Below are 144,179 nucleotides of genomic sequence, written 5' to 3' on the forward strand. Positions count from 1 at the left end.
TAACAAAATGTCCAAGGAGCTTGTGCCTGTGCTGGAAAACTGCCTTATGATGGAAGACGCATGATCTGATGCTTATAATTCTAAAAGATCTACCAGAGGTGGCGACTTACCACACCGGCGGCATCACCTCTGTCCACCTCTGATGCCGGTGAGCCAACCTTAGTGCAGGTGGTTGCAAGCAGGTCAAGGGACGACGACTCAATATCCTACCCACCATGTGCAAGTTTAAGGGGGAGAAATTGAGTGGCCATTAGTGTAGGCCAAATACAGTGGTGCCTTGAGATACGAGCGACCCGACTTAGGAGTTTTTAAAGATGTGAGCCATCATTCGCCCGAATATTTGCTTTGACTTGTGAGTGGAAACTTGAGATACGAGCGCTTTACGGCGGCAGTAAGCTCAATTCAACTGAGTCCACCTTAAGCATCAGTTTGGCAAATAGGGAATATTTAATCAAAAAATAGGCTTCAAGCAGTGTATTGATATTTCCAGTTGAAGTTCAATGTCATACAAAAATAAAGCAAAGAGAATAACACGCTATGTATTTAGAACAAGCAAACGCAATATAGTTTGCTTGTTTGAGGGCGGCTGGCTAACTTAATGCTAACATGAATGGAAAATGCCATTGATAATCACAATTTTAGAAACCATTTAAGCAACAGATATTTTAACGCATATGTTAAACAACACATGTAAACAGATAACAAAAATAGTCGCAGGCATATACATCCATCCATTTTCTGAGCCGCTTCTCCTCCCTAGGGTCGCGGGCGTGCTGGAGCCTATCCCAGCTATCATCGGGCAGGAGGCGGGGTACACCCTGAACTGGTTTCCAGCCAATCGCAGGGCACATATAAACAAACAACCATTTGCACTCACATTCACACCTACGGGGATTTTAGAGTTGTCAATTAACCTACCATGCATGTTTTTGGGATGTGCGAGGAAACTGGAGTGCCCGGAGAAAACGCCGCGAAAAATTATTGGCCCCCCTTCTCAAATTCTTTTGCATAGTTTCCACACTTTGTTTAAAAGCAAACAGATGTAAATATCAGACAAATATAACCCAAGTGAACATAAACTGGTTTTAAATGGTAATTTCATTTATTAAGAAAGAAAATATTCAAAGTTACCTGGCCCTGTGTGAAAAAGTAATTACCCCTCTTGTTAAATTCTGAATTAAATGTAGCTCATCGCAACTGTTGGTTAATTTTCACTGATCAAACCTAATTACCTCCAAACCTGTTCAAACAAGAAATCACCTAAACAGAATCTGTGCCGACAAAATCAAGTCGGACAAAAGATTTAAAAAAGCTACAACAAAATGACAAGATCCAAAGAAATTTCTGAATAGTTGCGAAAGTAATTGACATCTAAAATGTACCAGCATTACCAGATAACTAGCAAACGTTTATTGCTCAGTGACTGTTTTTTCTTTTGTCAATGTCTTTATGTCTCAAAAGTGTTCTGTGTCATTGACTGTCTGTTGTCGTACTAGTGCGGCTCCAATCACCGGAGAAAAATTCCTTTTTTTTTTTTTTTGGACATACTTGGCAAATAAAGATGATTCTGATTCAGGACTTCAGCGAACAATAGGGAGAGCCATTATCCTCACATGGAGAAAACATGGAACACTGGTGAACCTTCCCAGGAGTGGCCAGCCTCTGAAGTTTGCCGCAAGAAAACAGCAATGAGTCATCCAAGAGGCCACAAAGGAACTCAGGTCAACTTCTAAAGAACTACAGGCCTTCCTTGCCTCAGTTAAGGTCAATGAGTGTTCATGACACAACAATAAGGAAGAGACTGGGCAAAAATAGCATCCATGGTAGAGTTCCAAGCCAAAAACCACTGCTGACCAAAAAGAACATAAAGGCTCGTCTTACTTTTCCTCGCCACCCCCCCCCCCCCCCCCCCCCAAAAAAAAAAGACATCTGAATGATTCCCAAGACTTTTGGGAGAATATTATATGGACTGACAAGATAAAAGTTGAGCTTTTTCAAAGGCGTCTCTCTCGTTACATCTGGCGTAAAAGTAGCACAGCATTTCAGAAAAAGATCATCATACCAACTGTCAAACATGGTGGTGGTAGTGTGATGGTCTTGGACTGCTTCGGTCCTTCAGGGTCTGGACAACTTGCTATGAGAGACGAAAGCATGAATTCTGCTCTTAACTGACTATCCTGGAGAATGTTCAGCCATCAGTTTGTAACCTCAAGCTGAAGCTCACTTGGGTTCTGCAGCAGGATAACGACCCAAAACACACCAGCAAGTCAACTTCCGAATGGCTTAAAACAACAAAATTAAGGTTTTGGAGTGGCCTACTCAAATTCCAGACTTAAATCTGATTGAAATGCAGTTGCATGACCTTATAAAGGCCGTTCATGCTCAAAAACCCTAAATTTTTGCTGAACTCAAAATAATTTTCAAGAAAGAGTGGGGCAAATATTCTCCACAGAGATGTGAAAGACTCATCGGCAGTTATAGAAAATGCTTGATTTCAGTTGTTGCTGCTGCAGATGGCCCAACCAGTTATTAGGTTTAGGGGCACATTACTTTTTCGCACAGGGTCCGGTAACTTAGAATAGTTTTTTTCCTTAATAAATTAAATCACCATTCAAAAACAGAATTTTAAATTAACTTGGGTTATACAGTATTTGTCTGATATTTATATTTGTTTGATGATCTGAAACTAAAAGTGGGAAAGTGCTGCAAAAATATAAGAATTTGAGAAGGAGTCCAATAGTATGTCACGGCACTGCATTCTTCATCCTCCACAAACAATGACTAATATTGAGGCAACTTACTGAGGGTAGTAATACAGTAGAAGTCTATTCTATTTTGTTTATCTGCACTGGATGCAGCATTACAGTTAAGTCTCAATAAATTAGAAGTGTCAAAAGTAAAAGTGCAACAATTAATCGACAAGTAATCGATTATCAAATGAATCGATAATGATTTTTTATAAAACGCTTAATCATTTGAAGACCTTGTTTAACATAAAATTGTCCAAACCCTCAGAATTTCAGCCTCTCAACAGTAAATAAATTTTAATATTTATATTTATTCAATTGATAAAGCAGTAAATACTGGTTGGCTGGGGACCAGTTCAGGGATAGGGATGCATAATTATCTGTCTGATAATTATTGGGCCGATTTGAGGACTTATGACATTATATTGATGAATCCAACAACATTTTAAATAGCTCCAATAAAAAAATTTAAAAAAATCCAAGAATGAAAAGGAAAGTCCAATGAATTGAGATTCATACTTTGTTGTCAGTATGTCTGGGTGAACAAATCAAGCACGCTTTCTATTGAATACAGCCAATTGTAATCGTGCATTGGGCTGAGATGTCTGGGTGAACAAATCAAACACTTCTTTCTACTGAATACAGCCAATCGCAAACGTGCATTGACTGAGAGGGAGTGCCCGGTAAACATGGCATTGAACGTGTGGGCTTTGTTAAGCGTTTCAAAGGAAGACATTTTGCTTGCTATTTGCAGCAAATGTTCTGCAAACATTCCACGAGGAGGGAACAAATTATCGAGCTTCAACACATCAAACCTTATCAGCCACTTAAAACGTCGTCATCGCTACGACAGTCAGTGTTTTCAAAGGTTACGAAGATGCCTGCGCTGCTACTGCCCCAAAGCCAGCCACGAATACAGAACCTTGCCAAAGATGACCCGATGGATAAAACGATGTGATTTCATCATGGAAATGATGCCGCCTAACGACCAAACCTTTACGATTGTTGAGGACACTGGCTTTTGTCGGCTAATAAACCACTCGGAGCCATGGTTTGTACTTCCGAGGGGTCGCTATTTTTCGGTTGTTATATTTACCAGCAAAATACGGCATGATTGCAGCACTCTTGCGTACATTGATAGATTCAAATAAGGACATAAGCTTCACTACTGTTTTATGGACGTGTGATGTTAGCCCTGTTAGCTTCCTAGGTCTGACCATGTAGTGCCATATCTAGAAGGTGATCAATGCTGTTGTGCATTTCATGCACCTGCATGTTCAGTCATAGGTCTATGTCTATTGTGTGCTCATTTGTATGCACATGCCATATGACATTCATGTTTTATTTGCACTTAACTACAGATAAAGTTTACATTCAAAACAAGGTATTTTCTTTAAAGAAAAAAACATGCCATTCTAGAAACAGATGTGTTTTTGAAATTTGTTTTAATAGTGATGTCATATTTGGTGAGGACAAATTTGAGTATTTCTTTCCTCCAAGTGTGCACAAACTGCAGTTAAAAATATGAATAAGTGATTGGTTATCATATCGGTCTTGAGAAGCAGGAAGCTATCGGTATCGCCTTGAAAAAAAAACCATCGTGAATCCTTATTTTTATTGTAGAAATTAGGCAGAAATTTGCCCTGTAAAAAGGATTTCCCTGTGTTTCATGAATCTCTATCATGTATGAATACAAAATAAACGAACTATTCTACCATATTCTAATTCATTGAGATGTACCTGTAGCTCATGATGCAAAAACTGTTTAATGTTTTACATTCTATGTTATTACTCTGTGTGTTTATATATATAAAGTGCACTGCTATTGATGATCATTTTTGCTTATTAAAAAAACAAAACAAAAAACAAATTTGGGGTGCTGGAACGAATTAATAACATTTTCATTCATTTAAATGGGGAAAGATGATTTGAGGTTAAGTGTTTTGTTTTAAGAGCGTGGTCAGGGAACGAATTAAACTAGTAACGCAAGGCACCGCTGTAAACAAAAGTGACGTGACACAAAAGATATATATTTTGAGTAGATAGGAAATGACTTGCTTCTGTTGAGCCCCTCAGACATCATTCACGTTTAAATTTACATCTGGTCGAGAATTTCAGGCGGTCTCTTCGCCCGGAGCCGAGAAAGAAGGCGGGATTTTTTTGGATTATTTTTTTTCCCACCGCTTGAGAGGAAGGCTTGCCTGTCTTGAGGGGTTCAAAACCCCTCCCAACTTTCAAATCGAGAGCCGCTGGCTACACGCATGTACTGCAAGAAACTCTTACCCGATTGCCCGTGCCGTCTTCGTGTTGCAAAAAGTTGCTCTGGCTGCTGTTCACGTCCAAAGAAGCGGCCATTTCATCTGCTTTTAGCGGCTGTTCTGGCGCTGTGAAGGACAACACACACAAGAGTTCGAACACACACAAACAGCTAACCGTAGCTAAACAAACCTCATCCCTCAAACCAAGGGCATAGCAGCTTACAGTATTTCGTTTGCGTGCGCTTAAAAATCCGTTGAGATGGTACGGCGGAATTTGTTTGACTCTCAAGTGTGTCGAAAACGCGACAAGCACGGCGGCTAATTGCTAACTTAGTCGCTGATTAGCCGTATCCAAGCTAGCAAGCTAATTTAGCCTGCTAGCAAGCTAATTTAGCCTGTTAGCATTACGTGGATGAGGAATAGGATGGAAAAATTACATACCAGTCATGGCGTGACTTGCCGTTAAACGGAAAATCTTGACAGTTACAACCAAGCCGACATGGCCGGCAGTTGGTATTGACGGCAGCCGCGTAGAAACAGGTGATAACTGTCAAGATTTGGTTCTATTTTGATTGACTGGCTGTGAGCAACACAAAGGGTGGGGCCTGCACTGTTGACTGGAGCGTTGGCGTCATACACAGGAAGTTCCGCCCTCCTTTACGCATATGTTGTATTTTAATGGGTGACACTTTTTAACATCGTAATCTGATTTGCTAGTGATCATATCAATCATTATTTGGCAGATGATTTTCTTGTTCTGTATTGTCACTTTTACGTTACGGTTATGGTTAACTTGAGAGTGAGTGCGTGTTATTTTGAAAAGAAACGAGATACAGAGGTAATATTCAAACACACGGAATAAATGGGAAAATGTAAGAGACGTAAGAAAAGCAAACTTTATTGAGCCAAGCCACATATTTTATTTTATACATCTCACTTAACACCACCAGACAAAACGTCACGAAAAGTGGACAGTACACTGGTTAACATGTAACTTCTTCTGTCATCTAATGGAAGAGCATTTAGTTGTTCTTCCTGTCACAATACGTTGCTGGCATAGATAGTTGAACGAAGATATGCTATTTGTAGTAAATAAATAATCTTCTGACCAATAAAATGACATTTTCCTCCAGTACAGCTGATGACCTCATACTGGTTCGGAATCATGGCTGCATAGCAGGGGTCACCCTGGTGCCCACAACATGAGTCGCCCATGAAAAACCCAAAAAGTTTGTAAGCAGTTATTTATTGCTTACAAACTTTTTTTTTACATTCATTGTTACATATAACAGTGTTTAACACACGTATAAGAGCACCTGCCCCTATTTGTTGCGGAGACGATCTAATACCGAGGTCACCAACATGGTGCCCACGGGAACCTGGGTGCCCCAACGACCACATGAGCAGCCCGTGGGCCTGTTCTTAAAATAGCTCACCAGTGATGGGATTGTATCGTAATTTCCTAGGAATGTTGTAGAAGTGATGATCTGAAATTGTACATTTCCAGAGATTTGTGGAAATAAAGTGTTGCATATTGATACTTATGTTTCCTACCTTATTAAATCACTGCTGATCATTATTTTGAGAAATCATTAACATGATCAGGGTATTAATGTATGAATGTCATTAGTTATTCATAATAGCAAATGATTAGATATAATCTGAGCAAATTTGTCATTTCAGAAGTGTGAATCTAACTGGTAGCCCTTCACATTAATCCATAACCAAAAAGTAGCTCTCATTTTCAAAAAGGTAGGTGACCTCTGCAGTATACAATTGGCTGGGACATGGAATTGAAAAGCAACTATGTACATATTCTGTAGTTTAAATGAAATATACTTTATTTGCAACAGCAACAATCCAATTAAAAATTCCATGAAAATATGATGATGAGTTAGACGCTTGAAACCTATTTATAAATGAGGATATATGTTTAAGGGAGCATAGTGGCAAATGTAATGAGCACTGCTGGCTGTGTAGGTCAGGACACTTTCCGGCAGGAGTGTCAAACTCGTTTTTGTCGCAGTCCACACTGTAGTTATGGTTTCCCTTAAGGGGCGTTATGACAATGAAACCTTATGAATCTATAATCGCCTCAACGTATTATTACATACAGTATCCATCCATCCATTGTCTGAACTGCTTATCCTCACTAGGGTCACTATTGTGCTGGCGCCAATCTCAGCTGACTTCGCGGGAGAGGCGGGGTACACCCTGAACTGGTCACCAGCCAATCGCAGGGCACATACAGACAAACAACCCTTCACACCCACATTCACACCAATATAGAGTCTTCAATTAACTTACCTTGTATGTTCTTTGGAATGTGGGAGGAAACCGGAGGGTAAAAAAACCCGCACGGGCAGACTGGATTTGATCCCCGGACCTCAGAACTGTGAGACAGATGTGCTAACCAGTCATCCACCGTGCCGCTTACATACAGTATATACCAAAAAATTGTTGGATAATTAGTTTTGAAATACAAAGCAAGTAACTTACTCAATTTATTTTAAAACGTGGTTTGGTAACAAAAAAATAATGCTTGCAATCACTCAACAAAAGTGAAGACCATTTTGAGTTTTGGAACAGATTTTAGCAAAAATATGAAGCAGATGCACATGATTTGCTTTCGCAGGCCACATAAAATGATGTGCCTTGAGTTTGACACCTGTGCTTTAAGGGATAAACTGCCATGATACAATTTATTAAACCATTTGGTCCATTTCCTTGTGAATAAGACATTTCCCATTTTAATGTTGGATGCATGCATAGACAAACATAGTCATGAAAAGATGAACTCCCCTCTTAGCCCTTGTGCACACAACATTGTGAGAATCCAATGGAATGAGCACGTGCATATTATTGTGCCCGCTCTGTGCCTGCCTGTGATGCTATCAGGACCCTTCTGCTGAGTTTTTCTTTGTGGTGTGTCAGTTCCTCAGTGCACTGCCGCAGTGAGGCTATTTCTCTCAACCTTCAATTCAAACTTGGCCAATTACAGCCAGAGTACAAAAGCACTTTCCGTGCACTCAGGAGCACACAGCAGTGAATGGTGGATATTTCCAATCACTCCACTGTCAATCCAAGTGTCAGGTAAACACAAACCATCGGCAACAGCTTTAGAAAAAAAACCTTTCAGCTATATCTGTCTTACTCCAGGAGACTTTGGAAAGCTATAAACAATTTGCAAGTACTTCAAAGTTAAAGAGACCAGTCCGATATCCTAAAAGCTGCCTGAACACAAAATCATGGTGCCAAACATTGGACTGACACATTTTGCTTTTCACTATTTTATTGATGGCATTTTTATTTTTTTTGCTATTCTTGCAGAGACATAAAAGGGAAAGTAGTGACTGAGCCCACAGTGTTTCATATCAACATATGAACAATTTCTGTCATCATAGCCAGTCACAGATAGTGAATGACCCCACAGAGAGAACATGTCCTGCTGGAGGCACCATGAGGGACACTGTAAATGGAACTTGAGCAAGACATGAAATTGGTGCAGCGTGGTGATGTGGATAGAATATCCAATGAGTGTGACTTGTGAAGAGCCATTCGAAACATAAAGCCCCAGAAACGGAAGGTTTTTGGACCAAAGATTTTAAGAAATGGAAAACAAAAGCGTGCAATAAAATGTTCGATTGTAATTTCTAATGAACAATGAACACAAATAGATCAGTGTCATACAATAACACATAGGGCTATATTTTCGTGACAAGCGCAAATCCAGCGTTGCGTTTGGCGTAACTGCGAGGAGGTGGACTAGACCAGGTTTTGGTAATTTCGTGGACCGGCGCACCCCCACTACATTTAGAATGGTGAGAGTCACCACAGCCAACTTCAACCTGTCCAATCGAAGCAGCTTCTTTCATTCCCTTTAAAAGTGACACAAATAGTCTTGCATGGAGACGTTTCTATTAGTGATGCACCAAAATGAAATTCTTGGCCAAAACCAGAAAATGAGGAAACCAAGGCCGAAAACCGTAATGCCAAAATTATTATGCCAATTATTAGTAAAATTGCATTTATGGCTATGACTGTGTACTAACCTCGTTAAAAGCAAGACATTGCAATTGAATAAATTAATGTTAATGCTTCAAAGAATAAATAAATTACAAAATGAAAATATTTATTTAGCATTGACATTCCAACAATGCACAGATAATAATAATATGGGAAAAAATCCTATCACAATATTTGTTTTCATATTCGTCGATATAGATATATAGATATACAGTATTTCACGATATGAAACAAATCATTTAAATGTTCCCTATTACTCTTACCCTTTTGATTTAAATATTTACTTTCTGTCAAAATTTGAACATGACATGGAACATTATACAACCGTGTAAGCAGAAGTGGGTAGTAACGTGCTACATTTACTCCGTTACATTTACTCAATTAACATTGTCCATAAACTGTACTTGTCAGAGTACTTTAAATGCACTGTACTTTTTACTTTTACTTGAGTATTTATGTGAAGAAGGATCGATACTTTTACTCCGTTACAATGATCGACATGCCATTCGCTATTTTTATTTTTTCATTCTTGCGTGTGCGCATCTATTTTTAGACTCCATCTATCTTTGACCTCCGCATAGGGCGCCTGTTACGCCAATCAAATGGGATCACTAATTTCATTTGACTCAAATTCACCAATCAGACGACACAAGGCAGTCACATGACCGTGCACATAGCTTTCGCGAGTCAATCAAAATGACTCATTTTAGGGGGAAAAAAACAGCCGAGCGCCTGTGTTCATTTTCCTGACTCCAAAAAACAACAGCTTTATCATCCATCCATTTTCTGAGCCACTTATCCTCACAAGGGTCACGGTAGTGCTGGAGCCCATCCCAGCTATCACTGGGCAGGAGGCGGGGTACACCCTGAACTGGTTGCCAGCCAATCGCAGGGCACAGCTTTATCATGCAACTCTTAAATTGTGACTGCCCAAACTTGGATATTCCAGCCCACTTCTAACGTGAGAAAACACCTTGCGGTAAGTTGCAGATGTTTCTGTTGTTGTTTTGGCAGTAGATATGTCAAAATTAGCACTATCCCTATGGTGTCGCACACGCACACACAATCAATAAGTCTGTTCAGCAAACAGCTTCTTCATGAAGTCATTTAAGCGAATAAAGCAAATAATGTTTCTGTAGCGCCCAATGTATTGTGTTGCTGGTTTTTGGGCAGTTAAGAATTGAAATGGTGGCTGGTGTGTGTTGACTCCCATATATTATTATTTTTTTAATTTTATTTGATGTTCATGCTCTGATTAAAATAATAATAATTTTAAAAAAATCTGAAGTTACTCTTGTAGTTTTTTTTCATTGAGTACTTTCTTACTCTTACTCAAGTAAATATTTGGATGACTACTTTTAATTTTACTTGAGTCATATTATTCTAAAGTAACAGTACTTGTTTTTGGCAATAAAGAAAAGAGGATTGCTGTTAGTAAATACCTGGAGTCACTCTCTTTAAAAACCAAAGACCAAGTCGGAAACCTTGGTGCTCTGATAGATTCCGAGCTGACTTTCAACAGTCATATCAAATCAATTGCTAAAACTGCATTCCACCATCTGAAGAACATATCCAGAGTGAAGGCTTGCATGTGTCAAGCAGACCAGGAGAAGCTAATCCATGCTTTTATCTCAAGTAGACTTGACTATTGTAATGGTCTTCTGACTGGACTCCCTAAAAAGAGCATTAAACAGCTGCAGCTCATTCAGAATGCGGCAGCTCGGGTTCTGACAAGAACAAAGAGATTTTGCGATTCACTTTTTTTTTTCAAATGATGGGGGTTGCACAGTAGTGTTTCTTTTGAAACGTTTCAAAACCAAAATAGCTCCACACTGCCAAACTTTTCGGGCCTTTCTTGTCAAAATGTCATCCGTTGAGCCTTGGGCTGTGTCTCCCATTGTTTCTTCCGAAGGAAAACTCATTTTCATTTAGTTTTTTTTTTCCAGCGCTTTCCCAGCTGCAGCAGCAGTTGGGATACAAAGCTTGTAGCCCAACTGCTGCTCTAGTACAAACATTAGTGCCTATTGCGTCTCACTGCAAATTGCTGTGTGCGTCAACCTAACGTGGTCTGGTTCTATTGATGCCACTTGATTGGTTCAGGGCAGAGCAACTTGCATTATTTTTGGCTATTCGTATTGTCTGTCAAAACATGGATGGCTACAATCTATCGAAGTCTATTGAAGTCTCAATTTTTTATCACGGAAAAGTTATTTTGAGTTATGTATATTTATCATTTTATAATCGCCCAGCCCCAGAGGTGAGTAGAGTAGCCAAATATTGTACTCAAGTAAGAGTACTGTAACTTTAGAATAATATGACTCAAGTAAAAGTAAAAAGTAGTTCTCCTCATATTTACTTGAGTAAGAGTAAGAAAGTACAGAATAAAAAAAACAACAACAAAATAAAACTACTCAAATAAAGAGGAACTGGTGAGTAACTTCTGAAAATAAATCAGAGCATGAACGTCAAATAAACTAAAAAATAATATATGGGAGTCCACACACCTGCCACCATTTCAATTTTTAAGTGCCCAGAAATCATGCACTGAGCCCTACAGAAATATTATTTGCTTTACTCACTTCAATGACTGAATGAAGAAACTGTTTGCTGAACAGACTAATTGACTGTGTGTGTGTGAGTGAGTGAGTGAGTGAGTGAGATTAATATTACAGCATGGTACCTATCCCCAAAAAGCATGTTTTACAATGACTTATAACCTTTAAGTAGGGCTAATGTCTCCAGATGCACTGTTAAAACAACAATAGAAACATCTGCAACTTACTGCAAGGTGTTTTCTCAAGTTAGAAGTGGGCTGAAATATCCACGTTTGGGCAGACGCAAGACGACACTGCATTGTAAAGTTGTTGTTTTTCGGAGTCTATAGAGTAAACGCTGGGCTGTTTTTTTTCTTCCCAAAGTGAGTCATTCTGATTGGCCCGCGAAGGCTTTGTGCCATCTGATCAGTTGAATTTGAGTCAAATGACACTACAGTGACCGTTTGATTGGTACAACGGCGCCCCGTGCTGAAGTCTAAGATGAAGTCTAAAAATAGATCGCGTACGCAATAATGGATAAATAAAAGTAGCGAGCAGCATGTCGATCATTGTAACGGAGTAAAAGTATCGATTCTTCTTAACATTAATACTCAAGTAAAAGTAAAAAGTGCATCTGACAAGTACAATTTATCCAAAATGTTACTTGAGTAAATGTAGCGTGTTACTACCTAACTCTGACCAGCTCTAATTAAGATGTATTTTGACGGACTGTCGTAGCCGCTAAACAGCGAGACTGAGACGCCCACAGAGCACGCCACCTCGTTGGTGGCCCCTTTGAGCTTTGTCAAGAGAAACACAGGCTGGCCACCATTTTTACATCCTATTTCGGCTGTTTTGTTTCGGCGACAAACGTCTTTCTGCCAAAAAACGAAAATGCACTTTGGAGTCATTTTCAATGACCGAATTTTCAGTGCATCCCTGGTTTCTGTATGCGGGGAAGGACTCAGCGATCCGTGCAGGACTGGAGTTAGCGGTATACCCTTATTAAATATAGAATGAGCTAGGGTAAAAGCGCTGGCAACTTAAATGATTTAAAAAATATAATAATGATGATAATAATACTAATGCATTCAATTAATTGATTTCTGCAATGATTCCGAGGGTTTCATGCACGTTGCTCACATATTTATGAATAAAAAAGTCCCATCCACGTCTGCGGAGCTTGCATATATTTATGCCTGCACCTCGATCAAAATCATCAAAATCGCGCTACACCAGCGGTTTACGGTGCGCCAAAAGTTAGACATGGCCTGAAAAGGTCTCACTTTAGACCGACTTTCAGTCACCAAATTGTCACATGCAACGGTTGGATGTCAAAGGACACACACCCTCGTTGCGTTGGCACGGCCATCTTGGCACAGTCAATTTGGCAGGTCTGCCAAATTAACAAACACGGCAGCAAGCCTTTGTTTCGTTTGTGTGTACAGCATTGTAAATGATATCTGATCAAAAAGAGGGAATCACCATTTAAAAAGCAAGTTACTGAAATTTTTCTAACAAAGAGCTCCAGCATCAGAGATGATCGAAATTTTGACCGGGAAAATTACACAAAGAAAGTAATCTCAGGACTAAAACGAGACAGACGCAAAGTAAATACAGTGAAGATAAATCATGACGTCTGTCTCTTTGTCCAAATGTCAGGTTGCAAATTTTAGTTATCCAGAGGACTTCTGCAGACAGTGATGTAAGATGTTATGGACTACCATTTACATCGTGGGCCTTGGGGAGAGGGCCCATTGTGGCCAAAAGAGAGAAAATGAAACTACTTTAGCTGCATATGTGCCACATCTCCACAGTTTCATGGAAATTAGTTGTAGTCTTATTTTTAATATTATAGGACAAACTTGTGTGTAGTCCTCAAGTCACAAGTTCATGCTGACTGAGATGCAGGTGAACAAGATTCAGCGCAAAGTAGGAAAGTATACAGGAACTTACTGCATGTATTTATGTAGAAAAACTCCACAATTTAACTTAGTCTTCTGTCTGCGTCTTGTACAGCACAATGCTCTTGTGTTTGTTAGAGAACAATGGTGATAATGACAGCATGGCATCCATTTTCACTGCCATCCACAATAAACGATAAATAATGTAAAAAAAATAAAGTGCACAACTATTGAAGTACACAAGCGTGAATATTTATTTGTTGTAATGGTTCTTTGTTCAAAGATAGTTGGTGCGTTATTTACCAAAGCACTCTGTGGCCTTTAATGTGTGTTCTAAAAGGAAGCTTCCCACTTTGTGGTCTTTTTGTTTTGATGGCATTGTGGTTTGTCGGGCCAGAGTGGCACCACTTGATTGATGGCGCTGACAGTTCATATCTACTAAGGGAGAATTTGCTTGTATGTTTGCCTTCCGGGGGGAGCTTGTATAATACATTTTCTTTAATGCAAATATACCATAATGTGCTGTGGAACTCAGATTTCTTCAAATTTGGAAACTAACTATAAAAAATAAATATCAATGTGCTTGCTAAAAAATGTTGTTGTTTTTTCCCCCTTAGGTCTGTGTAAATTCTCAATCATTCAGGTCATAGTAATCTGCAAAGGTTGAACCACGGCAACCTGACTCCTTTTGTTTGGTGAATTATTTGTATTTTCTTGTTTTCCGAACACATTAAAAAAAAAAAAAAAAAAAAGACTTGCAGGTGCCGCTTACAGATCTCATTTCTTAACATTTTTGATTATTGGACAAGTGTAAAAAAAAGTTTGCTAATGCAAAACATCAAAACAATCAAACCAAACTCAGCTATTACTTTCATAACAAGTGACAATGCTGGAAGCTTGCTGATTTGGAATGTGAGTCTGCTTGCTTCACATAACTTCCAAGGTGACTTCTTCTCTTCTCTTAACCCTTGTTTGAAGCGCTTCCTTTTGGGTTAACGGTAACAAAAAGGAAAATGGGTGCAGAGTTAATACATTCATGCTTTTTGAATTAATCTATCTTCAGGCCAATATATCTGAACATTTTGGTTATATTCCGAATTTTACGATTTCAGGGGTGTTTGATTTCACACGTCCTAATAGGGTTTGAAAGACAAAAGTTTTTTTGGGTAGTCGACTATAATGTAATTGGAAGTACGGTCGAAGTCGATTAATCGTTGACAGAATTGATATTTTTTTCAGCACATTGCAGCGGGTCCCAACATTTGTTGCACCACGGAGCGGTTTCATGTAAAGACTTACTTCGACGGACGGGCATAGAAACAAATAAAGACAAATGATTAAAAATACAACTTACCATCAAGCTGAATTTTGTTGTTGTAATTTGTGGGAATCCTGCACGTTTCTCTTCAACAAACCAGCCGGTCTTGTGTTCAATATTTCATATACTGTAGCATAATGTGTCGTAAAACGGGAAATCGTTGGTAAACTCAAATTAGTATTTCTCTGTTTCTATTTTACTTGTGCTTTTATTAAACTTGCTACGAGTCTCATTTTTGGCGAAATATTTCCACAGCGGTCATCAGAATAGCCGAAGCTAGCTAAAGTTAGTCAGGCTAATTGCTATGTTCTTCCACAAGCAGCTTATTTTGTAACTTCCTGACTGCATCAGCTTGTTGGCCGGACGTGTCACTGCTTCTCAAAGCGTTGTAGTCCGGCAACAGCAGCAGATGAGCGAGTCGAAAGCCCTCTGTAAATTGGCCGATTGGAAAAAGTTTAGTGGATTAGTCGTTTAGTCAACTTCAAGGATTAAACATCGATTTGGAGTAGTAAAATCGACTCATTGACTAGTCGACTCATTGTTTCAACCCCTATGTGCTATTAAATCTTCAATGATTTCACGTTATAAAATATAGCCAATGAAAAATGCATTATTCTTCTTTTATTGCTACAAATTTAAAATGTAAGCTTAGTATCTGAATGTCAAAACTTTTGCAGAAGATATTCATCCATAATAAGACAATAGTTTAGATCCTAATATCTCCATCACAATAAATAGCATCATTAAGCCTAATTAAAGGATTGTGTCATTTTATGAATAACAAAACAAACCAGACCACATATGAACAACTTGCACATCGTCAAGACAACGGCAGACGAATACGATTCTATGTGGTCGCCGTCATCATCAATCATCATCATCAGTTTTGTCTCAAGTCTCCATTGTGGTCTCTGGGGGGTTTGCATGGTTCTAATCAGAGAGGAGTCCTGTAAAAACAACATGTTGATGTATGCAACCCAGTGTATGTTAGTGGCGACAGTTTTCCTACAAAGACTTCCTGAGGTCTGCTGCGTGAAATGCTTGAACACCACGAGTGGTTGAAGCTGAAGCTGCCAAACAGACAGCATCTCACCACAATAAACAGCAACCTCTATTTTAGCACTGATATCAAACCTCAAAGACTATAATCCTGCTTATTTCCATAACAAACACGATGCTTGGTAGTGCTCAAAGACGAAGTGCAACATCCAATACATTCCTTCCAGAAATCTGGATATGCAATACTAGTTCTGAAAAATTACCATTTTATTCAATCTTTTTCAAAAGGGCATTTTGTTCTTCACAGCTTTAATGGTTACAAGAGATTTGAAAAGCACTGCTGATCTACTGCTCTTTGTGCGGACTCCCACCGAGAATGCAATCTTACTTTGGCTGCGGCCGTTCGATTCCATCAACATAAATGCTTCACAAACACTTACAAAGTATTGGGGAAGGGGGAAAAAAAAACACTACTTCAACATGAATAATTTTCTGGTTGGACTTCAGGCTGGTCTGAACATTTTCCGACAATATAAAAAATGGAATTTTTATGCAGGATACGAATGTGCAATTGGGCTTGAACACTTTTTTTTCCCACTCGGAATGCAAAATTATTCAGTTGACGTTGATTTTTTACATTTGAACGGCAAATGTTCTTTAAAGACGTGGCTGAAAGTATGCATGCATGATATTTTTCACCTGAAATTCCATATGTGCACTACTGTCTTAAAACCATTAGGTCATCATGAAATTTGTTAAGTAATGGCCATGTACAATTAATCTCCTTATTAGAATTCAGTGAAAGAACCCACAAAGCCAGAAACTCATAAAAAAAAGGGGGCAAGTTTGCAATATTTTTTTCCAAGTGAAGACAATTTACAATCTCTTTTTTTTAGCAAGAAACATGAAGTGGATGCACATAATTTGCTTTCACGGGCCACATAAAAAGATGTGGTGGGCCGGATCTGGCCCCCAGGCCTTGGGTTTGACTGGTGAGCCCAAGAAGTCAGAGTCTGCATGTGCAACATAAGAATACCACTGAACAGAGTTCAACCCAGCCAATCAGTGAAGAAAAACAATGACAGTCAAAAGGTTTGAATATAATATAATGAATTGTGAAAGTAAATTATGAACAAAAACTAAGCGACTCGGCTTGAATTTTAATAAACAACGCTCGAGGAGTTTACTCTCATTATCCCAACATGATTATCGAATATTTTAATCACTTTTTTTCTGTATTGCACTCCAACAACTGCTGATACATTCGAATGAAAATAGACCTTTTTTTTTAAAAGCAGTGCTTTTGTGTTTGTGTGGTATTATTGTTCAAGTGTGGGGATTAGGATGTTTTTGTAAAGGATGCTCTTCTCTCCATCAAGAGCACTCTTACTGTAATTCATCAATCATAGCTGAACAAACAAACAGAGAATTCTGAAAGGTCACCTCCATCACTTCAGGACTGACAGTTTAAAATGACCACTTTCTTGGCTGAAACACACCGCATCCTGTGTTTGCCCCCCCTTGCCCAAAATCAGCATCCCTGAACAAATTTAATTACAATAGTCCCCTCTGTGCTGCAGTCAATGTCATTTGTGTCTTTTTAATTCTCTAATCAGCGGTGGGCAGAGGCGATATCACCGTGGCCATGCCGCTTCCCACTCAATACAGACATCCCAAAACACACACAGGTTGGTTTTGTCAAATGTTTTATTGAGTGTAGACATCTGGCTTACTGTAAAACACGCATTATCTGCCCAAGTGGGGAGAGGAGCAGGTGGCATTGTCCCCGCTGTCAGCTGTGACAGTGCTAGCAGCCATGATGGAGATTAATGAAGTATCTGGAGAGTAATGTGCTCCTTACAATTTGGAGTAGGGGGCTGATCCTGATCTTGAATAGAAAAGCTGTCAAGAGTTGAGGTAACCTGCGCGCCTTGGCGCTGAGAGGGATTTGATCCTACAGGACGTGAGACAGAGAGCGAGCGTGCAGCGGCGGCATTTGTCAGACCTGCGCTGGCACAGTCAGTCATGCTAACTGTTTGAGTCACTTTTTCTTGGGTGTATTTGGTGCATTGAATTTGAAAAAGATGATTTCTCCATCTTCAACAGTGCAGTTCCGTGTTATATTTCCCCGGTGCCTGTGTGTTGACAAAAAGCACAATTGTTAGAAGTTGAATGTTGTACAACAATTGGAAAAAAAAATAAAAATGTTATAGACTGATATGTATGGCAATCCATTATTCGCCGCATTAAATACGCACATTGTAGCAATAATTGAAAGTAATAGTGCAAGACTAGCTTCTGGTCTCTTTTATTTCCACTAATAACTCTTGTCATTTTTTAATGTCTTTTTCTCATCTTCTCAAATGCACACACAGACATACACACACACACACACACACACACACACGCTTCCCTCCATGTTTTGTTGGAGGGGTGCCTAACTTCACGCTGAGAGAATAATCCTCTCTTTTGCTCATTCAACTCTCGTGCGCACAAGCACAAAATGTTAATAAACCTTTGATTGCAGCGCCATCAAACTTCTGAAGGAAACAGAACAAGTTCTAACATTTCTTTTGTGTACAGTAAGTATTTGTTCCCCTTCCCGGCCAACTCAAAATAATTGACTTGAAGTGCTAATATGGACAGGTTTATGCATTCGGCTCCTGAACAGCGTGCAATTAATTAGAAGAATCAATGTCCCTTTAAAGGCTCAGGGGACCATTTAATCCAAGCTCAATACTGCCAGAAACACTGGCTGGAGAGGGAGACAGGGGGGAAATAAAAAAATAAAAATCAATGGCTATTTGTGATTCCTGAGTATGTATTAAAGCAGACACGTCTAACTGGTTCATTTGCACTTGAAAGCAGCCATCTGGAGCAGCAAGCTTGGCTTAAGCAGATATGATTACTAATAATGTGATACCCCGTACACCGGCCCCATTCAGAGGGCCTATTCCCACAACTGGCATTAAATAGACCTTAATGCCACAGTAAGAAATGTTCTTATGAGGCCCAGAGAGGGATCAGTGAGAGAGCACGCCGTGAGGACCCAACACTCAGATCTCAACCTCGGACAACAATGGTGGAACTCCCCCAGGGACAGCCACGTTTCACTCTTTGTTTGCAGCTTATGAAGGGTGTGGGCAATACACGGCTGCTGCATTAAATATCAAATACCTCTTTTTTTTTTGAGTCTTGAATGGTAAGGAGATTGAAATGATTTCATGGTATTTCCTTCTGTGTGTGGGCATAATTAAATTAGTTGTGATTAGGAGGGAGAGTGGTACTATATTACAAAATGTCACACAGGGATTACAAAGACACTTGGAAAGATTTGTTTTGTTGTTTTGCTATTTACTTGCATTGCTGCACATAAAAATGTGTTAGTGGTTGAATGTTATACTTGATTAATTTCTGACTGTGAGCAAGCAAACACAAATTTGAGTATATAAAAAAAAGGTGAATTCATTTTGAAAGTCCCCATTCCTGCTCAAAATGGGAAAACGTCAAGAGCTCTCGGAAATTGGAAGAATCCGCATTGAAGCACTTCATCGTCCTTGACCAGGGCTCACCAAACTTTTTGAAACTGAGAGCTACTTCCCGTGTGCTGATTAATGGGAAGGCGTACCATTTTTATACACACTTAAGAAATAACAAATTTGCTCAAATTAACTTTCAGTACTTGCTATTGTTAATAGTTAATAATATTCATCTACGTGAGAACACGTTGACCATTACAATTATTTCTCATAAAAACAGATACAGATAAATATCAATATTTAAATGCTCACCTCTACAACATTCTTAGGAAATCACAATGTCCCATCACTGGTGAGCTATTTTTAGAAGAGCCCGTGACTGTGGGCAACATCTTGGTGACCTCTGACCTAGATGGAGGCGAAAGAAACTGAATTCAGTTAAATAAACTCTTAAAAATTCCATTAGAAAATGTACAATGCCCTCGCGGAAAAGAAAGACATGCAAGCCAAAATTATTTGCTACTTATCCATGAAACTGCGCTTATTTACGGCATTTCACACTTGATTTAACTTGCCGCTTTCTATCACTGTCGCATTACCGCCGCTGTGACTTTGGGATTTGGAGCGCTCTGAGCCAAACGGCACGGCGTTGTAGATCTGATAAAAAGCCTGCGTTGAGCTTCCGTCATCCAGTGAAGGCACATATAGTGATAAAGATATGCACAGTTGGAGCACAATGGCAATGTTTAGAGCCAGGAGCGCTCGGCTTGACAGGAGCCGTGCTGCAGTGTGGGCACTAATTTCTTCCCCCGAGTAAAGGTGAAGAGCAGTTTGCAGTCGGCGACTGTCAGCTCGACTGATCACACGAGACTTTCCCTCATCTGTGCCGGCATGCTGGCTGTTCACCTTGACAGCGCTCTTGCTGCCTTCCTCTTTAAAATCCTGGAATTTCATTAGTGCCGCCATAATGAAGCCCTTCTCCAAGTCTGTGCAGATCTTTCCGGTCGCCTGTGGAGCCTTAGTTCCTTTCTGTCAGGGAGCAAAGCAAAGGAAAAGGACAAATGCATTGTTTTAGGGAAGCTGGATTACAGCGTGTGAAGAAGGCAACGTTTGATGAGGTGAGCGTGAGGTGTCGTGAGCGTCTCACGCACATTTGTTTTCGGGCCTCGAGTCCCGATTCCTGGATAGCCTTCTCGTCGGCTGGGCATTGCCAGGGCACCGTGGACGGTGATAAGAAGTCAGCCTTGCTATCAGCACCTTCTGGTTCCCATTCCTTGTTGCTATTGATTTCTGCCCGAGTAATCTTGTGTCATTGCGAGTCTATGCTTGGCTCTCTGGTCATAAGGGCAAGAAGAGCCAGTGTTGCAGTGAGAGGCCAGGACAGTTTAGACCTGCAGGCCTTGATAGTGTTTGGTAATTCACATCAAATTCAATAACGTCTCACTGTGCTCGACGCAAAAACGCAGACAGTATTAAGTTCTGGAGTGTCTCAAGTAGAGCATAAATGTAGCTTTGAAGTGAGTTCTGGTCTACATTTACTGAGCACAACAATGGGTAGTTTTCAGTGAGGGAAAGTGGAAGAGCTCTTCACACAATCCAGTTGATGGGAGTGAGGGCAAAGAACCATATTTGGCCATTTGAACTTAGTCAAAACAGAAGCTACATGCCTCACTATGTGGTAGAAAAAAACATGTAACAAAGGTTATGATAATAATGGAAATATTGAATCAAATATAAGACAATTAAAATATTTATGCATGCATCTATTTTCAATACTCATTGTCGTCATTATGGTCTCAGGTGAGTTGGTGCCTATTCCAGCTTACTTCAGGTGAGAGGTGTACACTCTGGAATGGTTGCCAGCCAATCACTGGGCACATTTAGACAAATCAATTAAAATATAGTCCAGTGTCCAGCTTTGGGCCTATCGTGTGGCATTTTGGTGCCAAGGAACTATGTTAAAGTGAGGGGAGGAACTTCTATTCTATCGTGGTAATGTCCAAACATTGAAATGAGGCAACTGAACTCTCCTTGTTTGTTGAATTTTTGTTTAGTTTTTTTTTCTTGTTTTCCTAAACTGTTTAGAAATTATTTAGGCAATATTACGAACTGTAACTGGAGTTTGGGGCCTAAAATTATCATGGCAAGGGCTGCACGATATTTAGTTTGAGCATCAGCATCGCAATGTTATGTGCGTGCAATAGTCACATCGCAAGGTCTCCTGCGCTGTTAGTGTTCTGTAATATGCAGGGAATCATCTGTAATATTAAAAGTGACCAGCAGAGGGACCTGTTTGGACATGTTAATAGAAAGAATGCACACGCTGAATTTCCTATTTCGCTCTTCAGAATGAAACCAATGTTGACAGGCACTGCGCAGCTGCGTGAGTAAGCGAGGTGCGTTCAGGGACACTGCGTAAATGAGAGTCAATGTATTCTTTTGTAATACAGTACATAATTGTAAAAATGGATTACTAGGAAAATGACTCTTTGTATCAGAATGCTTCAGTTAAAATACTGTATGATCACGCTGTGAAAATATGGAAATTATTTTGTTCTGTAATATAAGAGTAGAAAAATTATTTAGTTTATATAGTTAGCCAGAGCTGCAAAGAATGCAAAGTTATCAATGTCCTTTCACCATCAATCCTGTCATACTGTGGGAGGTTTTTGTTTGCACATTATGGGGAAACAAAGTCCTCATTACTCATTTTAAAAAACACCATTCAAGTAACAAGTTTTTCCTCATGTTTTTGAGATTGCGTGGTGAAAGATGCAGCTGCTTGCTAGTGTGGACTGAATGGGTGGCAAAAATGGGGAAATGAAATGCCAGTATTCTGAGGGTAATGGCCCGTCAGCAACATATCGACAAAAAACAGAAAAGGACAATGAACTACCGCTAGTTAATTTTTGGACCGGTGAACGGAACTTTGAACTAGTTTGCGTAGAAAATAAACTTTCCCATCACCGATCCTGTATTATTTCACAGCTTAATATGGATCGCAGTTTAAATAAATAATAATAAAAAAAATAATAATAAAATAAAATTTAAAAAAAATCGGAATGTCATTTTTTTCCACTATCGTGCAGCCCTGATCATGGCCTATGCATTCTGGACAAAGCAGCTTTATAAATTGTGTCAAATTGTAGCCAGCTAAACTGTCATCTCAGTTGTAAAGTTTGACAATGAATCACGTGCACACTATTTGCTGTCTCTGTTGTTTAGTACTTTGTCAGATCTCAGAGGTTAAAATCAGCAAGAGCCAGAACTCTAAGGCCCACCTAAGTGGTTGTTGCCCCACGAATTATTCACATATGAAAACACTACTCGTAGTTTGAGAAATCATTTGCACCTGTGAGTCCTCTTTAAGACCTCACGGATGACTGATGTTCAATTTATATGCATGGAAATCAAGCTGGCCAGCGATGACAAACGAGCCAAACAAGTGATGTGGCTGCTGTGTATCACGGGGACTCGTCAAGCCCTCCTGCTCTCCCGCCTGTGTTTGCGTCTGTGCTCAGGAACTGTTGAACGCTTTTAATTAAGCATCTAATCAGGCTGGGGTCAACATATTTCATGCCACAAGAATGATGCGTATTTAATGGCGCCAATACATTACCATCTCTTTGCAATCTCACTGATGGAGTGCTTGTGATCTTAACTACCATTAATCAGCATCAAGGTTCGTCTATGTGGAGGGAAATGGATTAAGGGGGGGGGGGTTATTTTTATTTTTAATATGGTACATTACAACAGATGCGCATTGTCCTCCTTAAAAGCAATGCTGATAGATAATGGCCACCTCTAGCCTGCCTAATAAAGCATGTGAAAGGGAACATGTTACTGAGTGTAGTTTTTACAATGCAAGATATATTGGCTTAATAATGTTACTCACTGATGCTTACTTGACTAAATGCCCCGAGAAGCAACTGTGGCTGGTTGTCGTCTGTTATGTCGCCATAACATCCGTTGAAGTGTTTCATGGCTTTTTTTTTTTTTAAGAATAAATAACAGTGCCATCAGTCATGCGGTGGTAAGAGCTAACGTGCAGATGTCATCACAATGTAATGCAAGGTGTCTTGTGTAAAGGTGAGCTCACTTTTCCCCTCTGGCCCCAGCACAGTCTGAGGAAGTCTACAGACTTGGGTGGAATCTTGTCTGAACATCTGCACCATCACAAGTTAAAATATTGGCGAAGAAGTAGTTACAACAGGACCTTCGCTTACGAGTGCCCTAACGTTATGCATTTCCCGAGATACGAATCATCGCTTGGGTGATTATTTTGTGTTACGAGCAAAAATTTGGGTCATGGACGAGCCTCAGATATGCAACCACTCAAGTGAAGTGAAAGTAAAGTTGCCAATGCACTTTCAGCTGTCAAACACTCAAATCTAAAATGAAAACACTCTCAAGGAGCATGGCGTAGACGCTCATATTGAAGTAAATGCGTGGTAAACGGGCAGCTAGAGTCAGAAATCCTGACATCACTCAATAGGCCACACCCTTTAAAGGCACACATCAACATAAATACTGTAGTGTGTGTGTGTGCATACATGCGTGTGTGCAACTTTCGTCTTTATCACATTTTATATAAAACCAGTTTATACCGCTTCCGGCAACCTTCGGAAACACTCAGCATACGTGGACGTGTTTCTTCTTGTTCCTCATTTTTTGTTAGATTACGTGTCATCACGCGAGCGTTCTGTTTTGGAGGACTTGTTCCGAGATCGGCGGTGGAACACAATCTTAGTATGTGTGGGATTCTGTGTTGAGATCATCTGAGCACACCGCACACAACACAACCAAAATTGTTAAATGCCTGATTTTTTAACTTCATTGCTGGGGTCTGTTTCAGATTTTAAAAAAACAAATCTTTTAAATTTGGAAAAATCCTTGTGTGTACTATTGCTTAGGTATATGCGATGGGTGGTTTGTAATGACCACCAGAGCTGATATTCTCTGTATAATAAGCCCGTGGACAATCGACATGATTTTGAAGCCCTTAACTTTAAAGTACAACTATTATAGATTGCTGCTTTAAAGTCAAACGGAACATGTGTTAAACAGGTGTAATATACTGTTTACTAACAACCTGTCTTATATGGCTGCATATGCTACATGTTGACCAAAGGTTGGTCTTGTTTTTATTTTGTCATACATAATCCACATCAGTTTCACAGGAAAGTAATACTACCCAGTCCATGTAGTGTAGGTGTTACCATGCTGATATATACTGATCTTTAGAAAGATCAAATTAAGGGGATAGAGAAAAATAGTTGGCATATGGTGCACCTGGAATTGGATTTTGTGGTGAATTGTCAACAACTTGGAAAACATGACAAAAGCATCAGAAAATTGTATCTTCTAATATCTTTGTGTTCCATAAAACTTAATGAATTATGTAATTCCTATTTTGGTACAATAAGATGAGAACATAAAACTGAACTGAAAAATATTAATGCATTTACTCAAAAAAATCTTATTTGTCTAACAGATTGTTTACAATAAACGATGTTTTTTTCCTTTAGATTTTAAAAGCACTGGAATGCATTGTTCATTTTATTTATTTATTTTTTTTAACTCCAACACAACATCTGTATTGATGCGAACGCTGTGATCCTATAACACAAAGCTCTCAGCTGGCCGGTCTGTGTACACTGAGACACAGAGGGAGGAGGAGCCCCCGGCAAGGCCCCCAAACACTGGAATGAAAAGCGACATCAATTTTGGCACAGACATCCTCCGTCACACAGATTAGGCAGGCACAATGCGCGGGCTCCTTATCTCGAGCGGCAGGAGGAGGGCAGGCAGATCTGCACGGGATGGAAACATTCTCATGGACGTAATGGGCAAAATCAATTGTTGCCCTCCTCAATCAATGTATAGCCCCCACTTTCACTGTTCAGCAGCTCACCAGTAATTGAAGTTATCCTGGGCCTGTAATGACCGCCTAAAGCACAACCATGACAAAGTTGAGAGTGTGTGATATCAGTGAGGCTGCCAGCAGGGTGGAACGTGCTGCATTGGTTTGTACGCTCCCTTACAATCTGTGCTGGGGGGTCGGGGGGGGGGGGGGGGGGGGGGCACTTACCCATACAGTCCATCCACAGACCTCATCAGGTCCAGCAGTGAAGAAGTACTCGAGGTGCAGGGCAGCGTAGCCTGCCTTGATGATCTTGCCCGCGGTGCTGGAGGAGACGCATTTTAGTTACAATCAGCTGTTGTGTTGACTTCATTGCTTCTGATGGCAACACACTGCGGCAGCAAGACCCCATTCATTCTAATATAAACCTATTAAATGAATGTGATGGGTCACTTTGTTTCACACAAGACATTCAACTCTCCAGTGGTTTCTTTGATTAATTAGCAGCTCGTAGACTCATTTAGCATTTTTAAGAATTGAAGCAGATGACTCGTTCCATGCCGAGAGATGGCGAAAAAAAAAGACTGCTGACATAATTTTTCTCTCCATAGAGGTTTTCACACAAGAACAATAAACCCAAAATGCCCAAGTTATAATTATACCTACAGATGACAGATGACAGTTAAAAACTTAATTTAGAGGAAAACCCTTTGACTGAGTTGTTCAGCAAGAAGAGGGATCCTTTGCTTTATAATGGTAATTACTCTGCCATTTATTATTCTATCAGCACATGCAATTAAAGGCGTGCATGGAGGACACAGTTGATAGTAAAATGTGTTCACACTGAATACTAATGACCCTCTGTGTCTTGTGCTCTGCGCAGAATTTACGCACCTCCTCTTGACTCATCTTGCAGCACGCTCTCCAGGCCGCCGCTGAAGGGGATGACCAACAACCTCGGCTCGTGAACGTCCTCCCACTCCTTCATTTTCATCAGCCTGGTAAAAACAAACAACTGGTTAGACGCAGTGACTAGCCTGAGACTATTTGTCATTGGCTGCTGCAAGCATATTGATGACAGCGACGTCTGAAGACTGTGGGCCCCACGAGAGTTTGACTTTGTCTCCGACTAAAGGAGTGCACTGAAATAACAAACATTCTATGTTTAAAACAAGTGATCGATTTATAACCTTAATCAGCTAAAAGTAGACGAAGTGGATTATCAGGACAGAGCCTGTGTATATGAAATAGGTTCTTACAGAAGTGAATCAACTTACGAGTTTTTCGTTCGGCAGATTTTTTTGCTTTGACTTGTGAGCGCGAAACTTGAGAGATAAGCACTTTATGGTGGCAGCGAACTCAACTCACTTCATAACAAGCAGCAGTTTGGCAGACAATTCATAACATAAATTTGCCTTAGAATTGTCCGCTAGCTTACTGCTAACAACACAAAACACCATAGACGGGCTAACGGATCGATTGTTGCAATGTTATAATCCTTTAGGCAACAGATATTTGAACACAGATGGTGCATCAACAACATAACAATACTCACAAGCATTATTTATTCATCCTCTACCAAAAACGACTAATATTACTGTAGTTTATTGAACCAGTTACAGTAGTTCTGAGTCTTCATTTGTTTTTTCATGACGGTGTTATACTGTCCCCTGGCGGCCAAATCGTGCATATCAGGAGTAGCAATGAATTAACCATGATCCACAATCAATTTAATTTTGTTTACGCTCAATTGACTATGTTTTATAAAATAAATATTTTGGGAGTGCTATTTTCATTTTTAAAAACATCACAAAAACGTTTGTTGTTTTTTGGGGGGGAGACTGGAACAGTGGGAAAAACAGTGTTTTGAGTTACAAGTACGGCCAAAGAACAAATTAAACTTGTATCTCAAAGCACCACCGCAAGGCCTTCTGTGTTGGCCTCAACACATCAAAAGCACTGATCCACATTTCCAACCTAAATTCCAGCATTTGGTCCATGAAGTGATATTATACTTATTCTCTTTATTTCATAGCATTTCTCTTGGCTGCACTGCTCCCAGTAAATGTATAATTAAAAAATAATAATAAAATGTCTAGCAATCTGTACACATTAACACATGTATATTTATCAATCAGCATCTCTGGTGGTGACTAAGATCTATTTTGTGGGACAACACTGAAGAAGTTAGACTTTGCGCCAATGTAAATTAGTCAGTGTACAGTGTATTGTATATCGGTGTACATTTACTGTGCTCAAATTTACTCCGCAGCCATTAATATGTCAACCGCTGGCAACAAAAGTGTGTGCACCTCTCAGATAAAATGTCCCAATTAGCCATTTTCACTGTGTCATGTGACCCGTTCGTGTTACCCAGCCCCAGGTGTGAATGGGGAGCGGGTCTGTTAAATTTGGTGTTATCGCTCTCATATTGGTCACTGGAAGTTCAATATGGCACCCCAAATCGGAGTTTCGCTTAGGCGTTTACTCTCTTTTATTGCCAATGGTTTCGACATTATTGAGTCATTTGAGCACCAGTAGATCTACAAGCTGTACACAGACTTCTTTACATTGGAGCAAAGTGTCAGTTCTTCAGTGTTGTCCCAGAATGATGGCGATTCTTCTTCATTTGGTGCTTTTAGTAGCAGGGCAGCATGCTTTCTAACATGTTAGTCCCAAAGTATCTCATAGGTGCGGCATTAAGATCGTCAGCATATGGCTCACCTCGCCTTCAATTGTGTATGAGATCATCCGTATTGTCCCTGAACTCATTCATTCGTCACCTGTCCTAAACGCTTTTGTGCTTCTTTCTCCTCTTTGTCTTCCAGTACAGCAGGACACCTGACATAGCGGAGCAAAGACGGCGATAATGGTAACTCTCAGTCTGAACAATATAAGCGTAGTTGGGGGGTTAGGGCAATTATGAGATTAGCCCTACTAGCTCTGGAGGCCGGGATTGGACGAGTCTGAAAGAACAGCAGCTCACAAATCCATTTTCACACGGTAGCCTGACACAGGTCTAAGGCAGGATTGATTGGAAAAGTGTCCCTGTCATTATGTGTAATCCTAGTTTCCTGTTTAAAGAGCTGAAGAATCAAAGACAGGGAGGGAGACCGAGCACCTCAGTGGCACGGCCTGTCCAATAACAGTGTGACGGTGGCTCCGACAATGATTAGCAGTCTAAATTATATGATAAGAGAAGCTGGCTTTGACGGGACGCTTTTCCAAAAAGGCTGAGTGCGTCAATTAAAAATTGACGTGCCAGTTTGTCAGACGCACATCTATTAAAGCCAGAGATCCTCTTTCTGTTTACATGCAGAGTTTATGTTTGGCTGCCATCCAGGTGTCACCAATGCCTCGCTATTCAAAGGAAGAAAAAGTCAAACTGAAGATGGCCGCTGGGTCTCGAAGGTAGAAAATCCAATCGGCGATAATAGCAGATGTAATTTGTCACTTTTGGCTGCACGCAGTTGTATTTGGTTGGCACGTGATTTGCATTCCTTAGGTACGCCGTTCGCAACAGGCGGCTTGAATAATGATTCTCTCCACACTAGTCAAGGGCTGTGATCCTTTGAATAGACCATTGTACCTGAGACTGTAATTGGTGAAGACCTGACAGAGCCGAGCCAAGTTGGCCGTGTAACGAAGGGGCTCGTGGTAGCAGGCTGAGGGATGATTTTAATAATGTGCAGCCCAGACGGATAACGTGAGGTGCAAATGAGCGCGGGGGGTTCTTCTGGGTCCTTGCACTGAGTGACACAGGTGCAGGCAAACACCTTGCAGGAACACGAAACACCCCCTTCCCGCAAGAGCACAGACAAAGCACTGTCAATTAGACGCCGCCGTGCTCCGTCAACACCACTCCCCAAACCGATTCCGTCGACTCCACTGCCGGCTGACTTCCGCCACTCGGCCATTTGTATTTATGTCCTTTCCAATTATTACTGTGAAAACACCTGTGGAGTGCATACATTGGGCACGTGTTTATGTAAAACATGGCTGTTTTGCTGTAATTGCTTGAGTCACATCTTTTGAGGCATAAGTGATAGTGGAGTCAGCCAAAACATCTAATGAGATCGAACTGTATCGAAAATTCTGCTTTGACAAAACTCTGCTTTGATACAAATAATATTGTTGTAACCCTCTAACTCAATGCTGGCCATTTATGTCCACCTGGCTTCCCTTTTTTTTTTTTTGAACATGATAGCTGTTCTAGTTAATGGTTAGAATGAAACTTCCAAAGAGTATTGATGTTTTGTCTGATTTAGTCATTTCCAACTCCAGAGCTTTAAATATATCAATAATATACTGTTAACATCGAATTGTACATTTTGGCTCTATTGTGGCCACTTTTGGCCAACTCATGAAAACTACATTTTTAATGTCTTGTTATTTACTGGATTGAATCATCCAATTACAGTAAAATGGGTTTCATTTCGAGACAAGACTTGGAAATGTTCAGTTTTTATCTGTTTTATCGGATTAGCTCATTGGTCAATTTTTGGACATGGAGGAATTTCATGTAAAATTCTTAATTCTGAGCAAATGAATAACTGAATATTGATTTCATGAAGAGGAGATACCCTTTTATGACCATGAAGAAGTACTATATATTTTAATGTAAGAAGGGGAAGCTCCCTCCGCTGACCATAGAAAGACTGTAGTATAAGCACTCTAAGCAAAGAAAAGGAGAAAAAAAGTCATTTTTGAGGGTATTTTACAACCAAGGCAATGTGCAAACAAATTGGAAGTGTTAAAAAAATAATAAATTCATATTTTACTAATGACAAGAACTGAAGCATAAAACATTTTTAAAAAAATCTTTAAGTTATAAACTGTCTGTATGTGGCCCAAATGACCCTGAACAAGCTGAAATCATAGTAAAAGCAAACAAGGCCTAAAATATAAAGAGATAATTAACATTTTGTTTATTGTGGTTGTAGTTCACAGTGGGTGTAAGTATTTTCACGTGAGATAGGCAAACTATGAGAAACACTCCTCAGGATGACGCAGTGATATTACTGCAAGCTACAACTGCAATAATAAACATTGTTTTTTATCATAGAAGTAATTATTACTTCTCTCAAAAATGAGCATGATTATCTTTGTAAAGGCCGAATTCTTTAATTGGATCTTATTAGATAATGCAGGTGTACTTAATGGGATGCCCAATTAGTGTTTCATTTCAAGTAAGATATTTCTCACTGGTGTTGAGTTACAGGAAAAAAAAAAAAGATGTGTGTAAGTGTGTATGCAATGTCTTGTCACTCTGTGAGTCTTGCCATTATATCTCAGCATTGAGTATCATCTCTGGGTTAATAGAAGGATTCAGCACTTTCTGGCCTTGCTATCCCCCCTCTGAACAAATGAAGCCTGAAATTTTTATTCTTTTTATAATGGAATTCCAATGGCCTTTGCTGCAAATCAAGTGGAAATTCTTGCATATCAAGTGTGAGAAATTAAATGTTAACCACGTTTTAATGTGATTAAGGGTGACAGGGACATTATTTCTGCTAATCATTCACCAGCATGTGGGCTCAAACAATGCTTGGCGGACAAGCTGTTTGTGCTCCTTCCAACAAAGTTTCCTTAGGTTTTAATCCAGTACAAATTCAGGTTAGTTGATAAGCGTTTAGTACATGTAACGATATGAAAGTAGCACGCATGCCAAAGTGCTATCATGTAACTTAAATGACACCAAATTGGGAAATGACAATAAAAATGAATGTCGCACAAAGACTGGGTGTGACTAGAGATGTCCCACAGGGAGACAACCCCCGGGGCTGCTCTATTTGTCTTAATGTGCGAGAACCCGGAGGGGGTAGCATAATTCCTGTGTTTCCAGATGCCTCGGGCTTCCCCATGGCTTTGTCAAAGCTTTGATCGGCTTAAATGGTTTGGGAGGAGAAAACAATAGGAGGTTCTAGAATACAAGGGCAGCTCGCTGAGACAATGATCTGGGCCTGACGAGATGTTCATATGGGCTGGCTTAAATAGAGCTAAGACTAAGCCTGCTAAATATGGGCCATCACCTACGGCTTGAGAGTTTCTTTCAGATGCAACTGAATAATAACGGACTCAAAGCATAATCTACAGCATTGCCAGCGACAGAAAATAGAAGTACAATTGTAAGATAAGGGGTGTCAGAACTTGTTTTCTGTATTCGACGGAATACAGAGAATGTAAGGATGTAACGACCTTTACACACAAAAATAGATGTGGCGATATCACCTTCGATATACCGTAATTTCTCGTGTATAATGCGCACCCGTGGATAATACGCACCCCCAAAGTTGACCTCAAAATTCTGGAAAACCCTTCTACCCATGTATAATGCATTTTTACAATGCATGATTTTGCTTCTACCCATATGATCAAAACATGAAGTATTATCTGTATTTTGATAGGTTTTTTTCAAAGAATTATTCCCAAGTTAAGCACTTTATTTGAACACGTAATACTTTTTTTATTTACTTGCTCTTATTTTGAAATTCACAGCCCCAATTTTATTAGTAATGAGGAAACAGACAATTGTGCTCATATGTTTGATTACCCAGGCAGAATTTGTAAGATGGGTTGAATTCTTTAAAGAAAACATGAAGGACCAGGGGAAACACATTTAATTTTATTTTAATGGGATTCAAATTAAACTGTCAAGAATATCAGAAAAGCATTATCATTAAACAAAACATAACCATAAATAAATTAATCATGGTTGTTGTTCAGTCATCAGTCATATTAAAAAACAACAACACAATATTTCCCAAATTCTGCCAGGGTATCTAAATTTATGAGCACAACTGTACATATATGCAGTCATACGTACCCCTGTCATATTGGAATGAAAGTGTAGGCTACACCTTTTCTATAACCACTAGGTGGCAGTGGCATATTGGAAGAAAGTGTACAACTTTTTAATAACACTAGATGGCGGCATACATTTATAAAAAGTGAACGTTTGTTCCATTTGCCCCTACACCTATGTATAATGTGCACTATTGACTTTTGCCAATTTATTTGGGGGGGGGAAAATGCGCATTATACATGAGAAATTACGGTAATCGTGAACGTTGCTTTATCTATGTGCCATTTTACATTATTGAGTATTCATACTGTCTCGAAAAGAAAACAATCAGCGGACATGAATCAGTCATGCTACTCAGTGGCAAGCAAAACAAACTGAGGCTCTCAAACTAGTGGGCTGACTACGAGCAACCTTCTCATGAGTTTAGCAGATTAACAGGTCGGTGAATGGTCACTATTGACATCAATGGAACACGTATAGTTTTTTGTTGGCCAACAGGTAAATGAAACAGGTCACTCGTTGTAAGCGCTGGCTTCACAAACTGCGGCCAGTTTAAAAGTGAAACGGAAAGATTGGAGAATGGACGGTGCTGTTTTGATCGTAAATTCAATGGAGGATTTATTCATTTTGAATAACATTTACAAAGAAAACTGCCCTGTCAGTCATCCCGACTGCTAGTGAGGCTAATGGAGGAGCTAGCTAGCATAGCCCTAATATATCATATACAGGAAGTCCTCGATTTACGAATGAGTTCCGTTCCTACGCTGGCGACCTAACACGATTTTCCGCGGAAGACGGATTTCACCGTTAAAGTGGAAATTTACGGCGAAATACTTCTGTTACGGGTATTGTCCCACATGATAGTGACAGCAAGCTCAGCGTGTGTGGGCGTGTGCGTCAATGTGTGAGTGACACGGGACTGGGAAGGAGCGCGTGCCGGTGCGAGTGTGTACAGTAGCAAGTGTAGAGACGGCGACCGGGGAAGAGTAGCGATTAGCGGAGGACCCGTTGACGAATGTGCAGAGGAGCTAATAAACCCAATAAAGCAGCAAATCGGTGCTTCGTGCCTTTGTTGCCGCCACCCAGCTCAGCTGTGCAACGAGAGAAGGGAGTTAACCCCTGCGTCTCCCGACCACGGTCAGGTGACCGTAGCAGGAAAGGTTAACACTTCGTATCAAGAAACTAAAATACATTAAAATAAAAAAATAAGATGCTGTACTTACCTTTACTGCTGAGTGTGTGAAAAAAGGAGGGTGGAAAAGGCAAAGATACTCCCGCCGCACAAACACAGACAAGCACTATGCACTAGCTAAGCAGAAACACTATGGTGCTGGGGACAAAATGGCGGATGAGGCACGGGCGTCGTAAAGTCGAAATGTCGTAGGTCGAGTGCGTCGTAACTCGAGGACCTGTATTAATATAATATCGAATATCATATCTCACCATCCTCTCACCGATCACCCGCTGCATTACTTATTTAAACACAACTGCTAAACTTGTAGTGACAAACAAAAATCTATTTGGTTTGAAATATTTAATTAAGTTAGGTTTACATTTTAATATCATCTTAATTTGTTTTGTTTTGTACAAAAGCTTACCTAAAATACTATTGTGCAAACCTGATTTGGCATATTCTCCTGTACTGCACATAACTTGAAGTTATTAATTGTTAAATATTGCCATAGAATATTCTTGAGCAATGTTTTGCATTAGATGCATGTAGCACTTTACAAAATAAAGCTGTTGTTCTGAAACACTGTCTAAATATAAATGTCCTGGGAAGTAAGTAGATTTACATTTTACAGATCACATCCAGTATGGGACCCTCAAATGAAGCAAAACGTGGAGCAAACCATTTTTCTTTCTGTAACTGAATTATCTGTATTCACCAGGGAGTTTATGAAAATAAATTTACTACGATTGTAGTCAGTGGTGCCTCGCTATTTGCAGGGGATTGGGACCAAACCCTGCTGCGATTAGCAAAAATCTGCAATTGGCCCCTTAAAAAGGTTTGTAATTGCCACAAGATGGCACCAAAGTAATACTTTTATATTAGTCAGGACTTTGGCCTGAGCACAAAAAAAAAAATCAAGTTAGTTTTTTGGCGAATAACGGAGGACAGGTTAAAAAAAAAAAAAAAAAGGTGAATTTGCAAATAGTGTATCGTGCATATTTGGGAGAATGAGATACAAATGCCCCAACTTACTAAATGGAGTACATACGAAACTCTTCTTCGTTTATGTGTGCATGACTGTATTATATTGCCCCCCAGTGGCCAAGTCACACACACCAGAAGTAGCTGCAATGAATTGGTCATGATGCACAAACTGTTTAACCCTTTATACTCTGTTTCATCACATTATTAAAATACATTTGTATTCTTATAATGTAATTACTGCCTAAAACTGTGCTGGACTATATACACAGGCAAAGGCCTGGTATCTGAGCCTAAAACCTGCTGCAGATGATATTACAAGCCGAGCATCTTTACAGGGGGAGAATGTTGCTGCAACAAACCCCCACTCCCTTTCCTTCTTGCTTTCTCTGCTAAGGGAGACCCAAAAAAAAAAAAAAAGGTGTGAGCTCATGGCGGGCCAGGAAGTCACGGAAGAAGGGGGCCCTGTGGGAAACGTTTCATCCTCTCAGTGGTGAGCTCCAGAGCGACGAGCGTGCAGACATTCGTCGCTCCCCACGGCCAAGACTTAATGGAAATGCATCATACACTGGCATCTCTGAAGGAGATCCGACACACTCGCGCACATAAGCGCCAATATTGTCAACCCCTTTCAGGCTACAAAGCGAGCGGGATGTGGAGGAAACGCATCTCAATGCACGCACAATGGGAGCAGCTTTAATTAAGAGCGTCATATCACATCACCAATAAAGAAAAAACCTTCAGAGTGGGCTTGGAAACAAGCTTTTTTTTTTTTCTTGAAATAAATCTTAATAAATCTAATAAAAATATTTGATGTCCAAAGCCATGCAACTTCTGAGGGGATATTTTATCGTCACTTTTAATATTTGTACATGATGGAAGCCAAAAGGAGCAGTCATCAGTGAGAGGTCAAGAAGGCACTCTGTGACCAAAGGGCATGAAAATATTGCTATTTCTATACAATTAAGTACACACTGGTTCTCAAAACAGTTTTGGGAGACGATGCTCAAATGCTTTAGAATGCACCAAAAATCAATTCGGTGTTCAAGATTTTTATTTTTATTTTTTTCCTTTTAGGCATAAGTGTGAGTTTATGACTCGTCTCACCCAAGTGGTATGGTTGACTATGGACAGGGAAAGTCAATCATACCTGAAATATTTAACCCTGCAAAGGTTTCTGGCACCATGGTGCACTAATGAGGCAGAGTACGTCTGCCTCATAGTTGGGTTCTGGGTTGGAATCTCGGCTGCAGCCTTCCATTGTTGAGTGTATCATGTTTTGAGACTTCACATCCAATACACCAGTGGCATCGCTTGGCTTATCTTATGGGGGTTCAGCCCCCCTAAAAACCTTTCAAGCCACCCAAAAAATATTTGGCAGTATTTGTTTATGGCTAAGTTTAAGAGTCCTAAGCCCCCTAAAACCGATCTGCAACCTGCTCCCCCCCTCCCCAATATTGTTCTCCACAAATTGATCCTGTAATATACTGTACTGTATTATTTTTTATTGAACCATTAAAAAAATGGCACAATTGTCAAAGAATAAGCGGATTGCTACAAAGAGAGGAAACAGAAGAATAAAGAAGTGTGGTCATTTTGAGAGGGTCCTTCTCAAAGCTATTTGTGAGAGCCGAGTTAAAAGAAAATAAAAAGCATAAATGAATCTGAAATTCAAGCTGTATCCCAGAGGACTGTTCTTCCTCACCCAAAATCCTTCTCCTTATGGGGTTTCCAAGCTGTCATTCACCAGCAGTTGACTGGGCGAGAGAAAATAAAGGGCCTTGGGTAGAACGGAGGGAGTCGTCAGCATGTGACAAAATTGTGACAAGAACAAGCAAAGTGTGCAGCGCCGAGGAACACCACACACATTTCTCCATCTCGTCTCCCCACCCCCCCTCACTCCCAAGATGACAGCTTAATGTCTACCACATGCAATATTTATTCCCATCGTGTGTCAGACTGTCTAGCTGTCCCAGGGAGTACAAAGAATGCTACTTATTAGAATAAAAGCAGAGGGAAAGTAATCAAGGACATGCGTAACATCAGCCAATCATGCTCTCTTCCAAGCTTGCATCTTTTTTTTTCTTTTTTTTGCTCCCTCCGTTCAAAACAGTCAAACAATAACCCTAATAATGGGCGATGTGGCTCTTCGCATGGCAACCCTAAATTTATTTCTCAGGTGTAAGTGTGTGTGGCATGTGCTCTTACAATGGTGACAAAAGCAATACACTTAACCCACATTTATTGCAGGGGATACCTTAAAGCACCACACGCAATAGGCAATAGGTGAACATCAGCGAATGTTTTTCATCTTACCCCTCTTCCACTCTTTGAAGTCATTTAAACTTACTAAACAAAATTATTTCTCGACGCCTGTTCTCACACACTCGCTCCCACATTTCTCCAAATAAGAGGCAAAGCAAAGCGTGCTTGTGTCAAGCTGTTTATGTGTCACTCCCAGTTGAGGTTAACTGCAAAACAGGCACATGAAACAAAAGAATTACACATTATAGGCTATATTTAAACACTAAAATGTTCAACCAAACCATGTAATTTTGTGTAACGAAAGTCAGCTAACTAAATGCTTACATAAGTAATCCTTAAAGCCATTGATGGGCTAACATAAACTAGCATAGATGTTAGATTAATTACAGTATAAACATTCAAATAACTGGTACTTTAACACACAAGGAGCAGAAACACAAACAAAGCCTACAACAAGATGGCATATATTCTCTGTGCTCGACAGGGACGACAATTGCTGAAGTTTACTGGTGACCTTCTCTGCATCTTCTTTTTGCTCTTAACTTATTGCTGCATCTCTTCCAGCATGCTGCCGCACAACACGGTACTACACTAAAGACGTGCAAATCAAAATTCATCACACTGCGTACTGTAAAAACCAACGAAAATGATGGCTTAAAATTCTGCGATATAGAGGGGACGCGAACGATGAACCGCAATATAGCGGAGGTTCATTGCAACTCATAAAAGGCAAATACATAATAATGACTCAACAGCCGGACTGCAGGTTTTTAATGTTAGCATGCACGTCTTGGTGGACACTCAAGAGTCCAAAATTCGGCCTCATAAAGCAGTAAGACGTGAGCACCTTTAGTGTAGAGCAAACTGACTCCATGTAGGATCATCACAGGAAAAACTGATAGCCTGGCATCTCATTAGCAGCAGAGATGACACCAAGGCTTGACCAGCACAAGAGCAAAAGGAGGCAACATGAGACATGTCAACTGTGTCCTTTCATTAAGTCAACAAGTGGCCCGACTGGACTGGCCATCTGTTTCCGTTTTAGTGCTTAGCCTCTTGTGTTGTTTTGAAACAACTTGCTGAAGGGATCCATTAGGACTGACTCTGGGTTGTAGGGTGTACATCTTAGCTTGGGAAAGTGTTTTGTCAGCATATCACACTGCACAGAGAGAGTGGAAATGGCATGTCCTTCACGCTACATGGTCTTCTATGAGGCTTGGGGGAGACATAAAGCACAGAAACAGAAGTCCTCAATCTGAAATACAACCCCAATTCCAAATAAGTTGGGACATTGTGTTAAACATAAATAAAAACAGAGAATACAATGATTTGCAAATCATGTTCGACCTATATTTAATTGAATACACTACAAAGACAAGATATTTAATGTTCAAACTGATAAACTTTATTGTTTTTAGCAAATAATCATTAACTTGGAATTTTATGGTTGCAACACGTTCCACAAAAGCTGGGACAGGGTCATGTTTACCACTGTGTTACATCACCTTTTCTTTTAACAACATTCAATAAACGTTTGGGAACTGAGGACACTAATTGTTGAAGTTTTGTAGGTGGGATTCTTTCCCATTCTTGCTTGATGTACAGCTTCAGCTGTTCAACAGTCCGGGGTCTCCGTTGTCGTATTTTACGCTTCATAATGCGCCACACATTTTCAATGGGAGCAAGGTCTGGACTGCAGGCGGGCCAGTCTCGTCCCCGCACTCTTTTACAACGAAGCCACGCTGTTGTAACATGTGCAGAATGTGGTTTGGCATTGTCTTGGTGAAATAAGCAGGGGCGTCCATGAAAAAGACGTTGCTTGGATGGCAGCATGTTTCTCCAAAACCTGTATGTACCTTTCAGCATTAATGGTGCCTTCACAGATGTGTAAGTTACACACACCATTGGCACTAACACAGCCCCATACAATCACAGATGCTGGCTTTTGAACTTTGCCTCCATAACAGTCCGGACAGTTCTTTTCCTCTTTGGCCCGGAGGACACGACGTCCACAATTTCCAAAAACAATTTGAAATGTGGACTCGTCGGACCACAGAACACTTTTCCACTTTGCATCAGTCCATCTTAGATGAGCTCGGCCCCAGAGAAGCCAGCAGCGTTTCTGGGTGTTGTTAATAAATGCCTTTTGCTTTCCATAGTAGAGTTTCAAGTTGCACTTACGGATTTAGCGCCGAACTCTATTTACTGATATTGGTTTTCTGAAGTGTTCCTGAGCCCATGTGGTGATATCCTTTACACATTGATGTCGGTTTTTGATGCAGTGCCGCCTGAGGGATCGATCGTCACGGGCATTCAATGTTGGTTTTCGGCCTTGCCGCTTACATGCAGTGATTTCTCCAGATTCTCTGAACCTTTTGACGATATTATGGACCGTAGATGATAAAATCCCTAAATTCCTTGCAATTGTACGTTGAGGAACATTGTCCTTAAACTGTTCGACTATTTTCTCACGCACTTGTTCACAAAGAGGTGAACCTCACCCCATCTTGGCTTGTGAATGAGTGAGCAATTCAGGGAAGCTCCTTTTATACCCAATCATGGCACCCACCTGTTCCCAATTAGCCTGTTCACCTGTGGGATGTTCCAAACAGGTGTTTGATGAGCATTCCTCAACTTTCTTGCCACCTGTCCCAGCTTTTTTGGAACGTGTTGCAGCCATAAAATTCTAAGTTCATGATTATTTGCTAAAAACAATAAAGTTTATCAGTTTGAACATTAAACATCTTGTCTTTGTAGTGTATTCAGTTACATATCGGTTGAACATGATTTGCAAATCATTATATTCTGTTTTTATTTATGTTTAACACAATGTCCCAACTTCATTGGAATTGGGGTTGTACAATATCTATAAGAGGCTGCTCAATATGGAACAACCTCCCAATCAATAAGGGAAAGCTCCACTATCCCCTTTAAACATGAACAAAAAAAAATAAATGGGTCTTAACAAACAACACGTGAACACAAATTATTATTATTACTGTGTATTTTGTTTTTGTTACTTTTTGTACTTTACGTGCATTGTACTTGCTTTTAGCTAGTTTTGTATTTAATAGGCTTTTTGCCAACATGTGTTATGTTTTTGTTTTGGCGACGAGAGATGGAATTTAGCCCTGCGCTAAATCGGGTACTTTTACAGTTTAATTATGTACTTTGGTTAATGTGTTTTATTCAAGTGCATTGTCACGTCCAAATAAACAAACAAAGAAAGAAAGACTCAAGACACTGTATAAGGATAAATGGTAAACATTCTTCACTTTCACTTACGTAATTGTACTGTTCGTGGTTGTCGTGCCGTCATTCATGTTTCAATCTTCGAATGTTAGCTACATAAAAAAGAAATCAAGCTAAGATCTTAAATCTTAGATTAGCGCCGTCTGCTAGTGTAACAAGGTAACTTCTTTGTACATTTGTTTTATATGAGTCACTGTAACTTGGAACTGATATTGTGCTGATATTGTACTTAGTTGTCATGGTGTTAAATGAGTGCACACGGTGTCTGATGATGTCAATATGCCAGTAAATTAAAGAACCGGTCTGGACACGTCCCACCATTTGATTGAGCTGAGGAGAATCTGGAGAAATCTGAAAAACCTCAAAAGGGATGTTCTTTCCTAAAAATGTGGGGTCAGGTGAATTTGGAAAGTTGGCGTTTTGTTCATGATAAATAATTGTCTCTTACAAATGGCAGTTAGTGGTCACACTATAGCTGAGAGAATAAAGAATCTATTCACTACATATCCTGTGCGAGGAGGATACCTTGAGTCTGACATGTTGCAACTCCTGCTAGGCTCGGGCCTCCTTCACTTTGATTGTCAAACCTCCTCCTACAGGCCAAATTGGGTATAAGGCTCCTTTTCGCTTTATGCTTACTTACTGTCCATTTTCCATGCACACATACGATACTACCCAAAATATCCTATATAAAATTATGAACTACAGATCAAGAGCCAAATATGACAAAAACTTTGAAAATGTAATTAGTTTTTGTATTTTGGGTCACTTTAGGAAAAGTGGGCAAATTTCAGGGTGAAAGAATGACATTCAAGGTATTTAAAAAAAACTTTTATTTTTAAATGGCTGTCGAATGACAAAACGGGCTAAATCTTACCCAATATTTAAGAATGTGTAAGCGCAAAGACTCATCATGTTCAGCACAATAACATCAAGGGATTGCTTTGTCTGTTTTCAACATTGACAGTGAATGTGAAGTGCACAGTATTTTAACTGAGCAGAACCCATAGATGTGTGCACTGTGCTCTTTTACTCAATACTTGACTACTTGGTTATTGTTTTTTTTTTTGTTTTTTTAAATCTTGTATTCTGCTTTCATGTGAATTTCTCCATTCTGGGCCTAATAAAGAGTCTTTAAGTGTGATTAACAGTTTTTTCTGTTGTGTTTCCACATTTGGTTTGCCAGTGGCCACAGGATGTTGTGTTCATTGTGTGTGAACCACTGTGATCTTGTGGTCCATTTACTCCCATTTGCAGCTTTTTGTCTTACTGCTTTCAATTTTATGTGCTTTATACACCCACTAAGAATGTAGTTTTTACAAATACACAGGTTATTATTATTGTTATTTTTTAACTAAATTTATTTATGCTTTAGAAGAGGGATCCCTGACTGAACAGGGAAACAAAATATAAGTGAATACACCTACTGGAGACATGAATAGGTAGACTTGCAGAATCCAGTGAGATCAAACAAAAAAGCTGTAACGAAAGAGCTGCTATTACAATGATGTTAATGCACCATTTGGACTGTCACTATACGAGAGGTACTCGTTTAAAAAGCTAATTTTTTTATTGTGGTTGTCTAGTTTGTTGTGTAGAACTGAACTTTATCATACTGAGAAGTGTTTAAATACTGTATTTTGGGCCTGCCAGTCAAGTTTAACCGCATTCTGTAGTTCTAAACAAATGTAAAGTCCAGCCACAATAATAAACATGCTTAAATAAATACCTTCTATGAGCTGTCAATCAGCATGGTAGTAGTATCTTTATAAAGGCTCCCTTTTTAAATTAATTTAATGTTATTATATAGTGCAGATGTACCTAATATTGTTGCCCCTGAGTGTTTATTGGCAGCTGAGGTTCTTTGGGTATTCTGTTATTCCAAACCACTTTAGGAACAGATGGCGGGGGGGAAACGAAACAACTATGGGCCATGTAAGGCCATACATACATGCAAACAGTACATAAACACATACATTCAATCTTCCCCCCACTGCTCGCCCCCTCACATGTATTGAAACTGTACCCTGCAGGAGAAGCAAGACTGCAGACACATTGACAAACAAGTCAGGCTCTCAGGTTTTGTTAAAAGGTCAACACGTCTACTTACAAGACACCAATTTACTTTAATGCGCGTGGTTTGAATGAAGGGGGAAAAAAAAGTAGAAAGTACAAGAAGGATGACCATCATGGCACATCTTTCTCCTCTGTCCTCCTTTGCCACCACCAAAATATGACAGTACGAAGATATAGAATAGAATGGGGGGTGAGGGGGTGGGTGCGGTGGTGGTGGTGGGGGGATAAACTAGTGTTCATTCCCCTGCTATATGACAGATTTTTAAGCAATTTTTTAATTTTATTTATTTATTTTTAATGGGTAAACAGGCAAGTCTGAATTTAGAGTTGTGCTCCTTCAGAGTAGTACCACATTGTTACACAATATGCCGGGTAGCACTGAGTGCTACTGGATGAGATGCAGCGTGATTAAGAGCAAGAAGAAGAGGCAGAGAAGGAGAACATACTGTTTTAGAATATATACCTGTGAGTATTTTTGTACGTGTTGCTGCTCCGTGTGTGTAAAGTCCGCCGCACACCGAGCTTGCCACGCGACCTGAACACGACTGAGGTGGACAATTGTGAAAAAATTACAGTTGCCGACTCAAGCGATTGAGCACCGCACATCTATCGACGCGCCACAACGGAAAAACTGCACCCTTGTATTGGGTTTTTGCGGCTCCACGAACAATGTAATATACTGTTTTTTTTTTTTTTTTTTTTTTTTTTTATTGAATCACAAAAACATCGCAGGACTGTCAATGAAGAAACGAATTGCCAGAAACAGAGGAAACAGGTGATAAGAGAGAGTATGATATTTTGACAGCCAATTGGCAATGATCGATCGCACGGTTTGCTTTTACACAGTTACACATTAAATAATAAATATAGTTAAATATTATTGTAAAATGCAATACTTTATTGTATGGGGACAGCTTGAAGGTACCACACAGCAGCTGCCAGGTGACTAGGTCTCTTACACTTAAACCTGGCGTTTTTTTTGTGTGTTTTTTTTCTGAAAGCTCATGTGCATATTTCATTAGCTATTACATCGGCGACATTATGATGCAATTCACTGGCAATTCAAATCTTCGCAATTCGCAACAAAACCAGTGACCGATGGTCTCCAGCTCATGAGAACTAGTTGTCGAACACTGCATACTGCATGACAGTTCAGTCTGTTTCGGCCACACCGCTGGGTGTGCGGCTGGCCGCAAAGTAGCAGCTGTTTAAAAGTTTAGAATTACAGTTCCAGCTATGCTAATTTCTGTTAGCCCATCTAATAATATGTTAGCTTTAAGATAGCAGACTTTTGTTAGACCACAAATTGTATGGCTTGGTTGAACATTTCGATGTTTAAATATAAAATGTTTGATTCTCTTGTTTCCTGTGTCAGTTTGACAAACTGGGAGTGACAAATAAACAGCTTGAAGCAAGCATGCGTCACCTCTTTTTTGGAGAACCGTGGGAGCGAGAGAGTGAGAACAGGTGTTCAGGAATATTTCAAAAAGTGTGTTTTCATAAGCATAATTTAAGAAATCTAAATATGTTTAAAACATGTGTCAGGGATGAAACTATGGTCTTATTATTCTGCACATTCTGGAATGTCTCCCCCGCAATAAACAAGGGCTTACTATACTGATAAAGATGGTGCTGCCTTGTAAAATAAACAATAGCTTAACTGATGAGTGAAAACATCCCAAAACTGACAAGGCTGTAGCCACCACATCATCAATTACGCTTTAATGAGCCCCTCTCACAAACAAACTCCACTATAGGAAACGTCTCAAGACGAAAGAGAAGAAAGCCTCTCGAAAGACTCTTGTAGATGCCATTCCCTATCACGCAATGCCTTTCAGCCATAAACACATGACAAATGGTGCCTTAATCATTTTTTACGAGCAGGGATGTGCAGGGGCAGCGCAGGGCCGGAGGGGAGAGGGAGGTCGGCGAGCAGCAGGCGGACCCCTGTTGCACAGAGGAGAGGGCTGTGTGCTAAAGTCTCCTCTGGAACATCACTGGGCCGGCACGCCTTTGATCTCCACGCCGCAATTACGCCTGCACCCAAATGAGCATAGAGTCGCCTCTGAGACAGACTTCAAACATGCACATGGATGCGTTCTCATACACATGCGCTGTATAGGATTGGAGCCATGTGCCCCTCTCTACCCTAAATGATGTACTGTCTCCAGCAGAGAACCTGGGGATAAAAGCTGCCCTTGCTCCTCGTCTGATCCTTCCATTAATGATGCTTTTCTAAAGCTAATACTGCGCATTCTTTTCTAAACAAGGGCAGCATGCTATGCGGCTTCTGAACTCCAAGCAGGATGATGTCGTTTGAAAATGGGCCATTTTGGGAGCTTCTGGAGCTCTTATCTCTGATGTGTGTGAACTGATGGTGTGCACAAGAAATAACCACCCAAAAATGTTGACATTGGCAAAGGCACTTGTCCAAACAGCACAATATAGCTGCAGGAAGCTGCAAGCACTTTGGGGCTGGATGGTGGAAGGTTTGAAACCCTCTGGATGAAAGCTACACTGCAAGTCTGATGTTCAGAAATAATCTCGGTCAGTGTCCATCAAAATGTAGCCAGGTTGTTCAAAAGCTTCAAGTTGAAGATTATATGCTCAACAAATGGATGTCGGTGTGGGTAAAGCTTTATCACCTTCCAAAGAATCTGCTCAATCAAGCTTTTGTCGATGCTGAGATCCACTGCAGCCCTCCAGATAGACATTCCCTGCCTTCGCAAGAACGCCTGCTCTAGAAGTTCTTTGCTTTCATCAGAGGTGGTACAGTAGTTGCTTCTCAAACTGGTACTGAACTGCACTCCGGGACAGACAAACCTTTTGCCAGGCAACAATTCTGGAACGCTGCTTCAATGTCAACTGGCCATCCGCGGGCAACGGAACCATCAACGTACAAAAACTGCAAAGCCTAAGCTGTCAAACGCTGGTGGCCTTTCGTCTCTCCGAATGATACCTGAAACGAAATGGGAAAAAATAAAAGATAAATTACCCGCAGGGAATAAAGTCAAATGTTTGTCTGTCTATATTTGCTATGTTATGATTTTTATTTTGTATTTCTTTTTTTTATTACTGGTTGAATTGAACTGTAATCTTTGGACAATTGTATGCTTCCAAATTTGTGGGAACAGTTTGAGGAAGGACATTTCCTGTTCCAGCATGACAACACAAAGGAAGCACGTAAAAACATGAGTTGCATCTGAAAGAACCCTGATCTGAACCCCATCCAACACATTGGAGATGAACAAAACTGGGAGCCATCAGACACATTGTATGAAGTCTTCCCTGAAGAGTGGAACCTTTTATACAAGTTGTAAAGGGGGGACCAAATCCAGATTTTCTGATGTTTTCTCTTGACCTTGCTGTATATAATGTATTCACTCAAACAATAAATGATGCATTTAGTTCAAATGAATACATGAATGATCAAATGAATGAATTAAACAAAATACCTTAGAATTCGAACATTGCCTGAAAAGTGCAAATCGGTGAAAATGTCCTGAATGGCGGTCCTTCACGCCACAGATAAAATTGGCTTATTTGCCTCATTCTGTGAATCACCTTTTTTCCCCCTTCAAACATTAAAGCTGAGATTGCAATTTGTCTAGCTGTTTGCTTTGAATAGTCCATAACCGTATCATCATCTCAACTGCGCCGGTGGGAAAAAAAAAACACACAAACACACGGGAGCTCGGCGACAGGCAAATGGCAGTCTGGCGTCTCGGCTGCAGACCGGCTGCCATTAGGGCTGAGAGCAAGCGTTTATTGTACAATTAGGGCCAGCCAGATCTACCTGTAATCATCTCCATACAGGTGTGAGCGCCTCTCTGGACAAGGGAAGTGACTCATCACTTGTCAAACATCAACACTTTGATGTCAACATTGTTCATCGTGGCACCCTGGAGACCCTGCAGCAGTATACGCTGTGCTTGTTTTAAACACTGATTTATTGCATCTCTCACAGTTGGGGGGGGGGGGGGGGGGGGGGGGAAATACCACACACGCACGCACGCACACACACACACACACACACTCACTCGCACGCACACAAAACTCTTCCTACTGAGGATAGCTGTTGCACAAGCCATGAATCATTTGATTTAAGACTTTTCTTTCTCCTCCCTCCGTCTGACAGTCACATTTGTGCTGGGATTTCGTGGCAGGAACATTTTGACAATCAATCACAGGTGAATGACTGCCTATGGGATACAAGGAACTGATAATGCAATTGGAAAAGTGAAACTTGAGTCGGCTAGTATGAGATTACTCTACTGTTGCGATAGGGAGAAAAATAAAAATAAACAAAGAGATGACAACTGTTTTGTATTGCTGCAGCAAAGGTACAATTTGTTGGTAACACAGTGCAACCTCACGAGTCCAAGTATTTTTCCAGCGGTGTAAAAATAAGTCTCAGGACCACCAGGATAGAGTATAGGATTTTGATCGTTGTGTCACCTCTTCCATTACTTTAATATATTTAATGTGTTAAAAATAATCCTGACACATTTGGGGGGCTCCTTATTAGCCAGGGTGCAGCCACTTATTTCGCTTATGCCCCGGGCTGGCTCTGAACCTCACTAAGGTTGCCCTTGGTTCAAAATCTATGGTCAAAATGTTGAAGTGTCATCCATCCATCCATCCATCCATTTTCTGAGCCGCTTCTCCTCACTAGGGTCGCGGGCGTGCTGGAGCCTATCCCAGCTATCATCGGGCAGGAGGCGGGGTACACCCTGAACTGGTTGCCAGCCAATTGCAGGGCACATACAAACAAACACATACCTACGGGCAATTTAGAGTCTCCAATTAATGCATGTTTTTGGGATGTGGGAGGAAACCGGAGTGCCCGGAGAAAACCCACGCAGGCACGGGAAGAACATGCTAACAGTGTAAATAGAAGTGAACCGCTGTCAATGTAAAGATGTAAAATCCATGAAGCACTCAGCCTTAACTCAAATGATGGAATGCAACGGTGTCACATTCCCGATGCAACTCAGACATTTCACGTTTTAACATTCTGAAATGTTACACAACTGTTGAAAGAAGTTAATCACTGTTAATAACAAGCAGTAAAAAAAAACAATAAAAGACCCTTAAGTTTGATAACATTTGACACATAACGTGAAGTCGGAATCTAACTTAAGTTTGTATGTGCAGTGTATAGTTAATTCCCTACTAATCTTCCTCTCTTAACCCTGCTGTCACGGTGCGGGTCAAATTGAGTTTTTTGTTTTAGTTTTTTTTTGTTTTGTTTTTTTAGAAAGTAGTAAGGGTAGCTGCTTAATAAGAGTAATCAACTATATATGTTGCATCAAATGGTGAGTGGGGAATGGGGAAGTCTGGGCTTCCTTGCTATAGTTACTGCCCCCGCGACCTGACCTCGGATAAGCGGAAGAAAATAGATGGATGGATGGTGAGTAATGGAGTTAATAAAAAACAAAATTTCAATCAAACTTTCTTTTTTTTTTGACACATTTCAATAATGGGTCAAATAGACCGAAGAACATTATTGCTGTTCGGTTATTGACTTCCATAGTATTTCAAACTCCAAACCAGAAGGGGGTGGAAGAGAAGAATCAAAGCTAACTTTTCTTAGCATGAGCTGAAAGTAAAGCGCTCAGTCTCATGGCTTTCAAGGATTTACATTTAGTTTATGGATATGGTCGTGTTGCATTTGAATAAGCACACATTTCCTTTATTGGTCGTATTTGGACACGGTCTTTGAGATCTGTGGGGATTTCCAGGCTGTGTTGCTTGTAAAAAGCATGGCACTCATGTTACAATTGTGAGCAACACGTGACAACAAAGCCAAATATGTGCAGTGAAACCATCTTCATTATAATAGTCCTACAAGAGTTTTTTTTCCCCCCTTGTGATTTACTGAGCATCACCAGATGGTATTAATGACTTTTTTGCTTTGAACATACTTATATTTGCTGTTTTGATATTTAAGGCCTTCACTCTCTTTGATATCGTATGGAATTGAGAAAATGCTGTTGGAAAATGGGGACCATATGTTAGATGAAGTGCTTAATGAAGTTTTGCAGGCTATTCAGGGTTTGCAGGCAGGATGTTGTTTTGGGGCATACTTGGTCAAGTTAGTACATCGGCAAACACTCACCCAGGTGCTAATAAATTGATGTGTTATGATGTGCTTGTGTGTATTTAAAGTCTGTTTATGATCCAAACCAAGCGTAAATTGATTCATTTTTAAAGATGATCTGTATTCAAAATGATGCCCCATCCTCCCATATAGCGTGCGTCCTGTTCAGGGTCATGAGTGAGCTGGAGCCTATCCCATCTGACTTTTGAGTGCAAGGTGGGGTACATCCTGGACTCCTCCTGGACTGGTGGCACATGGACAGCAGAGAGCATTTCAGTAGGGTGTACGAGAGCCTTTTTGTAGAGTGTATGGCAGCGTTTTAATAGTAAGTATGAGAAAAAATATAAAATAAAGAAAATCAGTAGCGTGTGTCAAGACTATTTCTGTTGTGTCTATGAGAGCTGTATGCTAACTTTGGCACATTTACACAAGTATTGTACATGTTCAATAAAGTGCATTGTCTCTTTTAAATAAATTAATTAATTAAGTAGTGTGTTAAAGTCTTCCAGCAGTTTGATGATTGCGTTTCACTAGACACATACAGTATGTACTGTATGTGAGTGTTACAGTAGTGTGAGAGCGTTTCAGTTGTGGATGTCAGTACAAAAAAATCTCAGCTGTGTGTGTGTGTGAGTGTTTCAGTAATTGTATGAGAGCGTTTCAGTAGTGTGTTTGAGAGCCTTTCAGTTGTGTGGGAAAGGTAATCCTGAATTACAGTATGTCCCTGACAGCAAGCATAACCACTCACATTCACACCTGTGGGAAATTTAGGATGCCAAATTAACCTCACGTACTTGGTTTTGGAATGTGGCAAGCACGGGGGACAATTTGCTAACCCCGCACAGAAAACCCAAAGCCGAGAGATGAACCCTGATCCTTGCCGCCCAGAATTCTGATGTTCCAAATTTCAGTTGTTGAGCATTGATGCAAGTCTCTGCTCTGTTTTATTATGCATGTTTGGTGGTTGTGCTTAATTAAAAAAGTTGTGAACAGATGTCATAAACTGGATCCGAATCTCTTTGGTTTTGCCAAGAGCTTATATTCTGGCCCTCTGATCAAGACCCCAAAATTACATCATCCATGCTCCCCCGCCGTGGTGGCAGCGACACATTTGAGGAAATGTCATTTTTTTGATCAAAAAGAAAGTGATCAATGCATCATAAAAGTTCAGTAAAAGACAAAAAAAAAAAGATGAGTGAGAAGATGCTACTTTAATTATAGTTGTATGTTATGTTAATGTGTCTTATGACTGTACAGATGAGACCGGATCGCTGCCTCCAGCTCATCTGCTTCACATTTGTAAACGTTAAAAACTTGGGTGGCGTGCGAGTGGCAGAATGATAGCACGATGTGTCACTGCGCTTCCATGAAATTATGTCATTTTTGTCTTGTGCCGACAAGTCTAAAGCCAACTAACGACTCTGAACCGTAATGCAACTCTAAACCTGTAAAGCATGAACTATCAAATAATTGATGAAACATCCCAATTCTTTGAAATCCGACCTTTTATTTGTCCTTCTGAACAAAACGGTCAAAATATCAAAGGTTTTTTTTGTTTTTGTTTTTTTTTTACCTTATTTTACTTTTTTCCAGATAATTGCATCAACTTTTAGGCAAAGTTCTCGGAGAATGTTCTTCCCAGCATACATCGGGCTTTTCAAGAAAAAAAACAAAAAAAACATTGCAATGATGATGCAGATGCCTCAAAAGCGTAAGTCTCACATGCGTTAGGCTTTATCGGGGTTAACCAATGTTCACTGGTGCCTTGAGATGCAAGTGAAATTTGTTTCGTGACCACACTTGGTAAATCAAAAATCTCGTATCTCAAATCATCAATCCCATTGATCCGTTCCAGCCTCCCCGAAAACACCAATAGTGTTTTTTTAGTAAGAAAAATGACAACTCATAACATTTGACTTCATAAAAACATACAATAATGCTATAATTACAACTTTTTGCCACATTTTTGCTACAGTTGAATGCATATCATGCTGCTCCTTGTTTGCGCGCCATGGACACCTGAAGGAAGTGTAATACAGACATTTGGAGATGTCACAACTCCTTAGCAGTAATATTAGTCGTTCTTCACAGAGGATAAAGAATATTTGCCTGTGAGTATAATTATACAATCTGTCTACGTGTGTTTCCCCATGTTCAAATATCCGTTGCTTAAAGGATTATGGCATTTGGCATTGTTTGTTAGCATTTGCTAGATGATGTTAAATTTGTTAGAGATGACTTAACACCAGCCGTGGTGTAAAAAGCCAATTTAAGCTTTTCATTACATTAGCACATAAGATAATAAAAAGAAACAAAAACAAAAAAATGTTTGACTTATCACCAAGTTTAATGAATGAGACATGAAAAGCTCACCTCTTTTTCGTTCCACTCGTGATAATAGCAGACGGATTTCTTTTCATCCACTACTCTTGAGTTTGCACATTACAGTATGTCCTGTTCGGGGTTCAAAAGAGAATGACCGAGAAGCCATTAAAGGAGATGAAAAAGAACATAAACCCAGCAGGCCATGTGATAATTGTTTCCCCAACGCGAGGCATCCTGATGCCAAACAATGAACAATTACTGCGCTCACACTGACGCAGGAGTGGTGAGTCTTTTGACAGGGATAACATGCACGAGAGCCCCTTCCCTCTAACTTCTTTTCCTTTCGGCTTGTCCTGTTAGGGGTCGCCGCAGCATGTAATCCTATCTCCTGCATCCTCCTCTCGAACACCAACTGCCCTCATGTCTTCCCTCACGACATCCATCAACCTTCTCTTTGGTCTTCCTCTAGCTCTCTTGCCTGGCAGCTCCATCCTCATCATCCTTCTACCAATATACTCACTATTTCTCCTCTGGACGTTTCCTAACCATCGAAGTCTGCTCTCTCTAACTTTGTCTCCAAAACATCTAACCTTGGCTCTGATGAGCTCATTTCTAACTTTATCCAACCCAGTCACTCCTAGGCGGCATGGTGGACGACTGGTTAGAACATCCGCCTCACACTTCTGGGGCTGGTGTTCAAATCCCGGCCCCGCCTGTGGGGAGTATGCATGTTCTCCCCGTGCCTGCGTGGGTTTTCTCCAGGGACTCCACATCCCAAAAACATGCAGGGGAGGTTAATTGTAGACTCTAAATTGCCTGTAGGTGTGAATGTGAGTGCGAATGGTTGTTTGTTTCTATGGTTCTATGATTGGCTGGCAGTCCCACCTCCACCTTAAACTCCTCTGTCACACCTACAGCGCACCTCACCACTGTTCTGCTGCCCTCGTACATGTCCTGTATTATTCTAAAATACTTCTCTGCCACTCCAGACTTCCGCATGCAGTACCACAGTTCCTCTCTGGGTACTCTGTCATAGGCTTTCTCTAGATCTACAAAGACACAATGTAGCTCCTTCTGACCTTCTTCGTACTTTTCCATCAACATCCTCAAGGCAAATAATGCATCTGTGGTACTCTTTCTTGGCATGAAACCATACTGTTGCTTGCAAATACTCACTTCTGTCCTGAGTCTAGCCTGCACTACTCTTTTCCATAACTTATTGTGTGGCTCATCAACTTTATTCGTCTATAGTTCCCACAGCTCTGCACATCACCCTTGTTCTTAAAAATGCACTTTTTTACTTTTCCTCCATTCCTCTGGCATCTTCTCACGCGCTAAAATTCTATTGAACAAGCTGGTCAAAAACTCCACAGCCACCTCTCCTAGATGCTTCCATACCTCCACAGGAATGTCATCAGGACCAACTGCCTTTCCATTTTTCATCCTCTTTGATGCCTTTCTAACTTCCCCCTTACTAATCATTGCCACTTCCTGGTCCACCACACTTCTCTCAGTTTCTTCATTCATCAACTCCTTGAAGTATTCTTTCCATCTATCTAGCACACTACTGGCACCAGTCAACATATTTCCATCTCTATCCTTAACCACCCTAACGTGCTGCACATCCTTCCCATCTCTATCCCGCTGTCTGGCCAACCCATATAGATCCTTTTCTCCTTCTTTAGTGTCCAACCTGGCATACATGTCATCATATGCCTCTTGTTTGGCCTTTGCCACCTCTACCTTTGCCCTATGTCGCATCTCAATGTATTCCTTTCGCCTCTCCTCGGTCCTCTCAGTGTTCCACTTCTTCTTAGCTAACCTTTTTCCTTGTATGATTTCCTGTACTGTGAGGTTCCACCACCAAGTCTCCCTCTCTCCTTTCCTGCCAGAAGATACACCAAGTACTCTCCCCTGTCTGCCTCTCTGATCACCTTGGCTGCAGTGGTCCAGTCTTCTGGAAGCTCCTCCTGTCCACCGAGAGCCTGTCTCACCTCTTCCCGAAAAGCTGCACAACACTCGTCCTCTCAGCTTCCACCACATGGTTCTCTGCTCTGCCTTTGTCTTCCTCATCTTCCTCCCCGCCACCAGAGTCATCTTACACACCACCATCCTATGCTGTCTTGCCACACTCTCCCCTACCACTACCTTACAGTCAGTAACCTCCTTCAGATAACATCGTCTGCACAAGATATAATCCACCTGCGTGCTTCTATCTCTGGTCTTGTAGGTTAACCCTATGTTCCTGCCTCTCTGGGGGGAAAAAAAAGTGTTCACTACAGCCATTTGCATCCTTTTTGCAAAGTCTACCACCATCTGTCCCTCCAAGTTCCTTTCGTGGAAGCCGTACTTACCCATCACTTCTTCATCACCCCTATTACCTTCACCAACATGTCCATTACAATCTGCACCAATCACGACTCTCTCTGTCTGGGATGCTCAGAACTACTTTGTCTAGCTCCTTCCAGAATTTGTCTTTCACCTCTAGGTCACATCCCACCTGTGGGGCATAGCCACTAATCACATTATACATAACACCCTCAATTTCAAGTTTCACCCTCATCTGATACTCTTTTCACCTCCAAGACATTCTTAGCCAACTCGTCTTTTAAAATAACCCCGACTCAATTTCTCTTTCCATCTACACCATGGTAAAATAATTTAAACCCTGCCCCTAAACCTCTAGTCTTAATGCCTTTCCACCTGGTCTACTGGACACACAATATATCAACCTTTTTCCTAATCATCATGTCAACCAACTCCCGAGATTTTCCTGTCATAGTCTCAACATTCAAAGTCCCCAAATTCAATTGTAGCCTCTGTGGTTTCCTCTTCTGTTTCAGCCGAAGAACCCGCTTTCCACCTCTCCTTCGTCTTTGACCCACAGTAGCTGAATTTCCACCAGCACGCTGCAGGTTAACGCTGTCGGAGGCGGACGTTGTTAACCCGGGCCACGACCGATCCGGTATGGAATTCTTTAGATGAACAGTCATATTTGTTTGGCAAAGTTGTAAGCCGGATGCCCTTTCTGACGCAACCCTCTGCATTTATCCCGGCTTGAGACTGGCCTACAGTTTGCACTGGCTTGTGCCACCCATATGGCTGCATTACCCACTTCCCTCTAACTGGTCACCTTTTATTAAAATGGTGACCCTTGAAGCTTGATTCTTGCTTGCTTGGGAAAGAATCTCATACAAAAATGTAATCTAATGTAAATGCAATGTAATGTGACCAAATCATATCTTCTCATTTTAGACTCCTGTGGATGCCATTGAGTCACTGTCCCATGTACTTGAACCCAATCCTTTTGGATCTACGACGAGGGCTTCTGGGGATGCTGGGCTTGATTCTTCCTCTTCCTCTTGGGTTGGGTTTTGTCTGTGTTGCCATCCTGGGAGGGGCCGGTCACGGGGCTGCTCTCAGTCCGTGGATGCTGGTGAGGGGCCCGCTGGCCCTACTCCAGGGGCCTCGTCCTGGTCTCCGGGTGGAGGGTGGGGGCCATGGAGTTGGAGCCAGGTCCTGTGTCATCCTCTTCCATCTCCCCGGGGCGCTGCGCCGTGGTCGTCACCTCTCTCTCGCTTGGGCTGTGTGGGGTCCCCGGCTGACTTCGGGTCCTATGGTATGGTGTCGCCGCCTCCTGCCTTGGACGGGCCAGCCTTCTGTGCCCTGTTCTGGGTGCTGGTCTGTGGTGGCTGGGGGAGGGGGTTTGCTGCTGTCCTCCAGCCGGTTGGGCCGGGCCGGCATTTTTATTACTCTCACTGTACATATTTCACTCATTGGGTACATTCACATCTTATTCAGGGTCCCCTGGGTGGCTAGCACGAGGCATGATGAGGCAGACGCCGGGCTGGGTCCTGGCACATCTGTGCTGGTCTCAAGTCCGGTCGCCCCCCTTCTCTGGCCTGCCGGCCCTCCAGTTTTAATGCATCATAGACCCATCTGTGGGGGGAGGACAGTGTCGGGATGGGAAACGGTTACAGGTCATCTTTGCCCTGTGACCGTCTCGCCCCACCCCCACCAGTCTCCCCAATTTTAATACGTGACACCCCACCACACACGATCACGGTACAGGGATAATGGTTGCCAGTTGGGGACCTGGTAACCATAGTAATAGGGTGGGTGGTGGGTATTCACATTTCTCTTGGCTTTACTCCTGGGGGCCTTCTCCCCCCCTTCGGTTGTCAGGCCGTGAGGAGAGTAGGGTACCTCCCCTCTTGTATCCCCGCCTTCCTCTCCCCTCTCTTGGCGCCATTGCCCGTCATTGCTTGTGACAGGTACTTGACATGGGCTCGTTTTTGGCAGGCTGTGAGCTTTTTTGGGTGGCAGCTGGCTCCTGCGTTGGGCCCTGTTGGTGGTTGGGGCCCCCATGCTTTCTGGGGGTGGCAGGGGTGGCACTGGGTGGCGGGTGGGGGCAATTGGACGTTGGGGTTGTTGGTCCAGTACCCTTGCCCCTCCCTTTGGGACTGGTCAGGGTGTTTCAGTTGGACTGGGGGGCCAGCCTGGGTCTTGGGGAGTGGGTGGAGTCTACCTGGCTGGGTCCCCTATGGGATGGGCTCGCTGGGATGGGCTCGCAGGCTTGGCCCCCCTTGCGGCCCAGCCTTCCTCAATGTGCCAGCTCAGCAACGCTGTACACCAGTTGACCAACATGCATGTGATATGGTGTTCATTCACTAATAAATTCCATAGACACGCTATAGGTTTTAATTGCTTGTGCTGGGTCCACTAATAATAACACGTTGTATTACGATATCAACTCGCTGGTTCTTACAGGTGTTTTGACACTATAAAAGCATCCCACCGCGCTATTCATCAGTAGCACTGCCTTGCTCATTTCACACATCCTGTCCTGTCCTGCGCTTTTCCGTTCTCTCTCATCTTGTCCTATTTTGTTGCGTGTCCTCACCGGGTGTCCCCCCGTCCACAAATAAGAACATGATTTGACTTTTGTAACATTATTTGTTGTCAAATACCTACACTGTCTAACTATTGTTCTGCTGTGGTTCTCACCCCTAGTCCCCTTGTCCATTCTGTCCCTCTATCTGTCCCCCAAGACCCTCTTCTTTCCAGCTGCATATTCTATAAACATCAGAATAATTAAAAAATAAGTATTTGAAACTTCCCTGTTCCAGAGCAAAACTGTTCCAGCACAAAAGGCCTACAGATCCACCATTCTGGCATGGCTATGCAGCTGAAAAGGACAGATTTATTATATTTAAAAAAAAAAAAAAAAAAAAAAAGGAAAAAGGAAGATGGTTCGTTCGGTGTAAATTAGGGATCCGTCGTCGGGCACTTTGCAGAATGTAGCCAAGCCGAATATCCGCAGAAGTCATTATTGACTGGTTCTTCTTGGAGAAAATATTGAGCATTCCCAGTATACTGAGTGTATGCCGAATGGATCGGCGAGGTACTTGAGACCACAGTCAAGACTGCTTCTTGACAGGATGTGGAGGCGGAAAAGGGTGGAGAATGGGAGGGCGCGAGATAGAAAAGTTGTAATAAAGAAATGGAGCCTATTATTGTTGATTCAGCCCCGCAGAAATTAGCGGAACACATTCTTATTGTTCCTGTCAACTTGACCTGCCTCTTCATATAAAAACTCCCCCACCCCTGAAACACTCCCCTTGCCTCCTTTTCCCTCCCCAAACCCTTAGCGCACTTCACAATCATACTCCCTTTTGAAAGAACTGAGGGAAAAACCTTGCCAGAGCCTCAATTACACAATGGCAGCAAAAAGCTCCGCACGCTGACCCCCAGCCAGCTGCATTCACTCTGGGCACATCTCTCTCCACAGGAATTCTAAAGGCCTTTTAGTCAGGCAACCAGAGTGCAGCCAGCAGGAGAGGCGCAGAGGAAGAGGCGCGCACACACTCCGCCCGCCCGGCCCAAGTCTTCACAGAGAGATTAATCATGTGTGAAATGGAAACAGCAAACGGCGGCTGACATGGCCTGAACCCGCTCCAGGTTTCCCTCATCAGCTTGCGGCCGCCGTGCGGCGCTCCCCTAACAGGCAGATGTTAATAAAAGGCATGTGGGTCCCGCAGGGGTCAAACGCATACGGCCACCACCACCAAGCGCCGCTGGTGTGCTGCCTTCCTATTATTGTTGTTTGCGAGACCATTCATATGGACAAAAGTGGTAGAAGATTGTTCCTGTAAACACCACTGAAGCACTGTTAGCGAATCTTGATAACAATGTATAAAGTATTGCAGCTGCATGCCCTGAAAGTCATCATGAGATTGTTGAGGGATCTTTTTACATTGAAAAAACTACTATTGTTATTATTAATGTTATGATTATTATTATGATTAGCATTGAATCATCTTAGCATTTTAGCAGCAATTAAATACACTGAAAATCACATAAAATGTATACAGTAATCGACCTTCTATCACTGGGGTTACATTCCAGACCACCCCTGCAATAAGTGAAATCAATGATATACACCCTAGGCATGTTTTTATAGCATTTACATCACATATTTTTTTAAGGGTCTTTATATACTCTTTTAAAACAACAACAACAAAAAACACATTGAGAGAGAACAAGAAGAAATGATATTGTCCAAACAGTAACAACTGTAGTAACACAAAAATAAATAAATAAAATTACCAAAAAACAAACAAAAAAAAACATCAAATAGCGGGATAGCGAAGTGTGAACCACAATATAGTGGGGTATTACTCAATGTACTATACACACACACACACACACACACACACACACACACACACACACACACACATAGACACGTATACACACACAGTATATTAGGGCTGCACAATTAATTGAATATCAATCGTGATCATGATTTTGGATGCCACAATTAAATGAACCTCATCGTCTGCAATATTTACATTTCAAATGCAGGCTCTACTGCATACGTATTTGATCAAGCACTTTCTCAATAGTAGACCAGCAGTCAGCCAACCACCAGGGGGCGAACGCATGGTTAAGGCTTCATTAAGCTACCTAAACAACAAGAAAGATACTCACATGTTTATTCAAGCACTTAATCAATTTTAAGTTCTTTGGTAAATTGCATTATTTTTATTATCATTCATTCTATAATGATAATCCATTCATTTTAAAGCTTCATTTTACACTGAAAACTGTTTACACATTGTTGAAAGGTAGTGCAGTAAAAGTACAGATGTTTTCCATAACATGATGAATAATTGTGATAATTGTGATTATAATCAAAATAAACACAATTATCATTTAGGCCATAACACACACACACACACACACGGAACTTGAACTCACATGTAAGGCAGAACTATATGTAAAAAGTTTCTTGTGTCTCACTTTGCATTTAAAGATGAGGCACAGCCGTGCATTTAATGGCGACATAAACATGCAAAACTGTAACGAGTGGCAGCTGAGCGAGGCCCACACAGCCGGCCGGGGAGACAATCAAGGCGCGTCCCTCCCGTCTTAAAAGCCTGGCACAGCCTTTGATAAGCGCCATTCTTTCTTACCATCTAAAGAGGTCTTCCATAGATTTGACTTGCCTTGCTCAACCTTTGACGAGTAATGTAGATCATTTTTATTCATTGCCAAAAATTGTCAGCAATTACGTGCGTAAAGCGGCCACCTGCCTAGGCTGAATGGCTCCTGTTAGTGGGGCTGCATGGGTTGCGGGGAGGTGCCGCGAGGGGGAGGAAGGCGCGGCCGTGGTGGGGGTGGGCTGTGGAGCAGGTGAAATAGCCCCTCTCGTTAGTGTAATGAGTGGTCCGAGCCTCGGAGTGGCAGGGGCACGTCGCTCCGAGTGAAATGCCACCTCCCCCTCCTTAAATGCATCATGGGACATTTACAGTCAAATCGCAGCTGAAGTTGCCGGTTCAGACTCATCATCTTAACAATGTGGCTGCATTTTCACATATTTTTATGCAACATTGCACATTTTATCTGACCCCCTTAAATTTTGCTCTGCACCTCCTTGGTGCAGAAACTGTAAGCCATCTTTTCTAAATACAGAACTTAATTTGCGCTGTGACCAAGCTTGTCACTGACATTACTCGTATATGAAATACATTTTCGTGTAAGGAATTATTTGAAATGTCATTACTGTTTCAGCCGCCAGAAAAAAAGAAACAAAAATGAAAAATTGTTACATGTTTTTAATTAAGAAAAAGAGCACCGTATAGTCGTACCTTGACTTTAAGTCCGATTTAACAGACAGCGTACGAACTGGAGCTTCGAAGTGGCATGGCCGCTTTGGAGCGCCTCGTTGTCATGGCCTGGAAAAGCCCAGTGACGACCCGCGGGGGGGATATATTTTTAAGTGAATATATTTTCACGGCTCAAACGTAAGTTATGTTTAGGCTTAAAGATATTTGACAAAGTAGCATCCATTTTTTCAGGTTGTAAAAGTGGTATTTGATTGACAGTTGACAGTTGAGCGGGGCGTGGTTTCACATCCACAGCATTTTAGAGCAGAAACAACAATGTGAATTCTCATGATTTTGAAGCCTCATTTTATATATTTGGTGATTTTTTTTTTCATTTAAATTTGGCAGGGTTGTTGGCAACAATCTTCTCTGCGGTCTGTCAAATTTAGACATTTATTTTCCACTTTACAGGAACTTTAAGGTTCCGCTGAATCGTCAACAATTTTGGTGCAATGTAGACAGACATCCCCTGCTGTAATTCCTCCGTTAAGCAGCTGCATGTTCAGTGATGTGAGTATTACTTTAGATGAAAAAGAGCTGTGTGGAAACACTTTCATTAGGCCACAGCGCTGACCCGGGGTCGGCCACTGAATAAGTAACTCTCTATTAATGATTTCTACAGCGGCACACTCCTGACCCCTGATCACTTTCAATCTCAGAAAGGGAGAAAATGGCAAGAGAGAGGCGGGGGGTGAGACCAATTGTGTGGAGATTAAGAAAAACACTTTTTTCTTCTTTTGCCATGTGTGTGGGAGGGTGATTATTTGTGTGCCGCTGGGAGGGGGTACAGGACTTGTCGGGGGGGTGTAAAGATCCTGCTGAGACTGACTCACATACTGTATTCTGGTTTCGGTTTCTTTTCACCGCCTCTAATGGTTGTCTTCTCCAGCTTGTCAGTAATAGGGAAGATCATCTCCTCGTCCTTCAGCCCTCAGCTGCTCGTGGATGATCTCCATGTCCCTCACACTCCCCTCAACGTGGATGATATCCTCATCGTCGAATGCACCTGCAGCGCAAGGACACACAACAACGCATCAGTATCGATTTTTTTTGTTCCTCTTTGCCAGTAACAGCAGGAGGGAGTCAAATCGGTAAAAATGGAATCAATGAGTCTTGTCGTTTTTTCGCCATGAATCCGCCACAAAGACGTTTTTGTTACAAAAGGCATTGTGGGAATTGTGGGCTTTCAAGACCAAAACAAAACAACTGATGAATTTGGATGGGCTAATAGTGGTTAGCATGTCTGTCATCTTTGGGTTTCCAATCTCATCTTCCTTGTGCAGGTTCTCTGCTTCCTCCGACATTGCAAAAACATGCATGTTAGGTTAGTTGCATACTCTAAATTATCCACTGGTGTGAGTGTGAATGGTTATTTTTCTATAAGTGCCTAATGACGATAAGTGCTATAGAAAAAGGACGGATAGATAAACTGACTAGTCAGCAGATTAGGTCCATCGCAATGACAATAACGCTCAGTTATAATTGGCACGGTGGACTGGATTAGGGTGGAGTCTTCAATTGGCCTAACTTGCATGTTTTTGGACTGTGGGAGGAAGCCGGAGTACCAGGAGAAAACCCAAACTCCGCACGGAAAGGCCAGAGCCCAGACTCGAACCCCAGATCTCAGAATTGTGAGGCAGACGTGCTAACCACTACTCCCTACGTTTGATTTAATACACACATTTTTTTTTTTGCATCAATCAACAATAACCAGTCGTAAAGGGAATGCCATCTCATTCAACAAGGAAGTACAGAACATGCCGGGTAAGGCATTCAATGAAACGAGTCTGGTATGTTCCGAGCGTGCTCTGTGACGTCTGTTAATGCTCCGTATAAAAATAGTGTTGACAGACAGGTGAGATCGTCACAGAAAGCTATGTCACCACCATGATTGGCTCATTAAAAAGCTGTCACACCATCAACGAACATGCTGGAACACGAATGCACGCTTGGAATATCGATGACTCTCAGACACAAACAAATATATATATAAACACACACACACACTGTAGGTAAAGGGTACTTTTTTAGTTGTTAGGTAATTAGCGTTTTTTTGTTTGTCACTTCACAACGTTAGTAAAGCTATTGGAACATGTTTTGATAGCGTTTCTTTTCAGTATAGCTTTATGCAATTTAATAAGGGGGAAAGTATTTTGAGTGCAGAGGTTTCTTTCCACGGTGTCATGTTATTAAAACGGGTATTGTATATTATTTAATTTTTTACTTTTGTGCTTAGGTACATTTCAGAGTCTGTGCTTTTTTTAAGTTAACCGCAGTTGAACCAGTACTTCTACTTTTACCAGTCTCTTTTTTATTTATTTAATTTTTTTTTTTTTTTTTTACACACAGATCTGTACTTGTCAAGTTTAGAGTATGAGTATATTTGCCACCTCTGACTGTAGCTGGTAATAGTTAGCCACCACAAGCATGTTAGGATGCCAACATGAGCAATTAGCGTCAACACTGAATAGAGGGAGTTCTTGCACGTCATAAGATGGAACAAAAATAATCCTTCCCTCGAGTGCACTTGAGCCTGTTCTTCTACTCGGTTAATTTTCTCTCTTTTTTAACTTTGAAGTGAACAACAAGGTTGTTGTAAACCAACATCGCTGGTCAACGGAAGACTTACTCGACAGAAGCTGTAGACTTATGCGCAAGCTGTCATCCTGCATGTCGTCCGCATGCTGAAACGGACTTATTCAATTAGTCTTTGGCTAATCAGCCTGTTTTGGTTCGTCTCCTCTTGCAGAGGTACTCCACAGTATAAACAGTTCACTTAGGCTCCACAGAAAGGGGCTAATCAGTGGAATTATTGTTTTGCTGCTCCAATTTACCAGCTCCCAGTTCAGCACTGATTGCAATGAAAATTTGCCTTTGTCTCTGCTCGAACTTAGAAAATATACTGCAATGTAATCATTTTGTTTGCTGCAATAATATACATGCATGAGCAGCAATCACAACGTAAAGTTGGGATACTCTGCAGTGTGAATTCTGCCGAGCAATTTTCGCACGCAAGTTTTCAAAAGTGTTGCAATTAGTAATAAATCTGTCATGATTGATTTCAATCTTGGCAAATGAAAGCGTTGCAAGAGTTGAAAATATTCTGAAAAGCAAGGTTTCTTTTTTTCTAAGACTATTATTCTACAATGTTATACTATCTTACATCTTTCACATGAAAAGCGGAAAATTCAATAACACAAAGGCTTTAGAAGTGGAGGAGCAGCTGATCACTCACTATTTAGTCATCAGCTGACATTCTCCTTTGGTCACCACATATTCCACAGTAATGCCCTTCAATTAATTCCGCCTAATTTAACATTCACTCCAAATTTACAGCCACCCAATTCCTGGCTGAGAGCTGGGGAACAAATGCGTAAGGTGAAAGAAAAAAAGAGGAAATGTGAGGGGACACTCGTTCCAATTAGTCCTCGACCGGATTGTTAAAAACGTGTCCTGCTCCTGTGAGGCCACCGACTGGCGCAAAGACGCAGCACCACCAGTTTCCGGGGATGCGGTTACAGCTTAACCGTCCTTTTTTAATGTTACATTAACAGTCCTCATTATGAACATGAAGCAGAATAATTCAAATCTGAGGTCTTATAACAAAGTGGCCAAACAATGACACCGCAAGTCTCTTAAAATGTGTTTCCTTCCTTTTTGTACCTTTTCTTTTTTTCATTGGATGCATGGGATTTTGGTATGTTTCAAAGTGTGTGTAATAAGTGGTAGAATGATACCAAATAATTTTTTTTACACATGATGTTTTTTGATAAAACGAGTCATTTTGATCATGTATATTCTATCATCTTTCATCATTTGCACGTGTCCCTGAAACTGCTGTCCACTCTGTCACGATGGGGTACCTGTCCCTTTAAGAAACTCTCATGTTTTCAGTCAGCATTTTGTCTTTCTTTACCGGAGTTGGAAACGGTGGATGGTTCTAGAGTAAATACTAATCATTTTTATCATATTATGTGTGTAGTTGGATGTCCACCCTGTCATAGCTGAAAAGCAAGTGACATCACTTCCTTTCAAAAATGAAAAATATATATTTGTTCAACAGCTCACAGTCAGCCTGCTAACCGAATCATGCTGCAAAGTGAAGGTCCACCATGTGCTCATGAAATGCTAACGTTAGCCAAACATGTCCGCCCTGTCATTGTCCACAAGATCACATACTAGCATAACAGCTACTTAATACAATGGCTATAAAGTTCAATGGTAAACCTAAACCTCCGATTTTTGTGGTGAAACGGGTAAGTCTCAAAGGCAACAAACAGATTAGAGGGAGTGGCTTTGAATGGCCTTATAAGGGCCTGACAAAGACCTCCAATTTTGGGATTTACGGTGGCACTCCAAGCTCGGGGGGTGCCAGACAAGAACTACAGCATAATGCGACTCGGAAATTATCGTAGGAGACCACAGTTGCCCCGCTAGTTTTGAGTTTTTCAGTGAACGCCATCCCCCTCCCTGAAAAAGAAGCTTTAGCTCTCATCAGTCTTGAATGACGTACACAGACAAGACGGCAATCTGTGTCAAGTCGAAGATCAATACTGATACTGATTGAGCTACCACGCTGTGATGTCGCTACCTGGGAGGATACGTGGTCAACATAATTCTGTTAAATTACAGTATTCATTCGCCTCCAACTTCCTGCGCGTGTTTTCACATGCAAGGCAGCTAAGAGCACATCTGAAGAACTCGCATTCCTCTCGCTGCCTTTAAAAAGTGTTCACGCAAAGTCAGCGCTGCAATTCTGCTGGTATTCAGAGCAGTAAAAGCTTTTTTTACGGGTCTGTCAAGGGTGACGCTCATAATGGGTGTCTCACCGGTATTGAAACACTACAGATGAACACGAGGGTTATTCAGAAATAGGTTTTTATAGGATTCGTGAAACTGACAGCTATATGATGACATCTTCAGAAGTCCTTCCTTTGCGTACCAACATACCAATTACAATAAATACATTGGCAACTTAAAGGCAGCTTGACAAAATTATGAGTTTGACACCCTGTGATCCAATCTTTAAAGTATATCAAAAGTGGTATCTCATGAAATTTTGTTTGAATTCAAAGCATTCAAGCTAAAGTGTATCATCATTTGGCCTTTAAAAAACACCAAAATCAATGTGTATGGTAAACTGGCTCCTTTTTAGGAAAAGTCTGGTATTACCATGGCAACCTTATCACCAATTTTATAGCAGTAGACCAGCAAGGCCACCAGGACAAATGTACTTTACTTTTGTACTGGAGGGAGCTTGTGTGTATTTATATATTTTACAACATTTTCATACGCTACTCCCCCCCCCCAGTATGTTTTTTGGGGTGGTACGAATACTCTTGTATATATACAAATATATTGTCCAATTTTTCCATATTTTTTATCTAATATTTTAGATGTTTCTTCCCCCCCAAGAATTTGTTTACATAATAATTGCCTTAGTATTATTTTTCTGATATTTCCATGGTAATATTTTGGTATTTTTCAAATTACTTTTACCTAGTATTTATTTCTTTTTGTTTGTGGTGAAGGCAGTTTTGAAAATATCAAATTTTTTATACAGATAGACTTTTTTGTGTAATACTGTACATGTGCAATGTTTGTGTTTTCACTAATATTTTTGGAAATTTCCTTAAGAATTTGTCATCATATTTTTTGCCTATTTTGGGGGCGAGGGTGGAAATATTTGTGTTTTTACAAATATTTTGTCTATTTTTGCCCAATATTTTTGTATTTTATTCTACTAGTTTAGCATCCCCCCCTCCAATTCCCCTCTAATATTTTCCCTAGTATTATTTTTAAAATACTTTTGGGTAATTTCTTTTCCCCCCCCCCCCAAACAGTTTTCCCTGGTATTTTTTTTTTTAGCTAATATTTTTTTTGGTTTGTTTGTTTTTGGCAAATGTGTATTTTTTATGAATGATAAAAAAAAAAAAATGTAAAAAAATGAGTTCATTTTCCTACTCTAAAGGAATGAGTAATGAGCTTCCGGAAAATAATGGTAATAAGTGGAATCACAAGTTGATTCATGTAGAGGCGATCAGGTCCGAAAAGCCGATTTGTTGACGATGACCCAAAAACAAAATGAATGAGTTCATCCCCTCATCTTTAGTCTGACCATTGATATTCCATTTGTTTTGCAAAAGCGCAGCGCATGAGAGTGCCTGGACTGGGAGAAAGCTTCACATGCACACAAGTGTTGTCCCACATCAGAGAACAAACCTTTTCAGGTCCTTCACTGCCATAGTGCCGCTGATTGCACAGCCACCAGCGATTTCCTAACCAACCGCCACCTGAACAATGATGTGTTCGCCTTTCAGACCCTCCGGCCTTTCAAAGCAGAATCATTTCACAGTTTGGAACGAGATCTCCATAGCAACTCCTCTTTGAAGGGTTTAGAATCACCATCCAATAATTCTATGATCATCGGGCCTTGCCATTCCCAGTGGTTCTTTTCACAGTGGACAGGGGGGGACAAGGAAGGGGTGTGGGCTGAGTAGGAGGAGGAAGCAGGAAGAGTCGCAAGTCTATTTCAGGCAATTCATCTTGCAGGCCTATTAGAATTCAAAATATTGCGACCTTCAATCACAGAGGATTTTATTTGGAGCCGTGGCGATCTCCACTCGAGATGGGAAGGCATTTTGCTCTAATCATCCGCCGTGAGTGGAGGATGACAAAAACTCTTCATTCTCGCTCAAGCAAAATGCTCATTTAAATGCTGTGACAGCAGCTGAAACAAAAAGGAGGATGATCCCGCCACGTATTTGCCAGTATTGCTCAAAACAACGACTAATATGAACTCAAAACAAAATGTACATGCCACGGGGTAATTTATTTTACTGTCAGATTTTTTAAGCAAACAAAGGATTTAAAAAAACAAAAAACCAAAAAACAAAAAAAGGTTTTCCCTAGTGAGGAGTGGCTTTGACGCACAAACAGATGAAGAAATCAGCAAAGTGGGCTAGTGAATACTGTGGTTTGAAATACGACATGAACATGACGCCAGACCTCCAAGGGAGTAAAAGTAAAAAGTTGTAAGAAATTTAAAGTACAGATACCTTAAACATCTACTTCATAGAAACATAGTATTTGTACTTGGTTTCTTTACACCACTTTAAATATCAGTATACACATTTAAGAATCGTTATTGATCATGATTGTAGACACACACAATACACACGTACACAAATATCTGGGCAGCGACAAGTATTAGTACTATGGATGGTTGTCTACATGGAAATTATGTGAGCGAGTGAGTGATCAGGCACTGTATAATTCCTGAAGAAATGCTATTAGTGGCGTCGGTTACAACCGTCTGCGCTGAAATCTACAGCCTAGATTGTCCCCAACAGATTCATCAATTTCATAGCGGACAAGAAACATTCACATTCTCATCAGTTTCAGATTATTTGTGTGGAACTGCTTTTACACCACCTAAATGACTCTGGAGGTGACAATCTATGGAAAGCCATTTGAGCATTTCTTCAATAGCCTTGACATGTAGCTTAAGGTCCATTAAGGTCCATGTACTAGTGTGCTCATTTTCCTCAGTAGAAAGACAATTCAGCACACTAAGGGCTATATTCTCCTTTTTACTACTAAGTCTGTTTTTAAGCACTTAGATTTGTGCCCTTTTCATCGACGCATACTCTCCCGTCCAGACGTTGTGACACACCCACCTCACGTAACCTTGGTATGAACGCCACAGAATTTGAATTCGGAGGCTAGCTGTAAAATCGCGGAGCATTGAGTTTTCCCAGAGACTTGTGAATGTCAATCAAAAAAATCCCAGCCGTGAGAGCATTCAATCAATATCCTTTATATATTCTCAAACTGAATGGACTAATAAACCCTCAAGGGTTCAGACAATTCATCAGAATCAGTATATGGCTATTTGTAGCTTCAGTAACACTTTTGTTTTATTTTCCTCTGGAAGTCTATCCAAAATATGAAACTAACTTGGAATTGGACCTGAAATTTCAAAGATTGAATTAAAGCAAACCGAGGCCATCAAACAAGAGTTTACGCAAAGCTGCCAGGGCTTTTACTTATTATACAGTGACAATTATATTAGGGAATGTCCCAGCATAAGGAAAACCTGCACCCAATTTAAAAAAAAAAAAAAAAAAAAAGGTTCCAGTAAGTCAGGTACCTGGAATGAGGTGTAAATGCCCCAAGGCCACACATTGCGTGACACAAAACCGCAGATTAGCCTTGAAACCAATTGAGCTTTTGTCAAGGTGACACATCGTTTTCGCATTCAAATGGATAATTGATGGAAAACAAACTGGGAATATGGCCAGGTGAGCTGGCAGTGTCGCCACAGCTGGGAACACAACGGTAGATGAGGTAGAACATGTCTGTGTCTTGTTTCGGGCATCGCCGATTCGGCAGCGGTCCGAACGGCGCTGAGGCAATGGCAACGCTTTCCTCAGAGACCATTCATGTGGGTCTTATTCACACTCTTCTAGACCAAAATTACAAATCGTTTTCACTTTTAATAACTCATTTTGACATTTTCTAACATTTCTAACACTATTCTCGCCTTGTGGAAAACAATTTTAATATTCCATATTTTATTTTAAATTTAACAAAGGAAAAGTGGTTCCCAATTCAAATTACAGGTGTTGGGGTTGCGATGAGGGCTCTTAAGTTCTGACACACCAAACACATCGAAGCACACGTTGCTTTGAGTTCTGCGGCACTGTCATACTGGAACAGCATTTCCCAGGCTTTGATAATTGATTGCGATTCCCAAAAATATTGCCTCAAGTGAGTGCAGGTTAAAATAAAATCCCTAAAATGCACACAACGTGGGTGACTTTAGTGAAGGAAAGAAGACTTCTTTTCCAAAGATATCCTAGTCGTATACACCACAAATGAGGTCAACGTTCATAAAATGAGCAGCTCAGTTACTTACTCAGACAAGCACAAACGCGGGTTTGGTCTGTTAAGTTTAAAAGACTCCAGAACAATTGCCAGCCCATTCTCACATGGAAAACATCTGTGTGGATGGATTAACGCCAGCTCCCCAAAAATATTAGCATGTAAGTGACCATCATATCACTCACCCATAGTGGCCAGATACTGCATGCCATAAAATCAGTACATGGCTAGTTACACAAGGACACTGTTCCTATTCACCTCACTTTAGTACAGCACTGCTAAAGATACCACTTGTGAATCAATGCATGTCTGAGACCACCATTATGAGAAGATTCTAAAATGTTCATTTAGAATATGTATCACGATCAGAATCATCTTTATTGGTCTAAAACTAAAGAAATGTACCTCCAATAGTTGGAGCCACAGGAAAAAAAGCCACTATAACAAAAAAACTACATTCAGGTCTAGGCTTGCATGGTATGCGATAATTTTAAACCTTTGTCTAACATTTTGAATTAATAAAAATACAAATCATTTAATGTTCCCTTTTTGCCATGGTAGCCTCTCTGTACCTAAAAACTTTATACAGCTATAATATTGAAGCCAATTTTTTGGTATTGTGAGAAACAAATGCACAGAGTCATTAAACAACGTTCCAAGTAGTGCGGTAATACTGGTCGACAACAAATGATGCGGAATGACAGCGTTACCACAATGAATAGAGGAATAACCAAATATGTCAATCAAAGGGAGGGGCAATCAACGACTTACTGCAAATACTGTTAAACCAGTCAGTCACACTACTACCTCAGGAATGATCAGCACAGGCAACATGACATGTCATTATGTGACCTGGAGACATAATCAGTCCATCCATAATTTTCGAGACCGCTTATCCTCATTAGGGTCGCAGGTGAGCAGGGGTGTATCCCAGCTGACTTTGGGTGAGAGATGGGTTACAACCTGGACTGGTCGCCAGCCAATCGATACAATGCCATGTCTTGTTGCCAGTTCTGTTCCATAACAGAGGGGTGTGTCAACAACGGTGTTCCATTTACGCTTCACGGCATTCTCTGAACAGACCAGTGGGTGTAACAATCCAGTCAACGACTTGTCACAAGATTTTAGTATCAATTTGAAAAGAAAGTCAGAACAACATCAACAACTGCATCTGCAAAGCTCCATGCCGACATAGTCTAGAAACATACTGTAGCGCTATATTTTTCCACATATAAGCAATGATTTTATACAGTTTTAAAGTTGGGGGCAATTAGGGGATTAACAATAATGACAATGTTAAACAAGAATCAGAAGGACTGTGGCTGTCAGAAAAACAAGGGAAATTACCTTTGAATGAGTCAACTCTTTTCAATGTGTGGAGTTAGAAGAATGGAAAATAAATCCTAGAAAGTTTAAGCCACTAACATCAGTTTTAAGAAAAACATTTTCCATGCCACTGACATATGGCATTTACTTTTTTTTTTTTTTTTAAAAAGACATCAGTTTGTTGCTTTCAAGGTGCATTTAGAGTGAGTGTGTGTGTGTGTGTGTGTGTGTGTGTGTTACGCGCATGTTAATTTTAAAGCAGAACCTCAAAGGTCAATGGCATTCAGAATGAATTAAAGAAAAACAAGGGTACGGGTCAAAGTGTTGCCATTATCAAACCTTTATTAACTGTAGGCAATGTTATAAATAATTCCACAACATTCTTAAGAAAGGTAAAAATATGAAAACCACTTTAGGCACCAATTCAGCTTCTATACCACTTATCTTAAGGGTCCTAGTGAGCTGGCCTCTATCCCAGTTGACTGCGGGCGAAAGACGGATGCCACCCTGGACTGGTCGCCAGTCAATCACAGGGCACATACAGGAGACAGACATCAATTCCCACCATCACTGAGTGGGACCTGAACCCATACCGTCACCACCAAAGTCAGGCAAGAGTACCACTTACACCTTCCGTGACCAATGTTAGCATTCAAGACTTGACTTCCCCCTCTTAAATGCGCTGATGTACGCTAGTCCACGAAATTACCAAAACTGGGTCTAGCCCACCTCCTGGTAAGAGTTACGCCAAGCACAGTGCTCAAAGCCTTCATTATTAACCTTAATGACAAACATGGGCGCTATCTGATACGGGCGACATTCAGTGGGGGGCAGCACTCACTATCCCCCTAACCTAAGAAAAGACACACAAAAAAACCTATGCTAGCAAAAGAAACAACAAACGAATTGGGTTACTAGGTGGTCAGCAGCCCAAACTAAGACAAACTAAAACAAGAAAAGCTTCAGCATGCTAATCATGTATGGTGCTAGGCAGCTGTGGGAAAAACAGGTAAATGTTAAACAACAAAAGACTTGGCCTCGCCACCAAATTTCGTGCCATGTCGGAAAAGAAAAGGACGCAGGTGCTTCAACACGCAGGAAGGAGAAGGAGAGGAGCTCGTAACGGTGGCGGGAGGAAGCGCAGGCAAAACCATCATGGCCACACGGCTTGTCTTTTTCACCTGTGTGGCAACTGTTCATGATGCGTTGAAGGGCAGCTTGGATAAAAACGTGACAACATCCTCTCGGGGTGGGGACACAGGGGAGAGATTTAGAAAGTCTGTAGTATTATTATTGCTGTAATATCCTTGAAAAACGACCTTGGTTAAGTTGAAGAGGAACCACGATTCCATCGTTGGATTTAAAGTGTGAGCGTGTGTGGCCTTGGCAGAGGTACATATCCTACCTTGATCTCCTCAGTTGGAAATGGTTTTGAAAGAACACTGCAAAAACCATGGCAGGAGTAAAGGGAGCTTTTTCGCTCTTCCCAAAATGTCGCTTGATAACTTTTCAGGCTTCGAAAAACACACACGAATCTTGATGGCACGTATACAGTGCAAGATCAAACAGGCATGCGATGCTAGCGTAATTCAAACCAGGCCGCATAGCTTCTGAAACTTAACATAGACAAGAACCCTCTGTACTTCTGTCACTGTCTTTGAGGGAGCCTTTTCAGAGGGAATGTGAGCTTTGCTGCAACTTAATGAATTGTGACTTTTATGTTGATCTCTGCACCTAAGACACCAAATGGCCCGCGAACAAGAAGTTGTGCACAACTTTGAAAAAGCTGCAAGTCTCTCGCAAGCCTTTGAGCTGTGTCATAATGTTCGTCATGCACTGTTGCACCATGTGGAGTCGCTCACAAGGAATGCTGCGAAGGGAGCTCAAGCTCAGCTTTTGGCCTCACGTGTCATGTGGAAGATGCCACAGCGAGCGTTGGGGACAGGAAGGCATTTCCCACGCCTTGGCCCGCCTGAGCTCCAGGCAATGTCGACAACGTTCAACGCTGGGATTTTGCTGCGTCTTGGAGAGTCCAGAAGAATATTGTCAGTGCTCAACAATGTCTTATTTGGCTGAAGTTTTAATTCATCACGCAATAAATTATTCATAATTCATCGCTAGGGCTCAGACTCGGCCTTTAAATCGCGATTGGTTATTTGTGTTGACAGTAACCGAATCAGAATTGAATCGTTACTCCTTGTGCTATTCCGAAATAAAGACATGTCATAGATGTCAATGCAATGTGATTGTTTGACAGCCATGTACTGAAATGGGAACAGAGCACGCCGGTGCATTTTGGCTGCCGCTTCACCCTCCACAAAAGTTTTTCTTTTTACCAGGTAGTTTAAAAAGGCTCACGTCACCAGGATCCCTCGCCATATCGTTGCCAAAGGTAGACACAGGGTTGGTTCTATGCCTGCCTTGGTGCCATAAATCCTCGCTGGCTGAGACCAGAAGCCTCCTTTCTAACTAGCTAGCTACAGCTCTCGTCATCTGCCACACTGTGTTGTGTTTCATTCTGCCGCGGTTGCTTTCCACCAGCGATGGCTCCTTTCCGGCTTCGGTTGTGGCGCTGCCACGAACATCCGTGCAGCTCCTTGGGCTCGGCTATCGGACGCTTCCTTCTGCGCAGATCAACGTGTCGATGGAGGGCTACGGCTATTTGCATCCGTGATCCATGATCAACTGCAAGAACGAACTACAACTGCGCAGATGCGCAGTAAGTCAAAATGCTGTCAGCCGTAAACACAGGCTTAAAATCGTGAAATATTTTGTATTTTTTTTTAGGTTAATGCGGCGTGGCAGTAGTTGCAGCTTTTGTCAGTCTAAAGAAGTGTGATATTCTAAGATTCGTTCTGATTCGAGTTCGAAAATTCGAATTCATTCATCGCTTTTTCAGGCCCACTCGAGTCCTAGTTCGAGTCACCGCCAAATCGTGTGCAGCCCTATTCATCACCCGATAGTCCACGTTTGTCAAACGCGTTCTTGTCGTGGGCCACATAGTAACGGTTACAGCAGTAGTTCTAAAACATATATTTTTAAAAAATAATAAATACTTAACTCTCCAAGTACCATCATCATGGTACCAACATTCAAATACAGTAGCATAGTAGACCTAAGTGTTCATCAAAAACAAGACCGATTTTATTCCTAAAACGTATATTAATATTATTGTGAGCCACTGTAACATTATGCACATTTTGAACATTAACACGGCACTGAAATCTAGGAATATAAAAAAACAGTATTTTAAAAAATGAGTCAATTAAAATATATTGCACATAAAAGTACAATAATTTTTTTTACCCAAATAAATCGTAAAAAAAAAAAAAAACGTTCATAAAGATTAAATGCAGGTGTATTGAACCTAAGTTAAATACAACTGAACTGTACCTAGGCAGTGATTCTTTCAAGTACCACAAGAAGGAGCTGCGTCGCCCACTTTGAGAATCACTGCCATAGAGGATTGTAATGGCTGTCAAACCAAATGTATAATCACCTCATCATATTATTAAATGTACACTACACATTGACGGATGACTAGTTTTAAAGTCAGAAGTCGAGGAAAATAGTTTGTACAACTTTAATGTTTTCAATATCTCAACATTATTAAATGTAAAGACAATTTCCAATTATGATACAGGTTTTCACAAGAACATTTGCTTCAATGGACCAGATGAAATAATGTGGCGGGCTGCATCTAGCCCACGGGGCCTTGAGTTTGACACCCGTGACCTAAACTTTCAGTACGGTCAAGATGGCACATCAAATTATCCACCTACCTTGATATATTAATAATTATTAATGAGCCACACAGGAAGGCCAGAGCTGAGATTCAAACCCCGAACCTCAAAACTGTGAGTCAGACATCATAACCACTCCCTTACTGTGCTTCTCTGAACAATCTAATGACCTCCAGTACGTGTGCTGTATCAAATACGCTGTTTTGATTCTTCCAGAGAGGTAGCCATTTAACTTGCATTATTATTATTATTATTATTATTATTATTATTATTGTGGTTGCAGTTTTCACTGGTGTATACATGCACCACATCATACTAATTGATGTCCAATTTTTTTGGTAATCATTTCACTCAGCTACACACATGGAAAGAGCATTTCAGATACATTTATTGTGAGTTGTGAGATTCATGGTCGCCTTCTAAAATACACGCGTACAATATATAATATGTCAATCTTTGTATGTGCAGCCCAGCTGGAGGAGCCTCTACAAACGCGAATGACCCACAGCTCAAGTATAAAAGTGAATCGAGTGGAGCGGCAAGCATACATCACAGGAAGGCCATATCAACAACAGCAGTTTGGTTTTAGCGATAGAGCAAGACGACTGTGAGCAGATGTCAAATGCGAGAGACAGATGAACGGCGAGACCTCATACCTGGCCGGTTTGTGGAAATTTCAGAGGAAATCATAGCGCTGGTCCGGAATGGCCACTCTGCTTTCATTTGGGTCAATGGTGCAGAAGAAGGGGACATTTTCAGCAGCAGCCTGACTCTTTGTCAGCACGTTGAAAAAGGTTGACTTCCTGAAAATGCAAACAGTGGTGAAAGGGTGCGGTTGGGTTTTAACACTTTAATCCACCCAGAAACACCTCAGTGCCTAATGCAAATTGATGAATACTGTAAACCAGTAGAGAATCCATAATAAAATAAACGTATCAGAATGAGACAAATGCACCATGTTATGATCCCACAGATGTATTCGGCACAGCAACAAACGCTACAGACAATAACAACTGTCCAGCCTTTATAATGGCACAGCATTATTAACTGTAATCCAGGACAATCCCTTCACTCAGTGCTTCACAGTATAATGACAGTTTACCAGGTCCTATAGATGTGAAATTGCTCAAGATTGCTAAAGTGCATGCGGCCCCTCTTTAGATAAAGCGAAATTGGAGCTACTCTTGGGTCACCTTGTGCTGAGGAAAACAAGGAACAATCCACATCAATACAATGAGGTTCACAAGTGGACATGAGACTATAGAGTTCGTGCTTATTTACTTTATCCTATAAATCTTCAAGGTCATTACATGGAGGAATTGTTTTAATAGGTGAGAACTAATAATACATTTAGCTGGAGCGGCAAATATCAAATATTTTTACAATCGATTATTCTACCAAAGATCCCATCGATTAATTGGATCAAAAAAATGATTTAGCATATTAAACAACGTTATGTGCATGTGTGGTGCAGGTATTATTGTTGTCCACTTGGGGTCACCATCTTCATGTTTCACACTATATCTGTGACTTTAAGTGTTTGTGGCTTTAAAAGGCGGTGCCTGGCCTGGTGAGTGACGTGGGAGTCAGCAAATGAGAGTGCAGAGTCGTGAGCGGAGGTTAGCGGATGCCTCTAAACTGGCAAACAGTTAGCGAGAGTGCGTACTTTTGAGTCCCCGGGCGACATTTGTGGCCTTTGCAGCTTGTGTATAAATGTTTTTATTACGTGTTTATTTTGATAGCGTTTGTTCAATAAAGTGCACCGGCAGCAGTGTTTATTTTTGAACACTTGTGTGGGAATTACACTACGTTCTGACTCGTGGTGGTAGGCTATGTTAAATTAGCTAACAGTTTTAAGAATAATTTTGGAGCATTACAACCTGTCAGTTGACCTATCGTCAAAGCAAATTGTGAGGCCTGCAGGGCTCGACATGGAAGTGGAATATGACCTGTTATTACAATGCGTCACTGATGTTTCGCGAGGTCTTGTCTAAGCGTGTCTCATGTGCAAACAAGAGTGTGAGAGTGTGTGGGGGCGGAGTATGTTGACCTATCTAGCACTCTGCCGCCTGATACCACAACATGACATCAGCACAGAACCTTGACAGGTTGTCCACCTTGCCAGTGACATTCTGAAACTGCCTTGACCTATCGGTGTGTGTGTGTGTCAGTGTGAGACTCTTCTTTGCTCTGAAGCAGCATCATGTCGATCATAATGTGTCCGTGTCCTTTTCTTCAACAATCATGTCATCTCTGAGCAACAAGATAGTGAGAAGCCCTCGCATGGCACTGATGTTACGGTGAACTGACATCCTTGTACTTATTGGTCACTTTATTGGGTACACTCACACGCGATGATCTAATGCGACAACCTTATGTGATACAATACGAGAGTTGCAGCCAAAATTCTGCCTTTACATAGTACAAGTAAAAAAAAGTGCAACCATAATAATCAACATACTGTATTGTTTAATTAATACCGCTCCGTTTCAATCAAAACAAATCATATTATCTCCCTCAAGCAAGAAAATGTGTTTATCAGTAAGAATAAAAAAAACACTCTACAGAATTCTACTTTCTAAAAACACGATGAAATAGAATGTAAAAAAAAATAAACACTTTGTGCATCATGATTTCATACTTTAAAGCCCATTAACATTGTGCTCCTTCCTGTGTGCGCATCTTTACCACTAGGGTTCAGTACAAGATTGACATACATAAAAAACAAAAAAAGACTCAGTAAACTGCAGTAATATTAGTCATTTCATGAATATATCTAAGTATTGTTATATTGTCTGTCTAATGTGACCAAGAGACCTGGAGGGTGCCATCTAAGGCGCGGCGCATTCAAGCCATCGACGTGACTGCATACATCATGATCACGAGAACACAAAGCCCATGGTTTAAGTAGTTGAACACAAACTGATACCTGATGCTCGTTGATTTCAGATTTGAAATAGACATTAATGAAAATTAAATTCATGTACTGCAGAGTCAAACTGTCACCGCGTTTAAATGTGGAGTTTGTATTTCTCAGACTTTCTTCTTAAGCATGTGATGCCAGAACATCATGCTATCGCTGTCTTCCCACATTCAGGGCTCGTATTTAAGTTTCACCCCATTTGACGTCCAGTCTTATCGTCTTTCGCACAGCTGTACAATGCATCTGCATACTGCACATGCTCGTGCATTACATTAGAGAAGGCCGCAATCTGACTGTATTGTCATCAACATAAATAATCTTCCACTTACCGTACATTTGGCGGGCCCACACTTCCTATTTTCAGTGACGTGCCAAAGCTTCTAATCAGAGTTGAAGATTTGGCTGCATCTTCTCCTTTCCCCTGTGGAGACAATATACATGTTATTCGTATTATGTTTATTTCCTGCTCTTTCCTCATAGCACGCACCTTCTTTGGAGCCATTTCTCGCACTTCTCTCACCTTAATGAAAGTTGACATTGGGAGCCGCATGGCGAGCCGACCCCTGCTTCCAAATTTTGCGGTCGAGGCTATCGATGCAGCTTAATGGGCAGTTATGATATCACAGTGTACTATATTATAAGTTTGCAGTGGCAACTGGGCTCCTTTCTTGACATTTGTCAGTGGCTTTATATTCAGTACACCATGCACCATGTCATGTCATACAAATTGCAATCCATCTTTACAAATGGAATAATGCTTATTGGCTGGCACATAATAACACATTATTGTGGCTCATGCGGGGAAGTGTTTCAAATATTTTAGCTCTCTCTTAGGTGTAAGAAAATATTATAAACAGCTACCAATTTGCTGCAGTGTAGTTCAATAAAAACTGAAGTATCATGAATATCTTTAAAAAGGCAGTTGTTTTTATATATATATATATATATAAAGCTCTGTGCAGGTGCGCCTAACATTGTGGCAGGTGGGTTAGGCCTCCATGCAATGTCTGCTGCAATGACAGTCATATTAATATTTCATGTATATGCCACTTTGTTGGATTTCACACACATGCACATTCTTCTTTTTGCAATCATAGCAGAGCATTAATGCTAAGACTTGGGCTAATTGCGCTAATGTAAACGTCATCTTGACAAATTGTTCAAATACTTGGTAGAGCAATGATTTGCTTGAAAAGCAATTCACTATGTTGTAATTGAGGCACACGCGTCGCATTTGCACTGTTTGTGAGAGACAGGCTTTCGACTGCAGGCGCGCACACATTAGTTCAATGTCCTCACATCAACTTCCTCTCTGCGGAGACACAAATTAAAGCACACGGGGGCACAATTGCACATTAAAAAAAACACACACAAAAGAAAAAAACACATCGGCCAATAATCCTGCAGCCTGTTTAGTTGAACACGCAGAAAGTAAGGCGGTCATAATGCGGATGTGAATGAGGCAAGTGCAGGTTCCAGAAGGAGGTCCCAATTCATCATTATTTTGTTTTTGTGTGTGTGTGTGTGTGGATGCATTCTATGCACCCCCACTCAGACTCATCACAGTGGACGCAGAGCGTTTCGTTCGACCAAATAAATCATCGCCTTTGTTTAAGGTACATTGATCAATCTAATCGCGCGTAATGGGCTGCTAATTGGCACACGGCAGTGCTCACAAATGGGGAGCACGCCGAGCCAGACGTCCAACTCTTAAATTTGCACCGCGCTAAAACAGAACCCGAAGTGCCCTTTTTGTCCTCAAGCTAAATATTGGTTTTCCAAATCTAATAAAGAATTATATATTGCATATAATTAAAAAAAAAAAAAAAACGTTTTTGTTATTGTGTTTATATTATCAAGGCCCTGTGAAGGGTCCACATTTACGTTAAACGGGTTCAAGTCTCTCTATCACATCCCTTTTCAAATATATGGTTAACATCCAGAATTAGAAAATAACGTATTGCCCTATGTCAAATACAAATTGAAATGCCATCTTTTAAATATCCCCTTTACACAATGTAACTCATTTTAATAAGGCAATATTTAATAATATTAGCAAAATTGTCATGATTGCAAAACGATTTCATTTTCTTGGCAACGTGGATTTTATTTTATTTTTTCTACTCAGCCCTCCAATGTGTGTGTGCATTTTTATTTCAACAAAATAGGCTCTATTGACTGGCACCGTTCATTCTCCATAATTATGCTCATTTGAATACTGTAATACACATGCTTCGGTTGGACTTTTTTTTCCCCTCTCAGTAAAATTGCTTCAGCATTGAAAGAAGGGGTCAATTCACACAGGTTTGGGTGGCGGGGCAATTTTACATTATAAGATTATTCTTGTAAGAGATTTGTATTGTGACTTATGAAGCCTCCAATTAAATGTATCCAATGTAATGAAGTGTGTGAATGATTTCCGTAGCGATGTTGAAACTTTAAGAATATAATAATACACACGATAATGACCACCTGGCAGTGTTATGCGTGCACGGAGGCATGGCTGCTCGTAAATGACGCGTAACTGCACAGTTATGTAGGAAGTTCGTCTATCAGCAAAGCAGTCGTCAATGCCACTCATCACCGTACTTGCATCATATTTACTAAAATCATAACTTCAATGTTCGTTTGGCGTTTTCGTGCAAATCGTAGCTCGGGCTCCCTTTTTGTGTGCACGCTAAAAAAAAAAGAATAAAAAAAAAAACAAGTCTATAAGTGAGGTGTTTTTACACAACGAACACGTATTTTATCCCGTGATGAAGTCATCCGCTGTCAACATTTTCTAAAACAGAAAAGAACATGGAGACAATTAAAAGAAATCCTTACCTCCTGGAGGAGTCACCCCCAAAACGAAGCAAACAAGACGTTGGACATTCGAGCAGCAATTCATAAAAATAAAGGGAGGACATTAAAAAACGTCAAATCCAGTGAGGTCCAGTATATGTGAGCATGAGGCGAGGCTGAGAAGCGGCTGACCTGTGGGCGTGGCCCGTGGCGTCTCAACGCGCGCGCGCTCCTCCGATTGGCCGACAACTTCCGCTTTCCCATAAATCGCTTCCCGATTGGCTGCGTGCGCTCGGCGAGCTCCACTTCAAAACAAGACGCTCGCTCCGACTAAAAGTAGTGCCGGCGAACTGGAGCCAGAACAGAACCCGTGTTGAGCCTCGCCGCAACACGGAGGCTCTGGATCACTCCGGATCCCAGCAGCTTGGAGATCGCCGCCCATTGTCCCAGCCGCAGGACGCAACTCGGATATGGCTACCTCCATTCTTGGGGTGAGTTGTTTTCCAAGTGACGCTTGAGGCAACTTTTGCGAGTCCAACTTCGAATGTCAAGTCGGAGCGATGAGTACATGATGGTAGCTGTCGACGCGTGGTGTTGAAAAAGTGCCACTTTGTTGTTGTTCCCAAGCAGGAAGAGCCTCGGTTTGGAACGACACCTTTAGCGATGCTGGCCGCAACCTGCAACAAAATCGGAAACACAAGCCCCCTCAGCACTTTGCCCGACGCCAGCGCCTTCTCCAAGAGCGGATTTCACCCGTGGAAGAGATCCACGTCGAGCTGCAACTTGGGCTCGGCCCTGCCCGGCTTCACGGTGGCGACGAGCCGCGCCCCCGCGGGACTAACGCCGACGAGCGGCGCCGGCAGCAGCGCCTTCTGCCTGGCCTCCACTTCCCCGACGTCGGCCGCCTTCTCCAGCGACTACGGCGGCTTGTTCTCCAACGGCGGCAGCGTGTCGAGCCAGGAGTCCGGCCAGTCGGCCTTCATCTCCAAGGTGCACACGTCCGCCGAGAGCCTGTACCCGCGCGTGGGCATGGCGCATCCGTACGAGTCGTGGTACAAGTCGGGCTTCCACTCCACGATCTCCGGCGAGGTGGCCAACGGCGCGTCCTCCTGGTGGGACGTGCACACCAACCCGGGCTCGTGGCTCGACGTCCAGAACCCCGCGGGCCCCCTCCAGGGCTCCCTGCACTCGGGCACCCCGCAGGCCATCCACTCCCAGCTGAGCGGCTACAACGCGGATTTCTCCTCGCTCACCCACTCGGCCTTCAGCTCCACGGGCATCAGCCCCACCGCGTCTCACCTGCTGAGCACCGGCCAGCACCTGCTGGCCCAGGACGGCTTCAAGACGGTGCTGCCCGCGTACACGGACACCTCCGCGGCGGCCAACGCCATGATCTCCGGGGGCGGCTCCTCGCGGTCGTCGCGGAGGTACTCCGGGAGGGCGACGTGCGACTGCCCCAACTGCCAGGAGGCCGAGCGGCTGGGGCCGGCCGGGGCCAGCCTCCGGAGGAAGGGACTGCACAGCTGCCACATCCCGGGCTGCGGGAAGGTGTACGGCAAGACGTCGCACCTCAAGGCGCACCTCAGGTGGCACACGGGCGAGAGGCCGTTCGTGTGCAACTGGCTCTTCTGCGGAAAGCGCTTCACGCGCTCCGACGAGCTGCAGAGACACCTGAGGACCCACACCGGCGAGAAGCGCTTCGCGTGCCCGGTGTGCAACAAGCGCTTCATGCGCAGCGACCACCTGAGCAAGCACATCAAGACGCACACGGCCGGAGGGGGAGGCAAGAAGGGCAGCGACAGCGACACCGACACCAGCAACCTGGAGACCCCCAGGTCTGAGTCCCCGGACCTTATTTTGGAAGGGGTCAACCCCAGGATCACGGTTAAGGACCAGTCCCCGCACGACGAGCCCTGATGGGGGAAAAGGACCCCAGCATCCGAGCTGCATCGCACGGGTCTTATTTAATAAGGGAATCATATTTCATGAGGGAACAATTAAGATCTCACCACCAGACGCTTCAGCAGTATTTAATGGTGAGGAGAAAACTGTTGAACTTGGACAATGTGAGTTGCATCCTGTATATGACTAACGATGACGTGTTCAATTCATGTTTTTATTGTTCTTACTGAGCTTGGATTGTTTTCATTCGTGTTGCTTACATCCTGAACGTCAGGGATCGCGTTTACTTTCCGATGCACTTTGTAGATATTCTATGTACGTGCACAGCTTCTTCAAACTTTCGTTTTTATTTTGTATTTTTTGTTGCTATCAAAAAAATAAATCTATATATAAATGTTTACCTGTATAAATTCACACTTATACGACTTTCATTTTAAAAAGTAATTAAAAACACATTGAAAAGGCTTTTATTGTGTGATGTAGAATTTGACATCGATATTTGGGCTTTATTTTTAATTGTCAACATGACTGACTATTTTCCCCCAATAGAGTAAGTCATTGCTTAATGTGGCGTAAAAAATGCAAATGCTGTTAAATGCTATTAATTATAACTTTGGACACATGCGCAGCCCCATGTCTCTTGTATTTCAGATCAGGGATTCGCGTCTGGTTAATTTAAAAGCGAGCTTTTGTTCACGTGATGTTATTAAGCGGTTTCTTAAAAAAAAAAATCCTAAATTCTACAGTAATATTGCACAATCGTTTTGTTTTTCTTTTTCGCTCTCAATAAATAAAGATTAAGGGGCAAGAAGTCAGATGCAAATGCTGAAAAACGCTTCTTGCCGGGCTCGCTCAAATGTTTAATTGAAAAGGTTCAATGATGCTCTCAGACTTCTTTGTGTTTGGTCAGCACAGCGTCCAAAGTCTTTCAAAACGGGTCCGGCTGCTCACAACATTTCATCCACACGGTCGCCTCGTTTTTTGTTTTTTTGTTTTTAAATGTTAAACTGAAATGGGTGTAATGTAAAGAAAGTGGCATTTTTTTTTTAAACAGTGTGCACGCAGGCAGGTTGAAAGTCAGTGGTCAAATAAAACTGGACTCAAACAAAATTCGGTGCTATCCAACCCAAACTGGACCGAAAAAGTCATTTGAATTTGAGCATGTACATTAGTTGTTTCGTCTAGCTGATTAAGTTGATTATTTTTTTCGAGGAAAATAGGGGGGGAAATACGTCAGTTTGCCACATTTTAATCATGTACAACAGAAAATGGAGTACTTTTTCTCAGTGTACAAATAAACGAAATAGAGTGATTGAAATATTTTGTAGATCAACACAATTCGAAAAATACCCATTTTAATTGGTGGCATCCACTAAATTGTATGCAAACATTTCAATACATTTGCTCCACCTCTGTGCCAGTTTAAATGAAAGCAAAATACACATCAACCACCCCATTTTGATTTATTTTAAAAGGTTGACGACGGCCTTGCGCTAGTCTTTACTTTCCTTGTCGTCTAAATATTTGATTTGAAATATTTCAATACATGGAGCAAAGAAAATTAAAATAAAATGAGTATGGTGGACAAAAATGTTGGGTACGTGGTGCACGTCAACACAACATCAAAAAAAGGAATCAAATCCTAATCTAGATATTCAAACATGATTTATTTAATAATGAGAACATTGCACTCTGTCCAATCACAACGAACGCTATTCATTTAACACAGGCAACACAATTACTTGTAAATTAAAAGTTTTTTTTGTTTTCTTCAATTATATGACTCAAAAGCTGTCTAAAACATGACGGATTATATTGTAAAAACAAAACAAAAACAAAAAACCCCTGCAGTAACCCACAGAATAATTTCTCGAGGCCGTCTCACCATGCTAACTGTGTATAATATTGACAGCAGTAAAGTGAAGCGGATGTTGATATTTTGTCCACTGCTTCTCTCTACTGGTAGGAAAAGGAAATGCATGCTTCTTAAGTCCTTTCGAAAAAAAATGTCCATCCAGCGTGGTATAAGCAGCCCTCAGCGTTTTCTACTGCTCCTGCTTCTGTCTCTGCTTCGACTCCTCTCACCCGCCGCCCTTTCCTTTCTCTTCCTCTCAGCGTCTCCTCTGAGGTGTCGCTCTCTAGCCCTCTCGCCGCTGCGGCTCCGCTCTCGTTTTCGACCACCCTCTGCCATCTCCTTTTTCTTCCTCCATTCCTCCCCCGGGCTCCTTCCTCTCTCCGTCCATGTTTGTCGATATTCTCTGGCGCGGGGGCTCGCCGAGGACTTCTGGCGGCTCTGATCTGGCCTCTCGGCGCTGTTATCCCGGCAGGACGCCTTCTTCTTGCTCTTTTGTCGCTTGTGGCTCTTGAAGTTGCCATCGGAGTCGCTGGAGCTACTGGATGAGTCGCTGCTGCTGCTTGAGCTGTCGTTGCTCTCATGCTTTTTCTTGTGCTTCCTTTTGCTCCTCTTCTTCTTCTCCTTTTTACTCTTTTTTTCCTTGGAGTTCTGCTTTTCCAGACGATCGAGTTTCCTGTCGATGAGTCACAAGTGTTGATGCCGCATACAACCACACTATTAGGTATACCTGCAGAGTCTGTATCAAAAATTGTGCTTTTGATTGATGCGGTGAGAGAGGTATTATTTTAAATAACATGTTTATAATTGTGGTTGCAGTTTGCGCTGGTGAGGAACTGCACTGCATCATAGCAATAGCTTGACAAGGAAAACAAAATAATAAAGACACACCTCTCTGGATGATGCACTACGCTGTGTTCTACAATACTTGAAAACAAAGGAATTGTTTTCAATTACTATTACAAGTACATCTCACAGTCAGTGAAATATTCCATAATTTATTTTTTATATACATAATTTTGATTAGGCGGCACGGTGGACGACTGGTTAGAGCGTCAGCCTCACAGTTCTGAGGAGCCGGGTTCAATCCCCGGCCCCGCCTGTGTGGAGTTTGCATGTTCTCCCCGTGCCTGCGTGGGTTTTCTCCGGGCACTCCGGTTTCCTCCCACATCCCAAAAACATGCATTAATTGGAGACTCTAAATTGCCCGTAGGCATGACTGTGAGTGCGAATGGTTGTTTGTTCCTATGTGCCCTGCAATTGGCTGGCAACCAGTTCAGGGTGTACCCCGCCTCCTGCCCGATGACAGCTGGGATAGGCTCCAGCACGCCCGCGACCCGAGTGAGGAGAAGCGGCGCAGAAAATGGATGGATGGATGGATGGATAATTTTGATTATAGCTCAGAGCAAACAAAAACCCGACATTCACCAGCTCTAAAAACTACAATATTACATAATAAACAATCAAGAAACAATGCAAATGTTATTTAATGTAGAAATTAGGCAGAAATTTGCCCTCGGAAAAATATTTTCCCTAATTTTTAAAGAATCTATGCCATGTATGAGTACTAAAATAAATGGATTTTGCGACCATATTCTAATTTATTGAGATGCAACTGTATTTTAGATCTGGTAGTCCTTTACAAAGCAAATGGCAACTATAAATCATGTCCCAACACCACTTTTACATCAACATACCCAACCACATTTAGAAAAATATTAAGAATGAACATATATGGGTATAAAATATGTTCTTCTTACCTGAGGAGCTTCTGTTTCTGCTTTGTTGTTAAAGATTTCAAAAATTCCACCTCAGGATCTCCTTCTTGGTCGCTCGCAACATATTCCTTCAAAATAAATACAAATAAATACAAATTGGGTTTATTCACAACAAGATAAACACATACAGCTCTGACAAAAATGACACCACTACAAAATTTAATTTTTTTAAATCAGTAAAGGCCAACTTATTTTGCCATTTGTAGTTATACATTTGAATAAAATTAACATTTTAGCTTCTTTTCTGTAAGCCACTGACAACATAACTTCCAAATACAAATGCTTCTCAAGTGTCGTGTGAGTATGGCTAATATGCCGTGGGCACCCTCTAGTGGTATGCAAGAAATAAATTACAAATTCAACATTTTGATTACAAGCATCACCCATTCTTCACACACAAATCACAGCATTACCTATGCTTGTAATAAAAACGGAGAACCACTGATTTAGAGCATTTATTTGCAGAAAATTATGGTCAAAATAGCAAAAACAGTGCAGTGGCTTTTTGGTCTTCATTTTTCCAGAGCTGTACATTCACATCATGCTAAAATTATAATTTAATGAACTCTCTATGCCCTAGCAGTTAGTTACTCTTGAATCAAAATGCTAAAACATGACATTTGTTCTGTTCTGTTAGCATAGGCTAACAAAGGTTAGGCTGCCCTCTTTCAAGGATATGAGAATTTGTGTGTTCTTACAATATGTGTGTGTGTGTGAGAGTGAGAGAGCAGGTGAGAGAAAATGATTGTGCTGACAATTACCTGTGCTGTATCACAAACGGTTGCGCTCCGATCAAGGACACATTTCTTCAGGGCAAAGCCACTGTTACGCATCTCAGCCATTAGCTCGGAGGGGTGCATGGAGGGACCTGTTAGTGCAAATCACAGCATCACAGCGCCATTGATGGCAGACCGTCGCCCGAAGCCGTCTCCGCAGTGGGACTTTTGGGGGCGGCTTTGTTAACGGGACGTCTCATCAAATCAAGTCACTCCTCTTCTGGGTGAGCAAATCAAACAATATCATGTTCTGGAAAAGCACCGGTTCGGGAGAAATCACAATACATAATAATTACTTTGTTTCTTCTTCCGCGGGGAGGACGGCCATTAGAGCGCCGCAAAATTGAGCTGTTGACGGGACTCTCCCGGGGTGAAACATTATTACTCGCTGACTGCACAACTATGAATCTGCTCAAGGTTGAAAACGTGACAGATTTAGCTCCTGAAATCTTTTTTGTTGGACATGAGCTCCACTCACTGCAAATATTATTCTGTAACTTGAATTTAAATAAATAAATAAATAAATAATAATAGTCGAGGAAAGACGGGTAAGATCCACACGCACATCTGATCTAATACAAGAGACCTAACACTCAATCGTAAAACACAAACGTGTTTTATTAATGTGGTTGCAGTTTTGGTGTAGAACTGCTTTGTAATACAGCAAACTGTTTCTAGTATTTTTACTTCTTGTTGCTAAGTGTCCAAAATATAAACACTGTTGACTAGTTTGCATCACAGTTTTAGATAAATGCAAACAAGAACCATTGTAATAAACATTGTGTTAGCGTTTATCAATCATTTTAACAGTGGACAGCAAGGGTGTATTTAACCACAATAGTTACAGTATTTACCACAGACACGAATATGAAGAAGCCTGAAGATTTTGTTCCAACACCGACTGCAATTTTGAACTATTCCTAATTCCTTCCAGCTTGACTTGAGGCCTCAGTTCCAGCTGAAGAAAAACAGCCCTAAAGCATGAGGCTGCCACAACTGTGCTTCACTGCAGGTGTGGTGTTCTTTTTGGTGTTGAGCAGTTTGCGCCAAACATACTTTCGGACTTGCGGCCAGAAAGTTCAACCTTGCTTTTACTGGACCGGAACCAAATTTTCCCAAACGCATGTCGAAGAATCTGTAGCAGTCAGTTTGAGCAAACTTTCAGGCTTCTGCTAGAAAGTAAAAGAAATGTCAGGAAAAGCCTACTAAAAGAACTGAACTTTATTTATTTCATCAGAGGCATTTTAAATGGTGTCGGATGTGTGCTGACTCCAATTTAACATGACTCTAAATTTGGTCAATTCTGAACACTGCCACATTTCCAGACAGTGTGCATGATCATGCAGCCTCATTATTGCAGTTGTTTATTTTCTCTCGTGACAAGATTTTAAAAAAATAATAATAATAAATTGAGTTGTACAGGTAATGGGTGACATTAACGGTTTCAGTCTTTAAATGATTTATCTTGGTCTCTTTCTTTTCATTGCACAAAAGCCTGGCATTTGAATAAAGGTGTGTAGATTTTTTATATCCATTGTACAGTAACTGTTTCTGTCAAGTGCACTGGTTGTGGAAAAAACCCTCCCATTTTTACTACATCATACTTGATGAAACATGCTCCCCTGTGCCATCACCCCACTTCCTTGTCCCCACACGCACACACATAGAGAATGAGTTGTCTTAAATTGTAAGATCTAAACATTGCATCATCACAGAATGTCATTAATTACGCATGCCTTACAAAATACTCCCACACAACCAATGTAAGAGGTAATGTGTAAAACAAGTGCGATCCACGTGTACCTGCTGTCTCCTCTGAACCCACAGAGCTGGCGTTGATGCCTGACAGTCCAAACAGAGGGCATTCTCTGTCCGTGTTCACGTGACCCCATTTGTGGCATTTGATGCAGCGCACATTGCGCACCTTGAACATGAACACAGCTTGGCATGTATTCAATTAACTTAGCTTCCTAAACACCATATTGGCACACTTAAGTTGATTGACAACTTGAGACAATAACACGCAATGCCATGTCGTCTTCTTGTTTACATTTCTTTAGTGCAGATTTAAATATTAAATATTTTTCAAATGGAAATTTTAACATGAAATTTAACAAACATTTGTTGGTATGCAGGCAAATGACAACAAAATACCTGAATTCCAAAAGGCTGGTCTCTGATATTCATGTCATCTTTAGCATATCTGAGAACATAATTACAATTCTGGTTAAATAACTAGAGCATTACAGATTTTGCAAAAAAAAAAAAAAAAAAAGTTTTACTTTTCTCTAGGAGCTCCCTTCTGCCATTCAAACTTGTACTCCTCTTCTCCTTCCTTATAGAAAAACGGGATACAAATGAGTTTAGCTTGTAAATAATAAATAACATAACAGAATTTTAAGGAAGCCCATAAAGAGAAGGCAAAGCTCCATGAATTTTACCTCTGCCTTCTCCTCTGCAGTAGGAACAGGAATTGTGCAGCAGAGAAAAGCAAGTGTTAGGACTGAACATTGCTGGCAAATATATACAAGTACATTGACCAAAAGTAAAAATCCAACACTTTCATTGCTGGCAAATATATACAAGTACATTGAACAAAAGTAAAAATCCAACACTTTTTTGTGCCCATTTTTCATGAGCTGAACTCAAAGATGTAAGATTTTGTCTATGTACACAAAAGGTCTGTTTGATTCAAATATTGTTTACAAATCTGTATACATCTGTGTTAGTTTGCACTTCTCCTTTGCCGGAATAATTCACCCATCTCACAGGTGTGACTAATGTAGTAAATCTGCACCTTTGAGAGCAGCCTTATTGTGGGCAGTTTTAGGATGTTGTCGGATTATCTCGGCAAAGGAGAAGTGTTCACTAACAGATTCATGAAAGATATTTGAGGTATTTGTGTGTGTGCGCGGCACACACACACACGTTTTGAAACTGAGCTCAGCTCATGAAAAATAGGCGCAAAAATCTAATTGTTGAGTTTATATTTTTGTTCGGTATACAAATAGAAATGGTAGAGTTATGATGACGAGGTTACTTACCTTTTGACGCTCCTGGTGGAGCCTCATACATGAAATTGAGGCCATTTTTAACACGATCATCCCCCATCAACACCCTAAAGGTGAGGAAAACTAAATAAACACTCAAATATTCATTATGGTTATTTTTTTGTGAAATATTTAAACCATTGTGATATTTATTAGGGCAGTGATTCCCAACCACTGTGCTATTATTATTCTTATTGTGCTAGACATAATTTACTGATTTTTCTTGCTGCTGTAACAGTGACAATAATGTCCTATTCTATTTTAATCTATTCAATGAGATATAATCAGATGTGTCTGAGGAAATTATCCAATTTTACTTAATTGGTCCAAAATTCTTCTTTTCAGATCTCCGTGTGCGTCTTTCTCCAGATCCTGCAAGTATATCAGCTTTGTGTTCAACTAAACAGGCCCATATGTAACACCGAGTAAGCCAATTTGTGAGTAGATTGAGACAAGAGCATCATTACATACTTTATGCTGCATTCCTTTCCCCTTTGGGGATATTGGTTGATGTAAAATACATGACTCAAAAACAAAGACAACAACAGTGCATTAGGAGTTACCTGTTGTTGTAGGTGTCCTGCTCTTTCAGGTATGCCTGCATCAGGTCTTCCTGCTTTCGCTTATCGAAAGTTAGTTTCTGCTCGGCTATCCATACCTGCACAAGGAAAAGGAGGATCACACTTGGGAAATTTTCTGGAAAGTGTACAGCATTGGCATTCATACATTGTAAATTTTGTTCTACAAGCATGCTAACAGTAGTGCTAATCTAAAACTCTAGCTAACAAATACCAATTGAATGACATTAAAGGGCAATGCCAATGGCTACACTGAGATTACCAATCAGTGTATCCAATTTCACTTAATAATCAAAATAATGTTAAATAATCTTTGTTCATCCATCTATAACAGCGACGTATAGTAACAGGCAGAACATTTAATGCTCTTCTACTACATGGCAGAAAGGACAATTAACCTGTGTAATACACCGGTTGCATTTATGCAACAGGATAATGGCGTTGTATTCAATTAAAAAGGGCCAGCTTGCACACTGAATAAGTAAATTTCTGAGTAAATTGAGACAACATTATTATTATCTCAGTGTATACATACACTGTACAACACCAATGAAGTTGGGACGTTGTCTTAAAAATAAATAAAAACAGAATACAATGATTTGCAAATCATGTCCAACCTATATTTAATTGAATACACTACAAAGACAAGATATTTCATGTTCAAACTGATAAACTTTATTGTTTTTAGCAAATAATCATTAACTTCGGATTTTATGGCTGCAACACATTCCACAAAAGCTAGAACAGGGTCATGTTTACCACTGTGTTACATCACCTTTTCTTTTAACAACATTTAATAAATGTTTGGGAACTGAGGACACTAATTGTTGAAGCTTTGCAAGTGGAATTCGTTCTCCTTCTTGCTTGATGTACAGCTTCAGCTGTTCAACAGTCTGGGGTCTCCGTTGTCGTATTTTACGCTTCATAATGCGTCACACATTTTCAATGGGAGACAGGTCTGGACTGCAGGCGGGCCAGTCTAGTACCTGCACTCGTTTGCTACGAAGCCACGCTGTTGTAACACGTGCAGAATGTGGTTTGGCATTGTCTTGCTGAAATAAGCAGGGGCGTCAATGAAAAAGACATTGCTTGGATGGCAGCATGTTTCTCCAAAACCTGTATGTACCTTTCAGCATTAATGGTGCCTTCACAGATGTGTAAGTTACCCATGCCATTGGCACTAACACAGCCCCATACCATCAAAGATGCTGGCTTTTGAACTTTGCGTCCATAACAGTCCGTATGGTTCTTTTCCTCTATGGCCCGGAGGACACGACGTCCACAATTTCCAAAAACAATTTGAAATGTGGACTCGTCGGACCACAGAACACTTTTCCACTTTGCATCAGTCCATCTTAGATGAGCTTGGCCCCAGAGAAGCCGGCGGCGTTTCTGGGTGTTGTTGATAAATGACTTTTGCTTTGGATAGTAGAGTTTCAAGTTGCGCTTACGGATGTAGCGCCGAACTGTATTTACTGACATTGGTTTTCTGAAGTGTTCCTGAGCCCATGTGGTGATATCCTTTACACATTAATGTTGGTTTTTGATGCAGTGCCGCCTGAGGGATCGAAGGTCACGGGCATTCAATGTTGGTTTTCGGTCTTGCCGCTTGCATGCAGTGATTTCTCCAGATTCTCTGAAACTTTTGATGATATTACGGCCCGTAGATGATGAAATCCCTAAATTCCTTCCAATTGTACGTTGAGGAACATTGTCCTTAAACTGTTCGACTATTTTCTCACGCACTTGTTCACAAAGAGGTGAACCCCGCCCCATCTTTACTTGTGAATGACTGAGCAATTCAGGGAAGCTCCTTTATACCCAATTATGGCACCCACCTGTTCCCAATTAGCCTGTTCACCTGTGGGATGTTCCAAACAGGTGTTTGATGAGCATTCCCCAACTTTCTCAGTCTTTTTTGCCACCTGCCAAATATGACAACGGAGACCCCGGACTGTTGAACAACTGAAGCTGTACATCAAGCAAGAATGGGAAAGAATTCCACCTACAAAGCTTCAACAATTAGTGCCCTCAGTTCCCAAACGTTTATTGAATGTTGTTAAAAGAAAAGGTGAAAATCAGTGGTAAACATGACCCTGTCCCAGCTTTTTTGGAACATGTTGCAGCCATAAAATTCCAAGTTAATGATTATTTGCTAAAACAATAAAGTTAATCAGTATATCTTGTCTTTGTAATGTATTCAATTAAATATAGGTTGAACATGATTTGCAAATCATTGTATTCTTGTTTTTATTTATGTTTAACGCAACGTCCCAACTTCATTGGAATTGCACTTCCTGTGACATTTATGTTTGGTGGTGTCCGGTGACATTTTTCTCATGTAAAATATGTGCTCCATAAAGGTTGTGAAACACTGGACTGTAGTACACTGTATTTCTTAATGAATCTTATAGCCGATAATGAAGCTATTATCGGGCTTTTAATCCATTTTTGGGCGTTTAACTGCCAAGTGGCTGCAACTCAAACCAGGTGAAGGAAGGAAGCTTTGCTAGTAAACTAAACGGTATACCCCAGAGCTTCATTCCGCGACGGTAACTTTTACTGACCTTTTTGATATTCGACTTCGACGCAGGGTGAAAATCCTTCTTACACATGAAGTTGGCAAAAGACTTCCCCATGGCTGATAACCTAAAATGTCTATTGAGGGTTAAAACGAGATTTCAGCTAACACCCGCTTGCCTCGCTCCCCCCGGAAGTAAACTAGAAGGAAGCGGAAGTCGTTGATGCGTTCAATGTATTTAGTGGAATGTCTACTGTCTCCTGGGAAAAATAGTGAATACACAAGCATATTGTTTCAATACTTTACTGTACATTTAAGATGGTCCAGTTTTAACGTAGCTTTTAAATTTGATGTGTCATCGAATAATGATGTGATGTGACGTACGTTGCATTTTCACATTTACTTATTAATATATATGTCATTACAGAACTTGATTGTAACGTTGGCGGTTGTGTTAGGTATGTACTGTAATGCACGTTTATTCTTTGTTGAAAAAATGCTGTGTAGCATTTATTGCCATACCACATCCTGTATTTCTTTATCTGAACCACTAAATGGACAATCTACTCGTTGTCATGTAGGTTAGTGACAACGCATTTTAACTGTGAAATCTGACGATAAATAAATGTATCATTTATACTTTACTTTTGAATAATTTAGTGTATCCCAAACATCATATGTTCACCAAACAATACATTTAGTAATATATATTTTAATGACCCCATGAGTTATTGACCCGCGTCATTAAATGCACTAGATATTATTTAATATTATTATTATTATTATTACTAGTAGTAGTAGTAATAGTAGTAGTGAAATAAGATTGATTTCAATAAAAATTCCGAGGAACCAGGAACGCACCACTAAGGGTTACTTTAAACCGCAAAAAGTGTCGTAAACTCCAGAACACTGCAGGATGCTCCGGTAAAATACTATGTTATGTGGTTTAACATCTTATGATATATTTATGTTTTATGCTATATTTTTACGTGAGCGCATATAAAAAAAACAGTAATGTAATTGGTATCGATTTGTGTAATGAGAAGCAGCCAATCACAGTTTAGTCACGTGAGTGTCGTAAACAACGGAGCTGTCGAGATTATAGGAAGTAAAAGACCGTAAAATGGTAAATGCGTAAAACAGTTAACAATTGTATTACCTATTATTTTGGCCTATTATTTGTCTTTCATTTGCTCTTGCACGGTGTTTGACATTTTTGGATACAATGTTGTCTGGTCATGTATGAGGTCCCGATCACAACCAATTGAGCTCAGTCAGCCTGTGATCCAACATGCGTCCATGTTCTTGTGACACCTTTGTGGCTCTGCCCCCCTCCACCGAGGGGCACCGCATCATTTTTGGAAAGAACTCCGACAGGCCTTGTGATGAAGTCCAGGAAGTGCTTTTTTTCCCTGCCTCAGACTATGAGCCGGGGTCAAAGGTCAAGGTGGGTGCACTTGCTATAGCCTCAGTATTCCCACTTTGTGACCCTTTTGTGATAACATTATTTTTCCTCTGTCTCTTTTCCGGGTACAAAGTGTAGTTACATCGAGATCGATCAAGTTGCCCACACGTATGCAGTTGTTTTGAGCAGACCGGCGTGGCTGTGGGGCGCAGAAATGGGTGCAAATGAGCACCAAGTGTGTGTTGGGAATGAGGCTGTGTGGGGAAGAGAGAGTGCTGAAGGTGAGGAGGCTCTTCTTGGCATGGATCTTGTAAGGTAAGCTCACTGTACAACTTTGTAATGGATTTTTATCATAACAAAACATTTCTACAGCTGATATGTCATGCCAGAATGCATTGGGATCTGGGACCGCCATTTTTCCAGGCTTGCACTTGAGAGGGCTGACACTGCTGAGAAATGCGTGCGCGTCATAGCCGAGCTTCTGGAGAAACACGGCCAAGGAGGAGCTTGTTTAGAGGAACAATGTGACTTCACCTACCACAACAGTTTCCTGATCTCGGACCGGAAGGAGGCCTGGGTGATGGAGACCTCCGGGAAGTACTGGGCCGCAGAGAGAATGGAAGGTAATGAGGAGCAACTTGCTAAGACATTGCACTTAATTGCTAGTTATGCAAGTTGATTGAGATAAGCAGGAAGTTTATTGGCTTACCTTGCAACCAGAACTAATATAGTCATTATTTGTTGTTGGTAGATGTCAAATATGACTGCTTGTCAATAAATTGTTATTAATCGTAACGACAAGCTATATATTCAAAACGATGAAATTATAATTATCGTTTTGATGGCTGTCTTTCAGATTTCATCATCCCTAATAATTATACATACGTAATGTATTACATTTATCCATCCATACATTTTCTATAGCGTTTGTCCTCAGGATTCCAGGTGAGCTGCAGCCTATCCAGACTTTGGGCAACAGGCCGGGGTACACCCTGAACTGGTCGCCAATCAATCACAGGGCACATATAGACAAATAGATATTCACATGCACATTTATGGACAATTTATAGTTTTCAGTGACTTAACATGGGTGTTTTTGAAATGTGGGAGGAAGCTGGAGTACCCGGACAAAACCCAAACAAGCACGGTGAGAACATGCCAGATAAAAAGCTGAGATTTTAATCCTGAACCTCAGTCTCCATGCTGCCCATAATATATCATAAATAAATAAAAGATGCCTAGATTTCAAAACGGTTGCAGTGGATGAAGTGTACCTAATAAAGATGAGGCAATGTATTGTACTTTTTGTCCACTAGAGGGTGCTTTTAGCTAACGAAAAGAACGAAAGTATAGTCTGCTTATCTAATTTGTGCTTTTAAGATAGAACTATCTGAAATATTTTTATTTTTTTTAAATTACCATTATTTCCTCTTTAGGTGGATATCGCAACATCTCAAACGAGTACAACATCACAACTAAGATTGACAGAGAACATCCTGACCTGCGCAAATATGCACAACGTAAAGGCTGGTGGGACGGGAAGGTCCAGTTCAATTTTGCTGCCGTCTACTCCTACATGAACACAGGCAGAATTGAAGCATCTGGCAGTCGATACTGTGAAGGAAAGAAGTTGCTGCAAAAGAGCAATGGTTAGTTGTTATACAGCTCCTTATTCGAGAGCAGCAAGTTATACAAAAAGCATTGGAACATTGAGCAGTTGGACAGTGGCATAAAAAAAAGTTCAGAGAAGGTCAAGTTAAGTTCACCTGTAAATGCTCTAGTGCATTTTAGGTTTATTCACCTCAAATTTCACCTCATAGCCCATTATCTCTAACTTTTTGTGAGTGCTAATGTGTTTTACAGTATGGTAGCATAAAGCAGGTTATGCAGTTATTATTTTAATCTATTAAGGGCACATCACCGCTCAGACGATGATGGACATCCTGAGGGATAAAGAGAGTGGCATCAATATGGAGGGCATGTTCATGACAACAGGCAGTATGGTGTCGGTGGTACCTGTGGATCCAGCTCTGCCAGGGGTTCACTATTTCACTGCTACTCCATCCCCTGAAAGGTACAATTTTACCAATGTCTACTGCATAAAATGGAATGGAAACATCCTTTAAGCTCCAGAGATCATCATAAGAAATTGATATGATTAGTTTATGTATTTAACATTGGGCAGCATAGCGGTGTAGTGGTTAGCATGTCTGTTTCTCAGTTTTGAGGTTCCGAGTTAAAATCCCAGCTCAGGCCTTCCTGTGTGGCGTTTTGTGTTTTTGCTCTGCTTGGGTGGGTTTTCTCCAGCTTCCTCCCACAATCCCAAAACATGCACATTAGGTTAATTAAAAACCAAATTGTCCTTCGGTGTGAATGTAAATGTTTGTTTGTATGTGACCTGCGATTGGCTGGTGACCAGTCTAGGATGTACCCTGCTTCTTGCCGGAGAGGCTCAAGCAACTCTGAGGACAAGCACTATAAAAAAAATTATTTTACAAATTAGTAGACCAAATGTTCCATGACTACAAGAGATGGCGCCGCCCATGCTCCTCTTTTGTGCAACAGGTCAGTGTTCAAACCCTTCATCTTTGTGGAAAACATGAAAGTGGAGCTAAAGGAGACCACTTCTCCCAGTTATGGCCCAGTAAAGAAGTCTCACTTTCAGAGCAAGCCTGACAGAAAGCACAGCTTGTTCACCAAACACGACGTGGTGTCAGCCGTTGAGACACACAAGGTGAAACAAGTTCACGTGAAGTCATGTCTCAGCCATGTTGTGAAGAATACTTTTACCTATGCGGTTTTTATTCTCCATAGGGGCGAGGAGAGCGGCTCACTCGCGAAATGAGGAGGTTAGAAAGTGAGAGAATGAAACAAATGGAGGGGATTCTTTGTCATGGCATCAAGCAGCCTGATACTTTACTGGATCTATTCTCCAGCGCTGTACAGGATGAAATGGAGCTGTACAGCAAAGGCTTCTGAGTCAATCATTCAGGACACAGTTCAGACCATAAACTAAGTAGTATGTACCAGAAACTATCACAATGACATGTAAGCTCAAATAAAGTGTACTGCATGTTGACTGATTTAATTTACACATTGATAATGGAATACAATATGTGCAGTCTGTGCAGATTTATTCAAAACAATCCATAAATAAGCAGCACTGTACAAAATGTGGCATGAGCATAAAATATATATACCAAACAATAATTGCAGTTATATTTTACCTGAGAGAAAATAAAATTCACGTTTTTACGCTCCTGTCTTTTGTACAGTATTATCACTAATAAAAAAAAAAATCTTAGTTAATTGCCCTTTTTAAATGTCCAAACGACATACTGTTTTTTTGTCGTTAAAAAAAAAAGGTCAAGTCTTTGCTTTTTGTTAATACTCACCATGGAAAAAGCCCCTGTGTATGATGCTTCAAACAAAGAGACCAAACAAAATAAAATTAATCTTCCATTCTTTGGTAGTGAGGTAAACAGAGAAGTCACGTCACTTCTTTGTACATATTCCCTTACATACTGGCACCAAACATAACAAATATGAAGTACTTGTCTTGACTTGCATAAAATAAAAGGTTGGCAGTACTATCATAAAAAAAAAAAAAAAAAACTTTTAGGGTTATGTATTGAGCATTTGGGTCATTTGGAGTTATGCTGAATAAGCAATGTCAACGTACGGCCATATTTGTGGTAAGGAATAAAATATTCTGTTGTAAAGCCATTTCCAGCCAATTACTCTTCCAAAATATGTCATGTGACTGTCTCTGGCGTCACAATGTTCATCCATGGCCGTTAGCCTAGTGATTACAAAACTGACAAAAGATGATGACCACTCACATATGTCATTTTTGAAAGGTGCAACTCTTTTGATACCATGCATGTTTGGGTCCGTCGGATTCTTTGTCTAAAAAGACAAGACAGATACCAGTAAGGCTACATTTACACCCCTACAATGCCAACAGAATAGCTGTACAAAAGACATTTGATACAGCTCTTGTATAAGATCCTATCATTAGTTCAGATATACGGTAACTAATGAATTTCCACCCATGTAATCACGTCTTAAAAAAATACTCGAATTTGAACCCCTCTCAGACAGCAACGATGATCGTCAATGTTGTTGCAACGCTCATGCAGCCCTGAATAATAGCCTCTGGTTGAGCTAAAGCATTTTCATGCATTATATGAAGCGTACACGTGTAAAGTAGCCATCTTCATACAGTGCTGAAGTTAAAAGTGCTCATTGGGTGACAGCTTAGGTCACAAAGGAGTAATAAATCGGAGCGTTTTGGAAGCAGCATTCCTGCTCGATGTGCTGAAGAACGCCACCCTGCTGCAAGCACGTGCCGTAGAGTACGGCCGCAGGTTGATCCTCAGCCAAGCCCACCTGCTGGAGCCACTCCACAAGTTCACAGCCCAGGAAACAGTCCACCATTTTCCGTATTCCACACCTGACAGTCACAGGGAAAACTCAATTTAAAAACGATTTGTAGACGAATGTAGATAAGTGTATTAGTATATAAGTGTTACATATGTGCCTTAAGATGTGGAGCCTGGTGGTCAGGTGGCACGTGTGTTGCAAAAAGGTGGAATGTTTGTGGTAAATTTTAATGAAAAGTTAACATGGGTGATTTAGGAAATATTCCAAATTGGAAACTTCGCAGGAATTAACGGGTAATTGCGGGTATATTAATGAAAAGGTATCAACATTAAAGCATAAATATAAACATTTTGTTTTGTCCGAAGCAGACATCCATGCCTTGCCCACATGCGAGGGTATTACAATAACTGAATCACATCTTTTTCCTCTTCACTCGAGCTGTGGCGTATCCGAAGCACGCTCGTAATTAAAATTGTCTCACACCACTAAGCCCAAAGAAAAAAAGTGAAAAATTGAAAGCACAGAAATATTGACTTGAAAGTTTTAAAGTCAAAGGTACCACTCAACTTTCATGAAATCTCTTTTCATCAGGCAAGACGTTTCGATTCTGTTTAGAACAATGTACCATTTTTTATAAAGGGTTAAAAAAAAAAAAAAGGGACAACAGAACAAAAGTGTAATTTACTCATTTCCTTTAACAGGAGTAGCAGTATCAGGACATTCTCTCACCTCCTCTTCCTGACAATGTCATGAAAGCACTGGTCCTTATGGCGTTCGATGAAGTCAGTGCATGTCATCCTGATCTCTTCGGGCACGTTACTTCGCGGTTGCTCTTCTTGCCTCTTTCTATACCACAGTCTGTGCAGCCTAAACCACGGGCACATCATCAACAAATAAACACCTTTCCATCCATATTCTTCTCAGGGTTACCTATCGCCCCCCCAAAAAACAATTGTGGACGAAAGTACATGTCGGCTCCAGTGAAGACCTCACTGATTAGCAAGGAGGAAAATGAGTTGAAAATTGCAAACAATAGAGAACGGTCCCAAAACTATAGCATTTTAGATCAACGACACTATAATTAAAATCAGAGTTCATGTTCTCACAAATATTCCCCAAAGAAAATGAAAATGTACTTAACCATTTTCTTGGGGGCTACATTAACCATTAGATACTATTCTGGTGAAATTTGAGGTTTTCAGACATTGAACAACAGTAGAAATACAGTACAAGTCTTTATTTTAGCGTTTAATCTGGTCAACCATTCCCCCCCTGCCCCCTTCTAGTTCAAAACTTTATACTTTTTACTTGTGCTACAAATTTGTAGACTGAGGTTATTCTGAATCTATTGGACACATTTTAATATGGTGTTCTATTTATACAGGGTGGTCTAAGCTTCACAATACTGTATTTTTCTTACCTCTTCCAAAACGGTAGTATAACCAAATGTTTGTCCAGGCCAAACAGCACAAAGGAGAGAATGCCCTGGAATCACATCATACCATGCCCTTATTTAGCATTTGACGTGTGCGTTCGTAGTTTGATTAGAACACCAACCTGCCCGTAGTTGGCCACGGCACAAAAGAACTGGAGCTCCACGTACAGTCTACCTGGGTCTTGGTAAAAGAGCAACCATACGCATCTGGACAAGTTCTGGCACAAGGGAAGGACACATTTAAGTAAAGTCTGCTTTCAATGACCTAAAATTCTGTTGAAGGACCCTGTATTTGTGTGGGCACCGCCACTGATATGGGTTTGATGCACAAATAATGATAACACGTTCACTACTTGTAAGAACATTAAGTGAGAGGATGTGATGGTTGTTACTCACAGCGAGCGAGCCGACAGTCAGAAGCAAACATAAGAGCACATGACGGGCCACTTGTCTATCTTCATCCTGATTGAGCTCTTCCACTCTGAACACAAGGCACACTGTTGAATCATTGCTATTCTCACTTTGGGCTGTGGGGGAAGAATAAAGCAAAACAAAAAGATTTGCAACATACATTCCTTGTTCTGTGTGGGCAGTTGATTGAATTTCACAATTCCCAAAATAATTAGCATTTTATTGCTCCATACCTGTGAGTGAGTTTGCTGTGTGGTTCATATCGGTGCTGATGATCATGTCAGGCATGGGCTGGGGTGGTGCAGATTCACACATGAGGCACGCTGATAACAAGAGGGACAGTGACAGTGATTATCAGGAACCTAGTGAAGGGTATTGTAGTAAATAAAACAGAGTTAATAGAATTAACAGAACAGAATTAATAGAAAAAGCATTAAAAAAAGTAAAAACACTCCTATCTAAAAAAATTTAAAAAAAACAAAACATTTTCCCCATTGAAATGAATGCCCCCCCCCAAAAAAAAAGAAATTGTAATGTGTATTTTCATTAGGAAAAAGAGCACTTCACAATATTGTACTTAAAAACATACAGTAATGACAATTAAATAGAACAAAAAACAACTGCAAAGTTTTTGTCACACTGCATCAATTGAATGCTGTTCCTTCTGGTTTGCCTGCCTTGGCCACTTGGGGGCAGTATAAGACAGCCGGCTATACTGTTCATTGAGGCGAAGAACATACACCTGTGAGTACTGTTATATTGTCTGTCTACATGTTGTTGCTGCACCGTTAGGTTCAATCCATTGCTTAAATAGTTAAAGCATCGCAACATAGGTGCTCAGTAGCTTTAAGATTAAGCTAGGGGGCTGAACTGCTAAACTCCTGTATGTGGTTGTTTTAAATACACAAAGTGCTATTTGTATTACCTACACAGGGTGTAATTTGTGGTGTGCTCGTTTTTTGTTTAGTTTGACAGTAAACTTCAACTGAGAGTGGCATTAAACAGTTTGAAGCCTCTTTGTTGATGAATTGTTCACTATTTGCCAAACTGCTGCTTATTGTAAAGTGTGTTGAGTTCGCTGCTACCATACAGCACACGGATCTCAAGTCTGTACCTGCAAGTCAATGCAAAAAATAAATAAATCGATCACACGCCAGCTCGTATGTTGAAAAACTGATATGTCGAGTGGTATGTCACGGTACCACTGTATAATAACCATTATCATCAATTGAATAATTCAAATGAGCATACGTCTTTGAATTCTACATCCAGCAATGAAGAGCTACACCAATATTTGTAACTTTTACACGATTAAATACCTCTGTTGAGATCTTCTGAATGGACTTCTGGTTCAAACATAGAGTGGTTATCTTGTTCAGTTTCAGTCACAAGGTCTTCCACGGAGGTGTTTGCCCCTTGACTTCGGTCTTTTTGGGACCAGCTTCCTCTACTGAGAAACACCAGGGAACTCCCTGATAGTGCCACACTGAGGGCGAGCACAATTGTGCTGCAGATGATCTGTCATAGAACATACACGTATGAAATGAAACAAAACATGGCACAAAACACAAAAATGATTTCCACTACAGACCTGCGTTTTGCTGTAAAATTGCGACGAGTCTAAGGTGTCATGCAGTTTTTCCCCACAGATTAGCAACACAGCAGTTGTGAATGCAGGGATCCTGTTCATAAACAAAAACACCTGAACCATCACATTGTAAAATAGCAACTACTAAATAGCACTTTGACTACTAAAATTGAAATGAAATTAAATGTATTTATTTGCTTCTGTACTCCCTTAGTGAATAAAACATTTTAAAAGACAACAGTACTGCAATTGAACATGCAAAATACTCAGAAAATGTGTCTTAAAAATTATTGTTTAGTTATTTTAGTGTGGCAAAGGGTGGTTCCCAAGCGCTGTACAACTGAAAAGAAATCTTCACAGTAACCACTGATACATCCAGACTCCACAATATTATGCACACTTGGTTACCTCATGTCAAAGTTATGTAGTTTGTTTAAATACACCGCATGTAATTCTTTTCGTTTTATGTTTAGTTTGACAGTAAATTTCAACTGGGAAACAGCTTGAAGCCTCTTTTTAAAGAATTGCTCACTACCTGCCAAACTGCTGCTTGTTGTGAAGGGAGTTTAATTGAGTTTGCTGTTACCATCTAGCACAAGTATCTAAAATTTTTGCTCACAAGTCACACATACAACAACAACAAAAATGAAACAAAACAAGGAAAAAGTTGGGCTCCTCGTAAATCGAAGTACCACTGTTACTGAGATAAATTTTGCAATAACAACATGTTTAAAAGGTGGTTATTGACCATATATGAGTGAAGGCAGTTGTTGATGGTGGACTCACCCCCAGCTCACAATGACAAACATGCCAGAAGAAACCTTCAGACGGTCAAACCTTCTCAAGAGCACAAGAGAGAGTGCAATGAAGCCTAAGATGAGAAATGTTTTGTTAGACAATTACAGTAGCATGCATTTATGATATCGTCGCCATGCGTATTCACAACATACCTGGCCAGACGTAAGTGCAGTAGAGTGAGGTGCACAGGAGCGTAAAAGACAAGATCTGACCGATAAAGTTGTCTCCCCTCACCACAAATTTCCAAAGCATCATTCCAAAACAAGTAAGGAACTGAAACAACAAATAATGATAGTTAATAATTGATATACTAGTAGGCAAATTTTCAGAAATGATTCAAACCTTGAACGGTTTTTGCACATGCTGTGCTCACCTGTGCCAAGAAAAGGTTGGTTGAAAACAGATGAGGCAGTCTCTTGAACTTCTTACTAAAAAACATGACTGCAATAGTCCACAGCTGTCGGGGAAATACACAACTTTATAAACTGAAGTGAGTTCGTGAAGTGTGTAGTAGGAGAACTGCAGGTCTTAAATCAATACTAAAATACTACATTTTATTACATTCCCACTCCTGTTATATCTGCCTTGTAGTTAAAACTTTGTATTTACCAGTTTGATTAAATGTGTTTTAAAGTGCTTAATGATGCTTTTCACGTTGCCTTAAAGCCTTTATGGTTGAAATGAAATCTCTTTGAACCTTGTAGTTGTGCAACACAAATGAACCCGCAGCTTTGCCATGCATAGACAATCGTAATCAGGTTCCTTAGAACTGGGCTAAAAGTGACACTAAATGAGGAAATGAGCCTTTTAGTCTCTACTAACTGTCTCCCCAAACATCCTGCAAATGACGAAGTACAAAGTATTAATCCGCCTTAACATGTCCCAAACAATGGATGGTCACATCTAACATGAAGTGTTGTTTAAGGGAAAGTTGTGAATTTGGAATTATGTTGAAATTGAGGTGTCTTCTTACGACTCACCAGTGCCACTAAGCTGACAATGCTTATATCAAAGCTGACATCTTGTAATGCGTTCATCAGAAGCCGAGGATCCATCCAGCGGAGGGTGAGCAGCCAGGCGGAGGTAAACATTATTGGAGCTGAGAGCAAAGTGCTGATCACCATTCCGGAAATAACCTGACAGGATGCAACGTGAGCAGCCATGACAACACAAAACACACAAACATGATAACTCTGGCAGGTTTGAGGAAATAATCTTTTGCACCATTCAAAAGGAAACTGGTAACTTCAAGCATAATCTAGAACAGTGGTTCTCAAACTTTATACACCATGTACCACCTAAAAAAATACTTAGCTCTCCAAGTATCACCACAATGGTAGAATGGTAGGATTAACTGTTCATGAAAAAATGAGACCTAAAAAAATTAACAATACTGCACTGTAAGACATTGTCACATTACGCAGTTTGACTATTAGCACTGCGCTTAAATATAGGAAAATTATAAAAACTGTACTAATATGATAAAATTGCACATAACTATTAAATAGGGGGTGGCACGGTGGACGACTGGTTAGAGCGTCAGCCTCACAGTTCTGAGGAGCGGGATTCAATCCCCAGCCCCGCCTGTGTGGAGTTTGCATGTTCTCCCACATCCCAAAAAACATGCATGGTAGGTTAATTGAAAAAAAACTCTAAATTGCCCATAGGTGTGGATGTGAGTACAAATGGTTGTTTGTTTGTATGTATGTGCCCTGCGATTGGCTGGCAACCAGTTCAGGGTGTACCCCGCCTCCTGCCCGATGATAGCTGGGATAGGCTCCAGCACACCCGCGACCCTAGTGAGGAGAAGCGGCTCAGAAAATGGATGAATGGATGGATGTTAAATAGGGATTGGCAAGTACCGATACCAGGAATCAGTATCAGGGTGACACCGGCCTTATTTCAAGGTATTGGGTATTCGTGAAGGCTGGCGATACCAGTCACCTGATACTCAAGGCAAAAAAATATGACATTGAGTAAGTTTTCCTCACCAGGAGTTGACGCAACACTACGGCAGTTTCACACATTCGCGAATCATCATGTGCGTAAGAAAGAAAGAAAGGTCTTTATTCAATTATCTTTCATTGTGTTCATCGAAATTTTATGTTTGAAAAGTATCAGTGGTATTGGTACTCGGTATCGGTGAGTACTCAAGGGTGAATACTGGTATCGGTATGAAAAAAAAAAAAAAAAAATGGTATCGAACATCAGTACTGTTAAATAAAAATATTCCAAAATAAATGTTGGGCGTTAGTTGTGGCCCACAGCAGCTGCTTGTGTGCGAGTGTACTCGTTTTGTAATTGTGTGTTTTTGACTGTTTGTCCCGTTCAATAAACAGCTGAAAGTACATCAGGGACTTTCCTTGCTCACATCTCAGGGCTAACTTATCTATACCTGAATTGCTCAATTTGTTTTTTCTTCCCTTGAGCGGCAACATATCTGAAGCTTGCTCGTTCGTCAAATTTGGCTTGCAACACAAAGCCGCCCCCCAATGTCAAAATGTAAAACATGGCAGAGTTTCAATTAATTTCTCGCAATAGTTAAAAGACTCACCACTTCCAGCTGTGCGTTGTAATACGCAGCGTAGATAGCGACGCTGGGCGCTGTGGGGAACACTCCATAAAGAAAGGCATAGTCTGAGAGACTCGAGTGGTTCAAAGGGCTAGTGCTGTCTAGAAGATCCACCATATCTTTACAAATCAGAGGCATCAGCAACCTGAGGAATGCAGTATTGCTCTATTATTTAACCCAGACATTAGTTCAGAGAAATGTCTGATTCATTCAAAACACCAGCACAAAAATACATCTGTTCTTCTTTTACTTACAATTTTGCAGTCAAGAGTAATATCAGCGTCACAACAGTGGACCTGGTTAATTTTTTCAGCTCCCCCACCATGGACAGACCCAAGTAGAACAAAGCGGCCCCCCCGAAGGAGTTGGCCAAACCATCCACAAAGTCCTCCATGAAGGAAGGTATCTTCTGGTGCAGGATAAAGTGGGCCGCGATGCCAATAACGACCATGAAAACTATCGGGTTCTTGAGGACGTGTAGCACCACTTGTCCCACAATCAGAAGTTTGCCCTGCTGCTGGTCACGCTTATCCTTCCATTTCTGGACCTCACAAAAGGCAAAGCCAATGGGATTGAGCAGCATGAGCGACACAGGTGCCACCAGGTAGATGTACTGGATGTATTCTGGATATGTGGTCTCATATAGAGCTTTAACTAGACACACACACACACAGAGTCAAATATTAGAAACACAATCGATTTTTTAAAACATACTGAATACCTTCATCCTAGTCAGATGAAAGCATGTGGTCACAATTTGGCAGACAGGAAGTTGTTTCCACAAACAAAAAGTTCCTATGTAAACAAGTAGTTGACACCCCACTAAGGTTTACAATTGCCTATGGATGCTACAAGATAACATCAAAACACTAAAGTACTTTTCTATTAGACAGGGCTTTGCCATGTCAAATAGAAGCTCCTTCCCTCACTTTAACATAGTTTCTTGGCCCCAAGATGCCAGAAGATGGCGACGAAGCACTACTTTTCCATTAGACATTGCTTTAGCACTATCTTGCGGCATTATAGAGCTAGGAGCTGAAATGGTCACTTGGATAACCTTAATAATTTGTTTACAAAATAGGTCAAAGTGCCATCTCTGCCTTGAAGCTTCGCTGTGATCATTTGGCCACACGCACTAATGTTAATGCAGTCGTACATATAGTACGACAGGTTAGCCAGTTAATAGCCAACTAACTCTACACTCGCTGACGCCCATGTCACTCACCAGACCAGGCCCCGCCTTTTTAAAGCCATACACGTTTAAAGTCACAGATACAATAGAATGTGAGGATGGTGAACCCAAAGTGGACCAAAATAATACCTGCAACACTAATTCGAGTCATCGATGGGATGATTGCTGGAATACTCCGATTTAAAACTATATGATAGCTGCAGCCCTAGCGTCTGTCGTACTCAAAAGCATCATACGTACCAATTGGATAACCCAAAGCGAAGTCATTGCTTTGGGTGGCAAATATAGAGTAGAGTCCAGCTTTGCTGTAGCGACTTTCGGGACTGGAAGCTACCAGCGTCAGGATACAAACGATGGCAAACACAGACACTTTGGCTATGAGAACGCTCCAGATGAACGGCCAGATGACGTTCCCAAAGTCCAGCAGCACCATATTCTTAAACAAGAGCGCAGGCAGGGCAAACTTGGACACAAAATTGCCTAAACCTTGACCCTGAGTAGATGTGATAATGCGGGCCCTCCCAGCTATGTAGCCGCACAGGATGATCCCAAAACATTTCAACAAAGCCGGAAGCAGCTTGTCTATGGATATTCTGGATGATGGAGGAGAGGGATCCATCACGTCTCCATCCCCATGTGGAAAGGTGCTGCCAGCGGTGGTGCTGATCTCCATAATGCTGATGTTACTTCCCACCAGTGTCAGCAGTGACACATGGGTTAAGGTCGTATTGAAGTCATGACTGTCAGATTACACATGGAGAATTGTATTAATCTACAAGGTATGTAACAATAAACATATAATGATTATATTTTTAAGACAAAAAGTGATTCCCTCCTAGAGGAACATTTTTATTGGAACTCTAAACTGGAAACAAAAGCATAGCTTTTAACTTACAAATAACAACGTAAAAGAAATACATTTTAAAATTCATCACAAAATACATCCTGCAAACTCTTTAAACTTCAAATTTGTGGATGCGAATAGTTCTTGTACCTTTTGTGGGCATGCTGATGAAACTTTGGACCATTTTTTTTTTTAAATGTAATGTAACATAAAACAGTTTTGGTCAAAGTATACTGAATGAAGGAGTAACTTCCTATATTTTCATTCCTGTTAAAATGTCATATTGTTTTTCCTTAAACTACGCAATATCGCTGGTGTCGGGCTCAAACCTGCTAGGTCCAAATTTGGTCAATTTCATATGTTTCCATAATCCATACTATTGGTCAGACCCCATGTGGGTATGCTATTTTTACTTATTATTGACCAATATTGAGTCTTAAAAATGGCTTGCTCTCTTTGACAATGCAAAGTTAATGGCTTGAAAAACATGTTTTTTTGGGGGGGGGTTCCTGAAAAGTGAAGGTTTTGGAGATGCCAGCAATATGTAACTATGAAAATAGGCAGAAATGCGTCCAATTTCTGGTATATTACTTTTGGCTTCAAAACCAACATTTCCGCACTTTAACTCCCTCCATAAATAGCCTGACATGAAAATAGAAAGAATCAGAAATGTATAATTTTGTAGTTATTTGGTGATCCTCCTAACATTTGATGTTATTTTTTATTTTTTTTCATTTTTATTTAAATGTATTCAATGTCTCATTATTCATCTATTCAAGATATCACATACTAATTTGTATTGATCAATGTTCGATTTTCTATTTTTAAAGTGTTGAAAAAACAACTCGCATTAAGATCAAAGTTTGAGGTGCAAAGGTAACCAGATGATTGATAATCTCTAACAACAACCAAAACAATCAGCATATTTGTATTTGTATATGTAAATATACTCTTTTACAGCAGAATCCAAACCAGTGTGCCGTGTCACATTTGTTTGCCAAGAGAAAAGATCAATTTTTTTTTCTTCTACAAGAAAAAAAATTATTTTGTTCAACTATCTATACCAGCGACATGTAGTGACAGGCAGGTTTGGTGGTGTGGCGTGAGATTTGTATTTATTTTTTTCTCACATGTAAAACGTGTGTCTTAGTTGAGTGAGTTTAGGAACGACTCTTTTAGAGCATATATGTTGTTAAAACAATTAGTCACGCTGCTTTAAGACGTCAATAGAGAAATATGAAACTCACCGTTGCCTCTGTGCCAACAGTGCCCTTATGTGTCCCGGTGGAAGTAGCCATGTTTGTTAGCCCTATAGCTAACGTTAGCTGGAGAAACAAATGGCACCGTTTGGTCGTCAACAACACACAGAATGATGAGAAACGCCGAGCAGGACAGGACAGGACAGAGCAGAGCAGAGCAGAGGCGCCACGCTTACACAACGGCGCAAATGAACGGCGAACGCGAGAGGACACAGACGCTTTCCTTACTTGGCTTCCCTCCCAGTTAACTTTCGTAAAGCAAGAGGCGCCGATATCGAGTCGACCAATCACAAGCGAAGGTGGAAGGAAGAGGCGGGGCTTAACCTGGACTTCCATCAGTAGCAGACAGTCAACACTCATCGGCCACAAAATTAGGTACTCCTCCACAGTCCAATACAAGAGTGATTTTAAAAAATATATTTGCAATCATTGCTGATATGTGTCAATTTTTTATTTATATTTAATATATGACAAGTTACACTGGGGGTAGTCATTCATAACTTGAGCCGTACCTCACAGAAAAACAACACCGCCATAAAACAGGGTTGGCCAACTTACGTTAAGAGTCCTGTAATATTAGTTGCATTACTTTTGCAAAAATTGGTTGTTTAAAATATGTGCTTTTACAATATTTTTATTTTCGTCTTATTAAATAATAATAATACAAATTATTATTACAAAAAAAAATCCCTACCGTAGATTTAATTTGTTTTGGTTGATGGTTGATGAATTAGAATTTAATTAAGAAGTTTTATTAATTATGAATAACATAATGTATTTATTTATGTATTTGTTTGTTTATTTATTACCTCAATCTACTAATGCACTGGTCCTTCAGTCTATTTTAAAAGTCCAACGTGCCCATCGCGCACAAAAGTTTACCTAATCGAGCCGTAAAACATTTTCAAGAGGCAATTTGTTTCCATCAATTAATCAATTTTCTAACATCAACCCTCAAAATTGTGAGGGAGACATCTAGGCCTCCATGTGGCCCTAAATTTTGTTTCCAAATAGTAAATGTAGTTGCATACCTGTACAGACTCCATACATTGATACACATCAACATTGGGCAGACGTGCGCCAAAATCAGATGAAATCCAATAAAGCACTTTAGTTCATATCTCCCTTTACAAAGACATTAATGAGACGTAATTAATATAGTAGATATTATTCAAAAAAAAATTGTAGTTGACAAGAACACAGCATTATCTCATTACATTGTGCAGGGTTTATCAAAGATTGGAAGGGTTTATAAAGGACTTCCTGACAGATATTCAAGCTATAATTATCAAACAGAATGTATTGTGTTGTGTTGTATTGTATGATAGTTATTATGATGAATTACAGTAACTGTTGACATGCTAACATTCATCTAATGATCATATATTGTAATAAAATGGCATTCAGAACACTTAGTATTACTCATAACATGCACAGCACACATAGAACCTGCAAAAATGGAACATTATAATCCTCATAGGATTTATTGTAGATGTGTTAACCTGCAGTGCATGACATTAGTTTCATAAAAGTACCAAAAAAGGCAAACTACTCATTATATATGATACAGGTTTACACAATAATATTGAAAATATAAATACAGTCATTTTTAAAGCACCAAAAGAGCAAACAGGGAGCTCCACAATCCATAATGGGATAAAAAAAAAAAAAAAAACATGTAATGAGGTTCACTCCTCTTTGAGCAGCCATGAGGCTATTCTCAGTGTGGTGCGCGGGCTCCCTCTAGTGGTACATGAAAGAATCACTGCCTAAGTACAGTTCAGTTGTATTTAACTTTTATATTCAATACATTTCCTATATTTGAGCGCATTGTTAATGTTCAAATTGTGCATGTTACAATGGCTTATAATAATATTTAATACTTTATAGTAACAAAACCTCCGTCTCGTTTTTGATGAACACTTACTGTACTGCCTTATTGCATTTTCGTGCCAGTGGTACTTGGACAGCGTTAATATTGATTAAATTTTGTTTAGGAGGTACTTGGTGTAAAAAGCTAAAGAACCAGTGATCTAGAGCATACTCAGCTCAATGAGACGTCCAGCAAACACGCCTAACGTGCCGATGAGACACACAGCCATGAAGACGCACAACAGGATGTGATCCAACACCATGGCCACAAACTTCCACTCCTCAGCAGCCTGGCCAAAGTGAACACAGAACACTTGTCATACACAGAACATGGGCCACATTGAAGAATGATGTTAATAAGACCAATGTTTATATTACGTTGTTTGATTCTTCATCCGATTTCATCGTCTCCGCGATGTACTTAACTCCCTCGATGGCACTGCGGACGTCTGGGTTTTTGGTTATGGGTGATTGGTAGGGCACAGCAGAAGCCTGGTTGCCAGAGATGTCTGAGATGTCAAAGTCGCCGCCGTAGATGTTCTTCACTGGCTTTTCCTTTCCGGGACGCTTCATCGTTGAGAAGAACATAATGTTCGGGATGGTTTCGATAAAAAGCTGTTACCCCCCACCCCCAAAGAAAACAAATGTTTGTCAGGGATCACAATATATATTTCTGTCCGTCCATCTATCCATCCATCCATCCATCCATCTATCTATCCACTAGATGGCAGTATATCAAAAGGACAGAAAGCTACCCCCCTGTACCAATCTACACATACATACTCTAGCTAGAAATATTGAAATTCTACACAATATAGAGTCACCTGCTGACCTTTCGAACCCATTCGGGCATGGTGTGGGTGCTCGGGGATCGGTGGTGAGTGTTGATGACAATGACGGTAATGATGATGGAGGCGATCACGAAGACCATGGTGAAGAGCATGTACTTCCCAATGAGCGGGACCGCGCTGGAGGTGGACGGGATCAACTCCACGATGACCAGCAGGAAGACGGTCAGAGAGAGGAGGACGGAGATGCTCAGGGTCATCTTCTCACCTGGACGACACGACAAGGCGTCCCGATCAGCTCAGAAGGCAAAACATGGGGAGATTATAATGCTCCAGCCCTGTAAAATACAGTATTTGACATCTACTATCACTCCTTTCCCCCTATACCATCACCTGTGTGCAGCATATGTGTACACATTCTTTTAGACTGGCTGATGTTTGGACATTGCTTTAATTCCTCACTCATACTGTTCCACAGTTTCACACCACAAAGAGAGAGAATCTGGAGTGGTCTGTATTAGGCCTTTTTAAGGATGGCAATGTTTTTTGCTGTTTTATATTGAAAATGCTAATTATGTGGCCTCCTGCTAATCCTCAAATCAATTCTGACCCCTAGAAGTAAAATGTTGTTAGTTTTAATCAAATGTATTACTAGTAAAATGAAAAGCATGCTGTTTCCCATTGCTTGGCAGTTATGACGGAGTGTATTTTGGCAGCAGCGATTTTAGAAACAGGGCGCAAGTCATGTATTATACATGAGAGCGAAGGCTTGCTTTCAGACATGACAGCACAGAGGGACGCTGGGTAATGAGGCAGACATACTGTACACAGTGGGAACAGGGCCAGATGTGCGCAGGAGCAGTTGTTTGCGTAGTGGTCGGGGAGGCCTCAGGCTGGCATATTCGCTAGCGCTATGGATGCTGAGTTTACCAACAAGGTATTAAAATGATATCACGGAAAACGTTGCACATATTTTTGTGACTTTTTAATGAAGCCTTGCAGTGAGGAGTGTAAGAAATTGTTTGACATCCCAGATTGTTTTTTGTTTTTTTACAACTATCCTTTTATTCGCTGAAAAACTTGCCAATACTGTGTTGCTGTGCTCTTTGTGCAACGCTCTAAAATGCCGCAACACCAAAGTCCTGTCTAATATAAAAGCAGTGTAGTAGCGCCATCTTGTGGCACATTAGTGCCAAGGAACTACAGCATGTTGAAGTGAGGGACAGAGCCTCTTTTAGACAGACTCAAGCCCTGGCTGACATAAAAGTAGCACTTTGGCATCATCTTGTGGCATCTATAAGCAATTATAAAACTTTTCTCGTTGGCTCCTCGTATATTACTGTAAAGTAAACTCAGGGTTTACATTCTATTATACTTCTATTATACTATTTAAAGACACCCTAGGCATGTTTGTATAACATTTACGGTCAGTGCTTACATTTTTTAAAGGTCTTTAAAGAAACTTTTCAAACAATGCAAACACATTTAAACACATATATTGAGAAAGAGCAAATGCAATGGATAACAAACACAAAAATACTGCACGAACAGAATAACAAAATAGAGTAAGAACTGTAATAAATAACACACAAAAGAAAGGAAATATTGGGACCGCAAACACTGAACCGCGAAATAGTCGGTGTTTACTGTACTTGATTTGTGACTTCTCAAAGGAGCCCAGTGAGCCAGCTCAAATTTTGTCATAAAAAGTTGAATTTAGTTCCACATTGGATTCCAATGCAAAATGGTAAAAGGTCACTGAAATTGAAAGACTATGCATCAAAGCAATGTTACCCATGACTTAAGACTATTCTCTCTGATCATGTTCTTCCATTATGTCATAATTGGAGAGCTTTTTCACTAAAGCATGTAGAACACGGAAGCGGCTTACCAGAGTCTGTGGGCAGATAGAAGACCAGCCCTGTCAGGAAGGAGAAGAGCATGCACGGGATGATGACGTTGACGATGAAGTAGAGGGGGAGGCGCAGCATGAGGAAGTGGTAGGTGATGTCCAGGTAGGGGGTGTCTGGGCAGCAGGCGTAGTACACCCAATGTTTCCAGCTGCGGAAGTCTTTCATCACCCACTCTCCACTCTCCATGAAGTTACTCAAGTCGGGACGATCGCTGTCCTGGAGAGACAAAGCAACTAAGCGGCATGATATTTATGGTATTGCTGTTAGCCATCTGCATTTGGGCAGATAGTGAACTACTCTTCATAAAAGCAGCTTCACGCTCTTTATTGCCACTCCCAAGTTAAAATTTAATGTCAAGCTAAACTAAAAACGCAGATTGTCTTGAAACAATTGTAACTTTTGCCTTACTAAAGCTTAATGTTAACACAATGCAAAATACCATACATGGGGTAACTAATAGCATCTGTGTCACGGTGTTACAACCCTCCAAGCAACCGATGTTTGAACACAAATAGTGGCGTAACACATATAGACGGATAATATGACAATACTCACAGGCATATTTTCTTTATCCTCTGCAAAAAAGGACTAATATTACTGCAGCTTACTGAGAAGCTGTGACCGTCTCCGTGTATATCCGTATGTCTGAAGTGTGTTTTAATAAGTTTAAATTTGTTGAACGCATTTGGGAGGGATAAACGATATTTACAATGAGTGATTATATTAACATTACTGCGGAGTTGTGATGTCTCCGTGTACGTACGTATATCCGTATGTCTGTATTGTACTGGGTCACTGATGGTGTAATGGTACACTCGCCTGACTTTGGTGTGGGCAAGCGTGGGTTCAGTTCCCACTCAGCGACGGTGTGAATGTGAGTGCGAATGGTTGTCCGTGTCTATATGTGCCCTGCGATTGACTGGCGACCAGTTCAGGGTATAGTCCGCCTTTCGCCCGAAGTCAGCTGGGATAGGCTCCAGCACCCCGCGACCCTAACCAGGATAAGCGGTGTTGAAAATGGATGGATGGATGTATTGTACTGCCCCCGAGTGGCCATAGTGCACACACACACATCAGAAGGAGCAGCACAACATCCATTGAATTGAAGTAAAATGTGGCAAAAACAGTTAATTTCTTGACATTCTATTTAATTATGTCATTATTGTTTTGTTTTTGTTTTTTTAAGAGTGCTGTTTTTCTTATTAAAAAATACAATACAAAATTTTCTGTTGCTTTTTTGGGGAGGCTGGAATGAATTAATGTCATTTTCATTCATTTAAGTGGGGAAAGGTGACTTGAGATACAAATCTTTTGAGATACGAGTGTGCTCATGGAACGAATTAAACATGTACACTGCAAAAATGCAAAATCTTACTCAGTAAATTTGGATTATTTCGAGTGAAAGCATCTTACTATACTTATTTTAAGACATGTTTTCCTTTTTTCTTACTTTCCAGCAAGACAAAAAGACTTCTTGACTTATCTTAGGGACAAAATGTCCATCCATCCATCCATTTTCTGAGCCGCTTCTCCTCACTCGGGTCGCGGGCGTGCTGGAGCCTATCCCAGCTGTCATCGGGCAGGAGGCGGGGTACACCCTGAACTGGTTGCCAGCCAATCGCAGGGCACATAGAAACTAACAACCATTCGCACTCACAGTCATGCCTACGGGCAATTTAGAGTCTCCAATTAATGCATGTTTTTGGGATGTGGGAGGAAACCGGAGTGCCCGGAGAAAACCCACGCAGGCACGGGGAGAACATGCAAACTCCACACAGGTGGGGACGGGGATTGGACCCCGCACCTCAGAACTGTGAGGCTGACGCTCTAACCAGTCGACCACCGTGCCGCGGGGACAAAATGTCTTGTTTTTAATTTTTTTTTTTTTTAACCTATTTTGAGAAGGTAATTTTTTACCTATTGCGGTTGGGTCTGGAAAAAATAAATTACATTAAATTGTAACTATTTTAATTAACACATTTATTTTATTTATTAATAATAATTATCATCGTCTTACTACTACTACTAATAATAATAATATTAATAATAATGATAATAATATGTAATTATTATTTTAACTTAAATTAATAAAATTTTCATCCCTTTCATACCCTTCCACAATTTAAACATGACAAACCAAAAAGTACCCCTTGGTGGGAATCGGCATTCTTTAAAAGTCACAATTGTGAGTGTAATTACAGGATTGACGACGACCAAGTTCCCATCGTAGGTCCAGGTGCCCAGTTTCATACTGCAGTTCTGCAGGTCAAAGGGGAAGTGCAGCACAATGATCTCACAATAGCTCTTGAAGATGGCAGGAGGGTTCCACGTGATCAGTCCCGTGTGCTCCAGCAGCACTTTGGTCTCATGCACAATAGCAAAGTCACCATCGGCGCTGCGGGCACACAACAAAAACCACGGCCAGTGTCAACATGGTTATTTTAACGATAACGCAAGGCGACAGCAGCGCTCGAGGACGAGTCCAGGCTCAGCTCGCCGCTCGCTGGTGTGGCAGCCCAGCAGGTAGTCGGGGGGGAAATAGTGCTACGTGTCAGACGTAACATATGGAGTATGTGTTTGTGTGTGCGAAAGTTCTACTACACAATCTATATTTAGCCTGATGAAACCTTACCCAAGCTTTCACAAGTGTATGGAAAGCGTGAAAACAGGTGTTTTGCTTGTTTTTGGGAGATCACTCAGCTCACTGTAGATCACAAATAGCAGACATGAAGAGAATCAAAAAAGGCCTCATGACATACTTGTTGTAGAGTACCAGATCGGGCCGCCAAATGTCAGTGGAGGGAATTCTGATCTTTCTGATCCCGCCATAATCCTCCGGGTTCCACTGCAAGTTGACATCTTTCCATTGCTGGAAAAAGCACAAAGAGACAATGGGAACTTTAGCAAGAAGTTTAACAATAAAAAAGAAAAAGAAAAAGAAAAACACAGTTGTATACAGGTCCGATGGTGTTTAATGTGTCTTGCATGATTTATAAGCCAAAAAAAAAACTAAAATGAAATTTTCAAACCTGTTTGAGTCGCACGTTGCTGCTGACAATCTGGTTGACTTCGTCCTGTGGATGGAACAAATGTGTTCAGACAGCTGATAAAATGCAGAATCTCAACAGAGACTTTGTGTGTGTATGCGTGTATGTGCATGTGTGTGTGTCTGTCCTGAAATCTTACCACACTGATAAGCTGGATGAGCTGCAGGCCCACAGTGACAACTACCGGGTCCTTGAAGTGACTGACGGGCCGGACCACCTTGTTGTAACCAGTGAAGAGGGTTTTGACCAGGCGGGTTTCATCATTGGAAGCCCAGGTGGCAGCTCCAGAAGAAAGAAAGCACACAGGAAGGACTCATGGGCTTGTTTACAAGGGATTACAAGCAGCAATATTTAACAGCATGATGACTCTTGTGTGGGGGGTTGCTTGGAATTGTGTCAGAAAGTGATTATGCTGCCTTATGAATGTGACAAAAATAGACGTGACAAGTGTCAGGCAGACTCTTGTACTACATGTGCATAGCCTTTGTGTGCACCATAGTAAAAAAAATAATAATAATGTGTTGAAGCACAGATAATGATGAAAACGTTAGATTAAAACCTTTTCTGACACTTTAAACATTTGAGCTGGATTAGCATGGCAACTGCAAAATGTTTTTTTCTGCAGAAATTGTGTGAGAATGCTGAAAAACTGGTGCATAGCTGGAATGTGGTGGAATTAATTGAATTGTTGAAATGTAGAGTGTCAGACTTGAAGTTGGAATGGTTTGAATCAGTCAAGAAATGTGGAAGCAGGTAAATATGCTAAGTATCTCTTAAAGGGGAGTTTAGCATTCGAAAAACAAAAACCATTCAAAAAAACCAAAAATATATATAAATATTTGATTTGAAACAAACTACCACACCTGAGAAAAAACAACCAATCAGAGATAGGTGTGACTGACTAAGTGTCAGTCATTTGTCGTGAACTTGCGCGCACACTCCAAAAAAAATAAATTAAAAAAATCAAATAAATCATTTATTTATTATTTTAATTTATTGTTGTATTAACTCAATTACAAATGAGGCACTTTTTGGGGTAACAGGTCAGCATGAGGGACTTTTGTTGTAGAAATGTGGGAATTTTGGGAATGTTATACATAGTTCCCTATTTATTGGGAAGTAAATGAACAGTTTAAAGATGGAATTGTTTGAATCAGTTGAATTAATTGTACGCTATGGAAGTACAGTCCATCCATCCATTTTCCAGACCACTTATCCTCACTAGGGTCACAGGTGTGCTGGAGCCTATCCCAGCTGACTCAGGCCGAGAGGCGGGTTACACCCTGAACTGGTCGCCAGCCAATCGCAGGGCACATATAAACAAACAACCATTCACACTCACATTCACACCTACGGACAATTCCCAATTTTTGGGATGTGGGAGGAAACCGGAGTACCCGCAGAAAACCCACACAGGCACGGGGAGAACATGCAAACCCCACATAGGCGGGGCCGGGTTTTGAACCCGGGTCCTCAGAACTGTGAGGCAGATGTACTAACCAGTCGTCCACCGTGGCGCCTGGAAGTACGGTATGAGTTCAATTTGGAACACGTGTCCATTAATTTCAATTGGATTCTTGGAAATTTGGAATTATGAGAAAAGTAGTTATATAGCTAATATGGAAAATTTTAACTGATCTCTGAATGAGGTAAATACTTTGAAGTTGGAATGGTTTGAATCAGTGGAAGGCGAAAATTGGCTGAATAATAACACAAGCAGGGAATAAGGAATATTTATTGTGACCATTCCCCTCCAAGCCAATGTCAGAAGATGGGCCTATTTCTATTTGTCAGCTGACCTTGATGTCAAGGTCATTTTACAAAGATGTGTTTGAATGGTTGAATGATTCAATCTGAAAAAACTATTATGGAACCGCCTGCTACTGGTAATCATGCAAGGGACCGAGGCGCGCTGACAGATGGGGAAAAAGACGAAAAGCCAAATGAGGAAGAGTGCACGTGCCCTTGTCACTCAAATATCAGCATCGCTCATTAGTTTTGATTTGGGTCAAGTTTCAGTCACCTGGCAGCCTCTTGTATATGTATTGAAAATATGAGGTGTTTTTGAAATGAAAATGTAAAAGAAACCACAAAAGATGCATTCCATTCCGTTTTCTGCTAGTTCTTACCTGTCAGGATGGTTAGGTGAAAAATGAGGGATAGCACAATCATTGTTGTCAATCAATCCAGTCACCCAGAAGTCCAACTTCAGCACGTCGCCTCCAGCCCACGAGACAATTGCGAAGGTTTGACCTAACTAAAACATTCTTTCACAACTGGCAAATGACTCGATGCACATGCAGTGCCTTGTGGGAGCTCTTGGCAGCGGTCGTGTTGTTTTTGTCCCACAGCTGACGGGCGAGCGAATGGCTGCCAACGCTCGTTACTCGAGAGGGACACATTCTATGTCGCGCCTTCCGAGATCAACATGCCACAGTAATCCATCGCTAAAATACACCGCCGCAAACTTGACGGCCAGCGCGCAACTTCAACGAGATGCGATAAATGAGCGCAATGAAATCTCGCGCTAGACGCAGCCCACTGAAACACAACGAATGAGAAACATTGAAGTTATAGTGTGCAACTGTGGGACATTGTGACTTGAGTTTGGATTTTATCCGTGACGGCCGTGCATTTGATACCTGTGGGCCTTCAGTAGGGACTTATCTGATCCAAGTTAATCCACCTCTTAATACTACCACTATCATGTTGCAATTATAAAAACCATCAATATGTATACAAAGAGTACATGTTTTTGGGATGCGGGAGGAAACCAGAGAGCCCGGAGAAAACCCACGCAGGCACAGGCAGAACATGCAAACTCCACATAGGCTGGGCCGGGGATTGAACTCCGGTCCTCCGAACTGTGAGGCAGACGCCCACCGTTCCGCCTATGGTAAACCAATTTTTCCTTTTTTCCCCACTCACATTTTCCATTGTTCGAGTCCCGCCTCCTGCACTTGCTCGCCACGTCGGCGCCCCCGTGACGGGTCAGTCAACTTAATATCCTCACACCCACCGCACGTTCAATCAAGTGTTCGCTCAACCACAGGCCTCATTCATCTCACTTAGGTTCAAATCACCATTTTGGCAACGTCGGAATTAAGAGAGATTTGCTCCAACCCACCCCCGCACTCTCCAAATTCACACCATAAGTCTTCCATGTAACGAGACAAGCCCCCATTATATCTGCTCACGGATGTTTATTTTTATATAAAAGCTGTTAACTCTCAGGCCTTTTACTGCCCTTTCAGCTTTTTTTGTTTTGTTTTTTTTATCACATGAAATGTTTAACTAACACCAGTACACGTCATTAGTATAAAAAGTCCATTGAATTTGATTGTTTAACCCTTCAAATTTCAGTTTGTTAGCACAGGTTGTAAAACAACCTTTAAAAAAAAAAAGACATTTTTGTATGTTCTCAGTATGTTTTTCTTATATTACTGCAGCTAAAACAGTTGTACCTCAACTATGAGTGACCCGACTTATGAGTGTTTCAAGATATGAACCGATGTTCGGCCAATTCTTTTGCCTCGAGTTGGGAGCACAAGTTACAAGCGCTGGACGAAGGCAGAAAACTTCCCAACAAGCAGCAGTTTGACAGACTGTGAACAATGTTTCCAAAAAGAGGCTTCAAGGTGTTTCATGTCACTCCCAGTTGAATTCGACTTCAGAACTAGACATGAAACAAATAGAACCACACGTTGTGTATTTAAACAAACCGCATTAACTCTGACGAAAGTCTGCTAGCTTAATGCTAACAAACAGCGCAAAATGCCATACATGTGCTTACAAAACGAGCATCAATGTCACAGTAATTATAAAACTTGTATTTAAGCACAAGTCGTAGCAACACATGCAGAACGTAGAGCAATACTCACAGGTATATATAGTTTTATCCTATGCAAAAATAAAACAACTAAAATTATTGCAGCTAACTTGTGTGTGTCATCATCAACTTGATGCGGTATGGCTGCATGTATTTTATTGCTCCCTGGTGGCCAAAGCAACACACCAGAATGAGCAAAACAAAACAATGCCCATTGAATTATCACGATCTACAAACGGTTGAATACTTTACATTCTATTAAATTATATTATTAGCTGCTATTTATTTTTATATAGTTAGAATGCTACATTATTCATTTGCTAGAGTGGAGTCATTAAATGCCTCTTTCGGAAACTAAAAATAATATATGAAATTGCCACCTTGTCCAAAAACTGATAAATGATGTAATCTGGCAGAAAACACAAAAAAACTAACATTTTCAAGTGCTGACTCTCGAATGAAACTCATTTGACACAAATTACGTCTTCGCTGGATGCCTCAATTTACAGAACAGCTCTGTGATGTCTTTTTTTTTTAAAGCTCCCAAAAAATGAGGAACTAAAAAAGCGATGGATTGACTTTTTAAAGACACACACGGACGGCGAGCTGAACATCAACGCAACTTTACAGTGCGCATCTTACGACGGATAGTTTTGCAAACTTTCACCAGAGACAACATGGCTCCGTAACTTCATACTAGTGAATGGGGCAGTGCCAACTGTCTAACGACCCGGGCTTCCTCCTACCGTCCCGCTGTCGTCAAGTGCCGTGTTCGGCTGTGACATTATGTCACCGACAACGAGGGTAAGGTGATTTATGTGCTTATTTTTATGATTACAGTCCACAATAACCAAACCATTCAATTTTGACTTTGAGCCTCCTAACGTGATTTTTCCATCGTATAAGCTATCGCCCCCTCAGTATGTTTGATTCCTTTTGTGGCATCCATTCGACGCGCCCACAGCGGCTGAGAGCTCAGAGGCGGCCCTATTATTCAAGTTTTGAAACCTGAGTTGATATACCTAGCAAGTTTTTTTTAGTCATTCAAATTTGGCAGACTTGTTAACATTACTCTTCTCTGTGGTGTGTCAAATTTACATACCATTTTTTTGGGCCTGCTTAGTGCAACTTTAAAAAGTCATTTTAATGTGTTTCAATTGGCCAAAAGTGGCCTCAACAGAATTTGTTGTAAACTGTTTCTTATTTATAGCTTTGGTATAAGAGCTGAAGTTGGAAATTACAACATCAGACAAAAATCCACACCCTCCGGCTGCAAGTTTCAGTTCATTTGCAGCTAAAATGGTTCAAAAAAAAAAAAGGAAGTGGGCTTACTTTACCCTTAGACATACAGTACATGAGGATTTTCTGTTTAAACATCTGCACTTAGTCATTGAATATGAAAAAACGTAATGTGTAACGTCTGCAGGGGGAGAACAATCAGAATTAGAATCATCTTTATTTGCCAAGTATGTGCAAAAAACACACAAGGAATTTGTCTCCGGTAATTGGAGCCGCTCTAGTACAACAACAGACAGTCAATTGACAGAGAACACTTTTGAGACATAAAGACATTGAGAAAAACAGTCACTGAGCAATAAAGGGTTGCTAGTTTTCTGGTAATGCCGGTACATCTTTTTTTTTTTTTTGACAATTGTGCAAAAAGATGCAGAGTCCTCTAGCACTTAGAGCAGTTCGAATGACTAATATTGCAATAGTCCGGTGCAATGACCATTGTGCAAAGGGCGCCGAGACTTCAAGCGAGTTGTGCGATAATCTGGGACAATGTTGATTGTGCAAATGTTGCAGATACTCCTCAGTCAGTCTGCAAATGGAGCAGATGCTACTCTGGCATGAGTGGCCAGTATTGGTCAACAACAGATATGCAAATAGTGCAGCGTGGCGAGACTACTACAGTGAGTGCACAAGTAATATATCATTGGCCCGACAGAAATGTGACAAAGAAAAGAGGACAACGTAAGACTACTAAATGTGCACGCCTCAATGAGCAATAACAGGAGGATGTGTATGCGCTATGTAAACGAGAGTTATTGTGCAGCCGTAGAAACAGAATAAACAGCATTTGTGAATATATTCAGCGCAATCTTGTGCATGAGGGGGAACACAACACACAAAGGTCACTTATCTCATGGATCACAGCTCTTGAAATTAACTCTCATTAATGACAATGGGGGACATCCAGCGTAGACGACGCAGCGGCCAACCGCGAGCTTATCACAGCATCTAACACGGCGAATGAGAAGCTTGATGCCGGCGTGTAGATGACGCTATGATGGATATGGGGGATGCTAAACGCTTGGATGAAAATCCAATTTTTCCGCCGCGCAATCACCAGGAGACAAGTGTGGGTTTGTCTCGCATTAACCGAAGGTGACGCCGGGGCCTGACGGCCGACTGATTGGATGTCAAGCTCTGATTGCGTCGAGGTTGCTTTGTGGGATTGGAAAAAAAAACAAAAAATGGGGGAACCGACAGACATGAAGGCAAGACAACAATGAAAGAAGCTCTGAATATGACAAAGGTACAATAATTCCAAGCAACAATTCCTTTTGATTTTTTCTTTTAATCTCCTCAGAGTTCTTTGCCGCTAGGTGCCATATTTGAACTTCCAGTAATCGGAATGAGTGTGATAAACCACATCTAACACACTTGCTCGCCATTCACACTTGAGAGGAGTCACGTTACACTCGAGAAAGGAAATAGATAATTAGGCTCAAATTGGACAGTTTCACTTAGGGGTATACTCACTTTTGTTGCAGACGGTTTCGACATGAACGTATTATAATATAAATTGACAAATAGAATGAAAAATAATTAAAGAGTTTTGTCATGTTGCATCAATGCAATGCTGCTCCATCTGGTGTGCCCGTGTTGGCCACGTGGGGGCATTACAAGGCACACAGACGGATATCGAGGCATTATTATGAATCCTACTTGAGTCCGAGGCACTAAGGAACTAACTACTCAGTTGTTCTACGCAGAGTATAAAGAATATCTGACTGTGTGCACTGTCTGTGAATGTGCCCATTCAACTGGACTGTTCTTTTTTAGAAGACGTTTCAAAGACTGGGTACTTTTATAGTGTCTGTTTACATGTAGTTGCTGCATTGTTTGTGTTCATTCCATTGCCTGAAGGGTTAATGCACCACAACATAGGTGCTAATTAGTGTTAGCATTAAACTAGCGGAAGCTGTGGAGTTGTTTTAAATACAGAAGGTACAATTCTCTTTTTTTGTGTTTAGTTTAACAGTAAACAAACTGGAAGTGGCATTAAACAGCTTGAAGCCTCTTTTTGATGAATTGTTCACTATTTAGCCAACTGCCGCTTATTGTAAAGTATGTCGAGTTGAGTTCACTACCACCATACAGTGGTAATATCTCAAGTCTGCACTAGCAAGTTAAAGCAAAATAAAATAAAATAAAAATTGGTCAAATGATGGCTCGCATCTAAAAAAAACTGGTAAGTCGAATCACTCCTATCTCGTTTTTCAACAGCTAGGCATGAAAGAGGGACTCGCACAGCTTGTCTGTGAAATTCAGGTTTGTAAACCACTGTAATGAGCGACAGATCCCTGTAGATGGCGGCGTTGCATCGCTTTGGATTGTGAGATCAGCACAGTTTTTGACTAGAAGATAAAGATTAGGGGGTGAATCTCGGCTTCACACATGTAGATTATGAGGGAGAGAAATGCCAACACGTTGGAAGTCGGAAGTTTACCCCAGGTTCATCCAAGCCACAAGTGAGAAGTTGGAAATTTGGACACTTCACACTTGAACAGACTATATGTAAGTGTATGGTATAAACAATGTGACGCAGTAGGTAGTAGAAAATGTGTGTTGCAATCATGAGAAAAGATGACGCAGTTCATGGAGCGAATGACGAACGCCATGGAAAAAAGCCACTGACGTTTAACTCGAGCATGCGGTGAGTCATGTCGCTTACGGCACGTTTCTTAGTTGTGTTATCTGTAAATAAATTATGTTGCCATCAAAAGCCTTTGTCAAGCTTGTTTTTTTTAATCATTTGAAGTGTCACAAAAGCAAAAAAAAATATTAGCGAGTATTTTAAGGATATTGTATGTGTCATTATGTGGCACTACTCCCTGTGTAAACCTGCGTGCGTGCATTAAATGATGTTGGCTGGTTTTAGTTTCACACTGAATTACTGAGAGTGACGTGTTGATGGGGGACTTTAGGCACAGTCACGTGATGTGACGCTTTTAGGGACAACCTGTCATTGCCAATAATTATACATAATTAAGGACAAACAGCGCCTTTGTCAAGGTCACCCTGCAGCTACCCGCAACACACATAAACCACCCATCCATCCATCCATTTTCTGAGCCGCTTCTCCTCACTAGGGTCGCGGGCGTGCTGGAGCCTATCCCAGCTGTCATCGGGCAGGAGGCGGGGTACACCCTGAACTGGTTGCCAGCCAATCGCAGGGCACATAGAAACTAACAACCATTCGCACTCACAGTCATGCCTACGGGCAATTTAGAGTCTCCAATTAATGCATGTTTTTGGGATGTGGGAGGAAACCGGAGTGCCCGGAGAAAACCCACGCAGGCACGGGGAGAACATGCAAACTCCACACAGGCGGGGACGGGGATTGAACCCCGCACCTCAGAACTGTGAGGCTGACGCTCTAACCAGTCGGCCACCGTGCCGCTCACATAAACCACATCTAAGATATTTTGTTTATTTCTATTATAATGTGAAGAAATTAGCTGTTTTCAATGAAAGCTGCATGTAATCACTTTTGTATGAGAAGTGATTACATGATATAACCAAAGAACAAGGTCAATAAATGCTTCATTGCTGTGCAATGAAAAACAAGCTCCAAATTGAGATTTCTTTTTATTTTTATAAAATCAAATTGAAAAAAAAGCTTTTCTTTGTGCTTTGCATGAAAAGATGACATTTTCATTGACAACTATGAATTTGTGATGTGATTAAACAGGACTTATATGACATCAGCATTTTTATTCTGATTGGTCGGTCAAAACAAAACTCAAACCAACGTCGACGAGCAAAATGTCTGTAGTGATCTGCACACGTTAATACATTTAATAATCAGCATCCTTGGTGAGTACGTTGCATTTTGGGGGGGGGGGTGGATTTCTTTGTAGATGTGCTGGTCATAGTTTTGTAGTTGGGGTTTGAAATACATCTTTCGTGACACCAGTCCTAGAACCTTTCTGACATATCCCGTACATTTTGGCAAATTCCAGGCTCAGTAGCTTTAAGTAATTTCAGTGATCATTGTGGGGTTTTCTTTGTTTTCTTTGTTCAAAAATTCTACTTATTTGTTTACACATTGAGACTCTACACTCACAGGGCAGTGTTTTATCAGTTTAATAAATTAAACTGGTCATGCACAAGTTGTGTACAAATGACAGTACAACATTAATTCACAAATAATGCACAAATAAGTCAGGCAAATGCACCAGTGTGTACACATTGACAGGGAAGTCTGAAAGGCTCATTCAACAACAAGGTAATAAAAAAATAAGACATTGTAAAAATCCCCCCCCCCCCAAAAACAAAAATCCGTAGCTTATTTTTAGTTGAATCTATACAAAATTTGAAGAAACGACTGCACGCTAGGCAGGTGGGAATGTGGACTACATCTATCACCACACAGACAAAAGCAATAAATCACAGCAAAACAATCTTTCCGCATGCTGAGATACGGCTACAAAGCACTGATGCATGCTGGTATGTCAGCTTTACATATAAATCCCCCGACAAAAATGGGGAGGCATAGAGTACAAAGTGTAAGGTTCATCATCTATACCTAGTGCATGGTATGAAGAGTCCATACAATACTAGGGGCATTTATATAAAAAAATGAATCAATTAATTCACATTTTTTTTCTTAACAAAAAGCAGGTTTGAGGGCTTGTCTGTCTGCAGCATCTTGTCTTGATGTGTGTTCAGAAGAGCGTGTCTACATTTTTAATGAGCACCTCCACCACCTGCCTCTGGTAGCGGATGTCATTGAGGGCGGTCATAGCGTCAAGATCCGGGGTGCGCATTAGAGTGGGCCCGAAAACAATGGCCAGGTTCTCGGCGTTCATCAGGTTGTATTTCTCATTTTGGGTCACCCTGAAATGTGAAAGTTAAAAAAAAAATAAAATAGTCACAAGGTTCTTTATCTTCACTGGCCATAGCATTAGGTACGCTAATAATAACACGAATAAGATCCAAACAGCAGCTGTATCAAAAATCCATCGATACGATCAAAAAAGTATTTATATAACAATACAGTGAACCCCTGTTTATTGCGGGGATATGTTCCAGACCCACCCACAATAGGTGAAAATCCACACTATACAAACCATATAAAAAATAGATTTATCACTCTCACATGCTTTAAAAACATTTAAACTTAAAAAGGCAGGACTTACAAACAACTCTCCTATTGAATCGAAGTATTAGATGGAGATCAAATATACTTTTGACCAATGATTCCAAACCAGGGTGCCATGGCACATAAGTGCTATTTATTAATTACAAATATATCTTTGTTCTTCTATCTATGCCAGTGACGTATAGTGACAGGCAGAACAATGAAAAGCTGGTCCATTGGATGGCAGACGGTACAATGAACCTGTGTATAGACCTGTCAGCATTCATATGACAGCGCAAGTCATGGTTTGCTGCAAGAACATTACCTTTTTGTTCAATTGAACGAGACTTTATTCCCCACTGAGTAAATACATTCGTAGGTAAATTGAGACAAGATCAGCATTATTTCAGCATTCATACTTTTTGTGACTATTTTGTTTGGTGGTGTGTCATGAGATTTTTCTCATGTAAAATGGCTGCCTCAGCTCAATAAATGTTGGGAAACACCGGTTTAGACAACAGATATTAAACTAGCAATGTGGTATTCAGTGAATTGTCATTATATTTAGGTTTTCCTTATTTCTCAAGCTGCTTACCTTTTTAAGTGCGCCATGAGATACTTGAGTGTTTCATTGTGTGACGAGGGCAGCATAGCCAACGCCTCTCCGAAAGCTTCAAGCTTCTTGTCCTGGTCCGTGAGTTCTGACACATGAACGATATAATGGTTAAGGTGGGCTCAACACATGGGAGCACATTCAGGAAATCAATGAAGCGCTTTCCTGAGAGGTGATGAAAGCAATTAGGCACTTAAAGGAAGAGTGCTAATGCATATTCCAGTAAACATAGCTGTCAGATATTATTTATTCGATTCATTTCTCCATACACTTCAGTGCTGAGTATGGAGTTTGGTGGTGGCACGTGGTTTCGTCTGAGACTCACTTGCGGCCTCGATGAACCTGGGGTACGCGTTGTACGCGATGACGGGGACAGGCAAATCCCGGAGGTAGAGCTTCAGAGCGCCCGTGATGATGTTGATGTCTTCGTACGCTTTCACTGAGATGTCCGTCTTCTCGCCAGCTATGGGAATGTGTGATGGAACAACGGGTGGATGGAACAAGGTCAGAGGCAAAGAAGGAAAGCGGGATGAGAAGCGAGCTCGTGGTCGCAGTTTTCACGTCAATGCCAGAATAAAGCGTTGGTCTCGATGCCGACGGTGTGTCCTTTCAAAGTGTATGCTACTGTATGTTTTCGTTGCCACTTTCCCTCAGTTGTGTGTGCTTTGGCGAGCAGGCCGTGGCCTACTTGTGCTGGCAGGCTGAACATCACAGCGCCGTGAAATGGAACGACACACTGTCATGGGTGATCTCCCACATGCCGATCTGGGAAAGTCCACTGCTCCAGTTAAAATTCACACCGCACTTGCTCGACTATACGGCCCAACACATCTGATTTTTAAAGATGAGCTCGGAGCATCACTACTACTATTTTTTTCACATGACTGGATTAGCATTACTGCGCCCTAATCATGCATTTTATTCTCCTTGATGCTGGCAAAACGAAGATGACAATGCTTTCCTTATGACATGTAGTGAGTGTACAGTATAAAATACAGCATGACTTTTGAAATATTTGTAATGTAAGTGGTATCATATCATACTTTAATCCACAGTGTGTCACAAAAAAAATAAAATTGACATCATTTTAGTTCAAACCCCCCCTCATTGCGGGGATACATTCCAGACCCATCTGCAATATGTGAAAATTTGCATCGGGAAATCATATAAGATCAAACATTTATAGTTTTACCCCCCTACACAGTTTAAACACATTGAAACTATTAAAAGACACTATTATTTTATGTATTTATTTATTATTTGAATCCATACAAAAAATGGAAGCATAAAATGTAAAATACTACAGATCGTACTGTCTGTGTACATGCACGTGTCTTTAAGAGATGGACCCAGGAGCGGGGGCAAGTCTGCGTGTGAGTATCTGGGCGAGAGCAGTGGTTGACAGCAGGTCCGGCGTGAGCGTGCTCATTGTGTTCATATGTTTTACTGTTATTGCAGCGTTCAATATTCCATCTGAAAAGTGAACGGGCGCAGCTGTCCTTTCCCACGTGTGAGGGCATTACAGTAAGTATACTGGGAAAAAAACATTCAAATCTGCTCTAAACCGCAGATGTCCACGATACAGCAGGGAATTCAGCGTGTTTGTGTTCCACAAAAAAAAAAGGGTTAAATAGCAGTGGTCTGAACAATGAATGGTGATACAGAGGTTGTAGATTTTAGCAAGAAAGGAATTATGGTGTATAAAATGTGATATAATTCTTGATCCTTGGGCTATTTTGACGAGTATGTCACAGAAATGCTACGACATCTAGGAACTGTTTTAAATGGGCAAAAAATGCACCATATGTCTCCTTTAGACTTAGTTTTTATACAATGTACATACCCCTCAAATTTGAGATCATTTGAGTGTGAATTGGCTATGTTAGAAGACTACAAAATGATGTCAATATTTTGGGCGACACGCTGTAGTGTGCCCATAGCCTGTATGCTGGTGTTGAGTAGAAGAAAGACAAGCCAAAAAAACTAACTCCTGTCTTTCAGATCCTTAACCATTCACAGTTTGGATGAGGAACCACATTTGGTAATATGAAGTATTTAAAAAAAAAGCTCTGCAAGCCTCACTATAAAACAAAAATGTTAAGCATTTTAAATGAAATATAAAATGAAATCTGATAATACCTATTAAATAGAAAATTCTTGTCAAAAAACATCTTGCACTCCCGTATTCTCCAACTGTCTCGCGTTCAAATATTATGAATTATATGAATACTGTAATGAGTATTATAAAAGTAGTTTGGAGCTGCTCCCCCTTCAGGGGCTTCGTGTCAACACTGCATGAGAGGGACACTGATGTCACTCCCGGAACGCCGCTAATCCTTTCAAATGTGTCACTTTCTAATTAATCTCAAGTGAAGGTCGTCACTCATCCAAGGATGTGCAACCATGCAAAGTCACTCAGTTTTTGGTGGACAAAAAGAAAAGCGAACCTTTGTCGAACGCCGTCTTGACTTCTTCCACGGAATCGCTGAATCCTGATATTCTGTACAGACCTTCGGACTTCAGTCCTGCGGGACAAGGAAGGCGCTTCAGAAAAATGTATTTCTACCACTGCGCATTTGGTAAATTTCATTTAAAATACAGATAGATGCATGCATACACACACAGGTTTATAATACATACATAAAAAATGTCCATGTCAGGCTAAAATAATGGGCAGATGTGAATTGTTTTCTGCTTCATTAAGTACCCTAATAAAGACACAGATCAAACTGAGCTCCAGATGTCAGTCAGGGGCAGACAATGAGGGAGCAATGAGCTCCTCTGGCATCATTTTAAGTGCAATACAATCAATTGAGGCGGCAGGAAACAGTGCAACACATTCCTCGTGATTAGCATAATTAGCTGACTCTCATCGGTCCGGGGTGAATTTTAGTGGCGTGACAAAGGAGAGAATCGATGGACTGTCTAAATGGTACGAATATTCTTATCATACATTGTTATAATGCCGACAGAAATAATCCAAAGGATTATTTAAATCTCCGAATCCATTCCAAGCACACTCACCTCTTGACTCAATCTCTCGTATGCACATGTCCACCACCATGGGTCGCGCTGTGTTGTGGGCACTCACCAAGGTGGTGAGGTCGCAGCTGTAAACTTTCCGGATGTGTCTCAGACTTGGCTTGCAGTTGTTGGGAACCAGAGGTAAACATTGTTTGTGGACGTTCACGCCGCAGTCTGCAACAGAGACATCGACAGGGCTTGAGAGGCGCTAAAACGCTCGCTTGCCCCTCGACATTGTCCTTTGTCAAGCTAAATAATAGATATTGTTGATGGAGTCTTTCAGTTCACCAGCCTTACTGAGCTTTTGTATTGATTCAAATTCCAACATGAAATAATTGCCGGCCCTTTTTATGCGTTTAGGCCAGCAAAACACAAACAAACAAACAAACAAAGGACTTACTGTGGTCTTCCCAATCAATGTGTACGCCCGGAATGTCAGGAAGCCCCGCCTCTCTCTGTCATGCACTTCCCTACAATCATTATTATACATTAAAGAGTCTACAGTTAGTAGTCCTAGATGGCTGGACGGATCTAGACCAGAGGTTCTCAAAGTGTGGTACGAATAGCACAAGTGGTGCGTGGGCTATATCTAATGGTATGTAAAAGAATGTTCAAACGGCATAATTTTACTCTGGCTTAACCTTTTTTTTTGTTTTAATCAAGCACAGTACATTTCTTAAGTGCAGTTCAGTTCAATTTCACTTTTAAGTACAATCATTTGCATTTATTCTTTTAGAAGTGTTTTCAGTTTTTATTTCACTTTTGTTTTGAGTTTTTAACTTTGTAATACATTTTAATTGAATCCAAATTTGTTACATTTTCCTATATTAAAGCACAGTATTAATGTTCGATCTGAACTGTGCAGGGTCCACCTTGTTGGGTGAACAGGGGACCAGTGGAGAACAGGCATCGTGAGAGACTCCACTCCTGCCTTCGTAACAGAGGCGGCCGCGCGCTGCGAATTAGAAAACGCTAAAAAGGATGTGGAGTGGAGGTGGTGCGCCGCCGCTGTTGAGCTCTGTTTTTTTTTTTTCAAAATCCGAGCTCATGCAGCAACAATGGCAGCGGAAGCAGCAATTCAGCCGCTGCAGGCTACACTAGACCTACTTTCGTAGACTAAAATGGAGCAGCTCCTCCAGCTCTTAGATCTTTTGAGTCCTCTCTAATTTCAGAGAGCTTTTCATCCACGTTTTTTTTTTTTTTAATTCCACCCACTCCCCAAATTTTTTTTCAATTTTTCTTTCCTAAAGTCTGCACCTTAAAGCATACTACCTAGTCCATGCAGAACCTGGAGACATTATTTAGATTAAGCTGGGTCCCAGGAGAAAAGGAAGCAACGTTTATATGCATTGGTGCAGAAATGTAATTACCTTAAGAGATGATTCTCTTAAGGGTATCTGACAGGCGGTAAAATAGAGGAGGCCTGTGCTGCCTGTGTCCATGTGTGCACATTAAAGGTCTCCAAGGGTCCCAGGTGGGGTGAGTGAGGGTGTGGTGGTCGTCCGAGGAACAGCAGCAGACACGGGATGCAATTTTACTGTGCTGTCAGCAGTTTTGGCTGGTTGCTATGGCGAGGAGGCTGGGGTTCACTCTGGAACGGTGATGTTTAATGGTGACTTCTATCTTCTATCACCAATTGACGTGTAGTTGTTTGGTGGGTGTGAGTTTGATAAATAATTCACATCTAATAAAATTAAAGGATGAGCTGTGAGACCGAGGTGATTGGTCGAAGCGGCTGCATTTTAATTTGTGCGGAAACGGAGCTGCTTCCCCTCGCTCTGAGCTCGGCACCTCATTAAAGAGACATGCCAGCTTTGTTTTCCTTCACGGGCATGATGAGATGAGGCTGTGGGGGTGGGGTGGAGTGGGGGGTGGTTTGGTGAGGGTGTCCGCAGATGAGCAAATGTGGCACAACGAGCACCAAGGAAAGGCTGGCTCCCTGGCGCTTGGCCAAAACAGTTGAGCTCATACAAAAGGGGGAAAGGGGGCGGTGGAGCACTTTTTTTGGTATGCAAATCCAAGCACCATGAGAGACTTTGGTGCCCTAGATTCTAGTACTGGTGCTGGATAGTGAAGGAATGGCAGCGCATGAGTCTCGAAAGCCTGACTGAAAAAATATGCGTCTTCAATTTGGTTGCTGTCAGCTTTCAAAATGGAAGCATTAACAATTAACGCCAAAGTGCCCGCTGACGGCGAGTGTATGTGTGACACACTTTGTTTCATCAATAAAACATCAAACCGACGTCGGATAAGGATGTAAATTCTAACAGCTCCAGCTCAACCGGAGCCTCATCAGGATTACAAAGTGGCAAACTTTTTTCACTTCAAAAATTCAAATTAAATTGCTGAGCATGTCAAAAATAATCCTACATGCAGATTAGGTTATGAAACAGCTATTGTTAACTAAAAACACTGGAATATGCAACAACATCAACAAAAAGGTAAAGATAAATCTGGTTGAAAACTATAAAGTTTTTGTTTTTCATTTAAAAGAAAGTCCCTTGTAAATGTTTTCAAATGAACTCATGCTCACAAACATTGTGCAATTGATGTTACATCATAACTATGAAGCCCTCGTTCCAGTCTAACACGCTAATCCAATGTTTTCACTGTTGGGATTGTAGATTAAAAGGGAAATAATCCAGCTCCAGATGTACTAAAAACCAAATAACCCATATTCAGCAATGCTCACTTTGTAATCAGTGAGGAGACACGCAAGTGATTTTAAAAATTGTACCTGCACACTTGACCCCCTGAGCCATCAGGCCCCACATGAAGCTGGCACAGTGCTCACACCAGTGAGGCCCGCGGAAGGTATGGACCTGCAGCACAGAGGAGGACAATGACCGATATTATAACAGTGATTACGATACACCGTGCAAATACAGAGTGCTCTCGACAGCCACTTTGTTTCATGTGTATCTCATTGCCTTCTTTGTCAGGAGTCTTGAATGGAAACTGCCTTGAAGCAATCGTTAAAATCATTGTTCTTTTACTATTCATTTTAATACAATCACTTCATTTAATTATTATCATCTGGAATCATACTATTATGATATTTCATTTAAAATATCATTATTATTTCTGTGTGCTGATTGGCCGTGAGAAATCAGTTCTGTTACTTTCCAGTGAGGAATGGAGAGTCAATTTCGAAGAAGTTACCAAATATGGTTCCTTGCTCAATAAAAGGCTACATAAAGCAGGCAAGGAGGACCCAACTGTGAATGAGGTTCAAACAGAATCTCGTGGTGACTGTAGTAATGAGTGTCAAGTCTTTTGTCATGGCGGCACAGTGGGGGGGGGGGGGGTTGACACTCCGCTCGTGCAAAGGAAAATTTGCTATGGAAACAGCCGAGTCCAACCAGGTAACAACAGCCAGCCAATCAGGAAAGCCCCTGAGAGCAAGAAGCGGCAGTTTGAGACTTCGTGTGAACAGACAGCCGCTTCAGCCGTCAAATGAACATCTCGAAAAAGTCGGAATAACCGTATCACCAGTCACCACACAACAACAAAGTGCATTTTTAAAACATCTGCTTTAAATCTATATACTGCAAGTTTGAAGTTGGCCCAGGCAAACAAATATTTGTACTGCCAGCTGCTTGCACTGCAGTTATTAATTTAGGAAATGTACATCATTTACAGCATCATCTCATCATTACATTACAAATAAACCACACAATTCCACTCATTAGATTCTAATGAGTGAAATTGTGTGGTTTATTTTATTGTTTTTGAAGGAAGAATATCGGATAAGCAGTAGAAAATGGACGGACGGACGGATGAATATCAGTAAGAAAAAAAAAAAAAAAAAGAATTGTCGACTCGTGAGGTTAGAAGGCTTGATCTGGGTATCCCTGGATGTGGTTTCTTGGTAATGGGCTTTTTAATGCAGGAACTCATTACATGTTAAAAAAGGAACATTTAGCAATAAATGGGAACAAAGAAGGAGGCAAGAGGGCAGTTCAAAGCCTTGCTGCTAACATTTCTCTTCCTGCTCTCTATTCCAAGCAGACCAAAACAGGACAGTTGAAACAACCGCACATAGACTTGAGCACTGTTTTCCCTACTCCATCAGCCTAATCTCTCCATCTGGCACTCAAATTAACGGCAGTGGTACACAGGGCACCCCGCAGATTTTCTTTTCATCGGAAAGACCAAAACAGTTGTGTTTTTAATCGCATCCCCTACTCAGCAACTCCCCCTCCCTCTCATCTCATTTCCCCACGGGGAAGCGTGAGAAGCTGCCCTTTGGCCACACATGATGAAATGAATCTACTGTTTATTTGAAAAGCAACACCAGCCCCCTTGAAGTTTACTTTTGAATTCCAGTCTCACCTTAAAGTTATGGACTTTCTCCGATATTGGCGTGCGGTCAGTTTCCTTCAGCGAGGCTCTACGGACAAGAGAAGTGAGCTGTGAATAGGCGAAGAGTTTAAGTGGCTGCCAGAAGGTGGCTGAAGGTTTCTCGGGCCCCATCCTCATCCCCAGAGTGGCTGCCAAAATCTCTTCCTGATTGGCCTCTTGTTTGGCCCTTTGCACCAGGGACTTGTCCTCCTTGTGAGCCTCATAGGGCTCTTTAGACGGCATCCTAGACTCGGCCGTCTCCCGGCAGCAAGAGACAGCACCAATGTCCAAACATGAAGAAGCAAATCCTTGCCAAACAACGTTATTGTCGATGAGGTGTGGATGAAATTACTCAAGAGTCCAAATAAGAAGAGTCCTGGTATCGCTGTCACAAAAAGAGTCCTGGTAATGCAGACACAGAGAGGACAAAGGTTTTAGACCAAAAAAGCCTTGGCTCGTCATGCGGCTCCCTCGGAACACGTATGCAGATGAGATGTGCGGCGGCGTTAATCCTCTCCTCCCTGTGCTGAGTTGATATTCTCCCTGGAACAGAGGTTGCACACTGTGTTTGGATGCTGTCAGGGCAGGCAGAGTGAGGGGGAGGAGTACGGGGGTGGATCCTGTAGTAGTCACGGCTGATTAAATGGATCCCACCAGCCAATAGCGGCATGCATTCGTCGGCTATGGTGACCGCCACCCCGCCCCCCTCCACGAGCCACGAGCTATCGCCATCAGATAACCGAGCAGAGGAGCTGGAGTGAGCTTGGGCCGGTAATGAGCAGTGAACGAGTCACACATCAGCACAGAGTGCTTCAACAGAAGTGGGCCATTATGAAGAAGATCTATTTTGAAAATTGCCTTGTCACAGAAACAGGGAATGAATGGATGGGCCTAATAGAATAAAAGGACAAATACAATAAAATATAGTATGACCTAAAGAGAAGAATATGTACTGTGCAGTGAAAAGGTATTTGCCCCCCCCCCCCCTTCCTGATTTTTTTTTTTGCATACTTCTCACATTTGAATGTTACAGATCTGACCTAGTGGTGAGCACATCTGTGTCAGTTCTGAGGATGGGGGTTTGAATCCGGGCTCTGGTCTTTCTGTGTGGAGTTTACATGTTCTCGCTGTGCTTGCGCAGGTTTTCTCCAGGTTCTCTGGCTTCCTCCCACATTCCAAAAACATCAGAATCAGAATCATCTTTATTTTCCAAGTATGTTAAAACACACAAGGAATTTGTCTCCGATAGTTGGAGCCGCTCGAATACGATAATAGACCGTCATTTTGACAAAAAATACTTTTGCGACATAAAAACACACTACGGAGAGTCACCGAGCAATGGGAGGCTACGGTGATGTGGTAATGCTGTCTTCAAACCAATTTTAATATCTCACAAAGACAACCCACGTAAATATAAATTGCACTTTCTAAGTAATAAGGAGAAAACATCTGGCCCAAGGTGGAAAAGCAATCTAATAATTGGTCATGTCACCCTTGGAAGCATAACAGAAATCAAGCAACTGCGATATCTGGTGGGGAGTCTTTCGCATCACTTTGGAGGAATTTTGTTCCACTCGTCGCAGAATCATATTGGATGGTTTTCAAGCATGAACTTCCCGTTTAAGGTCACACCACAGCATCTCAACTGGATTTCATTCTGGACTTTGCCAACTCCAAAACCTTCATTTTTATTGAATTCAACCATTCAGAGGTGGCGTTGCGAGTATGTTTCGGGTCACTGTAATTGTGGATCTCTTGACTCAACATATCTGGCGGTGATGAGGCCAGTGAACTTGAACTCAGCTTTCCAGAAACTGTGTTTAATTAGAGTTAATGATAATTATTATATAAAAAGAGGAGAGGGTGAGGGCTTATTCCTTTTTTTTTTACATAGGGCCAGAAACGTTTAGATCCCCCCCCCTTAAACATATATATAGAGTTTAAACAAACTGCATTTTGGATTTACTTGTTTGTCTTTGTGAGACAATAAAATTGGCTTGATAGGCCAAAGAGTTACGTGTGATAGATAGGCAAAAGGAAGTGTAGGGTACAAATACTTTTTCACCGTACTGTATATTTTTGAAACAAGCAGCAGCAACTTCAAGACAGTTAAGACACCAGTCACACCCTTACGATTAAGACTGAACACAAACATCTAAGACCCCATAGTGAAACAGTTTGTATTTTATCGAAGTTAATCAGACAAACATTTCCGAGAATGTTGATCAAGTCTAGAATCTAGCCATGTAGAGTGAGAACTAGTACATAGATTGTCCATTCTTCTGGATGAATGGACAAATATGTATACTCTCAACATCTTCCCAGAAGCTGTTACAGCTAGGAGAGAATTTTTTTTCCACATTCATTTTTTATAGGTGTCATGGCTAGATTTCCCAATACCTTTGTTCATACAGTATACTGTAGCAAGGGCAAGCTTACATATATTATGAGCTCACTTTAAAATCTGATACCACTACACAGCGTACTGTTAAAAAATGTATACCCAACATGTTCTGTTCTGTTTAGACATGCTGCATTTTGTCTCCTGTGCTACCTTGCAGTCCAACTGTTGTTTTCTCGAGATTTATTGTTACAATCCTGATCCAAATGCAAATTAGGTATCAAATATAGCATCACCATAGCAATGTGAGAGCAAATATGTGCAGCCTGCTTCTGTAATTCGCACTCCAAGTCAAATGTGATTATTCCCCCGTGTCGTGGAGTCTATTTCAGACAGTAAAGGTGCAATATTCACACTTACACATCTACTAGAACAGTACAGAGAAAGCCAGTGTGCCAACTCCCTTTGCTAGAGTCAGGGTAGGTGGAAAGGTATCAAAAAAATCAGAGGCAGAGGGGAGCTTTGAAGAGAAGTGTACTTATGTAGAATGACATCCCAATGTGTGATGTCTAACAGTAGCTGAATCATTACATGAAAGAAGTCAAACAGACGCTTCTGTAGCAAGCCTCCTGCTCAGAGCACGTCCTCGCTCAGTTGGGTATTTGAGTTGCAAACAGATAAAAGACAGCAAAAGCTTTTGTATGCACCAGTTCATCCTCTCAGTCCACAAACACTGTGGCTTCCGAGTGCGATTGTGTTGCCTGCTGTTAAGTGCAGAAGGCGTGTCCCACTCCCAGGATGTGGTTCACTTTGAACGCAGCTCGAATTGACGCTGATTGAGTTACTTGGCTCTCAAAATTGTCCAGAAATTACACTCCAGGAGGTGGACATATGAAGTACAGTATCCATTACAATGCCAAAATGCCCATCCATAGCCGGCCTTGTAGCAATCCTTTATACACAATATTTTACAACTACAGTACATTGAAAATGAACTATTTTGCAGCAACAACAGTCCCACAGCAAATCCTCATAGTGACAATCACCAAAATAATGGCATGGAAAATAGTGTCCACAAAATACTAAGCAAACACTGAAAATGCTATACAGTGGAACATCTAAGGCCAAACATTATTTTCAACAGCAAAAATGGAAATAATTGGTTCCAGGGTCACAACCGTCATCCACTGTACAGATCTTTTCTCAGTAACGTAACATTCTTTCTTATCCGTCAGATAACGAGGTTTGCTGAAACTATGGCGGAATAGCCACCTCCAGAAAATTTGAAAAAGCCCATCCCTTCATCCCTTGTTTGCCAACAACCGGCATTAGACTAGCAAACAGAATCAGAGCGAAGGTACCTCAGGCAGCTGAAAGGATTCAGAACCGACACCGAATTTGCATAATCCCGGCTCGACAGGTACTTTTAACACCTCTTATTATTCATTGTACATTCCAAAAAATAAAACTTCAAACCAATAACATTTAGTGTTATAGTAACACTCCAATACAAATAAGTCATGCTACCCACGTAGTAGCCATGGATAACGTCGGCTTGTTTACAGTGTTAATGCTAGCTCACTATTGCTAGCGCTGCTATTTTGTTGAAGCTGAGTTAAGTGTTCTCTGTGACTATGTATCATGACTACCCACTTTCATAATCGCATGCTGTTATGAATGGCCATGTTTAATAATTGTGCACGTTAGTGAGGGGCTAGCAGTTCAAACACTACAAACTCTTCTAACTAAACGACAAATGACTAAAGTGCAATGTGAAGATGATAAAGGTTCTTCCTTGCCACGTGTGTAAAAAGAAGTACCACAGTAAAAGGTAAAAAGAACAACACTGACATTGATAACAAGTGACGCCAATGTCATACTGCTTTGAATGAGAGTTTGCTTACATAACATCATTTATAACATAGCTCTACATTAATTTCATAAAACGGCTTGGTGAGGCTGATCCTTTTGGAATTCACCAAGCAAAAAAATCCACAAAAAGCCAACTAATAAAACCAAAACACACACCTATAATTCATCATTTGACTGTTCCTACTTTGATGCAAGAACTTTCCTTACTCTCTGCTACCCTCTTCTCTGACCTCAAGCCATTACGCATTTGGTGATATGATACATTCTGTAGTTGTTACATAAGGAAATGTTCCTCTAATGCAGTGCTGACCCAACACCGCTAACCATTAAGAGGGCGGTCACATTCTTTGCTCCGATGTGATTTTGATGTCCACAGCAGACATGCAGATAATCATGTGCTTCATCATTTAAAACTATAAGAATCCTAATCTGGAAATCCCACCTCACTGCAATAAACCCAACATGTACTTTTAGCGATGCACAACTCTTAACACTTGCTCAACTGAGCTCATCCTCGAGCAAAGCTGCAGATACCAAAGTTACGTCATGTTTTATGTAAGCAGAAAACATGAGTGAGAGATGGGACACTGTGATAAAGTCCAACTACAGAGGAACTAGGATGCCTTCACCCGCCAGTTTTGTATCGCCAACATCAAGCAAGCCAGACATATCTTCATAATTACTTTTAACGAGATGACTATGGTATAAAGTTTAAAATCAACATCATTTATTATTTACCGGTGTGGAAGAGCACAATCCCAGACAAAGAAACACTACTTAATGAGACTGTGAGAGATACCATATAGATTTAAGATGTCGCTCCAACAACCCCTTTTTTTCTGCTGGGTTTGCAAGAAAGCTGCAACAAATTAAACACAATTTCATCAGGAAAGATAAATTACCAGCATGTGGCTGGAACAGCCTGTGCTGTGACAGTGATGCATGGTGCTCTGCTATCATGATTTGCTATTCATAAGCGAGGTCAGACCATGGGTAAGACACACAGTGCTTGCAACACATAGATGAATGAAATAATGAAATATTGGGTGTTGCTATGACCGTGAGCTGCAGTTTAATTGTGGATTATTTCAACCACTATGACACAAGACTATTATCTGAATAAACATGCTGCGGCGGTTGAATTAGTGCCTCGTGTTTGTTTAGAACAATGACATCTTCAGAATGTATCGGATGTATGAAATACATCATGTAAATGTGCTGTCATTCAATGGATCTACTGATCCCATGTGGTAGTCCTGTGGTCCACTTACCTTTTTTTTATTATTTATTTTCATCACAAATTCAGCTAAGGCGGCAAAATGGAATCAAAGCTCACCATCCCAAACAAAATGGTCCAGGCCAGTTTTGTGTGGAGAAGTAATTTTGGTCTGCTCACAGATATCGACTGGGGGATCATGCAGGAAAAAACGGGAAATATATAGGCTGGTAAATGATAATTAAAATGTTTTATCTCATTGTGGCTGCACAAAGAGCTGTTTCCTCCAGTGATAGTCAGAACAAAAGCACTCAGACTGTGACGAATGGCTTTTTGTGTGCTGGTTATTCTGGCAAAAGGAAATGATCACAATCGCAGTTTAATTTTGGTATTCCCTGAATAATTTAGCCATCAAGTGTCAATCATTTAACTGAATGTAAGCTATCAGAAACCAAATAATTTAACCCATACGCTATTACTTTTTAAAAAGAGGTGGTTTGTTCCCGTAAACCAATTTTGCGTGGGTGAAATTGGTTTGACTTGTGATAAACTACTGGGGAGGCTACTTACATGGCAACTGATGTGAGTTGATCAAAATTGTAAAATATTAGTAGACAATATCATTGAACTGATTGACTATAGGCTGAATGTTTTTAGTTGTTGACCAAGCTTGGTAACTGTAGCTGTTTTTCTATTCTTTTACAAGTAGTCATGTCTCCTGTTATTGAACATCACGGTATTTTTGCGTAACTGTCTTGACCATGTGCTTCAAACCTTGAGGGTCATAGAAACAACAAGACCCTTACTAAGGCAACAGATTTACCACTGAAAGCAAGATTTGGAACACATTCTTTCCTCCAACTAGAATATCTTCAAGCACCTCTTGAAGCATTTAAAATTCCTTAAATGGAACTCGCAAATCACATGCCATAACAGATGATATATACAGCAAGTCATCTATTTTTCCATTCTTACATAATTGGACACTCATACATGGCTGAAATGTCAATGGGGCTCATTTTGCAACAATTTAGATGACTGATTGAAATAAATTATTCTGGCTCCTTACGGCATTGTGCTTTATTGAATTTATTTAGAAAGAACGCTAGCAAGATGAATGGCTGGTAACAAATGAAGGAAAAGACCAAAATTTGGGTTAAAAAATACACCCCAAGGCTGAAACTGTTTTAGGTTGCAACTGAAGGAAATCAGTTACTCAGTGTCCTTAATTGATTGGCTTACCGTTAATCGGGCAAAGCTTTCTTGAACTAATACAGCAATGTACAGAAATGTTCAGAACACATACAAAGACACAATTGATTTCTAACAATACGTCCACGCAAATTTTGGATCCTTTAGTTTTAGTGATGTTGATTGTTTTGAAATGTATCGACTAATTACTGGGTAAGTATTTGGAGTCAAAGTTTGGAGTTTGAGACAGAATAAGTAAGGCAATTAAGCTACTGTAGTGGGAGACAGCTGGTCTCAACTCACATTTGGCAGCAGCGCTCGATGATGTGATCTGTAATCTGCTCACTGTCTGCTTTGGCTGCGGAGGACGCAAACCTGTGGATTGCTGAGCATATTGCATCTTATGTTTCACTAGCCGCAGACCAACAGCATCTGCTTCGAGTTCCAGGTTCCCATGAGAACATTTCTGAGCCACCGGACTTCTTCTATGCACCGCTGGTTGTCTTAATAGCTCCGTTATCTAACTGGTCACATGAGGAGTCGATGTTAATTGATATTTTAGAGGTGTGTGTTAATATTACTGTAAGTTACAATGAAAACCCATTTCGTTCTTAAAAACAAATGAATGCTTCAAAGAACTGTGGTCACTCAAGGACACAGGTTTCTTCAGATGCTTTTGTAGGTTGTTCTTGGGAGAATTGATGGCGGAGCTCATCGTTCAATAGCCTTTTATTTATCAGCTGACAGAATTATTACTCATTCTCCTCACATTGAAAATAACACGACTGCTGTGCCTTATTAAGTAAACTTAATTCTCATGAAACTTTCAATCGTTGAGCTCAAAGTTTCAAATTGAAGGATGGATTATTATAGTTCACAATTTAAATCATTTGGAAGAAAACAATGTTTCTAATGATGATTTTGTTGCTGCAAAATTGACATCCATTTGTTTTCTACTACAACCTTTCATAAAATTGATCGAAACTGCATTATAACTTAGCTGACCATTATTCGGCACTAAGACTTTCACAAGCTGACCGTCATCATTTCTACAGTATTCAATTTTGTCCTGAGAGCCACAAATCCATCACAGATGACTAATCCATGAAAAAAGTACAACAGCACTATTACATTTCTGGTGCTTTGAATATTACATCACAGCATAATGATCATGCAATGATGTATTACTTAACATCTAACCTGAGACTGAACCTTGCCCGGAGGTCCCTGAGTTTACACTAATTCTCTCAACCCGTCATCCCAACAGACTCTAGCAAACAATTTATACTCTTACTTCACTGTCTCACTTGTCTGAAACCATCGTGACCTTACATAATATCTAGAAAAAGGTGTTACACAAGCAGCGGGATAATGACTGTGATCTGCCAGGATTTTCAAACGGTTGCTTTGTGGATAACCACTGGGGTTGAACTCTTTTGCCATCCGCTGTCCCGCTATGATCCGGCGTTGTCTTTGAGCTCCCTTCATTGTGTGATTTCATCACAAAGTCACACAATTGCAAGGACTCATTTGTCCGAGATAATCCAACTGCAACGATCGCCCTCAAGCGTGCGCAATTGTGTCGCTTTATTCCAAACCACAGAAAGATTGTCAGGCACTATGCAATGTCCTCTGCGAAGACAAGCTTGCTTATTGTTGACATGCAGCCTTGCTTGCCTCTGGCTCATTGTCCACTTTCACACGCCTGTACTTCCTCCAATGGCCTGTCTCTCAAAGATAAATATACAACTCAAAACCCATTATGGACCAGCAATGGTCTGTTATCTAACATTCTCAGATAAAGATGGAATAAAATCGCCCCCAACTATCTATCTAGCACATGAGACAGCATAGACCCACCTTTAAAAAAAGAAAAGAAGAACTGGCTGCACAGCATCATTCAAATAGCAAAGAGAACATTATTTGCTGTGGGATCAAATGGTGTGACTTGAGAGCAGTGCTGCACAATAAACAAGGAACAGGCAGCATCTGTCAGGGCAGGTTTATGACTCGGTTTGAATGAATATAGATAAAGTATCCCTAATCCCATAATATTGTCATCTTACATGTGACCCACTACAGGAAGCTAATAAGATTTTAATAAAAAGGGTGAACAGACCACCAAATGTCTGCAGAGATCAATGCTTATCATCCACCAACATCTTCCAGAGAAGAGCCAAAAGACTCGACTGCAAGAGTAATCAAAAGTGTGTAAGAACATGAGTACAACTATTTAAGGTATAGCATGGTTGGAAAAGATCAGAACAATACACTACCCATCAAAACATATATATGCTGCTGAAATTACTGTTACTGTAGTTATTAATGTGCCGTTAGCTAGCTAGCTAGCTATGCACACACCCCGAAATGGCAACTTCCCTGAATGCCACAATTTACAGAACAATTCAAAGCCGTTATTTAAATTCGTGTTAAGCATGTTAGCTTACGTAGCTAGCATGGAAAACCCAGCGATGTGGGCTATATTCCAGTCACCGGAGCCTTTAAGCAGGTATATTTTTGCAGCTCAAACACGTAGGAATGTGTAGGCATAAGAAAGATGATAGACAAATTAGCATCCATTTTTCAGGGGGGGTTATAGTTTCTTGCATTTGGCGGACACGTCCACAGCATTTGAGAGGAGAGACCACAGTTTGATTTTTCCCGATTTTGAAGCCTGATTTGTTTAGTCATTCAAATTTGGCAGGGTTAACGCTTTGTTGAGTATCCAATTTAGAAGACATTTATTTCCACTTACAGGGACGGAGAGATTTTACAAATTGAGGTCTCATACTTTCACAGCTTTATTACCTCTGCCACCTACTACACCCACTGGAAAAATGAGAAAAATTTACAAGCTGCCTGTATGCGTTCCATGTTGTTTCTCTTACACACTGAATTACATTAGATGTCAAGTTGGACGGGTGGAATTTAGCACAGACATTATAGCTTGGTCATAGCGGGGGTCTGCAGTCTACAGAGTGTTCTTGTTTTAACAGAGATAAAAGTTTACCCAAGCTCAAGGAATTACAATAGCATCAAGGAAGTAAAAATTATACAAAGAAAAATAAGTTAACATCAGCTCGGGTAATTTTAATAGCATCAGGGAAGTCAAAGTTTTGCAGAAAAATAAAAGAAAATGTCTTCAAGCATCCTGTTGAGCATTTGCGCCAAATTTGCATTCGTCCTCTGAGGTCATATCCTGGTACTGCTGGTACTCAGATACCAGATAGTTTAGGTTGTTTTCGGCTTCAGTGAATTCAGGATGTGAGAGTTCTGTAACAAATACTTGTAAAAGGCCATTAAAAAAATAAAAAATAAAAAGTGTAATTACAGAAAGTATTACAGGATGGTCAATCTGTGAAAAACAATTTAAGCAAATGATGCACCTACGATTAATAACAAAAAAATCAAGATATTAAGTACACTCCCCCCCCCCCCCCCCCCCAACCCAACACTGACGCTGAGAATCAAGGAAATCTCTATAGAATGATATTATGTAAATGATCAAATCACTCGAATGTAAATCTGATACCCAAGGCTGAAAAATGATTAAAAACCAATTATAAAAAGGCACTGACTGCTCTATGTAATTACTGTATGTTAATCAGAATCAGAAATACTTTTATATTGACTCTCCCAGGGATATTCCTTTGTTATGGTGTCTGACTCAAAGTACGGGGTCGTGTACAATACACATGATATAACGAGGGATGCTAATAACGTATATGTATAGACGTATAAAAATAACTGCACATGAGAATACACCCAAAGTACCTTAGATTGCTGCCATTTTAGATGTGACGAATGTGTCAATTACATTAGACTTCAATTACAATGGTACAAAAAGTCAAACACTACTCTTAAGATTTGTTTTTGCCTTGTGATTGACAGTCCGGGGATTAGCATGCTATAATCAAGTGTTACACACATATCATGCAAACTCCACACAGGAAGGCCGCAACTGAGATTCAAACACCAAACCTCAGAACTATGTTGCAGATATTTCAACCACTACACTTAATTACACTGCTATAACTGCACTATTAACTACACAGTTGATGTTAAAAATCCTAATCCATCACAGTAATCTTTTTTTTTTAAATTATTATTATTGTTGAAGCCTATGATTTTTACCACTGTAATGGACTCATTTCTACACTTACAAAGTATAATAATGTCTAACTGTTACATATTGCCAGTACAGTTCATGAAGGTTTCATGATGACAACATTTTTGTCCTGGATTGGATTATTTCTATTTCCATTATTTCAAGGTTACACAGATTAAAATCCATTGTGGCATACCTGTATGGAAAGCATTTATTTGCTATCCATCTTAAGGTCCATGCACTCGTTTGCCACAATTCAGTGAAGTAGTGAAACCACCGTCTTACGAGTAATGCATTTTTTGGACTACTGCGCTACACTACAGTATGACAATTGTGCATACTAGCAAGACAACTACATGTGACTAGTGAGGTAAAACTACATGTGGTCATTTTGGTGCTACTAGAAGGGTCCAGCAAGCTACTAGTGTATGACACATGCCTACTAGTTGGGTAGTATTACTCGTGCAGCAAGTAGTTCACTCATGAGGTTTGATTGAGTCGTAGCAGGCCAAAAGTGACACTGGTAGTGGAAAAAACATGACTAGTAAGACACAGTTCTACTCGTCTACTAGTGTGCCCTCGTTGTTCTACTCGTGCACTGAATTGTCTTATTAATGAGGACAAAGAGCGTACTAGTACATGGATCTTAAGATGGATATCAAGGATAGTGACTACTGTAAATGCTCGAACAGCTTTCCATAGTGGCATGCACATTTGCTTGTATGGGCTTTTAGTTTGCCAACTAATACAGCAGTAAAACTATAACATCATACTTCCTGGCCTTTTAGTGTGCTTTCTGATCACTTTGTGACTCCTGGCTTTGAGCTCTTGTGGTGATCTTAAATAAAAAGAAGCAACAAGTATTTTGTTCCATTTTTGACATTCATGTCCCCAAGCAGCTGGCTTTATTGGCTAATCAAACACGGGGTGCTTGTCACGTTACACTAGCTCTCACAGGTCAGAGCGTCCTTTTTAGTTTTATCACCAGCTGGTGTAGAAGGGGAGAGAGTCTACTCTCTGTGCTCTTGCCATCAGTCACAGACTTTATGGCCCCGGCTAGTGTAGCGCTGCCTCTTTAAAGCAGTGACCTGGTCGCTCCAAATGTCTCCAGATCAACCTCATAATCTACATCGCTCAGTAGCTTCACTGGGACATTTTATAGGAAAATCCCAGTTTTGCGGGGCCCGTAATCCCATGAAATTAACTGGTCTTGCATGAGAGAACGAGCACAGGGCCGTTCAAGAGCTCAAGCAGACAGAACAAATTGTAGCAAACTGTGTGGATCCCCTAACATGTTGTTAAGCACCAACATGAACATTTATTTGAACCCAGACAGTTGATTTATGTGGAGTATATTCC

At 40.9% G+C, this 144,179-nt stretch overlaps 8 protein-coding genes across 19 annotated transcripts in view; 2 read left to right on the forward strand and 6 right to left on the reverse strand.

The window, feature by feature from the left end:
- sp3a (sp3a transcription factor) overlaps positions 1–5,832 on the reverse strand; it is a 17,228-nt gene extending 11,396 nt beyond the window's left edge. Inside the window, exons 1-3 of one of the 2 annotated variants that reach the window (XM_061792547.1) lie at positions 5,447–5,832; positions 5,031–5,131; positions 111–206 (exon numbers count right to left, since the gene is read on the reverse strand). In XM_061792547.1, the coding sequence (XP_061648531.1) occupies positions 111–206; positions 5,031–5,131; positions 5,447–5,453 (204 nt within the window). In that variant the 5' untranslated portion in view covers positions 5,454–5,832. The remainder of the gene's footprint in view (positions 1–110; positions 207–5,030; positions 5,132–5,446) is intronic. The other variant, XM_061792548.1, reaches the window with a different exon arrangement.
- An 11,643-nt stretch (positions 5,833–17,475) lies between these two features.
- LOC133486382 (uncharacterized) lies at positions 17,476–78,140 on the reverse strand. Of its 8 annotated transcripts, none has more exons than XR_009791012.1 (11): positions 77,985–78,140; positions 75,488–75,579; positions 72,892–73,038; positions 59,118–59,286; positions 44,505–44,640; positions 26,023–26,126; positions 25,357–25,453; positions 20,417–20,599; positions 20,172–20,294; positions 19,578–19,673; positions 17,476–17,921 (listed from the first exon to the last, which is right to left on the reverse strand). XR_009791012.1 is itself a non-coding variant. In XM_061791412.1 (8 exons), exon 1 carries the CDS (start codon positions 52,465–52,467, stop codon positions 51,391–51,393), a length of 1,077 nt encoding a protein of 358 aa, XP_061647396.1. In that variant the 5' UTR covers positions 52,468–55,692; the 3' UTR covers positions 17,476–17,921; positions 19,578–19,673; positions 20,172–20,294; positions 20,417–20,599; positions 25,357–25,453; positions 26,023–26,126; positions 44,505–44,640; positions 50,158–51,390. The 8 variants fall into 8 exon arrangements, 3 of the variants coding, with proteins under 3 accessions (XP_061647396.1, XP_061647399.1, XP_061647398.1); XR_009791011.1 differs by having other exon boundaries at positions 59,114–59,286; XR_009791013.1 differs by lacking the exon at positions 44,505–44,640.
- A 128-nt stretch (positions 78,141–78,268) lies between these two features.
- Positions 78,269–80,242, forward strand: sp9 (sp9 transcription factor). Of its 2 annotated transcripts, none has more exons than XM_061791409.1 (2): positions 78,269–78,433; positions 78,570–80,242. In XM_061791409.1, exons 1-2 carry the CDS (start codon positions 78,413–78,415, stop codon positions 79,857–79,859), a joined length of 1,311 nt encoding a protein of 436 aa, XP_061647393.1. In that variant the 5' UTR covers positions 78,269–78,412; the 3' UTR covers positions 79,860–80,242. The 2 variants fall into 2 exon arrangements, with proteins under 2 accessions (XP_061647393.1, XP_061647394.1); XM_061791410.1 differs by having other exon boundaries at positions 78,573–80,242.
- Positions 80,243–81,490: 1,248 nt separating this feature from the next.
- Positions 81,491–90,611, reverse strand: cir1 (corepressor interacting with RBPJ, CIR1). The gene is made up of 10 exons (XM_061791411.1): positions 90,446–90,611; positions 87,864–87,958; positions 87,295–87,368; positions 86,692–86,705; positions 86,533–86,585; positions 86,405–86,453; positions 86,054–86,174; positions 84,236–84,342; positions 83,457–83,542; positions 81,491–82,372 (listed from the first exon to the last, which is right to left on the reverse strand). The coding sequence occupies exons 1-10, from the start codon at positions 90,515–90,517 to the stop codon at positions 81,880–81,882; spliced, it is 1,164 nt and encodes a 387-aa protein (XP_061647395.1). The 5' UTR covers positions 90,518–90,611; the 3' UTR covers positions 81,491–81,879.
- Positions 90,612–91,349: 738 nt separating this feature from the next.
- On the forward strand, positions 91,350–94,883 carry scrn3 (secernin 3). 2 transcript variants are annotated; one of them, XM_061791940.1, is made up of 7 exons: positions 91,350–91,846; positions 91,938–92,119; positions 92,228–92,427; positions 93,241–93,453; positions 93,716–93,878; positions 94,370–94,538; positions 94,619–94,883. In XM_061791940.1, exons 1-7 carry the CDS (start codon positions 91,691–91,693, stop codon positions 94,781–94,783), a joined length of 1,248 nt encoding a protein of 415 aa, XP_061647924.1. In that variant the 5' UTR covers positions 91,350–91,690; the 3' UTR covers positions 94,784–94,883. The 2 variants fall into 2 exon arrangements, with proteins under 2 accessions (XP_061647924.1, XP_061647925.1); XM_061791941.1 differs by having other exon boundaries at positions 91,713–91,846; positions 91,943–92,119.
- A 38-nt stretch (positions 94,884–94,921) lies between these two features.
- On the reverse strand, positions 94,922–106,580 carry gpr155a (G protein-coupled receptor 155a). 2 transcript variants are annotated; one of them, XM_061791937.1, is made up of 17 exons: positions 106,466–106,580; positions 106,278–106,355; positions 104,427–104,926; positions 103,249–103,648; positions 102,977–103,139; positions 101,403–101,558; positions 100,796–100,879; positions 100,575–100,695; positions 100,411–100,495; positions 99,628–99,718; positions 99,356–99,554; positions 98,270–98,359; positions 98,022–98,152; positions 97,748–97,843; positions 97,611–97,675; positions 96,920–97,057; positions 94,922–96,260 (listed from the first exon to the last, which is right to left on the reverse strand). In XM_061791937.1, the coding sequence occupies exons 3-17, from the start codon at positions 104,857–104,859 to the stop codon at positions 96,065–96,067; spliced, it is 2,448 nt and encodes an 815-aa protein (XP_061647921.1). In that variant the 5' UTR covers positions 104,860–104,926; positions 106,278–106,355; positions 106,466–106,580; the 3' UTR covers positions 94,922–96,064. The 2 variants fall into 2 exon arrangements, with proteins under 2 accessions (XP_061647921.1, XP_061647922.1); XM_061791938.1 differs by having other exon boundaries at positions 106,518–106,577.
- A 138-nt stretch (positions 106,581–106,718) lies between these two features.
- On the reverse strand, positions 106,719–117,909 carry LOC133486570 (acetylcholine receptor subunit alpha). Its single transcript, XM_061791939.1, has 10 exons — positions 117,791–117,909; positions 116,039–117,585; positions 114,049–114,191; positions 113,892–113,936; positions 113,622–113,731; positions 113,062–113,257; positions 110,841–111,078; positions 108,994–109,217; positions 108,540–108,776; positions 106,719–108,451 (listed from the first exon to the last, which is right to left on the reverse strand). Exons 2-10 carry the CDS (start codon positions 116,079–116,081, stop codon positions 108,323–108,325), a joined length of 1,365 nt encoding a protein of 454 aa, XP_061647923.1. The 5' UTR covers positions 116,082–117,585; positions 117,791–117,909; the 3' UTR covers positions 106,719–108,322.
- A 5,189-nt stretch (positions 117,910–123,098) lies between these two features.
- chn1 (chimerin 1) lies at positions 123,099–133,030 on the reverse strand. Its single transcript, XM_061792910.1, has 7 exons — positions 132,084–133,030; positions 130,486–130,570; positions 127,749–127,922; positions 127,172–127,249; positions 125,050–125,187; positions 124,707–124,812; positions 123,099–123,867 (listed from the first exon to the last, which is right to left on the reverse strand). Exons 1-7 carry the CDS (start codon positions 132,333–132,335, stop codon positions 123,696–123,698), a joined length of 1,005 nt encoding a protein of 334 aa, XP_061648894.1. The 5' UTR covers positions 132,336–133,030; the 3' UTR covers positions 123,099–123,695.
- Between the last annotated feature and the right edge of the window lie 11,149 nt (positions 133,031–144,179).

The sequence above is a fragment of the Phyllopteryx taeniolatus genome, chromosome 12, assembly GCF_024500385.1.
Source record: "Phyllopteryx taeniolatus isolate TA_2022b chromosome 12, UOR_Ptae_1.2, whole genome shotgun sequence".
Lineage (NCBI taxonomy): Eukaryota > Metazoa > Chordata > Actinopteri > Syngnathiformes > Syngnathidae > Phyllopteryx > Phyllopteryx taeniolatus.

Coding starts and splice junctions, on each gene's coding strand:
- LOC133486382 (XM_061791415.1), bottom strand. CDS start 52,467: ATGGGTAAGTACGGCTTCCACGAAAGGAACTTGGAGGGACAGATGGTG.
- sp9 (XM_061791409.1), top strand. CDS start 78,413: ATGGCTACCTCCATTCTTGGG. Junction 78,434..78,569: donor TGGCTACCTCCATTCTTGGG/GTGAGTTGTTTT, acceptor GTTGTTCCCAAG/CAGGAAGAGCCTCGGTTTGG.
- cir1 (XM_061791411.1), bottom strand. CDS start 90,517: ATGGGGAAGTCTTTTGCCAACTTCATGTGTAAGAAGGATTTTCACCCT. Junction 83,543..84,235: donor CCGTTTGTGATACAGCACAG/GTAATTGTCAGC, acceptor TTTATTTTGAAG/GAATATGTTGCGAGCGACCA. Junction 82,373..83,456: donor CAGAAACAGAAGCTCCTCAG/GTAAGAAGAACA, acceptor ACTCATCGACAG/GAAACTCGATCGTCTGGAAA.
- scrn3 (XM_061791940.1), top strand. CDS start 91,691: ATGCGTCCATGTTCTTGTGACACCTTTGTGGCTCTGCCCCCCTCCACC. Junction 93,454..93,715: donor GTTGCTGCAAAAGAGCAATG/GTTAGTTGTTAT, acceptor TAATCTATTAAG/GGCACATCACCGCTCAGACG. Junction 93,879..94,369: donor GCTACTCCATCCCCTGAAAG/GTACAATTTTAC, acceptor TTTGTGCAACAG/GTCAGTGTTCAAACCCTTCA.
- gpr155a (XM_061791937.1), bottom strand. CDS start 104,859: ATGGAGATCAGCACCACCGCTGGCAGCACCTTTCCACATGGGGATGGA. Junction 103,140..103,248: donor TTACTCTTGACTGCAAAATT/GTAAGTAAAAGA, acceptor TGCATTCCTCAG/GTTGCTGATGCCTCTGATTT. Junction 98,360..99,355: donor TTCAGAAGATCTCAACAGAG/GTATTTAATCGT, acceptor TCTTGTTATCAG/CGTGCCTCATGTGTGAATCT.
- LOC133486570 (XM_061791939.1), bottom strand. CDS start 116,081: ATGATTGTGCTATCCCTCATTTTTCACCTAACCATCCTGACAG. Junction 113,937..114,048: donor TCATCCAGCTTATCAGTGTG/GTAAGATTTCAG, acceptor TTCCATCCACAG/GACGAAGTCAACCAGATTGT. Junction 108,777..108,993: donor TGCCCGAATGGGTTCGAAAG/GTCAGCAGGTGA, acceptor GGGGGGTAACAG/CTTTTTATCGAAACCATCCC.
- chn1 (XM_061792910.1), bottom strand. CDS start 132,335: ATGCCGTCTAAAGAGCCCTATGAGGCTCACAAGGAGGACAAGTCCCTG. Junction 130,571..132,083: donor AGAAAGTCCATAACTTTAAG/GTGAGACTGGAA, acceptor TCTGTGCTGCAG/GTCCATACCTTCCGCGGGCC. Junction 124,813..125,049: donor CAGGTTCATCGAGGCCGCAA/GTGAGTCTCAGA, acceptor TTCATGTGTCAG/AACTCACGGACCAGGACAAG.